Genomic DNA, 114945 nt, shown 5'->3' with positions numbered 1-114945 from the left:
TATCACGGGTGAAATGAAATGGTTCCTCTTACCCGTTTCAATGCAGCTGTTCTTGCCTTTTAGGTTGCCTGAGTACTGTGACTTATCAACTGGTTTCTGGAATTCTCATAAAGGCTTTTTGGACTGTATATTATTAAGTCAGTGACTCTGTGGGGGAAATCTGGGGCTTCCAATTCCCCTGTCTTGCTGTTATCTGTCCTCTTAGGCAGATTAATTTTTGTAAAGAGAACATGTGGAAGCTGAGGGTCTTTACATGGACCCCCTTTAAGTTAAATATGCTCACACACCTCTTGGAAAGTTTTGTGAACCCCCAAGAGTATGCATACCCAGTGTGAAGACCACTTTACTGGAAGGTCCAGATTACTATCCCCCTGGCTCCCCTTAGAGTTTTGGTTCTTTTTTTGTTTTGTTTTTTAAAGATTTTATTGGGGAAGGGGAACAGGACTTTATTGGGGAACAGCGTGTACTTCCAGGTCTTTTTCCAAATCAAGTTGTTGTCCTTTTCAGTCTTAGTTGTGAAGGACGCAGCCCAGCTCTAGGTCCAGTTGCCGTTGTTACTTGCAGGGGACACAGCCCACCATCCCTTGCTGGAGTCGAACCGGCAACCTTGTGGTTGAGAGCCCACTGGCCCATGTGGGAATCGAACCGGCAGCCTTTGGTGTTAGGATCATGGAGCTCCAACCGCCTGAGCCACCAGGCTCCCCGAGTTTTGGTTCTTAACTCTGCCCCTGATATGCTATCAAGGTGCCAGCTCCCTATACTGGGTGTCTCGCATCCCCAGCTTGGGGCATCTGAGTCAAGGGAATTGTCTGGCAGGACTTGAGTGATGAGGGACGGACAGCTGTCCTGGGCCCCCATATTGCAGCAGCAGGGTTTGCATTTGGTTGGGAGGATAGGCTGTTCCGTCTTTGTTCTCAAAAGAAGCACTCTATCTTTATTTAGCTCAGGCCCACTGAGAAAGGTGTGTCATAGTGTGCTGCCTTCTCTTGCTAGCCTCTCCCTCTAGGAAGCTAGGAGGGAAAAAAATGAGCTGTTTGCTCATACAGTCTCAATGGCTCTTTCTGCAGCTCTGCTCGTGTTTTCCACACTACCTAGCAAGCCTTGGCTTCTGAATGACCAGAGTCAGGCTCTCAGAATGGGTGCAGTTTGTTAAAGACATCCTTCCTCTACACAGCCAAAGAAAAAGTGTGAGCAACTCTACTTCACAGCGTCTCAAGCCTAAGCTCCCCACACACCCTCCCTATGGAATTGAGCAGTACCCCTTCCGTGTCTGCGGACACGCTGTTCACTGGGTGTCTGCTTTGACCCGGTATGCCCCCTATGTCTGTGGTTTGGTAGGTATCTGAGTCTATTTGTGGCTAGGTTCTTCATACTGTTAACAGAGTCATGGGTGTAACCCTGCTCCAGGACCTGGGCCTATTCTGGGAAGCTCCTGACCTGCCTGTCCCCATGCCATAGGCCTTGGATATCAGGAACTCGAATGGGGTGCTCAATAAATGGAAAGTGAAAAACTTAAACCCAACCATCATTACACATGACAACCCCAACCCTCTCCAGGGCTTATTACCAAGGACTCTGCGGTGGTCCATCCTAATCTAAATCTGGGCCAGAAGCAAATCACAATGACCGATACCTTCCATCTGTGTCTTCCTCTAGACTGCTTGCTCCTTGAAGGCCACTGGAACACTGTCTCCAACAGGGACCAGCCTAACAAAGAAGTTATCAATATATGTTTGGGGAATTTGACTTTCCCTCCTTATACAACATAGCTACCACGCACAATCCCATGAAAACCCTTTTCTTTTTTTTTTTTTTTTTTTAAAGATTTTATTGGGGAAGGGGAACAGGACTTTATTGGGGAACAGTGTGTATTTCCAGGCCTTTTTTTTTCTTTCCCCAAGTCAAGTTGTTGTCCTTTCCATCTTAGTTGTGGAGGGTGCCGTTCAGCTTCAAGTTGTTGTCCTTTCAGTCTTAGTTGTGGAGGGCGCAGCTCAGCTCCAGGTCCAGTTGCCAGTTGCTAGTTGCAGGGGGCGCAGCCTACCATCCCTTGCGGGAGTCAAACCGGCAACCTTGTTGTTGAGAGGATGCGCTCCAACCAAGTGAGCCATCCGGGAGCTCAGCTGCAGCTCAGCTGCAGCTCAGCTGCAGCTCAGCTCAAGGTGCCGTGTTCAATTTTAGTTGCAGGGGGCGCTGCCCACCATCCCTTGAGGGACTCAAGGAATTGAACTGGCAACCTTGTGGTTGAGAGCCCACTGACCCATGTGGGAATCGAACCGGCAGCCTTCGGAGTTAGGAGCATGGAGCTCTAACCGCCTGAGCCACCGGGCCGGCCCCGAAAACCCTTTACCATCTTTATTTTCTTTATTTCTTTTCTGAGGTAACAAACTCAGGCTCCCGTAACCTGGGTTTCATTCATTAAAACAAGTCCCCAAACAGCTTTTATGTCAGTCCCTGAAGAAAGGCAAAATAGATACCTCTGCCCTCAAAATGCAGTCATGGGAAGAATAAAAGATACACAATTAAGTTATAGTGTGTCATGATTCTTGGCCGAAAGGAGTGTATGTCAGCAGCAAACGTGACTGATATAGTGAGGTACTCCCAAGAACTTCAAGTAAGAAAGGTAAGTTTGGAATTTCTCTGCCGGGGCATTTCTTCTTGAATAAATTTTCTAACTTCTGAAACAAAAAGAAAGGTAAGTTTGCCCATTGTTGTGGACATCTATCTGTTTTTGCTGCCTGTCATCCAATCATGCCTGACCCCAGGCATGGCCAGTTAAAATATCACATTCCTCCAGTCACTCACTGTGGTTGGGTCCAGAATAGACCGATAAATTAATCTGAGTCAATGAAAGGTAGTGATTTTGTGGGAACAGTTGGGAGAGAGATGGCCACATTCTTTAATTGTACTTGAGCCCAGAGAAAGCTTCAATCATCTTGCATCACAAGGAAAAAGAAAGCCTGTCTGGATTGAGCCAACACAGATGGGAGACAGACAGAAGCAGGATTGAGTCTATAGCAACCGTGCTTGCAGCCAGACTTTTCCGTTACATGAGCCAATTAAAGTCTCTTTCCTTGAGCCGAAGTGGACTGCTTAGCTATAAAGTCAACCTATAATACATATTGGCTTCCACTGAGTAAATCACTTCGAAGCATTTTATTTGATTGTTCTGAAGTCACTTGACTTTTCAGGGGGTTGATCTGGCAGAAAAACCACATGCACACTGGCTAAGAAAGAGCACAGGCGTTAGAGCCAGACGTGCCTGGAGTTGATTGCTGCTTTCTTAACCTTTCTAAGCTTCAGTTTCTTCATCTGTTAAATGCAGATAATAACAGCGTCCGTGTTATTTTTGTTTTCAGTCTGAGGGAAGGTTTCGTAAGCACAAAAGACTTTTACAGCATCTTGGGTTTTAAATGAATATTAAAATTTTCCATCTACAAACTCAAAATCTTGATTTTTATTTAAACCTTAAAAGTTCAATTTCTTTTTTTTTTTTTTAAGATTTTTTTTTTTTTAATTGGGGAAGGGGAACAGGACTTTATTGGGGAACAGTGTGTACTTCCAGGACTTTTTCCAAGTTAAGTTGTTGCCCTTTCAGTCTTAGTTGTGGAGGGCACAGCTCAGCTCCAGGTCTAGTTGCCATTGTTAGTTGCAGGGCGCGCAGCCCACCATCCCTTGCGGGAATGAAACCTGCAACCTTGTGGTTGAGAGCTCACTGGCCCATGTGGGAATCGAACTGGCAGCCTTTGGTGTTAGGAGCACGGAGCTCTAACCGCCTGAGCCACCGGACCGGCCCTGAAAGTTCAATGTCAAGTATATTACTGTATTTATAAATTGCTTATATTTATATAAAAATAATTAGGTTTAAGGGGATCTTTTATTATTGTTCAAGTAACTCAGGTAGAACAATCGAAACTCGTTAAACAATTGATCCCATTTTTAAACTTATAAAATGTAATTCCATTAAGCATTTTAAACTGAATTTGTAAATTTACCAAATTCTCTTTTCATTTTACACCCTTTATATGCCTGATCAATCAACTTTCATTCCTAATGAGCAAATCTTTCCCAGGGACTTAACAAAAATTTGTTATATATATATATATATATATATATATATATATATATATATATATATATCATAAATCTAGTAGATCTAGTTGTCAAATATTCCAATACAAGTTACAAACTTAGCTAAATTTTCTTATATCTAATAAATCTAATATATTGAATTATGCTAATTGACCAGGATCTTCAATATGCCTTGTTTTTTCAGAATTATACTTTAAATACTCCCCCACCAGACACACACACACACACAACACTTATTTTAAACATGAAACTATTAATATGATAGGTTTGATTTATTTATCATCTCTATATTTAATTCTAAGCCTTTTCGGGTTTGAAAAGCCACTTACTCACTGAGAAAGAAGTTCTAGCATCTCCAGGGAGTTCAGATTACTGGGTCAACAATTCACAACCATGATAGAGTTACCATCTGGGGGGCCACGTCGAGGTGACTGGCTCAACAATTCATGGCTGTGATATATAGTTACCTTCTCAGGAAGGCTGAGGTTGACATCTTAAACAAGTTGAGGCTATTGGGTCGACAACATATTAACACAATAAGGTCATTATTAGTCAGAGGCATGAACTGGAGAGCAGGACCTGAGCTTTGCAGGCCTCCAGGATGATTCTACCTGAGCCACAGGTGGATACAGTGAGCCCTTTTTAATAGTCACCATCACAACGGGGACTTCTAGTCCATATCCTTCTCCTGGGTTCAAATTACACCCTTCTGTAATTTATCTGATCAAAGTTTGTAACCTCACCCAGGGTGCAAGACAGGAAACTTGTGTCACAATTTGAGTGGATTCTTGAGCTCTCAAGATATTTTAATGCAATTATTCTTTCAAAACTACTGAGGCCTTTCCACTCTTCTTTCAAGATTCTGATGCAATTGGTCTGGGTGTGACCTGGGCATCAGGATTTTTCAAAGCTCCCTAAGTGATTCTAATGTGCAGCCAAGGTTGGGAACTATTATGCCTTCTTTTCTAGCTCTAACGACATAATTTACTTCCTTTTGGTTTGTTCCATTTCTGACCAGATTAAGAAATATTTTCCTATCTTGCAGTCACAAAGACATTCTTCTATATTGTCTTCTCTAATTTCTATTTATATTAAGGTCTTTCATACTCTAGGAATTGACTTACATTGTAAGATAAAGATCCGATTTTATTTTCTCCTTAATCGATAATTATCCAAACACCATTTATTTCAGAAAGTGTGTTTTTGTCTTTGAACTTTTTTGTTTTGAAATCATTTTAGATTCATAGGAGTTGCAAAGATAGTACAGAGGCCATGTTTCCCCATCACCCAGTTTCCCGCAATGGTTATTGAGTTAGAAAATGTTAGTTTTCCTCCTGTGTTTCTCCTTTATTATCACACTCACTGCTATACCCACAACACTTCTGACACCAGAAGTGTGGAGGGTTTTCCCCACAACGATCAATTCCCTGCCACACCAGCTGGGTGTCCTACCATTTAACTCAATTCTGACCCAATCTACCTGAAGATAGCACCAGATCCCACCGGTTAAGGGTTCAGTTCCACAAGACGGCCCCCCCCTTCAGATGCCAATCACAAGTGGTAGGTCCCCAGGTTACCCACAACTTCTGTCCGACTTGGCCATAAATCAGAGGTTCCCATGACCTCCTCCCCCTTGGATTCAGTGATTTGCTAGAGCGGCTCACAGGACTCAGGGAAACACTTACATTACTAGTTTGTGAAAGGATATATATAATAAAGGATACAGATGCACAGCCAGATGAAGAGATGCATACGAGTAGGGCAAGGTCTGGGAGGGTCCTGAGCACAGGTGCTTCTGTCCCATGGAGTTGGGGTACATCACCCTCCTGGTACATTGATGTGTTCACCCATGTGGAAGCTCCCTGAGCCCCATGTGATTGGGATTTTATGGAGGCTTCCTTATGTAGGCATGATCAATTATTAACTCCATTTCCACCCTCTCTCAGCTCTCTAGGGGTGGGGGGTGAAGGCTGAAAATTCCAAGCTTCTAATCATGGCTTGGTCTTTCTGGTGACCATTCCCCATCCAGGAGCCCACCCAGAGTCACCTCATTAGAACGAAAGACACCTGTATCACCCAGGAAATTCCAAAGAATTTAGTACACTGTGTCAGGAACCGCAGTCAAAGTCCCAATATTAGAACAAAAGATGCTCTTAGTGCTCTTATCACTTAGGAAATTGTATAAGGGCTTTAGGACCTCTGCACCAGGAAGCGGGGACAGAGACTAATATACATTTTCTATTATCTCACAGTTGTAGCTTACATAAAAATGATACACTATCCAAACCAGGAATATGCCATTGCTACGATGCATATGTCTAGTTCTGTGTTATTTGATCACATTTGTGTAACCACAATCAAGATACAGAACTATTCTGTCACCACAAAGATCTCCCTTGTGCTACTCCATAGTCACACCCCCACCCACTCGTCTTTTTATTCTCTTAACAATGTCTTTCAAAGACCAGAAGTTTTGGCATGAACCTCAAAATAGTTATGCTGAGTGAAAGAACAAACAAGAGTACATACTGTATGAGTCTCTTTATGTAAATTCCAGAAAATGCAAGCACATTTTCTGTGACCAAAGCAGATTCCGTCGTCACCTGGAACCACGTGGAGGGTGAAGATGAGAGGGAGGGATCACCAAAGGCATGAGGACATTTGGGGGATGATGGATGTGTTTATTATCTTGATTGTGGTGATGGATTTACAGGTACACACCTGTGTCAAAACTTATCAAACTGTTCACTTTAAGTATGTGTAGTTTATTGTATGCCAATTATAACTCCATAAAACTGTCAAAACAAACAACCCATTAAAGATTTATTTCTTGCTCGTGTTCCATGTGCATCATAAATTAGCTAGTGGTATTTTCTTCATCCTGACTCTAGGACCCGGGGTGACAGAGAAGGCAGTGTCTGGACAGTCCTGATTGCGATGGCAGAGGGAAACGAGAGCATGTGGCAAAACACACACTGCTTCTTAGAGCTTCCACCCAGAAGTAACAAGGCCACACATAACTTCTGAGGCTTTATTAGGTGTTTATAGCTTCAGGATTGTTATACATTCCTGAGGAATTATACCTCATTATTATGTGGCCCTTTTTAACCTGAGTACTATTTTTTCCCTTATTGCCTGATTTCTCATATTAACATGACTACATACTGACTTTCTTTTAGTAAGTAATTGCCTGGAATATCTTTTTAAATCCTTTTACTTTCAACCTTTCTGTGCCCTTACATTTCATTCATTTATTTAATTATTTATTGTGGTAAGAACACTTAACATGAGAGTTACCCTCTGAGCAAATTGTAAGTGTGCAAACAGTATTGTTACCATAGGCACTATGTTGTCTCTAGAACGTATTCATTTTGTGTGACTGAAACTTCATACCCATTGAACAATACCTCCCCATTCCCTTTGCACTTGGCAATCACCATTCTACTCTCTGCTTCCATGAACTTGAACTTGATTATTTTAAATAAGTGGAATCATGCAGTATTTATCCTACTGTGATTGGCTTACTTCACTTAGCATAATGTCCTCAAGGTTCATCCATGTTGTTGCACATGGCAGGATTTCCTTCCTTTCTAAGGCTGATTAATACGCCGTTGTATGTATATATTACATTGTCTATCTATTGTACATTAATGGACATTTAGGTAGTTTCCCTATCTTGGCTATTGCTAATATCACTGCAATGAACATGGGAGTGTAGATATCTTTGAGATCCTTCTTTCAATTCTTTTAAATATATACCCAGAAATGGGATTGCTGGAACACATGGTAGTTCAATTTTTAATTTTTTCCCCCCAATTTTTAATTTTTTGAGGAATGTTCATACTATTTTCCACAGTGGTTGTACCATTTTATATTTCCACCAACAGTGTACAGGATTCCAATCTATCCACTATCCACATCCTCACCAACTGATACTTGTTTTCTTTTTTGATAGTGGCCATTCTATCAAAGGTGTTAGGTAACAACTAATTGTGGTTTTGATTTGCATTTCCCTGTCGATTAGTGATATTGAGCACCTTTTCATATAGTATCTGTTGGCTGCTGTATGTCTTCTTTGGAGAAATATCTGTTTAAGTTCTTGCCCTTTTTTATAAAATTTTTTTTATTGGGGAATATTGGGGAACAGTGTGTTTCTCCAGGGCCCATCAGCTCCAAGTCGTTGTCCTTCAATCTAGTTGTGGAGGGCGCAGCTCAGCTCCAAGTCCAGTCACCATTTTCAAACTTAGTTGCAAGGTTGCAGGCAACCTTGTTGTTAAGAACTTGTGCTCTAACCAACAGAGCCATCCAGCCACCCTCTTGCCCATTTTTTAATAGAGCTTTTTTTGCAACTGAGTTGTAGGAGTTCCTTACATATTTTGGATATTAAACCATTATCAAATATAGGGCTTGCAATATTTTCTCCCATTCTGTAGGCTACCTTTTCATTTTGTTGATAGTGTCCTTACTGTTCAGAGCTTTTTGGTTTGATGTAGTCCCACTTGACTATTTTTGCTTTTGTTGTCTGTGATTTTGGTGTCATATCCAAGAATTTACCAAGACCGATGTCAAGAAGCTGTTCCCCTGTGTTTTATTCCAGGACTTTTAGTTTCAGGTGTTACATTTAAGCCTGTAATCCATTTTGAGTTGAATTTTGTGTATGGTGTAAGATAAAGGTCTAGTTTAATTCTTTTGCATGCAATACCCAATTTTCTCAACACCATTTGTTAAGGAAACTATCCTTCTCCGTTGTGTATTCTCGGCTCTTTTATCAAAGATCAGTTGACTGTTTTTGATCAAAAAAATATGACGCCTCTATCTTTGTTCTTCTTTCTCAAAATTGCTTTGGCTTTTGGGGGTCTTTTGTGGTTCCATATGAATTTTAGGGTTGTTTTTCTATTTTTGTAAGAACATGTCAGGATTTTGGTGGGTATGGCATTGAATCTGTATATCACTTTGGGTAGAATGGACATCTTAACAATATTTTCTTCCAATCCATGAACATAAGATGTTATTCTATTTGTTTGTGTCTACTTTAACTTCTTTCAGCAATGTTTTGTTGTTTTCAGTGTATGAGTCTTTTGCCTCCTTTGTCAAGTTAATTCCTAAATATTTCATTCTTTTTGATGCTGTTGTACATGGAATTGCTTTCTTAATTTTCTTTTCAGTTAGTTCACTATTAATGCATAGAAATGCAACTGATTTTTGTATGTTGATTTTTCTATTCTGCAACTTTACTGTATTTATTCGTTCTAACAGTTGTTTTTATGGAGTCGTCATCGTTTTCTACATGTAAGTTCATCTGTGAACAAAGATAATTTTATTTCTTCCTTTTGAATTTGGATGCCTTTTATCTATCTCTCTACCTATCTCATTTCTCTGGCTAGGACTTCAAGCACTATGTTAAATAAAAATGTCAAAAGTAGGCATCCCTGCTATGTTCCAAAAATTAGAGGAAAAACTTTCAGTTTATTACCATTGAGGATGATATTCCCCATGGGCTTTTCATATATGGCCTTTATTATGTTGAGATAGATTCCTTCCACACCTAGTTTGTTGTGTGTTTTTATCATGAGAAGGTGTTGAACTCTGTCAAACGCTTTTCCTGAATCAACTGAGATGCCCATGTCATTCTTGTCTTTCATCTGTTAGTGATTTATTACATTTATTGATTTTCATATGTTTAAGAATCATGTACCCTGGGGTAAATCCCACATGGTCATGTTGTATAATACTTTTAATGTGCTATTGAGTTCAGCTTGTTAGTATTTTGTCGAGGATTTTTGCATCACATTCAGTAGTTTTCTTTTCTTGTACTAGTGTTTGTCTGGCTTTGGTATCAGGGTAATGCTGGCCTCATAAAAAGAGTTTGGATGTGTTCTTCCCCCTTCAGGTTTTTGGGAAGAATTTGCGAAGGATTGATGTTAATTCTTCTTTAAATATTTGGTAGAATTCTTCCATGAAGCCATCTGGTTCTGGACTTTCTTTTGTTTGGGAGCACTTTGATTACTGACTCAATCTCCTTAGTGGTTATTGGTCTGTTCAGATTTTCTATTCAGTCTTGGTAGGTTGTATGTTTCCAAGAATTTATCCATTTCTTCTAGGTTATCCAATTTGTCGGTGTGTAACTGTTCACAGTAATCTCTTAAGAGCCTTCTTATTTCTGTGGTATCATAATGGCACATACTCTTTCATTTCTGATTTTTGTTGAGTCTTTCCTTTCTTACTTACTTAGTTTAGCTAAGGGTTTGTCAATTTTGTTAATCATTTCAAAAAACCAACTCTTAGTTTTGTTGTTTTTCTAATCTCTATTTCATTTATATCTGCTCTAATCGGTATTATTTCTTTCCTTCTGATAACTTTGGGTTTAGTTTGTTCTTCTTTTTTCTAGTTCCTTGAGGCTAAAGTTAGGTTGTCAATTTGAGATCTTTGTTTTTTTCAATGTAGCTATAAGCTTTCCTCTTAGTACTGCTTTCCTGCATCCCCTAAATGTTGTGTTTTCATTTTCATTGTCTCAAGATATTTTCTGATTTCCCTTCTGATTTCTTTCTTGATTCATTGATGTTCAAAAGCATTTTGTTTATTTTCCACATATTTGTGAATTTTCCAATTTTACTTCTGTTGCTGATTTCTAGTTTAATTGTTGTCACGTCCATTGTTGTCGCGTCCAGTGCAACATGGGCAGTGAGGGTGCGAGAAGGGGCGGCGTTGGGTTAGGTTTTAAGAAAGAAAGAAACAGAGACTTAATGCAGTTAAATCTCAGAAGGCCAGGTGGTCTCGCAGTCACCAGAGACTGGAGCCCCGATTCGGGCCAACTGGTGGTTTTTATTGATAATTGTACAAGGAAGTAGCATTATCTTTCCCACGGTCTGTGAATCTCATACATCATGTCACAAAACTGAATCAAACCAATTATCTTTGTCCCCAAGCAGCCGGAGCAGAAAGTCTTGTGATGACTTAGGTGAGGTATGCACCTCCCTGGGGGACAAGTCTCTCATGCTGTAACAGTTCCGTTGAGATAAGTGGAGACAGCTGATCTTTATTGCCCTCATGATTTCTCTCACAATCAGGTGAGAGAGGAAAGCCAGAGTCAGTAATGGCTTTTCCCAGGCAAGGGGGAAGGGGAGGGAAGGCTCCTTCCCGGATTTTCTAAGGCAGCTCATTGGTCCCCCCTCGGATCAGCCTGTCTCAGGTTGTATCTCACATGAGATATCTTACCTGTCTTTGGCTGCAAACCATCTTTTGGGGAACAAACAGAGAGACACAAGGTGTAAAACATTGAGATAAGCAAAGCCCCAAAAAGGCACAGTCTCACAGACTTTTCTTTCCTCAAGGAAAGACACGGGGGGGGGGGGGGGGAGGTGGGGGGAACTGTTGGCTAGATTGCTGGGTGACAACACATTGTAGTCAGAAAAAAAAGGAACTCGGGACGACTTCAATTTAAAAAAATTTTTCTTAAGACTTGTTTTGTGGCCTAACCTATGATCTAACCTGGGAGATGTTCCATGTGTACTTAAGAAGAATATGTATTCTGTTGATATTTGGGGAATGTTCTCGCTACACATTTTAAGTCCATTTGACTTACTGTGTTGTTCAGGTCCTCTGTTTTTGTACTGATCTTCTGTCTGGTTGTTCTATTCATTATCAAATTGGGGTGTTGAAGTACCCTATTATTATTGTGTTACTGTTTATTTTTCTCTTTAGTTCTGAAAATGTTTGGTTTATATGTTACAGTGCTCTAATGTTAAGTGCATAAACATTTAAAACTGTTGTATCTTCCTGGTGAACTGACCCTTCTATCTTTATGTAATGCCCTTCTTTGTCTCTTGTGACAGTATTTGACTTAAAATCTATTTTGTCTGATATAAATATGGCCACTTCTACTCTCTTTTGGTTATTATTTACATGAAATCTTTTTTTTATTAGTTTCAGGTGTACAAAACAACAGTGATTAGACATTTATATACTTCACAAAGTGATAGCCCCAATAAGCCTATTACCCACCTGACACTGTACATAGTTATTACAATATTATTGACTATATTCCCTATGCTGTACTTTTTATCCCTGTGACTATTTTAAAATTATAGTTAACATTCAATATTATTTTATATTAGTTTCAGGTGTACAGCATAATAGTTAGACATTTATATAACTTATGAAGTTATAACCCTGATAAGTCTAGTACCCATCTGACACCATACATAGTTTTTTCAATTATTGAAAAATTGACTATATTCCCCATACTGCACTTTACATCTCCGTGACTCCTTTGTAACTACCAATCTGTACCTTTTAATCCCTTCACCTTTCTCACCCAGCCCCCCAAACTTCCTCCCATCTCGTCACCATCAGTTTGTTCTCTTTATCTATGAGTCTGTTTGTCTTGTTTGTTCATTTATTTTATTCTTTAGGTTTGACATATAAGTGAGATCATATGGTATTTTTCTTTCTCAGTCTGACTTACTTCACTTAGCATAATACCCTCTAGGTCCATCCATGTTGTCACAAATGGTAAGATTTCATTCTTTTTTATAGCAGAGTAATACTCCATTGTATGTATGTACCACATTTTCTTTATCCAATCATCTGTTGATGGGCATTTTGGTTGTTTCCATATCTTGGCTATTTTAACATAGAGGTACTACAGTGAACATATGGGTGCATATATCTTTTCAAATTAGTGTTTTGGACTTCTTCGGAAAAATACCCAGGGGTGGAATTGCTCGGTCATAAGGTAGTTGTATATTTTTTTGAGGAACCTCCATAATGGCTGCACCAATTTGCAATCCTACAAACAGTGCATGAAGTTTCCCTTTCTCCACATCCTCACAAACACGTGTTGTTTTTTGATTTATTGATGATGGCCATTCTGACAGGTGTGAGGTGATATTTCTTATTGTGGTTTTTATTTGTATTTCTCTGATGATTAGTGACATTGAGCATCTTTTCATATATCTATTGGCCATCTGTATGTCCTCTCTGGAGAAATGTCTGTTCAGGTCCTCTACTCATTTGTTAATTGGATTGTTTGTCTTTTTGATGTTGAGTTGTATGAGCTTTTTTTTATAGATTTTGGATTATTAACCTCTTATCAGATGTATCATTGGAGAATATCTTCTCCCATTCAGCAGGCTGTCTTTTTGTTTCTTGATAGTTTCCCTGGCTGTGCAAATTTTTTTTAGTTTGATGTAGTCCCATTTGTTTATTTTTTCTTTTGTTTCCCTTGCCCAAGGAAATATATCAGTAAAAATATTACTAGGATAATGTCTGAGAAGAAAACTGCCTATGTTTTCTTCTAGTTTTATGGTTTCAGGTCTTACATGTAAGTCTTTAATCCATTTCAATTTATTCTTGTACATGGAGTAAGAAAGTGGTCCATTTTCATCTTTTTGCATGTATCTGTTCAGGTTTCCCAGCACCATTTATTGAATAGACTGTCTTTACCCCAGTGTATATTCTTGTTTCCTTTGTCATAGATTAAAAGACCATATAGGCACGAATTTATTTCTGGGCTCTCTACTCTCTTTCATTGATCTATGTGTCTGTTTTTATGCCAGTACCTTGCATGGAATCTTTTCCCTTCTTTTCACTTTCAGCCTATGTGTGTCTTTACATATAAGGTAAATCTCTTATAAACAGTTGGGTATAGAGTTTTTGTTTTGTTTTGTTTTTCATCTGTTCAGCTCCTCTATGTGGTTTGATTGAAGAGTTTACCATTTACATTTAAAGTAATTACTAAAAGGGCAGGACTCACTATTGCCATTTTGTTCATTGTTTCCTGTCTGTCTGAGAGTTACTTTGTCCTCTTTTCCTCTTTCTGCCTTCTTTGTGCGTTGTTGATTTTTTTTGTATTGACATGTTTTGATTCCTTTCTCATTTTCTTTCGTTCCATAGATATTTCCCCCCTGTGGTTACCATAGGGCTTACACAAAACATCTTATAGTTCTTATCATCTGTTTTAAGCCAATAACAACTTGACTTCAGTAGTGTACAAAATCCCAACTCTTTTGCATCTCTCCACCCCACTTTGTTATTGATGTCACAAATTACATCTTCATATAAATTGTACCCATAAACATAGTTTTATATATTTGTATGCTTTTGTCTTTTAAATTCGATACTAGAATTAAAAGTGCTTTTGGCAACACCATTACAATAGTAAGGTACACTTATGTGCCACATTACAATGTTTCGATGAGCAATGACTACATGTACAATGGTGGTCCCATAAGAGTATAATGGAGTTGGAAAATTCCTATCACCTAATAACATTGTAGCAACATCACAACATCATAGCACAAAGCATTATTAATGTGTTCGTGGTGATGCTGGTGTAAACAAACCAGCACTGCCCGTCACATGAAAATACAGCATATACAAATATAGCATATCAAGAATTATGTACAGTACATAACACTTGATAATACAACAAACAACTATGTTACTGGCTCGTTATTTACTATATGAGATTTTAAAATCATCATTTTAGAGTATACTCTCTCTACTTATTAAAAAATATGTTTACTGTAAAACAGTATGCCATGTTACCTTGGCAGCAGCCTCATACATCTCATGTTTACTGAGTCTCTTATTAGATCATTTTGTCTTGTGCTTGTGCTTGATTTAATCTCATGTTGTTTTGTACAGTAACCTGGTGTACAGGCTTGTAGCCTATGAGCAATAGGCTATATCATATAGCCTAAGTGTGTAGTAGGCGATACTATCTAGGTTTGTGTAAGTGCATTTTATGATGGTTACACAATGACAAAATCACCTAACAATGCACGTCTAAGAACAACTATCCATCGTTAAGCAGTGCATGACTGTATTCTCCATTTGTCTATATTTTTACTTTTATCAACAAGTTGTATGTTTTTATATGCTTTCATGTTTCTGTCTAGCATTCGTTTGTTGCAACTTGAGTACTCCCTTTAGCATTTCTTACAAGGCAAGCCTAAGTGCTGATGAATTTCCTCAGCTTTTGTTTATTTGGGAAAGTCTTTATTTCTCCTTCATTTGAAAGACAATTTTTTCCAGGTATAGTATTATTGGTGGATAGTTTTGTTTTCCCTTTCAGCACCTTGAATATATCACCCCACTCACTTCGTTCTGTAAGGTTTCTGCTGAGAATACATTGATAATCTTGTGGAACCTTCCTTGTATATATTAATAGCAAGTTGCTTCTCTCTTGCTGCTTTCAAGATTCTATCTTTGAGTTTTGACAGTTTGATTATAATATATCTTGATGTGCACCCCTTTGAATTAATCATAATTGGAGTCCTTTACGTGTCTTGAATTTGGGTGTCCATTTCCTTCCTCAGCTTTGGGAGTTTTTTGACCATTATTTCTTCAAATAAGCTCTCTGTACTTTTCTTCCTCTTTTCTTCTTCTGGAACTCCATAATGCATAGACAGGCATACCTTGTTTTATTGTGCTTTGTTTCGTTGAACTTCACAGATGTGTTTTTTGTTTGTTTGTTTGTTTGTTTTTACAAATTGAAGGCAAGAAGCTCCACCAGCAAAAAGATTACAACTCATTTTATTGCAATACCCGCCTTATGGCAGTGGTCTAGAACCAACCAAACCCACAATATCTCTGAGGTATGCCTGTATTGGTCTGCTTTATGGTATGTCATAAGTCCCTTAGGCTTACTTCGCTTTTCTTCATTCTTTTTTGGTTTTGTTCCTCTGGCTCAATAATTGCAAATGACCTGTCTTTGAATTCGCTGATTTTTTTCTTCTGTTTGATGACGTGTGATGTTGAACCCCTGTAATGAATTTTTCAATTCAGTTATTGTTTTCTTCAGCTCCAGGATTTCTGTTTCATTCTTTTTTATAGTTCCTATCTTTTTGTTATGTCCACATTTTGTTCATGTATCACTTTCCTGATTTTAAATAGACTGGCTTCAGGCAGGGGAAGACCTTTAATAATCAGCCTGGCTTGAGATTCTGGGGACCTCGGGAAACTTTTTTGGTGCTTATGAGCTTTCTGAGCTTGTAAGGCTAATTTCCCAATTAGAGAGGTTGCTGCTTTCTTTTTTCAGGTTTCTTTTCCATATCTCTTGCTCCCTCTGGTGTCTGTTTGTGGTACTGCAAAGTCTCTGGTGCTACAGCCCCAAGCCATCCCACTCAGCAGCATCCAAAAGTATGTTGTGCTCAGTGGCATCCAGACCATTTTGGCTCCCCATCGGTACCCCAGATCAGATAAGACAGAAACTAGGCAGCCCTCTGAAAAGTCAGAACGTTGGACGCATGTTCCAGTCTTCTCCCCACTGCCCACTCCCCCATCGCCCCAAGAAGAAGAAAACTGAATTGAGCTGTGCAGGATTGTGGGTTTGTGGAGTTCTCATAAAGGTATCTTGGTCCATGTATTGTTGTTAAGTCAGTGTCTCTGGTGGAGGGTGAAGACTGGGACTTCCTATTCCGCCATCTTGTTGAGATCCCTGCCTCGTCTCTTTCTTGTAACGTGATATTTCATTTATCTAAAACAGCATCAATTATTAGACACACCCCAATGATTAATATGTTAAAATGTGGAGAAAAAATGACTAAAGGCAATAGTAAGACACCATATATAGTAAGATGTGCCACAGTCTTATCATGGCAGAAACTTATCTCTAAGTATTAGTTAGGGTAAACGGTTAATGTGCTTTAAAAAAGACACCCAAGTAAGTAGTGGCTTGGAGTACAAAAAAAGTGTATTTCGCTCTCGAAGGGATTCTAAACTTACAAAATGCTTGGTGTGGGAATTTCTCCGGGAAGCCAGTGAAGGTGCTCAGTTCTGTGACAGGGCTAATGGGGACAAAACAGAAGACTTGTCCAGACCACGGGAACCTCTGGCAAGAGGAGACAATAAAAGCATAAGTCCTGGGAATCTGTAGAAACTGTGTTGAGGGTTTGGACTCTCCCATTCTGTGGACTTGGCAAGGCTCTGAGGCAAGCATACAGAGCTCTCTACGGGCCAGGCGAGCCCCAACTGGCACCTGCTAACGTGAGCCCCTTTAGTTCATCCTCCACATTAACCTGAGTTTCTTCCTAAAGGATGAATGTGATTATGACATTCCCTGCTTTCAATTCTGTAGTCCACGGCCCAAATTTCTTTATTCTGGCATCCAACACCCTTCATGATCTGGCCTCCATCTACCTTACCAGCTCCGTCTGCTCCTCACACAGGACACTCTAAAAGACATCAAATGTTTCACAGTTCTCTAAAACACTAAGTAAGCCTTCCCTCACTCTTCTTTACCTAGTAAACACCGATTCATTCTTCAAGACCAAATTCAATCATCATCTCAGCCTTCTCGTCTCCAAAGAGTTAGCCATTTCCACCTGTGTCCTCCCAACACCTTGTTCAGAAGGAAGTTCCTTTTCCTCAGGGATTCCTTGTAGGAAGAACTTTTATTCACTTCTGGGCCCCAATGTCCAGGATAGGCCAGGTTCAGACCCTCCCCAGGGCTCCTACAGAACACTGGGAACAACTGTAATGACAGCTGTCATCCTGCATCGGTACTCTGGGTTTATGTGCCAATCTCCTGCACTCAGAGACTGTAGGAGCCATGTCTTCTTCATTGTCAATATTCCTAGTAGCTAGGACGGAGTGGGGAGGAGGGAGGGAGGAGGAAGGGAAGAAGGAAAAAGGAGTGAAGAGGGAGAAGGGGAAGGGGGAAAGAGAATGAAGGAGAAAGTAAAGGAAGTTAACAAAAAAGGAAGTCACAGAGTGAATAAATGGACTAGTTAAGACTAGTCCGGACAACACAAAAACCCTAGCCTATGAATTTGGTCAAAAAAGGGCAAATGAGATTAGCCAGCAAGTAGGTCCCATGATCAAAGCAGGTGCCTGGTACACTGGTCCTCAGTCTTACTGGCAGCAGAGACCCCCAAAAAGTCATAGTAGTTGTCACTAGGGCTCTGGGTCTGGAAGGATAATGATACCACGCTCCCTAGACTAACAGGAGACCAGCTGATCCAGCTCAATCATGGATGTAATGAAGAGCATGGCCTTGGAATCAGACATACCTGGTTTGGATCTCAGCTCAGTCATTAAACCTCTCAGAATTTTCTTATCTTGAAAATGGGGCTAGTGCTAGCTTGCAGGTTATGGAGATCAAAGGTAACAGGTGTGCAATAATTGGTGCTCGGTAGATGTTTGATAGATGGTGACTTTTATTATTAGGGCATGTGGGAATTCATACATGTAAGTTTGGGTGACTGTAGTTTAAAATATTTTGGAGATTTTCAAGGAGCTGGAAAATGTATGTGAAATAAAAGTGCTTTTTAAACTGTAAAGTGTCCTACAGATGTCAGGGAACCATTTGGGAAGACTTTTATAGTTGAATAAAATACAGGATTTGGATTTGGACAGAAGGTTCAGTTCTTGACCTTGCCATTTATCTGCCATGTAATCCTGGGCAAGTCACTTTCTATCAACCTGTTTCTGCAACTGCCAAATGTGGATAATTCTAACTTCACAGGGTTGTTACGAGAATCCAAAATAAAGAATGTAAAGCTCCTGGCACGTCCCTTCCTGTGTGGGTGCAGGTCCCACGTGAAAGGTCAGGTCACGGGGGGTATCAGTTCTAAGCCTGGTGCCAGACTCACATTCTGTCCGTTAGCTCCCAATGAGGAGGGCCCCTCACTCTGGAGGAGCAGCACCCCAGATTGACAAGGAGAGAGGTGTCTTTTGTATTTGTTAGAGGAAATCTGGGTGAACACAAAACTTCCGTGCAGAAAACACTGCAATCTGCCATGTGGAGCCAGGCCTAAACCAGGGCAGGAAGCCAGGCATGATTCCTGCCAAGCTGTGCCACACTTGGGACCTAAACTATGGCTACTAGGGCAAAAGCTCTCATGATGGCTTCACCTTATCCCACCCTTCACCCCCTACTCCCTGCCACTGTCATTTTTCCTAGGCACAGAATTAGCGCTGTTAATAAAGCTGTAAAGGTTGGCACTGACTTCCCACAGAACAAATGGTCCAGGGCCCCATCAAGAGGCCATACTAGCTCCCACCTCCAGGCAGTCACGTGGTCCCAGCCCAGCCCCTAAGTGGCTCCTTCAGAAGTCAGCAAGGTGAATGTAGTGAAAAGAGCATCAGCTCAGAATCAAGGGAGGCCCAAGGCTGAACTCGACCACATACCTGCTGTGTGACTTCACAACAAGTGGCTTCACCTTACCTCCCTTCTGTTTCCTCATCTTATTCCCTTGAGGGTTGCTGTCACAACTAACTGAAATGAAGAATGTAAATGTGACGGGTAGAATCTATGGAATATTATGTAGTGGATGCTCAGTGAATGTTACTTCCTTTCCTTCCTCCTCCCTTCTCAGAGGCCGGAGACTCAGCCTGCTTTCCTTTGCTCTTCAGAGCAACCACCACTCTGTCTTTCTTGAAATTCAACTTCCTTCCAGCGTCACTGCAGAGAGACCATCTCCCCAACTCCCCACTTCTTTGATGCCCCCAAATAAGTACACAGGTCCTTTTCATTGAAGGGTTTTACTGCTAGTCATTTGGGGAACAGATGCAGGTTGGGGTGGGGATAACAAGTCACAACACTGGATCATGGCTCCCTGAGGGTTTCCCTTTCATTCCTAAGGCAGGACCTCAGACTTCCTCTCCAGGCCAAGGAGGCCCCTCCTCTGGGAAGGCTGCACCTCCCAGCATAGTTGGGGTACAGCAGATGGGAACTAGCAGGCCACTGCAGTGCGCCCCAAACTGTTCATATATAACTTGGAGGACCTCAGACAGTGATGCCCATCTTACAGGTACTTCCTCAAAGGCCGGGGGCAGTTCCCCTAATGACAGGAGCATTACTAAGCCTATCCAATTTCTCTTTCCCCCCAAGGAGACGAAGCCAAGACTGAATCCTCTGACTTTCCAAGGCAAGAAATTGGCCTGGAAAGGGGCAAGGATTTTTACTCAGAGTCCCTTCTCAGAACTTGCCGGAGATCCTGGCTTCACAGGCAACAGGAAACCATTCTCCAAAGTGGAATGAAGGGCTTGAGGTCAAGGGGCCAGCAGCGGATCCTAATGATCTTCCTACACTAGGTCACGTCTCTCTCTCCCTCATTCTCCTTCAGCTGGAATCTTTCCCAGCCTGCTCTCCCATGTGAGTTTTCTGGTGGCGGATGAGATTTGAGCTCCGGGAGAAGTGTTTCCCACACAGCGTGCACCGGTAGGGCTTCTCCCCTCTGTGGGTCCTCTGGTGTGCTCCAAAGTTGGAGATATCGCTGAAGGTCCGCCCACATTCGGCGCACTCATAAGGCCTCTCGCCTGTGTGAGTGCGGTGGTGCACCCCAAAGCTGGAGCTGTTGCTGAAGCTCTTCCCGCACTCACAGCAGATGTAGGGCGCCGGCTCAAAGTGGGTCCGGTGATGCACGGCCAGCGTGGCACTCTGGCTAAAGCTCTTGCCACAGATGTCACAGCGGTACGGCCGCTTGCCCAGGTGATCTTGCTGGTGTGTGGTGAGATCCGAGCGCCGCCGAAAGCTCTCCTGACACTTGGGACATTTGTAGTGCTTCTCTTCCAGGTGGATCCGCTCATGCCGGATGCGGTTGGAGCTTCTGGAGAAGCTCTTGCCACATTCAGAACACTTGTAAGGTTTCTCGCCAGTGTGAATCCGCTGGTGTGTTCTCAGGTTGGAGGTATTATTGAAGGTTTTGCCACACTGGGCACATATAAAGGGCTTCTCATCGGCCTCAGGTCTTGGATGAGCAATGGGGTCCCCTGGCTCTCCAGCAGGGACAGTGACTTTCTGCCATGGCTTTTTTGGTTGGGTCCCTTGTGGCCCCTGTGATTGGCTCTCTTGCCCAGGTTCTTTCTCGCCATCGGGGATCTGCAAACCCTCTGAGTCATCCACTCGCCAAGGCTTACCCCGTTCCCCTTCCTCAGGCAGGTTCTGTTCTGGATCCTGCTCCTTCTCGCTGCCCATCTCTGAACCCTGAGAATGAACACAAATGGCCAACACCTTTAATCCTTGGGTCAGGCCAGACCACAGGGAAACTTTTGTTCTATTTGAAGGGGTATATACCTTCCCCATGGAACCATCCATCAGAAATAGGTTCAATTAACTGGAATACTTGCATAGAATGGTTTTACCTACTAACTTTCAAGTGACAAACTTCCACAGATATTTAAAGCTACCAAACCAGAACAAAAAGAAGGCACTGCTTTGTCCACTACCAACAGATGATATTGGTACATCAGTTCAGTTTTTCTGTAAGTTAACTGAAACTCTTTTTATTTTTAATCTTTTTTGAAAAATCTTCCTTAAAAGCATCCATCTAATTGCCTGCTTTCACTATGAACATAATAGAACCTCTAATTATTGAGGCTCTCCTAGTTGTTTACAAGACCCAGCTCTGAATCCTCGTAAGAGTTCTACCACCCTCCTCTCCCCTCCCCTTCCTCAGACCTCAACACAATCCAGCAACTAAAGGGTTAACATGGAAGCCCTCCAAGACCTACTGCGATCTGTTGTGATTGGTCAATAGACACTTCCACTCGCAAACCCCACCCACAGCCACAGGCACACACACACACACACACACACACTCACGTTACACACATAGCCGTACTCACACACCAGACACATTCAGCCACTCTCATATCACTCATACACAGCCACCTAGACACATACGCACTGTCCCAGCACACACAGCACACATGTGCATATCACACAAGTACACCAGACACAGCCCTCCCACATACAAACACATACACGACTACACAATCACACACCATACACACTACCGTTATACTTTCACACCACATACAATCTTACGCACATACACAGCCACATGCTCCCATGCCATGTACACAGATACACACAGACACAGCAACCAGACTCCCCGTTCCACATAGCTACACACACACACACACACACTACCCAGCACAAGGCCTACCAATGCAAGCAGCAGTAAATGCTTGCTAAGCTACACAGACTCCTTTGAGGTCCCACAGCCAAGGACAGGGAATGAGGGGAAGAAAAAAGTACTTCTGATAAGAGGACAGCGTGGTGTTTCCTCCGGGCCTTGAAGAAATACATTCCACAAGGCAGAGCGGGCTGGTGACGATACTGTACAGAGTGAAATGAACAAAGTGATGAGGGAGGGAAGCACAGACTATCACAGGACATTGATGATAGAAAATGAAAGATTGGAAATTCCTTCACGTCAGCAAGTGCTTTTGGAAAACAGCAACACAGAGTGATGGAAGGGGCACTGACTACATTTAGGGTTATAACCCACGTGTGACACATACTATCTTCATAATGCTGCAAATTATTCAACCACTCTGAGCCTCAACTCCCACATCACTAAAATTGTGAGACATACCTACACTGCAGGACTTTGCGTTAGAGGAAATGCCTAAAATATGCTCAGTGTAGTGTGTGCCATGCACTAGTCATTCAGCAAATGACAGCTGCTATCACAGTTGTTAAAGACACTATATCCTAGCCCTGTAGAGAATACAAGAATGAAAAAGATCCTTTATGTGATCTTGTTAGGGAAAAAATGTTTTAATTAAAAAATGGTACAAGACTGTATGTAATCTAAGTTGTGAAATATGAACAGAGCCTCAAATCTCTAAGAAGTGGGGGTCAGCAAACTTTTTCTGTAAAGGGCCCGACAGTAAATATTTAGTAACTATTTGGGGCCATAGGATCTCTGTTGCAACTACTCAACTCTGCTGTTGTATTGCAATAGCAGCCATAGACAATCCATAAACAAATGAGTGTGGCTATGTCCCAATAAAATTTTATTTAAAAGAAAAGGAGGCAAGCTATAGTTTACCAATCCATTAGTTTCTTGTAGAATCTAGATAAGCAATGTGAAAAATAACAGGCTTGCTTCACTTTCAAATATGCAAGTAAATGTCGGAAACAATTTATTCCTTGATAGTCACTGTTTCCTGACCATCCTTTTCAAAATTACAAATCCCTCCCACACTCAGTCCTCCTGTTGCACACTTGTAACATTCCATGTATTTATTATGTCTGTTACTTTATTGTCTGTCTTCCCCTTTTAAGCCATAAGGCCCACGAGGGCCAGTGTCTTTGTTTTCTTCACTAATGTAACCCAAACTTCTAGAGTAGTAGCAGTCAGATAGCGTAGATCCGTAATAAGTACGTGTTGAATGAGTTGAATAAATGAAGGCCAGGCCTATCTCAGAACCTGTTTCATGCTTGCTTGTGTCCATTCTCACCCATTGCCCTCAGCCACCTCTTGATTCCTGCCCACTTCCTCCTTTAAGCCGTCACAGAATCTTGTACTTGCTTTTCTAGTGATTTGCAATGATCTGTTTACATGTCTGTTTCCACTAGTAGTTTATAAGCAACTTGAAGGCAGGGACAGGGTCATTTTGGTAATCTCTCCCCAGCATGAGGCCCAGTGCTCAAATGTTGTTTTGAATGTATGAGTGAATATGATCTTAATTCACTCCCTGCCCATGCCCACTCCATCTAGGGCTCCAAGCAATGAGCTACACAGCCTCCATTCACTTCCAATCCTGCTATTCTGAGAACCTATACTTTACCAAGCTCTGACTCTACCCAGGGCTGAATGCTGGGTCAAAATAAGAGCTGATTTACAATTGTGGTTACCACCCTCAAAGATTATTGTACAGTGCAGTGAAACAGGCTGTGAACTCCAGAAACTGTTGTACAGTAGAAGGTTAAGTGCTGGGGGGACAGGGACTGTGCCTTAGCCACCTTTGTACCCACTCTTTAGTGTCTCGTACTCACCTAGCACATTATACGGGAACCATAACAATAATAGGTAACATTTTTTTAAGTTCATACCAAGTGCTAGGCCTTGGACTATGCACTATAAACGAATCATCTCATTTCATTCTCACAACTTATTTTAGAGATGAAAAACTGAGGCTCAGAGAAATTGTAACTTGCCTAAGGGCACACAGCAAGTGAGTGGCAGAAATGGGACCTACATCCATCACTCCAAAACCAGGGCTTTTATCCACCACACTAGTATTGGGGGAAGAGAGAGGGAGGAAGAGAGGGAAGGAAGGAGGGAGAGAAGGAGGAAGGAAGGAAGGAAGGAAGGAAGGAAGGAAGGAAGGAAGGAAGGAAAAAACAGTGTCACTGGAGTTCAGATGACACTGGCATGTCTCCTTAAAGAGATCAGGGATGAGCAGCTTCGTGGAAAAGGTGGTATTCAAGCTAGGACTTGCAGGATAGGTGAGCAAGATTGGGACTCACAGAGATGGGAAACCCACTATCTACTGAGAAGACAGTGGCAGGTAAAGTACAGAAGCACTTTCATATCACATTTCAGAGATTTGGGGGAGAAAGGAGCCCATCTGGCTTGTGTTCCCAGGAGGCTCAAAGGTACAAGGAAAACCAAGGGTGGAAGGGATTCAGGCAGCGGAGAAGGGGCTAGGTCTAAAAAATAGCCAAGAAGATGGGGCTAGTCAGAAGCTGACGGCCAAAGGCCTGGGATAGAGGGAAGAGATCAAGTTTGAAGTTGATCTGAAGGGCCAAAGTTCGGGTTCTTTAGAGTCAAGTCAAGAAGTGGTGGGAGGACGTGAGTAGAGGAACTTGGAAAGAGCTAAGGTGTTGAAGAAGAGGGAAGTGTACAGGAGGGCAGGATAACGGGTCAGAGATAGAGGAGGACCAAAGGGGCCGGAGGTCCAAGAAGGTGGTCAGGAGACAGGGCGCAAACGCTGCAATCAGAGGTCCCAGGGGCCCGGGGCCCAAGAGGCTGGCTTGTGTGCTGTGGGTGGGGGGTCGCCTATGGCGGAGTCCGAGGGTACAGGCGTTCTGGAGGGCAGGAGCTGGATTGAGTAGCCGGTGGGCTTGGCACCAGGGGAGTGGGAGAGGAGGGTCTGACCCCAAAGGTGTGGTCAGTGGCAGCGGAGCTGGACTACTTAAAGGCCAACAGGAGACAGACCGGAGGGTAAGGGCTGGGGCCAGCAGCCTGGCGCGCGGGCCGGGAGAGGGGTACAGGGATCGGGCCGGTGGGAATCACAGGGCCCTATTTGCCACTGCGTACGGGGAGCAAAGCAATAGCCTCTGGTTCCTCAAAGAGAGGGAAGGGGCCAGGTTCAGGGTCCCCGCGAAATCGCGTCCTCCTACCCCCACGACCTCGGGCCCAGCCCGGACCCACCTCGCTCCCGCCGCTCGGTCAGGGACAGCGCCGCCTTGGTGGGCCGGGGGAGGAGCCGGAGCCGGAACCCAGATAGGATCCGCCCTGCCTCTCCAGGATTGGTTTCTCAGAATTGTCTTTTCTTTCCATTGGCTACTCTAGCGGCCACAACGCAAGAAATCCGGACAGGACCGCCAATAAGCTTTGAGCCCAGTCGTGGCCTGCTGGGAGTTGTAGTCCTGAGGAAGATCGTAGACGGAGAAATTTGCGAAGTTAGGAAACCAGAGGTAGAGATTGGGTTTCCTCCTAAAGTCGTCCAATTTCCTTCTGCGCTTCAGCGTTAAAAGCCCAACATGCAGGGAAGTTGTACGATAGATAGAGCTAACGTACATGACCTCCAATGGGTCATGAAGTCAGAGTGTCTTCTTTTCTTTGAGTTGGTGGCTTGTTGATGCTGTAGACATCTCACGAAGCCTAGAGTCCCGTGCCTCACTCGAGGTTCACAGAGCTTCATAATTTGAAGTCAAAGGATTGTAGAATTGGAAAGGAGTTTAAAGATCAGCTAATCCGATTCCACTTGTCTGAGAAGCTAAACGTCCCCTATCCAAGGAGCCACCTCCAGGTCTCCCAACAACCCGGTACAGGGCTTTTTCCAAGTCCTACGTAGTTAAACCTGACTTGTCATTCATAAATCCTGACTGAACAAGACTACTAGTGCATATCCAGGATTAGGATTTTCTTTTCCAGGTTTCACTTTTTAAAAAAAGTCTAAATGAATCGGTAGGCTAAAATTCTACAGGCTTCTCAAATCTGCACGGTATTTCAATGCAGAGTATTGTCTTCAGAGCTAGATAACCCAGATTTATAATCCCAATTCTACTACCTAGCCATTTGTAGCACCATTTTTCTCCCCTATAAAATCCCTGGCAGAATTGTTGTAAGGATTGAATGAGTTAACACATATCAAGCTTCTGCCTCTACAAATGTCAGAGTTCTCTTAGGTAAATTCTCTTAGGTGCAGCCGGAGAGAACCATGTAAGTTAGTTTTAAGATTGTGATATTCAGGAAAATATGTTTGAAACTGAATATGGATGAGTGAAATATAGATACCCCACATACGTTATAAGTTTATAAATTGATTTAAATAAAATGCTGAGACAGACTCAGAAATTTAACTGTGGCTTTATTTTTAACTGTGGTTAAAGCTTGCTTGGGTAGATTCAAAGCTGTCTGGAAATCAATCCCATAATGTGTTTTTCTCTTACCAGCCCAAAGCCTTTTCCTACAACTTCTCATTCATGATGAAAATAACAACATGCCAAACAAAGAATACCAAACCTTTATTTAAGAACTGTACAAAGGAAAACTGTACAAAGGGAAAAAAATTCCAGTTGGGCACTGTGGTGGTGAATTTTTTGTATCAACTTTTCTTGGCTACAGGGTGCCCAGATATTTGGTCAAATGTTATTCTTGGTGTTTCTGTCAGGGTATTTTTGGATGAGATTAATGTTTAAATCATTAGCTTGAGTAAAGCAGACTGCCCTTCGTAATATGGATGGGCCTCATCCAATCAGCTAAAGGTCTCAATAGAACAAAAAAGCTGACCCTTCCCCTTGTAAGAGAAAATTCTTCCTGCTTGACAGCCTTCAGACGGGAACATCCACTTTTTTCCTACCTTCAAACTCAAACTGAAATATTGGTTATTCCTGGGTCTCGAGCCAGTCAGCCTTCAACCTGCAATTACACCATAGGCTCTCCTAGGTCTTGGGCCTTCCAGACTCAGACAGGAGATAAACCATCGGCTTTCCAAGTTGCTGACTAACCCTGCAGGTCTTGGGACTTGGCAGCCTCCATAATCACATGAGCCAATTCCTTATAATCTCTCTCTCTCTCTCTCTCTCTCTCTCTCTCTCTCTCTCCAAACCTCTCTCTTTATATAGATAGATAGATAGATAGATAGATAGATAGATAGATAGATAGAGATAGAGATAGAGATGGGTATAGATATAGATATAGATATAGATATAGATATAGATATAGATTCTGTTTCTCTGGAGAACCTGGACTAATACAGAGTGACAGAGAAAACTTGTGACAGAGAGAAAGATCCAGTTTCTGTTGGGTAGAACTGAGTAACCATATGCAAACTGATAGTCAATATCCCCAAAAAGAGGCCAGATATGTGGTGTGACTTGAAAGTGACTAGGCTTCTTTCTGCAATCCACACCGAAAAATCAGGTTCATTATTTTATCTTCACACCTGATCTATCAACTTCCTATTTAAAAGCAATACTGTCTGATCTAAGAGTCTGTTTGCTACACAAGAAGTCAAGTCTTCCACAAGAAGTCAAGTCTTCCAGTACAATGCCTTATGGAAAAAAACAATCCACACTGGTCGTTAAAACTGCTATTTTTTTTAATCTGGGCCTCTCTGAATCCCAGGCGAGTATTCAAAAGGGCCAGCGCAATAGACTAACTCATCCATGGCTGTCTTTTCAAGGCCACACACAGCTGGGCTGCTGTGTTTCAAGCTGTGCTTCCTACGTCCCTGATTCTGCTCCTGAGGCTTTTCAGGATCACGGCTTCCACATTTAGTGTCCTTGTACCTGTTAGCTTTGAAAAACATGTACGTTAGCTCTGGGTGTCACCAAGCTATGTTGTAAACAGCATCAAGGAAATATAAAAGGATGGCATGTTTTACCCCTCTGGCCCACCCCACCCTATATTTCAGAAGGAAGAAAAAGGAGTGTGTGATCCAAAACATCTTTACTTTTAAAACACTGGCTTAGCGGGTTAGAGGCCTGAACTAAGAAAAGGGGAAAAACAATTCTTGAAGAGATAAGTAAGGGGTTAGGCTCCGGGCCCCATAACTTTGCAACTAAAAGCCCAGGTGCAGGATGAAGTCCTTCTAAATAGCCCCTTGATTGGAGAACCCTTGGACCTCAGTGACCCACATCCAACATCATCACCTAAACCCAATCTGGTTGTTCATTTGGTTTTCAAAAATTCTTCCAGGGCAATGGGAACTTCAAATCCCCCGGAGGAGATAGGATTTAGAACTGAGCCCTGGGAGAAAGCTGGTACGAATGGAAACCACAAAAGGGTATGGATTTAGGGAAAAGAGATGAGATGTTCCAGAATCTGATGTTGGCCCAGGAGACTGAAATCCAGAACAATGGACTAGATGGTCAGGAGAGCAAGTAATAAAGTTACCTCCCTAAAAAGGAGGAAACTCCCGCCCCTGGAGGGCTGGGCCAAGGTCAGAAGGCCAGGACAGGATCATGTCATTGAGAGGGGGAAGCTCCAGTGCCTTAGGGGGCAGTAAGGAAGAGTCCACCTTCAGGGCCATATCTCCATTAGGGCGTTTTTCTTCTGGCTTGGGGATAGTTGGTTCCTCCGGTTTCTGGAGTTCTGAACAGATGACTAAAGGTGCTGTGTTTTTCCCTCCATCATGAAGGCAAGGTTCAAAGAAAGGGCGAAGGGGGCCAGAGAACGTGTGGGTGAAAGTAAAGATGTGGGACTGGTCGGTCACATTGTAGAAAGAGATGACTCCTGCTTCGTAATCCAGGAAAATCCCCACACAGCGCGGAGGCTCTTTCAGACGGAAGGAAGTCTGCGGGGACGTGAGAGCTTCATACTCATTCCCACCGCTCAGTCGCACAAGCCAGTGTCCGTTGGCGGGAGAGGCAGTGACCTTCCCCTTCCTGCTCACTGACTCACTACACACCCCCAGAATCCATTTGGTCTTGTTTCCCACGTATACCTCCCAGTAGTGACAACCATCCATGAAGTACTCGGAGCCCAGGACGCTGACGACGAAATCAAATCTCTGGGGATTGTCGGGCACAGGCTGCCTTCTGTCTCCAAGCGTCACACTCCTGCGGTCCTCAGACAGGAGGAGTTTGGGATGCGCTGTGTCAGGGTCCAGGGTCACCGCCACTGCAGAGAGGCACAGAGAGGTGAGGCTTGGGAAGGCTATGTCTTCCAAGATCTTTGGGTAGCTTTGGAGGGAAAAAAATATCTCTGGGTCTGCAACCCCTGTCATTGGCACTTTTTCAGTTCATGGTCCCCTCCTCCCCCATGTGTACGAGAACCAAAGAAAAGTGTTTTCTGCTTTCTCGAGCTCCTGGTCGTGTGTTAAGTAAAAGCAGAGAAAGTTTTTCATCTGTCTATGAAGCTGCCTTAATCCTTAGGAAATACTGCCTTTGTCTTCCCCAAAGGAATCTAATGTGTGATAATAAACATCGGCTCTGATGTTAGACCCAGAAGCCACACTGGAAGTTTCAGTCGCACCTCTGCCACATGCTAGTTATGTGACCTTGGGCTTGTTATTCATCTCCAAACCTTAGTTTTGTAATCTGTAAAGTGGGAAAACCAGCAGCATGTGTATTGTAGAACTATTGTGCACATTTGATGAACTAATGCATGAGACAGCGAGTGTGTGACGCTCACTTTGTTAGCCAAAATTACTGCTTATAATTATTATTTTTAAATGTTGATAGAGAGAGAAGGAGTCTTCCTTAAAATTGTGGATTAGGAAGGTCACAGTGGGTCTCCCTCCTTCCCAGTACAGAACACAGGCTCTTTTGGAGAGTTAAATCCATGAAATGCGGACTCTGCCAAGGTGGTGGGGGGAAGCCCCGCCATGAGTGTGAGGCAGGTTTGTGAGTTCTCAGAATGCAAACCAAGGTGACCCGGCGTGCTGCCCTCCAGTGGCCTCCCCATCAGTTCTACTGTACCTGCCTAAGGGAAGACCGTGTGCACAAAAGCGGGGTGAGCAGCTTGGAAAATTGATAAGGACCCCAAAGCAATGAAAGTAACAGATCGTGTACAAACAGCAGCAACAAAATGCAAACTATTTAGGAATAAATTGAAAGAGAGATGTGCAAATCTTTTAGACTAAAACTACGAAACCTTTTGTAGTCTACACTATTGGGGCATCTGCCCCACCCATTCTCTTCTTCTCTGAGAAGGGAAGAATTAACCCGCAAGAAAACTGATCAGCAGAGAAAGAAGAATGTGGCAGATGTGTAGGCAGATGGGAGCACTGGGCATGTACCCACTTGTGGGATAAGAAGGACTTCCCAAGCCTGCAAGCACGGAGGAGACGACACAGGAAACGATTAATAAATTTGATGACATAAAAATAAAACACTGATCTATCATAAAAATAACACAAGGAAATTAAAATGCAAATGAGGAAATCAGAAAAATAATTTGTGACAAATAGGACAGAGAGTTTCCACACTTTACATAGAAAGAATCCTCACAAATCAAAAAGTAGCCACAATAGGACAGGAGCAGACAAGTCACTGAGAAGAAATACGACTTAGGAAAAATCATAGAAAATGCATAAGAAAATCAAACTGAATATTTATCAGTGCTCTAAAAGAGACATTTTCTAAATCGAAATGAACCCCCCCCAAAAAAAACCCCCAAAAAACTCACAAAGATTTTTTTAAATGTGCTAAGCCAATCAACAGAGTTGATAAAAATAAAAGAAAGGTAGTCTGCATTCCAAAGGAACAGAGCACTGGGCTCTGAAATGTGGATCGATTTGACTGGTGTCACTTACCAAAGTGTAACCGGGCCCTTCTCCAGCCTGAAAGACATTAAAGGGACTATTAAAGTGATGGAGAAATGGAGACCTCCCAGAGGGTGGGGATCAAGTACTGGGACAGTGCATCTCACCTGAGTTGGCTGCAGCTCTTTTCAACTCTACAGAAAAAGAAACAAGGGGCGTGAGCTATCACTGGAAATATAGAATCAATGGGCGAGAAGTTGGCATGGAAGTTATAAGAACATAGGAAACTTACTCAGTTCACTCCGGAGTTTCTCTAAAGAATAAAAACCGTGTGACAAATGAGAACAAGGGCTTTCACATCCCTATAATGCTCCACACCCATCCCTACCAAATTCCCATAGCAGATCCTCACTAGCAATACCCCATGACAGTGCTTGCAATAGCAATGGCTCCCAGCTGTGAGCCCGGGGTCCCCAGCGATACTGCAGAGGGCCAGCAAATTCCTAAGTGAGCCAAACCTGATCTGCAGACCGAATAAGTAACACATCTCACGTATCTAGGTAATGGCAACATAAAAGTATGTAGATGTTGTGAGAGAATATAAGTTCATTGAAAACTATCACTGAATTTCTACCAGATTTCCTTATGTATGTTTCCTCAATGTAAAATAAAATAGACATGTCCTATGTCTGAAGATTCATTTTTGTTATAAAGAGGTTCTCGTACGTGGGTTGGTGGAGAAGGCCTACTCCACATGTTCCATTTAAGGAGGATCCATCCACTTTAGGCCCCACCTAAGGGCATATCATGCCTGCTGCTAAAGGGGTCTTCCAGATGGCTTCACCTACGGGAGCTATATCTCTTCTTGGTTAAACGTTTCCCATTTAGAGACTAGGTAAGAGTTGTGTGGGAAACAGGACCAGGGAATATTTGAGAAAAGAGGTTTTTGAGACCCAAGAATTCCCCAACCCCATGGCTTGAAGTACCCAAGCCCCCCATCCTCTGCCCAGAGAAGTGAAACTGAGACCCCCCCATCCTAAAGCAAAGATGTCTGCAGATGGAGGCTGGTGCCACAGATGAGAAGCAGAACTTACTGAGGCCTTTATGGAGCCTTCCTGAAAAACAGAGAAAGAGACACGAGTGAGCAGATGCTCTGCTTTATCCCTGAGCCTAGGAAGGCTCATCTTACCACTCCATTGCTCCCACCCATAATGGAAAGGATGATGTTCCCATCAGCCCCTAGTCCAGTCACATCTACCAAAGGGCAGATGGGGAAATCCAGTGGTGTTTGTGCCACTTTCCCAATGACCAGACTGCCCAGGTCTGTGGTTCCTCCCTCCTTTTCCCTTTTTGCCTGGTTTCACTTCTGCTGTCTGCATGAGTGTTTCTATAGGTTTGTAACTGTGTGCACATAAGTGTATGCCTTCCTGCCCTTTCATAACCTACTGTTTATACTATCTACAGTGAAAACTAGCTAACGGCCTGGCATTGACTTGTTGACACGGCTTTATTATTCTCTGCAGCAACTCCCCTGAAGTCCTGTGGAGAGATTCACAGAGGAGGGGATTCCAGAAGGTTTGGGGATGTGTGGGTATGCTTCATATCCTTCAGCAGAGTACTTGTGGCTTCTCTGGAGGGACCAGCTGGCCCCCATTTTCCCTTAACATTGTCTCTGCCAGATCGCTGAAGTTACACGTTTGAGTCCACTGCCAGGGCCTTGTGTCAAGGGCTGGACATGTGTTAGACATTGGGCGTTGGGGCAATGAAGCTGAGTAGGAGCTTATGGTTTCTTTTTTACCATTCCCACTACCAATAGCTTCCATTTATTATGTCCTGTTGTCATGAGGTAGGCACTGACCCTCAACAGTGTGAGGCGCATATAATTATTATTCCCATTCTACAGAGCGATGGGTGGAGGCTCAGAGGGATATGGAAATTGGCCCAGGTCATCCAATTAATAAGTCACCAAAGCAGTAGGCTTCAAGCCCAAGTCTGTCTGACTCCTAGTCAGAGGCCTTCGCCTTTGTACCAGTGCCTTCTGCTCTTGGACAGAACGGCCACAGTGTCCCTGCGGTGTGTACCCCCACACGTTCACCCGCTAGTTAGAGATATAAGAGAGGAAGAGAGCAGATGCCAGAATCATTGCATGTGGAACCATTTCTGAGCCAGTGACTTGCCTTCCCTGCTAGACTTTCAAAAGAGAGAACTCTGCCTCTTTTTTTGTACCCTAGGTGTCTTTTACCCTTCGTGGCCCAGAGCAAACATTCAATTAATGAAGACAAAATGGCAATAAGGGAAAGGAATTCCAGACATTCTAATAGGAATTGCTTTTTCTTTTTTTAATTGTCTCTTTTAATCCTGAAAGCAATCAGGTGAAGGGATTTATTAATCCCATTTTACAGACGAGGAAACCAAAGCTCAGAGCAATAATGTAACTTATCAAGGTCAGTAAGTGGCAGATGATCTGAGCCAGGTGTCGCTGACTCCATAGCCTGTGACATTCCCATTGTATCACACTGCCTCTCTCAATGCAGAGGCTCTATGGATCCTTGAGATTCTCATACATCACACATGAGCATATTCATATATTTCTAAATAGAATATAGACCTTCTTTTTAGATGATTGGTGCAGCTGAGGAAGGGAGCGCATGACAATCCAGACCTATCAGTTTTTACTATGACCATCCCCTCCCCCACTGCCTCCAACCCTATCACCTATTCATATTGAAAGATAAATTCCAGTGATACTAATGGAGATGTGTATATACATATATAATGTATGTATAATAATGGACTGTCAGTATTTATGTGGAAGGAGAAAGAATATGTTATTTGTCCCCCACCCCTAATTCTATACATATAATTAATTACCTTTTTCTTTTGCGTGGTCTGAGAGAAGATTTTCTAGAGGAAGAAAAGTAAAAGAATGTAAGATTCTGTGCCATGACCTTGAAAGGCCCTGATGCAAACTGATTTCTCCTGCTCTTGAACCTGTCCACCTCTATCACCTCCTCCTCCTCCCTGATCCAGGCCCTCATCTGGATAACATACATAGTGCCCCAAATTGCTCTTTCTGGTCTCTTCTCACACGAGAGCCAGAGAGAGCCTTTCGAAGCATGACGGCAATCAGGATATCCCTGCTCACAGCTCTACCACTGCCTTGAGGAGAAGGCCTAAAATCCTTCCATGATCTACAAGGCCTCACATGGCCTGGCCCCTGCCTAATTCTGCAGCTTCATCCCCTGTCACCTTTCCCTTCTCTCCTGCACTGTGTTTCTTTCTCAATCTGTTCTTTTTGCTGTGGATGGTTTTCTGTTCCCTCTTCCCCGTGCCTGCCTGTCCACCAGCTCAAACATCACTTTCCCTGGGGACTCCTCTCCTGTCCCCGAACCTTGGTCTTTGTCTTCATAGCCCCCAGAATTTCCATTTGTACAGTCGTAGTTTGACATTTATTTGTGTATACCTCCCTGACTGGACTGAAAGCTCCAGAACGGCAAAAGCTGTGTCCGCTCTTACTCACCATTGTGTCTCCAGCATCTATTACAGTCCAGGGCACTTAGTAGACAATTATCAATTATTTGTTGAATGAATAAAAGCTCGCCCCCACCCAACCCTATTAGGCCTACACAACTCCCACAGAATAAGATCAAGCAATGAGTTCACAGACAAAAATCACCAAACATACTGGAAGGCAAACTATTATAAGAGTCAGCAAAGACCAAACGGCAGGTACAGACCCCCCCACACACACACAATGCTGCCACCAAGGACAGCAGATGTTGGCATTTTTCAGTTACAGAATTTAGATTAGTGGGCACTGGGGACACACAAAAATGAGCAAAACAGAGAAAAATCCCCACCCATCCCAGGACACTTACCTACCTCCATCACCTGTTCATAGAGAAGCTTCTCTGGAGGGAGGAGCGAGAGAGAGATGTCAGCTCAGTGTAAGGAGGGGCTTTTTCTAACAGGTGGAGTTGTCCAGGGACAACAAACTGCCTGAATAGGATTTTGCTCCTTGTCACTTTGGGTGTGTACGATTGGAGAGTATTAAAGGGTCTTCAAACCATGAGAGGGGGAAAGAAGTGTTGGAATATGTGTCTTTCAAGGTGCTGTGCAACCCTGAGATCCTGTGAAATGCAACCATGTTTATCCAGTGGATAGAACTGGATTTCCTAATTAATTAGAAGACTGGCATGATCAATTATTTTGAATTGTCCAAAAGATGAGCATTCACAGATCTTCCCAGGGGCTTTCTGCACTTTCTTTGATCCTTTCTGCAATATGAGTCCCCAGAGCATGGCTCTCCCAGTTTTCTCCCAGCCAACTTGCAGAGTCTCCCACCTATGGATAACCATTATGTCGATGTCTCCTTCCTCCCAGCCTTTTTCTAGAAAAGCCACTGTCTCTCTTCCTTCCAAGCCAGGCTCCCTTTCCACGTAGTTACCTTTTGATTTTCTTTGCTTCCAGATGAGGCAAATGCCCGTCACTATGAGAAGCCCCAGGACAGGCAGGATCACAGCCAGAGCCACGACTGAGGAGGAGACCCTCTCTGGACGTGGGGCTGAAACAAAACCACCAATGACCGTTCTCAGGAGGCATCTCAGCACTTCTCCCAGGCCAAGGGCCCCGCTCAGGTGGGTGATGGCTCAGGCATCCAATTGTCTTCATCACCACTAGGGAGAGACCTCCAGCCAAGATGGGTGAGACTCTTTGTCTCTCAGTAACTCAGACCCTGGATCACCCAGGTATGACTTTAAAGTAAGATGTTCATCTCTCAGGAGTGGTTTCAAGACAATGGGTTAAACTCAGCTTCTTAATCACAACCTCATCCTGCCCTGTAATTCAATGGAAAAATTATCCAATTTCTTTGGAGAATTGGAGGTGCTTCCTCAGTAATCACCTGTAGTCTTCTCATGAGCACCACTTGCCTCCCCCTTTAAGTCCTCACTCTCTTGTCGAACAGCAGTCAGCAACCCCTTTGCCCTGAACCTTATCAGCAGGGGCAAAACTATTGATACTTATATGGGGGCTATAGCAGCAGGCCTAAAACCTAGGCAGGAGAGAAAGGAGAAAGGAAAGAAGAAATAGAGAAGAAAAAAGGAACAGAGGAGGTACTAACATAAGTGGTGAAGAGCCTGAGCTGGGGGTGAGTCCTCACTCAGCCACTGTGAGACCCTCGGCAGGACACAGCCTCTCCGAGCCTGATTTGCCATCAGCAAAATGGGAGTGATACTAATCTCTGTCCCATTGGGTTGTTGGGAGATTTAAAGAGAGGAGGATGTAAAGCGTTTAGCACTAGTGAGAGGCAGAGGTAGTAGTAAGAGAAGGGAGGGGGACAGAGAGAGAAAAGAAGGGAAGGATTAGCAGAGGTCCATGACCCCTCCCGACCTGGGACCCCAGGCCACACTCTACAATTCTTGGCTCTAAAACCACCCTCCTTGCCACATAGTTCCATGTTTCAAGGGTCTTTAAAAAGTTCACAATCCTCTGACCCATTAATTCTACTTCTAAAAATGCATTCTAAGTAAATAATCAGAATCACTTCCCAAAATATATGCAAAGATGTCCACTGCACCATTAATTAGAGGAAACATGGAAACCATTCTGATGTCCAGAAATAGGGCTTTGATTAATTTTATTATGCTATAACCACGCAATGAAATACTATGTGTTTCACATTATTTCAAAATCATGTTGCAGAGAACTACTTAAGGACATGGGTAAAAAAAAAGCTCATGACATTGTAAGTAGAAAGGGGGAAAAAAAACCCTATGCAGAAGAATACATATACATAACAATGTACACTCAGAGATGTATGAATGCAAGACTCTTGAAAGAAATACCCCAAAATGTTAGTTTAGGTAGCAGTGGTTCTCTCTAGTTTAAAAAATCATAGGCCTTTTTTTTTTTTGGTTTCTTTAACATGTTCTGCATGCTTTTTAAGTTTTCTACAATAAACGTGTGATTCTTAGCATTTGAAAAATTTAAAAATTCTTTATAAAGTTTCCACTAGGGGATGAGTTTCCCCTGGATCCACAAAGGACTTGGAACCTGTTCTCCGCCCCAGCTTTTACCTGCTATGAGCATGGCTGCGGTCTTCTCTTGGCCATGGGCTGTGCTGCGGAGGGTGCAGGACACGTTGCCCACAACGCTGTCCCTGACTCTGCTGGACAGCGCTGTGTGGAAGAGCCCAGCCTCCTCTGGGGAGGAGGTCTCCAGCTCGGACGGAAGCACCCTGCCTTGAGGGTCTCTCCACTGGGCCCACGGCTTTGGGAACCATCCCTCCGATCTGCACACCAGCTGGATCCATCCAGCGTTGTAGCTCTTCACGTGAATGTAAGGGTCAGAGCCTAGAACTGGAAAGGAGAGCCACATGGCAGGGCATCAGCAACGCAGCGATCCCCCGCCAGAGTCCTCTTCTCCATCCCACAGGCTCCCCTGGGGAGCGGTGGTGGGTGAGGGTGGTGGGTGGCTGTTATGGCATTTGAATGCCTACCCTCTCCCCACCGCCGCTCTCCCAAGCGCTTCCCAAAGGGTTAAGACAGTCTCTGGCTGCATCCTAATACCTTTTCAAATCCACCCCTGTCAGTAATGGCATTCCATAAGTCAGTCCTTTTTAAAATTAACTAACCTGCAACCTGTAGGGTTACGGTGCCCTCTCGACTCCGGTTTCCAATCTGCACCTGACATCGGTATAGTCCTTTGTCCTCCAGCCGCACGTGATGGATCTTCAGTGTGATATTTCCCTCTTGGTCGTCTCTCGCCATCTCCGTCCTCCCCTTATATTCCGGCATCACTTCTTCCTCACGGTCTTTCCCATCCTGGAACAGGTGAACCACCTGGGAGCGTCCGGAGGGCGGGGACCGCAGCCACCGCACCTCCGTGAGCGTCGTGGACGGCCACGAGGAGACAGGGCAGAGCAGCTCGGCTGTGCCCCCTAGCGGGGCAAGGTGGAACTTGCTGAGGTCCCCTGCAGTGCAGACAAAAAGGGACAACGCCATCTGGGAAGGGTGGGAGAGCAAGAACTTGGCAAGGGAGGCAGAAGGGGATATCTTGGGGAAAGAGAGAGCCTGGTAAGGGCATTGGAAAGGATTAGGGGAAGAACAGAACCCAAGAAGAAATAAGGCCTCTGGCCAGAGCTTCTTATTCTTGGGATTCCTTGGTCAGATGTCCCAGGCAGGGAAAAGAGGTTCAGGAACTCCTACCTGACACGTGCATGGGCAGCTGGAGGCAGACGAGTGTGATGAGGCAGCTGGAGAGCCAGGACTCAGAGGACCTTGCGGTCTCCATCCGAACTAAGAGGCCAGACACAGGGAGACAGACACCAGAGAGGATTGGTGAGCTTGATGTGAGAAAGTGTGCAGCCTAGGAGGTGGGACGGAGATGGAGGCTGCATACACAGCATGCGTTCTGGAATCACACAGAGTAGGGTTCAAATCCCAGCTTCGTTACTCACCTCCGTGTGACATTGTGACTTAACTTCTCTGAGACTCTGTTTCTCCATCTTTAAAATGGGCATACTAACTCTGACTCCTTGGAGGATGATTGTGAGGACTGAAGGAGGTAAGTACTCAACCCGCAGGCTGGCATCATGGGTAAGTCTATAAATGCCATGAGAGAGGACGATGGTGGAGATGAGGTGAGGACTGAGGATGGGACACTGGTGTGATGTAGAAGGCATAGGGAGGGGTCTGGACGAGTGAGAGCTTATACCCAGAACTAACCTGGTAAACACCAGAGCACTGGCTTCTTTTTGCATTTAGTGTCCCAGGCCAGACTTGGGAAGTGCCTGTTACAAACCAATCTTGCCCCCTCAATGTGGCCTGGAGTTCTTCCCTGACACCCTTTCCAGTTTGACTCTTGAGAAACAAAAAACCAAGGCAGTGAGGTCCCTCCATTTCGTCACGAAGGCAATGATCCCACAAACTCAGGTCTGGAGTTAGAAAGACCTGGGTTCAATCTCAGCTCATCATGTACTATTTCTGTGTTAAATAACATCTGCAAGTGGGCCTCCAGGTCTTAATCTATCAAGCGGAAACCTTCTTCACAGGTGACTGTGAGGGTTCAAGGAGATACCGCTTGAAAAGCACTTGCCACAAATGCCCAGCAGAACAAGTGTTCGATAATTGACTATTCTTGCCCTTAATTGTTACCAAACTAAAAGAGGACAGTTATTCCTGGGAGGTGTGGGGCCCTACATGCATTAACCACAGGGAGACCCTAAAGGAATCCCAACCATAAAATCTTTCCCCACTGACTTGACTGCCTGGAATTCCTATAGCAGGAAACAAATCTTTCATGCCACCTTTGGGGAAGGAGTTTAAATGTAAAAACAGTTGAGGAAGAGATAATATCTTTTAAAATCTCTCCAAGATTTCAAATACTTTCCCAAGAGGAGGGTTTCTGTAGAAGTCATCAGGCCAGGTCCCTGAAGGTCTTGGAATAGGGCAAAGATGGGACTTGGAGGAGGTAGGGCTGTCAAAGAGAGGTTGGGAAATTGAAGATGGATTTAAGCTTTGAACACATTTCCAATTCTGTTTTTCTTGTGGCAAACAGCACACTGGTTTAAGGGTTGTTTTTGTTTTTGAATCATGATGCATATAACACACCCTTCTAATGTCCCAGTGTTACAAATGGCCACATAACACTAGGACAGAGTGAGGTTAGGATTACAGATGTTTTTGTTTTTGTTTTTTTGTCTCTATCCCACCCACTTTCCTACAGTTTGCCAGCTAGTCAGAAACTGAATAACAGAAGTTAGGTAAATGAGTAAAAGCTCTCTACCTTATCAATTATCATTGGAGATGGACGTAGGCAGGGCCCAGGATCCCCTGGAGTTACCCCAATCCCCCAAATCCTCAGAAGGTGCTTTTGAAACACATCTGAGTAGACATGCCCAGAGTGACACAAAGCTCCAAAATGAATCAGAGCTGTGTGAAATCAAATAAGAGGACCCCCGCTCACCATGATCCCATCTTCCTAGATTCAGATAGTTTTTAAGTGGTCAAAAGGATGGGCTCTAGAGTCAGCCTGGGATTAAGCGCTGACTCTGCCATTAACCAGCTGTGTGAGCTTAGCCAGGCTAGTTTACTCCTCCAAGTCTCCTCCCACTCACACATGAAATGAAGTTAGTAATAGTACCTACGCCATAGGTAAAGCTATAGTGAGGATTCGTAGAAAATATATGTGAAATGATTTGCACCAGATTCTAAGAATTAAAAAGGAAATGAAGTCCTTCCATCAGATTGTCACTCTTGTGTAATGAGGGCAATTGAGGTGGCTTTAGGAGGGGAAGCTCCCTGAAGCACGTCACCAAGTTACGATTAACAGAAAGCAACCATCAGAGCAGACAAACCCAGGAGAGGATGACATCAGATATAGGATTTTTACTCTCTAGTCATCAGAGAAATGCAAATTAAGACCACAGTTAGATATAATTTGTCTTCCTTCAAAGTATAAAATATTAGAAAATAGAAAAAAATAATACCCAGAGTTACTACACATGTGGACAAACTGACTCTTTTGCCCACTGGTAAACAACTTTCACAAGGATAATGTAGCAATCAGTATCAAATGATTTACAAATACGTGAAAGTTTTAATCCAGTCATTTTGCTTCCAGAAAAGAATCCTACAGAAATAAAGATGTGCATCAGATTTTGACAGTGACAGTGCTCATCACAAAGTTATTTACAAAAAGAAAAAACTCAAACCACCTAGAAGTCCATTATAACGGGAATGCGTAACTGTTTGTGGTCAATTTTTGCAGTGAAATACTGTATAGCATTTCATAATCACATGATAGAACAATCTTTAATAGCACTGGGAAATTTTCACTGTAACCCAAACAATAACATTAAAAAGCTCTCCGTAGTATGATACAATATAGGGGGAAGATGCTTAGAAAAAAAGGCAAGAGTGTATATGTTAAACAGTGGTTACTTCTGGGCATGGGAAAAAACATTGCAACAGAAGTTCCCTTGATAACTCCAAGCAACTTAAGAAGACCCAGCAAATCTACAAATGATCAGTCTGAAAACACACCGCACAGGTCCTGGCTAATAGTAAGGGCTAAATGAATGCTAGCTTAATAATTAATGATGACAATAACAGCTAAGTGAGAGTCTTTAGACAAAACACATCCAGCCCCCTTGTCACTTGTCTGCTTTTGTGCTCATTTCCCAATGCCCCATTTTGTCCTTAAAATGTTCTTGTGAATAAAGAGAAAGGGGTTAGTTTCTCCAATGAACCTGAGGATCCTGAGAAAGTCAAAAGACTATAAAGAATGAAGAGAGGAGAGGGGAAGAAGGACTTACCACCTTTGGTATCGGGGCCCTTTGTCCCTCACCAGCAGAGCTGGGGTCTCCAAGCTGGGAACACTCCCTCCATCCATTCACGGAGATCAGACATCAGGCAGACTTAGCAGGGAGGGCTCTGGAGGTGGGCCTGGGAAATTTCGTTTTTTATTCTAACTTCCCAAGCCCTCAGCCAGGGGCTCCCTCTCTCTGTCCTACAGACTCCCTTCTCGCTGTCCCTATACACAAACAAGGCACACCCTGCCTGTCTGCCCCTGATAAAGAAACAGAGCTAAGAGGAGCCTCCCTAAAAGCGAGGGAACTTCTGGGTGCCACCAGGTTTGAGGTACCTTTGCCCCTCAGCAATCTTTCCCTCCCAAGCTAAGTACATACAAATTCCATTTTATACGTTTTGATCCTAAAACACCCTTTCTGAAAAGCTTACTCTCATTTACTTTCCAAATCTGAGTAAAATTGAAGATTGGTTTCAAAGACACCCACAATCAGCTGCCTTCTTTAACTCACTACCTTTATCTCCAGCTGCACCCTCACGTGTGCTTTCTGACAAGCAAATTTGCTTACTGTCTCCCAACATGTGATAAACCCTTTCCTGCCTGTTTTGACAGCTTTCATTATATCCATAATGGTATATTCATAACATCCGTAACTGTATCCGTAACAATGCAGTATGTGCTTTCACATATTTTTGAGCACATTGTACGTAATTCTCCTTGACTTCTTTTTTTTTCACTCAGCATTAGTTTCTGAGTCCTGTGGCCCAAACCATATCCCCTCAGCTCACCCTATTTCAGAGTAGGTGAGACTTGCAGACAAGCTGCCATCAGTACCCCAAAGGCCACAGCAGCTCTTTCTTTGCTCATTCAGCGCAGGCTGTCTACAAAGCCTGGCAGCCCAGGAGTTCAGGGAAGTTGATACCCTAGGGGATCAACTTGTGGTGACAGGAGTCAGTGGAGGGGACAGTTCGGAACTGTATTCTACATGCTTTTCAGACAGTTCCCAGTGGGAAGAGCACAGTAGCCCACAGTGATCAGTAGCTCAACAATGCATATTTTATTGGTTTTTCTCCCTTTTCTTCTCACTCGACATTTCTGATTCCTGGAATCACCTCCTAACTAAACTCTTGTATGGAACTACTTGTCTCACACTCTGCTTTGAGTGGATTACAAATTAAGACACTGATTGAACCTATGTAATTTTCACCCATTGTCACCCCAATGAGTTTAATTTTAAAAACTCTAATTGAATAAGTGAATAAATAAATTATGAATGAATATCTTTAAAAAAAAGACACTGAAATTCATCCAGACTCATTCGCAGAGCTCCAGTACATTCATACACTGCTGTGTTGGTAGACCATTGTATGAATATCCCAACAGTTTGTCCCTTCCCTCGTTGATGAAAATGTGGGTTGTTTCTAGGCTTTTTGCTTTTACAAACTATGCTGCTATGAACATTCTTGATATATGTTTCCTGGTTCACATGTGCCAAAGTTTCTATAGGACAGCAGTTCTCAATGTGTGGTCTCTGAGCTCTGGGAGTCCCTGAGACACTGTCAGGAGGTCTGCCAGTATCATTATGTTCATAACACTAAGCTGTTGTTTGCTTTTTCACTGTTTTGACATTTTCAATGATGCTGCCAAAGCAATATTTTTAAAAAAAAAATTCTATTGGGGAAGGGGAACAGGACTTTATTGGGGAACAGTGTGTACTTCTAGGACTGTTTTCCAAGTCAAGTTGTTGTTCTTTCAATCTTAGTTGTGGAGGGTGCTGTTCAGCTTCAGGTTGTTGTACTTTCAGTCTTAGTTGTGGTGGGCGCAGCTCAGCTCCAGGTCCAGTTACCGTTCCTAGTTGCAGGGGGCACAGCCCAAAATCCCTTGTGGGAGTCAAATCAGCAACCCTGTGGTTGAGAGGACACGCTCCAACCAACTGAGCTGCGCTCCAACCAACTGAGCCATTGGGAGCTCAGCGGCAGCTCAGCTCAAGATGCTGTGTTCAATCTTAGTTGCAGGGGGCAGAGCCCACCATCCCATGCGGGACTCCAGGAGTTGAACCGGCAACCTTGGGGTTGAGAGCTCACTGGCCCATGTGGGAATCGAACCGGCAGCCTCCAGAGTTAGGAGCATGGAGCTCTAATCGCTTGAGCCACCGGGCCGGCCCAAAGCAATAATTTTTAAGGTACACACACACAGACACACACACACACACACACACACACACACAAATCATGTCATTACTACACCTATCAAATTAACAATTCGGGCTGCCAGTTCGTTCAGTGGTTGGAGCGCAGTGCTCCTAATGCCGAGGTCGCCGGTTTGACTCCCACATAGGCCAGTGAGCTGAGCCCTCCACAACTAGATTGAAAACAACTTGACTTGGAGCTGAGCTGCGCTGCCCCCCACAACTAGATTGAAAACCACTTGACATGGAACTAATGGGTCCTGTAAAAACACACTGTTCCCCAACATTCCCCAATTTTTTAAAAAGCAATGATTAATTAAGATTAAAAAAACAAACTTAACAACAATTCTTTGATATTATTTGATATCCAGTCTACATTCACATGTTTTCAATGGTGTCAGTCATGTCTTGTTACACATGATTTGTTCAAATCCAGTCCAAACATACTACTGGACAACTCTTCTGGCCCAATGCCCCCTGTAAGTGCAAAGTAACTCTCTCTCTTTCTCTCATTCTCTCATACACACACCGCTAACTGATCCTCTTCCTCATTCTTTCCCTAGCCAACTCATCATACCTTCACTTTTATCAGTGGCTCCACTATTTTTCCGACCTTCTAGTTTGGCTTTTCCACTCTTTCAAACCCTATATCCAGTCTGTTTAGGTTTTTTTTTTTTTTTTTTTAATTTTGGGGTTTTTTTATTGAGGAATATTGGGGAACACTGTGTTTCTCCAGGGCCCATCAGTTCCAAGTCGTTGTCCTTCAATCTAGTTGTGGAGGGAGCAGCTCAGCTCCGAGTTCAGGCGCTGTTTTCAATCTTTAGTTGCAGGGGGCGCAGCCCCCCATCCGGTGGGAATTGAACCGGCAACCTTGTGGCCACCAGCTTGCGCTCTAACCAACTGAGCCATCTGGCCGCCCCTCAGCATCCCCACTTTTAGAATTAAGAAACTGAGGCTCAGAAAGTTACAATTCTAGTCCCAGGTTTCAGATCTCACCCTTCAGAGCCTAGCAGCGGTCCCAGAAAATACTCCGGGGAAGAGCTTTTGTTCAGCATCCCCAACCCCAGCTCCAGCACCTATGCCAAGCTTCCCGACAGGCTGCTGGCGCACGCGCGGCGCGGCCTGAGGGTGGGGCCTCCGAGCGCGCCGGCCCCGCCCCCGGCCCCGGCCCCGCCCTGTCCGAGGCGCCGCGGCTCGGGACTGCAGTCGGGGAGGTAGGGAAAGGCCAGGGTTCCTAGCGTGGGGCAGTGTCTGCGACGCGGCGGGGCCTCAAAGTCCTGAGGCCGGGAGGGAAGGCACCGACTCCCCAGCGCCGCCCGCCGCCATTTTGCAGCCTCAGAGAGCAGCGGTAGGAGGGCGCCTTCCCCGGGGCCGGCCTTGAGCCCCGGGCTGGCGGGACGGTGGGGGGCGGGCCTGGGCGGGGGCGGGCAGAGGGCGGGCCCGGCGAGCAGTGGGGCGGCCGGCTGTCCCCGCGCCGACGGCGAGGACCGGGCCCTGCCGGCGGGACTGGGCCGTAACTGTCCAGCAGGGCCGAGGGAAGCCCTCGCCCGTAGGCTGGAGGTGGCGCGAAGCTAAGGCCTCCCTGGTGCCCCGCTGCGAGACTTCGGCTGACTTGTCCCTCCGGGCTTCAGTGTCCTCGTAATTATAACAGTCCCACGTTGGGTACTGAACGCTCCAGTGGATGAAAAGCTTTCACATGGGTCTTCTCGTTTGGTTTTCACACAGCAGCTCCTGGAAGGAGGCCAGGGAATGGACTATTGTCCCAGAAAACTAGGACTCAAAATGGGGAGAGTTACCTGGGAACGCCCAGAGAGGTCGTATTGCTGGGACTCGTCTTATTCCTCCTAATGCAGCGCCCTTTCCACCGGGCCACTCTGCCTCACCTGTTAAAGGAAAGGGCTGAGCTAGGGCATTAGGCGAGTGACTGGCAATGCTTTTACTTTTCTTTCTTCCTCCTTCACTTCCCCCTTCCCATCTTCTTCCCCTAACTCTTCTCTTGCGTTCCTTTCCCTCTTTCTGTACCATCCAGGTCAGAGTTGACTAAGAAGTATTCAGAAGCCAAGTCATGGATCCACCTGCACGTAAAGAAAAATCCAAAGTTAAAGAACCTGTCAGCAGAGTAGAGAAGGCCAAGCAGAAATCAGCCCAGCAGGAGCTGAAGCAAAGACAAAGGGCAGAGGTAAGATTGAGGAGGGGGCCTGTATACCTGTAGTCTGCTGGAGACAATGCTAGAGAAATACCGTGTTTCCCCAAAAATAAGACCTAGCTGGACAATCAGCTCTAATGCATCTTTTGGAGCAAATATTAATATAAGAACCCGTCTTATATTATGTTAGATAAGACCTCTTGTAGTAGAATAACACCAGGTCTTATATTAATTTTTGCTCCAAAAGACGCATTAGAGCTGATTGTCCAGCTAGGTCTTATTTTCAGGGAAACAGGGTAGTCAAGAGGAGAACTGTGATGGGAAGCCCTACTTCCTTCCAGGCAAAATAGGTGTCCTCCCAGGTTTAGAGAGGAGATTGTTGAGGTCCAGAATGGTGAAGGGACAGCTCAGAGTTACATACCAAGTTAGTGTCAGAACCCCAACCAGTATCAGGTCTCCAGATGACTCCTGGTGCAAAGCTTTTGTGGTGGGGACCCAAGGGAAGGAAGAAGGGAGAGAGAGAAGGGACATGTAAGGGAGGGTCAGAGTGAGAGAGAGCAAGTGTCAGACACCCCAGCCCAGATGTTCTGTCTGGATTTGGCCTGGAGGATGGCTGCTCATAACCTGGAAGGAGAGGTCCAAGCTCTACCCCCACCAATGGGTCCTTTGTTCAGTCAACACTTACCATCGATTTGTGAATAAAAAGCTTAAACTGTTTACACTGCTTAGGTTGAACCACATCCAGACATGAGTATTTTATTTTAGTATTTAATATAAAAGGAAAGCTTGATGCACTCTTTCCCCTCTTTCTGTTTATTTTTTCATTTATCCCCCCCCCCTTTTTTTTGTTGAAAAATTTAAAAAAATACAGAAAAGTAAAATATTATAACAAGCACCTGGGTACTCTGTACTCCAGATTGGTAGTGGTTAACATTTTGTCTTATTTGCCTGGAGACATTTTAAAGTAAGATAAATAAAAATTACATATAAATTTGAAGTCCCCTTTGTCCATCTCCTGTCTTATACTCTTTTTCCCTCTCCATGGGCAACCACTACTTTTTACATTCAAATATATTAATAGATATCCTTGAACAATATACAGTATTCTTTGACATTTAAAATTTTACATTAGTAAAATTCCATGTTTTATTTTGCGTTTTGCTTACATTATGTTTCTTAGAACTATTCATGTTAATATAAGAATCTAGTTTATTCCTCATCACTGCTTGCAAGTCTTATTTTATGAATCCACTTTAGTATATTTACGCATTTCTCCAGCGATGAACATTTAAATTATTTATCACTTTTTTGCTATTACTAACAATGCTATAGTTAAAAACTTTTAGATGTCTTCTTTTGCACTTGTACTAGAATTTCTGTAGGGCATGTATAACTAGAAATAGAACTATTGGGTATGTTTCAATTTTACTAGATATTGCCAGATTTCCCTCAAAGAGATGGTACAGGCTTGTACTTGCATTAGCAATGTAAGAGATTTCTCATTGCTTACTTCTTTTCCAACACTTGACAGTGGCAGATTTTAAATTTTTGCTAATCTGATCCATTCATTAAACAAATATTGAGCTGCTACTATGTGCTAGGCACTGTTGTAGGAACTTGAGATACATGACCAGACAAGGCAGAGGAGACTACCTGCCTGTGGAGCTTGCATTCAGTATGCGAGGCAGGCGGTAAACATAGTAAGTAATTTTAAAAGTGTGTTTGAACTTAATCCATAAACAAATCTGCTTTTGCATTAAGACAGACCATCTGAGAGCTGAGGACCTGGACTCTAACAAATTGTTGTCACCCCTTTTTCTGCACCTCCCTGTCCCCACCTGGATCCAAGCCCCTGATGGTTTGACGCATTGCACTTTGGTGAATAGTTTGAGGGCTGTCCTTTGTGCACACCATGGGGATAGAGGTCCTTACCGATGCCCTTCTGGTGAGATTCCACAGGTTAGATTTGTCTGACTTCAAATCCCAGCCCCTCTGTAAATTCCACTTCTTCCCGTGTGACCTTGGAAAAGACATTGAACCTCTCTGAACCTGAGTTCCTCAATTCCTCCTTGGTAAAATGAGGATGAGATCTACCTCACAAGATTGTTATAAAGGACAGAAATGTTATATGGAAGCACTTAGCACAGGGCCTGGCACAGAGAGCACTCAGTAAATGGCAGCAGTTGTTATCACTGTGCTTCCAAGCAGTCGGCTTGCTTTTAGTGTGGGGACTGAGCTGAACAACTGGTTGTGTTTATATTGACTTGCTGAAAGGTAATACTGGAGTTGCACTCGAGCAGCAGCTGGCACTAGTTGAGCTCTTCAGATGTGCAGGCATGGGGCCACCTGCACATCATGGCCACATGTGGTGCTCACACCAGGGCTTTATTGTTACTCAGGTATTGTTGTCCCTCCCGTTTTAACCTTGGTAAATGCTTCCTGCAGTGAGGTAGGGAGATATCAGATCCATGGCTCTGTGAAGTAGAAAGTATGCTCATTTTAAGATGAAGTGACACGACTAGAACCCCTAATTAATGAAGAATTGAGGGGCAGGACTGCCATCTAAACAGGTCTTCTGTCCTTCAGCTCCTGCTTTGTGCTTTGCCCTGTAACTGCCTTGCTGTTTCATTTGTATTGCCTGGAATGTCATCTCCTAAAATAGGAATGTGACAAGACCCCTTGTGGGGAGGCAGAGAGACAGTTTCCATTCAGTTCTGCAAGGATGCCACATTCCAGAAAGTCAGCTGTGAATGAGAGAAGTGAGGGTGACTGGGAACACAAGGCGCACTTGGCAGTTCAAGCAGCATTTGACACTCTTGGTGATTCTTTGTTCTTCTTGAAAGTCTCATTCCTTAGTTCGGACTTCCTGACCAGTTTTGAGTCTCTTTTATTTCTCTGCTTCTTTCATTTTCCCTTTTCTCCTCCGAGCCTGCCTCCTTGATCTGGGGGTCTCCAAGAAGCTATTTAATATTTCTCTCAGTCCCTAGGACAGTAATGTGCAGATTACAGATTTAAAGCATGAGTGAATAAAGAGGTTTCAAAACCAGTGTGTGTGTGCGCGCGCGCGTGTGTGTGTGTGTGTGTATGCAGCTTACAGAAGATGAGTAAAACAAACACCCTTGTACCTACCGCAACTACAGAAACAGAACATGACCAATCACTTAGAAGCTTCTTGGGCCCCGTTCTGGTCATGTCCCGACCCTTTCCAGTAGCACCTCATTCCTTCATTTCGTGCTTAATCACTCCTTGCTGTTTCTTATTAATTTATAATTTCTGTGTGTACTCCTAACTAATGTTTCGTAGTGTAACAATATAGTCTAGTATTGCATGTTTCTGAACTTTATATCTGTTACTGTAGTTTGTGACTGGCTCTCTTCAGTCAGCCTCTTTTTTTAAACTTTTTATTTATTTTAAGTGTGTTTTTCCAGGCCCAATGAGCTCCAAGTCAAGTAGTTGTTTCAATCTAGTTGTGGAGAGCACACCTCATAGTGGCCCATGTAGGAATCGAACTGGCAACCTCATTAAGAGCACGGGGCTCTGACCAACTGAGCTAACTGGCCGCCCCAGCATCTTTTTTTAAACCATTCAAATTTATTCACTTGTTTTTATTGTGGTAATTTATATAAAACTTAACCATTTTAACCATGAGTGTTATGTTTTTTAAGAATCATTTGTGTAGTTGTAACTATTTTCATCGGTGTGGAATTTCATTTTTCTTAAAGATTATAGGCTCTTGTCACAATAAAAAAGATTGTAGGATCGTTCAAGCTTACTGTTTATTCTAGTCTTGATCATTTTGCTTTCTAGGAATTTATTTTATTACCTTTTTAAACTTATTGACACAAAGTTCCTAATGTTTTGTTGTAATATCCATTACATCAGTAATTATGTTTTCTTTTTAATTGTAATAGTATTTATTTGTGTCTGCTCCCTTTTTATCTTGATCATTCATGTCAGAGGTTTGCAGAGTTTGCTTTAGTGTTTTCAGAGGACCGTCTTGCAAGTGTGGTGACCCTCTCCATTGTACGTTTGGCTGCCTTTTCATTAATTTCTGCTCTTCTTTTGTATTTTCTATGTGTCTCACTTCTCAGTTTCTTTTTTTCTCCGTTCTTGTCTTCTTTTTAATTAATCAAGTTATTTCCTCTGTACACAAACATGCCCCTTCATTTTTTTCTTCTACAAATTAGGAAGTTTTATGATGTTCTGTTTCTTAGTGGAGACACTGATATTGTAAGGATAAAGAAAGGTGAGGAGTAAGGTCGAGATCCTGCCTTTACCTTAGAATGTCTCACAGTTTTCGTTCCACCCAACTGCCTGCCCTCGATCCTATTCCCAATACCCCCGCCCTGTACTGTTGCAATAAATGCGTCCTATAATCTGTGGCCTATAATCTCTCCTCCCCCCACTGCATCCCACACATGGTCTCCAGCTGTCCTTCCCAAAGTCCAGATATAACCAAGCTGCTCCCCAGCACACTTGCCTTTGCTGGCTCTCCAGAGTCAGCCAGATAAAGTTCAGACCCCTTGGCACGACATTTAAGGCCCAACATACCACTTTTCTTGTGTTCTCTAGCTCCCCAAACCCCACTCTGTAATACCCTTCATATTAGCATACTTGAAGTTTCCAGAACTAATCCTGTATTTTTCATTAATTGATTCATTAAATCATAATATCCCTTCCTTCCCCTATCACCTATCAAGTCCCTTCCCCAATCTCAACCTGTTCAAATCCTACTGATCCTTTAAAGGCCAGATTAAGTCACCTGCTTCATTGCTTGTTTCCTGATATCCTAAATGGAATTAGTATCTACTTGTCCTGTTCCCTTGTCACTGTCCCTGCACTACTGGTGCAGTTCTGGCATTTTCACTTGACAAAGCCTATTGTGTCTGAAGATATGTTGAGCAGCTGCCTCCATTGCGACACATGTTTTTCTCCCATTCAGATCTATGCCCTCAACAGAGTCATGACTGAACTGGAGCAGCAGCAGTTTGATGAGTTCTGTAAACAGATGCAGCCTCCTGGTGAGTGAGCCGAGTGTTCAAAGGAGCTGGACCCTGGAGGCTTTGTCTGTGAGCTACCAGTTTTAAGCTGAGATGGCCCATTTGGAGCCTGACAGAACTAAACAAGAAGACATTTGTGTTATTCCTAAAACTGGATAAATCTGAAATTCCTGTATGTAACTTTTGCTTCACTGGTTCCTCCAATCAGAATTGGCCCAATGTTTGCTGAAGAGACTTGTTTTATTCTTTTAAGACAGTGTTCTTTTTTAAAAAAAAAACCTTTTTATATTGTTTGAGGGAAAAAAAATCGGTGTTTCTTGTGAAACTGCAAATCTCCAAAAATACAAATAAAATACTAATAAAATGTGCATTTGCTCATACTTTAGTTTGGGGGTGCCTAGCCATAGAAAGTGGAGTCAAAAAGAATGCAATAGAAAGAAAAGTTGAGGTGAGCAGAGGAAAGCCTTGCTCCTTCCAGAGGGGGATGCATAGGAGAGGGGAGAAGAACGTGACTGCCTCCAGTTCTCAGTCTTCCCGGGCTGAAGCTCTGCAGCCCCTCCTGCCCTCCATTTTAGCCGCACAGGTATAAGTCTGTGCCCTCCTACTCCACTGCTGCACATCAGAGGCTGCACACGAGGCGCCTCTCACCTTGTGAGTGCAGACAGCTAGCCCCGGACCTGCACCAACAGGGAGGGGAGTGCAGGCACTTTTGCTTTTTAATTTTGGGGTGACTCTCAGTCCCAGAAATAGGTTGATGATGGGAATATTCAGACTGGAATGTCTGAGCTCATGGATATTTGTAAGTTTATTACCACATTATAGTCACCTTGCATATAGCTCACTAGAATGTACAACTAAATCAATTCTTCTCCAAAGTAAACATTTTTGAGTGCCAGGCACTGCAGCAGGCAGCACAAATCCAAAAGCATAAGCTGAAGGAACTTAAAATCTAGTGGAACACAGACATAGTCATCTAACAAAAAATATAAATGCTAGCGATACAAATAGCAGTGGGGAAGAGGGGGGCTCTCTGTTCCTATAGCGTCAGATCAGCAATGTGGACGTCTTTGGATTTTTGTTTTTAAATCCTAATTTTAGATTTAATGCATATTTGTCACAAACATTCAAAAAGTCAGCCCTGAGGTAAAAGGTGGTCGGGTGCCCTAGCTGAGGACGGGGTGGACCAGCCAACAATCCTTGGTACCCCATTTAAGGGTGGGAAGTTGAGGCAGTGCTGGGGGCTCATCTTTCCGTGGAGCTGCGGTCTTTTTGAGGTGTAATATTAGGGTTCCATGCAATACTGTTTATTTGCTTTGGATTTTAGAATGAAGTGGCATTTAAATATCTAGAATTTAGTATTTTAGAGCCTAGGAAACACATAATGAGGACCTGGTACCAAATGATGCCCTCAAGCTGCCATGTGTATGACCTCTAAACAAAACAAAAGACAGAAGCTTAGACTGTTGAAATATAGAATTTTAAGTTACAAAATCCTACACATGTTCAAGTTGGGCAATGTGATTGTCCTGGGAGTAGCTCTGCTCTATGGAGCTAGACTCTGTAAATTCATTGCAGCATTATTTACAGTAGCCAAGATACGGAAGCAAGCTATGTGTCCATCAATAGACAATTGGAAAAAGAAGATGTGGTACATATATGCAATGGAATATTACTCGGCCATGAAAAAGAATGAAATCTTAACCATTTGCAACAACATGGGTGGACCTAGAGGGTATTGTGCTGAGTGGAATAAATCAGACAGAGAAAGACAAATACCGTATTATTTCACTTATATGTGAAATCTAAAAATCAAATGAACAGTCAAAACAGAAACTTATAGATACAGAAAACAAACTGATGGTTGCCAGATGGGAGGGGAATTGGGGGCTGGGTGAGAAAGGTGAAGGGATTAAGAAGTACAAATAGGCAGAAAATAGTCATGGGGATGTAAAGTATAGCATAAGGAATATAGTCAATACTGTAATAACTGGTGTCAGGTGGGTACTAGACTTGTCGGGGTGTCACTTTGTAAGTTACATAAATGTCTAACCACTATGCTGTATATGTGAAACTAATGTAATATTGAATGTCAACTGTAATCAAAACGTTTTTTAAAGGAAAAAATGCATTAGTGCTAAACCCCACCCTACCAGTGGAGTAATGACCATCAGACAGGGCCAAGGTGGAGGCTGTACTAATTCTGAAGGGTTTCACTCCTTTCCAAGGGATTAGTGCACAAGGTCACCCAGGTGGTAACAGAGCTGGAATTCAAACCTGGCTCAAATTTAGCTTGGAAAAAAATCCTGTTCCACGTGACACAAACAACTGTTGTCCTTAAGGGATTCAGATCCCTGAATAAAAGGGAAGAAGTGAAGGCCGCTGGCCCTACCGTGGGTTGTTCTAGTTCAAGGCCATATGTATCTACCACATGCACAACACAGAAACAAGGAAAGGTTTAGTGAAGACAAGGCAAGGCTTGGCCCACCAGGCTGGCATAAACCCCACAGAGGCCAGTGGACGTGCATAGAGCTCCTTAGTTTCTTTGGTGCTGTAGCCTAAGACATGCTGCCTTGCCCCACAGAACATCTGGAAAGAAGATGTAGGAGAGTGACCACATCAGGCAGTAAAAAGCAGTTAGTGAGAAAGGACACAAAAGCAGCACGATGATACCTGGAAGCAGAAAAAAGGCAAACAGTTTTTATGAAGCTGTCTTACGTGTATTTCCCACCCTCTACTCTCCCATCCCCACTTACCACCAAGATAAACCATTTTTTTCCACCTCTCAGACTCCAGGATTTCATCACGTGGGTAGTAGCTCTGGTCTATCATGAATAGAATCATGAGTGAGGCCATGCAAGAGAGGATGAATGTGTTGCCTTTGGTCAGAAGGGAAGTGGAGGCCAAAACACAGGAAGCATAGGGGCAGGGTAGACCCTGGTATGTGAGGGGAATGCCTGCTAGAGAAGGAAAAGATGGGGGTTAGCTGCTTCCCACTGCCCTAAAGGTATCCGCATGACGCAAGCCTCTGTCTCTTTGGGTCTTCCTGCCCCCCTCTCCAAATCCCCTTAATCCCAGGACAGTGCCAGACTGTGAAGCATTCAGTTGTCCCCAGAGATGATGTGTGCGCTTTGCATTGGATGCCAAGGTCAAGCCGGCCAGATAGGACCAGACGTGCCCCCTGCCCCTAGGAAGCCTCTGTAGAAGGCTCCTTTGAGGTCTAGTCACATCTGCATTCCCTTGCGTTGGGATCTGAGCAGTGCCCTCACCACAGCTCATTCTTCCCATCTGTTTTGGGAAATTGGAGAACGACCTCGAGTTCTAGAGTCTGAATCCATGTGCTCCACCCAAAGTTCACACAGTGAGAAAAAGGCACAGCTGGCCCAAGAACCGAGGGCCCCTGCCCCCCATACCAGGGCTCTGCCAATGCAGCCTGCAGCCTCCAGTGGGTCTGGGGCACAGGAGAAGGAAGGAAGAGGGACTTGATAAAAGGAAGGAGTCATTTACACCCCAGGCTTCTTGCATCCAGAAGCTCGTCCCCCTCCGTTGCCTACCTCAGCCACAAGGTTGGGTTCCACTCACCAGCTGAATAAAAACACAGGCGGAAAGAAGCAGCCAACACATAGATGATGGCCAGGAATGCATTCAGAGGCCCATCCACACCTAAGAGCAGGGCAGAGGCCAGGCCAAAGGTGGTGAAGACAGCAATGTCATTCAGCTCAGCTCCTGCTCCAGAAGGCCAAGGTTAGAAGAACTTACACTTACGTCTTGTACCTTAGTACCCTCTGGTGGGGGAGCTGGAATGGGGACAAGCAGGGTCTGAGGTCCCAGAGGGCAACAGCTGCCTGCGGTTGTCTATAGATCAAAGATGGGTCTCCTGGCGGCTCTGCCTCAGACTGACCATGTGGCCTTAGGCAAGTCTTTCCCTGTCCAGGTCTTAGCTCCCCCATCCTTTCACATGCAAGGGTTGGACTTCAAGTGGATACAAATTGATAAACTATGTAGGAATCCTTTTTCAAACAAAATCTTACATGGAAATATTGTATTTAAAACCAGCTGCTCTGCTCAGAGTAATTTTTCCCCTTTCCCCTCCTCCCCGCGCCTCCACAACCACCACTCCCACCCCCAGTCCCTGGATTGGCCCTGCACAGGGAGGCAGGGCAGACAAGGAAACTGAAAGCCAGGACAAGGATGGCCAGAGGTCAGTATGTGAGCCAGCAGAGGAGCTAGAGCTAGGCTGCGGGGCTCCCAGCTCCTGCTCGAAGGCTGCTTCTGCTGTACTCGAGGGGTGTGAACAGGACAATGACTGATGAAGGCCTGTTGATGTTAGAAGATGGAGAAGCTGACCTGACATGGGTACTTCTGGGGTCGGGGATTAGGGGTCTGAGGCCTGGACTCACCCAATTTGGAGCAGATGTTGAGGTGTCTGGTCATTGCCCTGACTGCCATGTCTAACAGGAAGCTGACCAGAAGCATCCAGGAGGCACAGCGGGATTTCCTAAAGTGTAGGCCAGCAGGCCCGAACAGGACAGCTCTTTCATAGTCTCTACGGGACAGCCACTCCACACATCTCCAATACATGAATATATTTCCTGCACTTGCACACATACACACCCCTGCAATGTCCCCACACTCACATCCTTTCTGATAGACACTGTTTTACACACACACACACACACCTATATCCCTTCCATACTCTCAACCCATAGTCTTAAAGGGGTGCCCTAAATCCCTAGGTAATCCACTAAGGTTCCTTCCAACTCTCAATTCCAGGTACATTCAATTGGCACAAAGGTCTTAGGATCTAGCCCAGCGTCTGTAACCATCTTACTGTGGATTCTTAGGTAAATCACTTCCCCCTTCTCTAGGCCTCTGTTCCTCCATCTGTAAAATGAGGAGTTTATGCCAAATGGTTTCTTTAATACATATAAGCCTATTCAGATTATTTCTTCTACTGTGAGTTTTGATAGCTTAAGTCTTTTAAGGAATTGGTCCATTTCATCTAGGCTATCAAATTTGTGGGCACAGAGTTATTCACAATACTTTTTTTGGACAAAAGTATTATTTTATTATACTTTTAATGCCCATGAGATCAGTAGTGATACCTCTGCTTTCATTTTTGATATTGGTAATTTGTGTCTTATCTCTTTTTTTCTTGGTTAGCCTGGCTAGAGGCTTATCAACTTTGTTGATCTTTTCAAAGAACCAGCTTTTGGTTTCATTGATTTTCTCTATTAATTGCTTGTTTGTTTTTTTTTTTAATTAAAAAAAAATTTTTTTATTGGGGAATATTGGGGAACAGTGTGTTTTTCCAGGACCCATCAGCTCCATGTCAAGTCATTGTTTCCAATCTAGTTATGGAGGGTGCAGCTCAGCTCCAGGTCAAGACATTTCTCAATATAGTTGTGGAGGGCGCAGCTCACTGGCCCATGTGGGAATCGAACCAGCGAACTTCGTGTTTTGAGCACTGCACTCTAACCACTGAGCAAATCAGCTGCACCAATTGCTTGTTTTCTATTTCATTAAGTTCAGCTCTAAGCTCTAATTTTTATTATTTATTTTCTTCTGCTTACTTTGGATTCAATTTGCTCTTCTTTTTCTAGTTTCTTAGGTAGAAGTTTACATTGTTGGTTTTAGATCTTTTTTCTTTTCAATTTTTTTCTAAGACTTAATTTTTTTAGAGAAGTTTTACAACAAAATTAAGAGGAAACTACAGAGATTTCCCATATACCTCCTGCTCCCACATATGCATGGCCTCCTCCATTATTAACTTCACGCACCAGAATGATACATTTATTACCAAGAAGGAACCTACACTGATACATCGTCACCCAGAGTCCATAGTTTACCTCAGGGTTCTTTTGGCGTTATAAGTTCTATGAGTTTGGACAAAAGTATAATGACGTATATCCATCATTATAATACCATATAGAGTTTTCACTGTCCTAAAAATCCTCTGTGCTCTACTTATTCATGTCTTCCCCAAACCCCACCCATTTCTGCTAACCACTGATCTTTTTATTCTCTTCATATTTTCTTTTCCAGAATGTGTAGCCTTTTCAGATTGGCTTCTTTCACTTAATAATATGCATTTAAGTTTCCTCCATGTATTCTCATGGCTTGATAGCTCATTTCTTTTTAGCACTGTATTCCATTGTCTGGATTACCGTAGGTTATTTATCCATTCACTGAATGAAGGACGTCTTGGTTGTTTCCATGTTTTGGCAATTATGAATAAAACATCATAAACATTCAAGTTCAGGTTTTTGTGTAGACATAGTTTTCAATTCATTTGAATAAATGCCAAAGAGTGTGATTACTGGATCGCATGGTAAGCTTATGTTAGTTTTATAAGAAACTGCCAAACTATCTTCCAAAGTGGTGTACCATCTTGCCTTCCCACCAGCAATGAATGAGAGTTTCTATGGTTCCATAGCCTCACCAGTATTTGGTGTTGGCAGTGTTCTGAATTTTGGCCACTCTAACAGGTATATAATGGTATCTCATTGTTATTTTAATTTGCATTTCCTTGATGGCATATGATGTTGAGCATCTTTTCATATGCTTATATATCATCTATATATCTTTGGTAAGGTATCTGTTAAGGTCTTTGGCTATTTTTTAATTGTTTTCTTACTGTTGAGTTTTAAGCTTTGTATATTTTGATAATAGTCCCTTATCCAATGTATCCTTTTTATTTTTATTTTTTAAGGGGAGGTTGAATTACACTCAAAATTTCATGGAAGAAGTGTCAATGAACTTGCAAACATGTTTTACTTATTTTAATTAAATTTATTGGGGTGACAATGGTTAGTAAAATTACATAGGTTTCAAGTGTACAATTCTATAATACATCATCTATATCTCACATTGTGTGTTCATCACCCAAAGTCAGTTCTCCCTCCATAACCATATATTTGACCCCCTTTTCCAATGTATCTTTTGCAAATATTTTCTCCCAGTCTGTGGTTTGTCTTCCAATTCTCTGGATGTTGTTTGTCATAGAGCAGATTTCTAATATATGCATTTAATGCTATATATTTTCCTCTAAGTACTGCTTTCATTGCATCTCACAAATTTTGGTAAGTTGGATTTTCATTTTCTTTTAATTAAAAATATTTTAATTTCTGGAGTCTTTTATCCATGTATTATTTAAAAATGTGTTGTTTGGGATTTTCTAGTTTTCTTTCTGTTACTGACTTCTAGTTTAATTTCCTGTGGTCTGAACACACACTTTGTATGATTTCTATTCTTTTAAATTTGTTAAGGTCTTCTAGCCTGGAATGTGGCCTATCTTGGTGAGCTTGAGAAGAATGTATATTCTGCTATTGTTGGATGAAGTAGTCTATAAATATCAATTAGGTCCAGTTGATTGATGGTGCTATTCAGTTCAACTATGTCCTTACTGATTCTCTGCCTGCTGGTTCTGTCAATTACTGATAAAGGGATGTTGAAATATCCAATAATGATAGTAGATTCATCACTTTCTCCTTGCTGTTCTATCAGTTTTTGTCTCATGTATTTTGATGCTGTAAATGACTTCCAAGAGCTCTTTCTGACCCTCCATTTAAGGATTCTATGCTCTGTCCAGCACATGCTCCCAGGCCCCCTGAAAGCAGCCTCCACAGTTTCAGGCAAACCTGCCCAAGAAGGCTACTCCCAAGTCTACACCCTGATTGCAATGCATGGGTGGCCCAGAGAGCCTGTCCCAGCCCTCAGCTGTCCCCAAACAACCTCAGCATTTCCTTTGTTTAGACCTATACCTATGTGTTTAAAGGGAACTGGGCCCATCATAATGGCATAAAAACCACACTCCCAGAAGATCAAGCTGAACTAAGAAGATAAAGATTTTCTGCTGCAGGTAGGCCCCACTTGATGAGACTCCAAAAACCCAGATTTAGAGAATCATAAAATTTTCAAACTGGGAGGGAATTTAAAACATCATCAGGTAAAATCATTTTAGGAATGAGAAACAGATCCAGAGAAGTCATCTGCTGATGGTTATAGAAATTCAAACAAATTTGGAGGATGTTATTTGCATTATAAAGGATTTATCTATAAAGAGCTGATTTGCCAAGGCATTGAAATATGATTCAATTTATAGAACTATAATTCGCTTACAACATTTGGGGGGCCCATATACATGTCTCAGATTTTCCAGAACAGTGCTAATTTAAATATTCTACCAGATCATATGTTCTAATTTACAAATCAAAAAATTTGAATGGTAGCTGCCCTACCCAAGGATTGTGTAAAGGCTACCAGAGCGGACTCTCTTGATTTTCTCATAAAAACCATTCTAGACTGCCACAGATAGAAGGAACTATAGAGATGATAGTGTGAACTCCATGTTTTAAAGATGGAGAAGCTGAGGCTCAAGGACGGGACCTAGCCAAGGTCACATCAAGTTGGTGGTAGAACTGAGGCTAGAATCTTGACCTCTTGACTCCCAAACATGATACTTTCTCCTGACCCCAGGCCTCTGGGCCTGGCTCTCCTTCCCTCATGCCCTTGGCTCCAGCTCTTCGCTGAGATCTTGCTGGGCCCCAAACCTACTTGCAGAAGCTGCAGAAGATGGAAAAGAGCCCCAGGATCATGTTGACCAGGGACAAGGCGTTGGTAACATCCTTCCTGGAAAGTTCATTCATCTGGGGCTGACTCTGGTCGTTGGTCAGGAAGAAACTGGTGCACTGACCTGGGGCCAAGGGGAGAGGGGCAACGGGTTCCCAAGATCAAAGAGGCTCCCAAGGACCAGGTAGCTCCTGTTCCCCAAGACCTCAGCCCAGAACTGTACCCTCTCAACACTGTCTCACGGGCTGTAATGAGGCAGACAGGAGGTGGATGGAGGAGACCCAGGAGGTGAAGACAAAGGTGTGGAAGCCGAGAGTCTTGGGAAAGCACATCGGCAAAGCGAATGAACTGGCACAAACACAGTGCCCACCCCTCTCTGACTGCACCCCCTGCCCCATAGCACAGCCATCCCTCCAGCCCATATGGTGACCCTCCTGGCACCCACATGGCCCAAGGGGTATGGGCCCTTCCCCCATTCTTTGTCACAGAGCCCTTTATCATAGATGAGACCTTCTTCTTCTTTTTTTTCCTTTGAATTACAAAGCTATTTCCAGTACTTTGGGTTGAGCCCCACAGGAATAAAAAGCACTGGGAAGGGGCAATGCCCTTCCCCCAGAAGTGGTCCAGGGGGAAAGAGGCTACCTGAGGGCAAGGAAGCACGAAAGGGACCGGCTGCAAACGCAGGCTCCTTTATCCTGCAAGCCTCGCTCACTCCCTCAGAAGAACAGGGCTGCGGCTGAGATGTCCCAAGGTCCTGGTTCTGACATGCCCCGGTCAGATCAGCAAGCCCAGCTCCAACAGGGGAAGAGATGAGAAACAAAAAAAATGGATGTGCCCAGCACGAAATAGTACACAAGGCACTTTTCACTGTGTGCTTTCTTCTGATCCTGACGACTTTGGGGGATGGTGCTATAATTCTCCCCATTTTATGAATAAGAAAAGTAAGGTTCAGAGACATGGAGATATTGGCTCCAAGTCACATACTAGGTAAGTAGGACCTAATCCCACCTGTTTGATTCTAAATCTGGTGCTTCTTCCCCTGGGGGCACAGATCTCAGCAGGAGGAGGTTTGTGGGGTAGGGTCAAAAGAGCAGCCCTGCTGGGCAGCTACGGCCTCCACACAGGGGGCAGGCCCTGCCTGGGCCTCCTCACCCCTCCCAGCCTCTCAAGCAGCTGGTCTTGTCCATTGTCACAGCTCGTCTGTTTTCACTCATGCACACTCCTTACCTACACATAAACGGATTGTGACACCAAGTTTCTTTTGGAGAAAAAGCCCCAGTGCTCTTTGAAACGGGGAAGCCCCACTGGTTGGTGTATTACCTACAAATAATAATCCTGCACTTGTGTAAAATACACAAGTTCCAAGGTGTTTTCATGCTTGTTTTCTCATTTAATCCTCACTCATTTTTAGAGGTAAGGAAGCTGAGACTCTGCCTCCACTCAGCCCCTCTGTACAGCCCCGGGCTGTTCTGGTCTGGGCAGCAGCTAAGACAAATCCTGTCCTTTCCTGTAAAGCCTGCTGCTAAGATGGTAGTGGCTGGGAGGGGCTAGACTTGAAGTTTGGGACTGGGAGTTTACGAGGGCAGTGCTGTGGGCTCACTGCTCCCACAGGACAGCCTGAATCACCAAGGCTGTCAGTGGCCACATCACCAAAGCCGCTGGGACTCCTGAGACCTTCTCATGCCAGGGCTCCTCAAAACCTAAGACAGGAAGCAATGCGAGGCAGAGAAATATGGGGAGAGAGGGGGCAAAGGACTGGGTGCACACTTCTTTCCCACAAATTCTTCCACCCCGGTCTCTCCTGACCTCAGGGCTGAACCCAGCAAGACCAAACACCTCTGTTCCACATTAGCCCACTGTTGGCTGGAAGAGCAGTAGCCCAGCATCTCTGCCTCTCAGAGGCGGTCAGCAGATGCCTGGGGTCTGTCTACTGATTACCAGACACACCTCATCTGTCCTAGTTCACAGTTTGGTTTTGTTTTTTAAATTAATGATCAATTGTCTACTTTGTTAGCTCTGTCCTTCACAAAACACTTGTACCTCTGTGATTTCCATCGGCCCTGTGAGGTCTGCCAGATAAGTATCACTATCCCTACCTGCTTGACAGGTAAGGCAAAGAAGACTCAGAGAGGGGAGAAACTTGCTCAAGGACACACCGGAACTGGCAGATCAAGACTTACGACTTCTGTAAGTTTCCTCTGGACTCTGCTGTCTACCAACCAATAGGACTGAGCACTGTATTCGTTGTAAGCTCAGACTGAGCTAAGTGCTGAGAAAACCCTTAGCCCCTGTCATCATGGAATTTCCAGGCTATCCAGGAAAACAAGACTCATGCATGCATATGGAGACTTACTCTGTTCCTGGTGGTACCTCATCTGCTAGATGGGGAAACAGGTTTCAGGATAGTTAAGCGCTTATCCCAGTAAATGGTGGAGGCAGGATTTGAATCCAGCCTCCTCTTTCCCAATTAAATGCTATTTTTAGCAAAATGCACAGGTCCCAGGTGTGAAAGGATGTAGACCTGAGAGTAAGAGCTGTGGAAACCCAGAGAAAACAGGAACAATCCATTCATTCAGCAAACATTTGGTCCTGAGCGAAATTTGGTGCCTGGTTCTTAGGACACAGAGAACATTAAGACCTGGTGTCGTCTCTCAAGGAGTTCAGTCTAGCACAAGAAGTCAACCGTGTACAGAAAAGGAACATGACCATGCAGCATAAAAGAGGGGCCTAGCGTGTCACAGGGCTTAAAGAAGGCTCCTCAGAGGACGGGCAGAGACTGCACAGCAGTGGCCTGCAGGACTAGATCATGTCACTCCCCAGCTTCTTGGAAGCCAGCAGTGCCTCCCCAGTGCCCTCAGGGTGGAGTCCAACTCCTTCATTTAGCATTCAAGCCTTTCATGATGGAGCCCTGCTCAACTCTCAGCCTCCTCTCTCTGCTGCCCCTTGACCCCTTCTCTGGCCCTCCTGCTGGTCTTGGGTTGGATGATGGTCCCCTTTGGGAAGCCTGACACCCGCCTTGAGCCTGTGAGGTGCTCCTCTGCCTTGCCACAACTCTGTGTGCGCCGTGTGACGCTTGGCACTTGCTGTTGGCATCGCCTATCTCACCTTCCTCCTCTACTACAGGGGAAGCAACGTGAGTGCAGACGGAGGGCCCCTGTGCCCAGCCTGAGGCCTGACAATAGAAGCTGTTCAGCGACTATTAACAGTGTCCATCACTCTGGTGCTTCCTGAGATCCTCTCACTGCACCAAACTGCCTCTCTCGCCTGCATCAAGCCTGGTCAGCTTGTCCTCCAAAAAGCCTTCTCAAGTGAACTCTCAACAATTCAGCCCTTTCGACAAATGTGGCATCTACCCAACACTATGATCTTCCATTTACTCATTTAAAAAATACATTTGCTGATGCCTGTGCTGTGCCAGGCCTGTGTGTTCTGGGGACAGAAAGAATAAGATGCAGGCTGTACCCTCAAGAAGCTCGGAGTCTGGTAGGGGAGGCGGATGTGTACAGGGACGATGAAGGCAGCGTGGCGAGCGGGAGCGTGGATAAGGGGACGTCCAGTGCTGCAGGCCTGCAGGGGAAGATGGGACTAAGGCTGGGTGGGAGCAGGGGAAGGTTTCACTGGGGTGATATTTATGGAGGATCTCTAAGGATGAACAAAGCAGGGGGAACTTCCTGGCAAAGGGAATTGCAGGTATGAAAGCCCGATGAGGAGGCCGAATCCAAGGGAGAGAGAGGAGTGACTAGAGGGGATGTCGGTAGTGTGGCCACAGTTGTGGCACAGCTGTGTGACCTTGACTTACAGCCTATAGGGAGGCAGTGATGTTTAGTTAGAAAGGTGTCTTGGTCAGGTAGATGCTGGGAGTGGAGGTGGTCTGGAGGGGAGAAACTGCAGAAAAAAGACACCAGCTATGAGACTGGTGAGTGAGGAGATGTGAGCGAGCAGAACTGGCAGGACACTGGGACTGTTTGCAGAAGGCAGGCAAGGGGAGACTTAGTATTACCCTGAGGTTCCTCAGGAAAGGAAAGGAATGGCGGAGCAGGGTCCTTGCTGGGAAACCCTGGGCACAGCACTGGCCTGAGCAAGTCCAGGTGCAGCTACCTCTCCAGCAGGCAATGGACACAGCGCACAATCAGTCTAGTTAGACACGGCCTCCCCCCTCCTCTCTGCCCGCACTCCACCCTTCTGCCCTCAAGGCCAACATCCCCCAACAACAGAGAGCCAGCCTCTCCGGACGCTGGTCCCTCTGGACTGGAGACCTTGGCGCTCCCCTCCCCGCCCTTCCCCGCCTGCTGTTCTGCATCCAGTCCCGGCTACTTGACAACAACGACACCCGCACGAAAAGCTGGAAGAGATGACGTTGGGGCTGGGCGCCCACACCTCGTAACTTCTTCCCACACTCTGGGGCGGGACAAGCACTGACACAGATGCTCACCTGGGGGACAGGACATTCCTAGATGGGACGGGGCCGCACTCCTTCCCAGCTTCCTGTGCGGTGGAGATGGGCTGGCCCAAGCAGGGCCGGCAGCACCGGTCCCAAGCCTCTTACCCTGGCTCTTAGCTCACAATCCCCGAGGCGGGGGAGGGGCAGCCGGACTTTAGCTGGCGGAAGAGGGGCCTCAATTTGCAGGGAAGCCCTAGGTCTTGCAGTGGGCGTGGTGCGGATTGGAGGGATCTGAGAGAAGGGGACTAGTCTCTCCATTACCGGGAGTAATGGAGAGACCAGAGCACAAGGTTAGTGGGAGGTGGGCTGGAAGGGAGTTGGGAAGGTAGGGCTGTAAAGGATTACTGGGGTTCAGATTGTGAAGGGCCCCTAGAATGTAAGCTCCGTGTGGGGAGGGCGTTTATCAGCGCTGTGTGGTTCATTGCTGTATCTTTGTGCCTGTAAGATGCTTAGGCACACAGTAAACCCCCCAGCCCAGTATTTGTTGGGTGAATGACAAGCTGAGTAATTTACACTCAGTCCTGAAAATAGTACGTTTTAAGCAGGGAAGTGACATGGTCAGGTTGGTTTAGAAAGATCATTCTGGCAGCCATTGTGGAGGAAGGCCCTGTAAGTCTACATGTGAGGTACGGTTGCAGGAGCAACACTTATTGTTGGACAGCAACTGACGGGAATGGGAAGTCGCCAGCCTAGGAGCCATGGTGAAACGGAATCCCAAAGGTGTGGGAGAGGACTGAGAGGAAGAAGGCCAGCGCCTCTCTGAGGTGTCTAGCGTTGGCAACTGTTTGAATAATGTGTTACGGAGAGAAACTTGTTAGTACTGGGTAGGATCCCAGGCACCAGTCTAACACTTGCCCCACATTCTCCAACCTAGTCGAACGCTCAATTAGAGCAGCAACAGCTCCCAGGACCCCATAGGAGAATATGCAAAAAGGGGTGGAGCTAGGAGGTCAAGTGACACTGCCTTTTCCTGTCAACCTGGTGGGGAAAGAGGAGTTTAGGATCTAGCATGTCCGAAATGGCTGGCTACTAGTCACCAACCATAGGGCTCAATGCTTTACAGACATTATCATTGTTTACTGGATTTTCTCAAATGCCCAAGGCTAGTATCAGCATTCCTATTCTCCCGAAAATTGGTTGATTTTATAGCATATTGTTGGACAGCAACTGACAGGAATGGGAAGTAGCTCATTAATAATTAGTGGAGCTGAACAGTCTGACACTAAAGTCAGAATTAGGGTTCTGAGAAACTAAAAGGGGGAACCAAGATGGAGGCAACTACAGGTGTACTGAGTCCAAGCCAAGAGTCAGGTGGGCTTCTTTCTGTCGTTTCTCTTAATTTGTCCATGCCATGTGGATCATTAAAGCGGTCAATCAAAAACGGTAGCGTAATGGTTGTAATACTGGCTTTAACTTTTAACCATGTTACATTCCAGCTCTAACACTTTCCAAACCTGTAAATTGGAACAAATTACTTTGTTTCCCTGAACTTATTTTCTAATCTGTAAAATGAGATTACATGACATGCTTAGCACAGAGTAAAACCTCCATATTATTATTATTAGTAGTATATTATTAATATTATTACATGATCATGCATTTGTTAACCTGGACATCCCCAAGGCTTCTTTCAGAAGAAGGAGAGAAGCAGAGGTAGCTAAGAAAGTCCCTCTTCCCCATCTGCCAGACATTTCTAGCTTCTTCCCTTTCTGGATGTCACAGGAAGTGGAGAACAGAACAGTAAGATTAGACTATACTTGCAATAACATGATAGCCACTAGCCCATCTGGCTCTAGAGAACTTAAAACATGATGAGTCCAAATTGAGAAGTGCTGTACATATAAAATATACACACTCCAGAGTTTGAAAACTTGATTCAAAAAAATAATTTAAAATAACATTAATATTTTTTACCATTATTTGTTGAAATGTTAATATTTTGGATATACTGGGTTAGAAAAAAATGTACTATGAAAGTTAATTTCACCTGTTTCTTTCTATTTTTTGTGTTTTTTTAATTAAAGTTGATTGGGGTGACAATTGTTAGTGAAGTTACATAGGCTTCAGGTGTACAATTCTGTAATATATCATCTATATACCATGTTTCCCTGAAAATAAGACCTAGCCAGATCATCAGCTCGAATGTGTCTTTTGGAGCAAAAATTAATATAAGGCCGGATCTTATATTAATTTTTGCTCCAAAAGACGGAAAGAAATATATAATATATAATACATTATATTATATATTATGTTATACCCGGTCTTGTATTATATGAGACCCGGTCTTATATTAAAATAAGACCAGGTCTTATATTAATTTTTGCTTCAAAAGACGCATTAGAGCTGATGGTCCAGCTAGGTCTTATTTTCGGGGAAACACGGTATCACATTGTATGTTCACCACCCAGAATCAGTTCTCCTCCCATCACCATGTATTTTCTTTCTTTTTCTTTTTTTTAACTTATAAGAGTTTATTTGTGTCAACCTGATGACAATTGCTGGGAAACAAAATCTCAATAGATTGAGAAAATGCTCCCTCTATTTTTTTAATGTAGCTACTGAAAAATTTTAAATCACACATGTGGCTCTCGGTATATTTGTTAGCTACATTGACTAAGATCCATAGCAGGATGTAATTAAGTGCAGAGCTCCAGATGTCCCCCCATTCATCCATTCGTTATTATTTATTATGTGCCAGGCATAATAAAGGATTAGCAGTAAATAAGACAGACACCATTTCTGTCCTCACAGAACCTACACTCAAGGATGGGGGAAATGCAACCAATAATGTCTGGTCATGGTAAGTTTTGTGGAAAACAAAGCAGGGTCAGAAGTGATTTTGACATGAGAGGAGTTGGTATTTCTGATAGGGTCATCAGTGGAATCATATTCGAGCAGGGGTCTAAATGATGAGAAGATGCAAACCATGGAAAGATCTTGGGGGGAAATGTTCCAGGCAGATAGAAGAGCAAATGTGAAAGCTCTGAAGTAGGAACAAACTTGATGTGTCAGAACAAGAAGGTCAGCAGGACCATGGTCAGTACCGAGAGTGGTAAAGCACATAGTACCTGGACAAGAAGTGTCAGGAGCAATTCTTGGGTCATTTTTATATAGAAGTGTTGTGACCTGATTTGTCATTTTAAAAGATGATGCCTACAGTCTCTGTGGAGACAGAATAAAAGAAGGTAAGAATGGAGGCAAGGAAGCCAAGTTAGGAAGCTACTGCATTAGTCCAGGCTGGTTATGTGGGTGCCTTGGACTAAGGGGATACAGGTGGAGGAGGTGGGAAGCAGTCAGATTTGGGATGTATTTTAAAAACAGAGCTAAGAAGACTTGCTGATTGGTATGGGAAGAACAAACGGAATCAGGGATGCCATAGTTTTTTGGCCTCGACAACAGAGTGAGAGAGGTGTTGATTCTTTAGTTGCAGGGGGAGCAGCCCACCATCCAATGTGGGAATTGAACCGGCAACCTTGTTGTTCAGAGCTCACACTCTAACCAACTGAGCCATCGGGCTGCCCTTGGACATGTTAAGTTTGTAATGACGTCAAGTAAGGCTTTGGATAAACAAGTCTACATAAAACTCGAGAGGGAGCTGGACATGCAATCGAGTCAGCAGCATGTAGTGGTATTTAAAGCCAAGGGAATAGAGTAGATCACCCAGTAGAGAGAAAGTAAAGCGGGCCAAAGGCTTGGCCCAGAGCAGTTCAAAATGACATGTTAGGAGACTAACTTGTGAACGGAGTTGGGGGGTAGGGGAGGTCAGGTAGTGTGTGTGTGTGTATGTGTCTGTGTGTGTGTGTGCATACACACACTCTATTGCTTATGAGTTGTGTGACCTTGGTTAAGTTACTTCTCTGAACCTTGACATATATCTTATGTAGGCTCATCACTAAACACTCAAGGGGAATACTCCTATACTATCCCATATACACATCTTACTCGATCACTTCCATATTTTAACTTCTCTACGCCCTACACTGAGCTCTTCTAGGGCTATCTTAATCTGCCAAAACAGCTGTTTCCACTCTGTAAAACAGGGATCGTATATGCCTCATCGATGGTGAGTTATATGAAAATTATATCAGATAATGGATATGCTTGACAGAGTAAAAGCTCACTAAACAGTATTTATCATCTTTGTATCTACAATACCAATATTCTCAATGCCTGTGGACTGATAACTTGAGAAGGTAAGAATACAGTAAACCCTCCTTCCCTCCTTCCAGAACCCTAGGGTGCAGAGAGGGAGGGAGAGTCAGCTGGTACTCACACCCAGTGAATCTGGGCAGCGTCAGCACAGTAGACTACAAAAGGAAATAGATTGCTAATTATTCTGGAAAATATCAGGGATGTCTTCCTCTTCCACATTTTATTGAGTGGATCTCCACCATCCACACACTCAAGACAGAAATTCAAGCATTATCTAAGATTCTTTCTTCTCACTCATCCTCCTACATGTTATTAGTTAACAAGGTGCAATCCTCACTTAATGTCAATAGGTTCTGTGGCTTTAAGCAAAACGTTGTATAACAAAACCAGTTGTACTATAGGCTAATTGATATAAACAAAAGTTCCTAGTGTTTTAACATAAACATTTTAACAAAACATTAAAAGAAACATTATTTGAAGACCTGCTGTACTTTCAAAATGCCATAACCTCATCAAATCTAAGATGCCTCCATTAAGACACATTATTTTGTGTAGCTCTAAGAAGAAAAACTATGACATGCCATCGACTTTTAGAAGCATTCAGGTTTCAGAGATTTTAAAATGTGAAGGAAGAAAAGTACATCTTACAACTGATGAAATATGGCACCTCATTCCACCATCTTAGTTCAGACCTCCATCATTTTACCTGTACAAGGGATGGAGGCACCTAATGGTCTTTCTTCCAACTGATCCTCTGCTACCAAAATGAGGCTTCTAAAAGGCCAGTAGTACCAACTCGCTACCCCAAATCCTTCAGTTAGCTCTTCTTCCATTGCGCCCAGCCCACATTCTTCACTTTAAATTGGCTGCAATTCCCTAAATGTTATATTACTTCTGGTATTCATGCCCTTGTATAATTCATACCTTTGTATAATTCATCGCCTTGAGTGTGGCCTGGCTTACTTCTGACTGACTTCTAATCAACAGAATATAGCAAAAGTATGCGATCTTACTCTTGTGGTTAGGCTACATAAGACTAACTTCTGTCCTGCTAGCAGACTGTCATCCTTGTTGGCTTTGATGAAGAAAGTTTCCATGCTGGGGAGACCCATGCGGCAAGGAACTAAGGGCATCCTCTGGCTAACAGTCTGTTAGTAAACAGTTAGTAACCTCAGTCCAACAACCCTGGAAGAACTGAAATTCTGCTAACACCGTAAATGAGCTTGAAAGCAGATCTTTTTCCAGCTGAGCTTTCAGATGAGAACCCAGCCCTGGCCAATAATTTGAAGGCAAGCTTGGTTGAAACCTTGAAGCTGAGGACCTCTTAAGTGTGTCTCAACTCCTGACCAATAGAAACTGAAGTAAATGTGTGTTGTTTTAATCCAGTAAGTTTGTGGTAATTTATACAGCAATAGATAATGAAGCACCTTTTCAAAATGCAGATGAGGACCTTCTGGAAACCTGGGAAACTTTCTGTAGTCAGAATCAACTACTGTACCATTGTGTGCGTGTGTGTCCCACAGCATCCCAGAGGCTTTTGCAGCTTACTCCACAGACCATCCCCTTGTGATCTGACTAACCAAGTAGCACCTGGTCAGTTTCTAGCCCTGTATGTGCTAGGCCATCATGGACCACTTACAACTCACGAGGAGTGCAACGTATAAGGAAAGGCCAGGATGGGGTTAGCGTTTTACCAAGCAGATCGGCATGAGGGATACCCATTGCCAGAAAGGAACTTGGACAACTGTGATTTCAAGTACACATCTCTACTTTTAATTCACGCTGTAAAGGAAGTACTGCCATGCTGGATATGTTATAAATTTAGTTAATTCCACTGAATAAACAGGAAGTGAGGTGGGGTCCCACAAGAGTCCAGTCAGGTTTAGTAACTCAGCCAGAAAGCCTGTTAAGTTCTTGAACAATTTAGGTCAAAATGAGTTTTGATCTAAGTTCATTCATAACCAACAAATTGGCTATTTTTCTTCTCACCCACTGCCCCAATCTCTCTTCCACAGTATTTTAAAGCTTTTATTTAAATGGCATCTCCTCCTCAATGAGGCTATCAAGTGGACTCATATAATAGTTAGTAGCAGCTTCCAACATCTCTGTGAGTTTAAAATTCTGTGAGTTTAGAAGCTGACCCTCCCCAAACCTGGCTATTGCTGCTGCCTCAGATACTCCGGTCACTCTAGCAAGACAGAAAGAGCAGAAGGGGCAAGCCAAACCTCACTAATAGTGCAGCAACATCAGAATCCCATATTCTCTAGTGCAGCCAAGCCAAGTTGTTTACCATCCTCCATTACCCCTCATTCTTGTTCCCAGATGAATTTGAAGCTGGAGTTGCACCGTCGGTTAAGTAGCCTAACCCAATCTTAAAGACTAATTACAGAAAAAACTAAGAAGAGTCCCCTCTGGAGATCCTTGCCAACCTTTCTGTGGGAAAAAGAAACTCTTCTTTCTCTAATGCAATACACTGGCTAATATGCTGAAACCAACTGGGTGGGTATCTGAGCACCAGAGAGGATCCCCCAAAAAGCCTCATGTGATTCATTACCATCCCAGCTAAAAGTAATGACAGCATTACAATCACAGAGGGTCATGATTCACATACATGCCCTCAATTCTCATGTCACTTCCCATTAAGGCAAAGAATGGGGGTAACAAGGAGGTGACAGGTCCTTGCCGTGAGAGCTGTTTGTCAGCGTCTACTCTGAGTCAGTCCCTGGAAGCTGGGTTCAGAGCTCGGAGACAGGGCCAATGGCTGGCTTAGCAACTTGTCCACTAGGCTGATTTTAGCGTCTTCCTTCTCAATGTCCTCATACGGAGTCCAGGAAAAGTCATGCTGTAGCTTGTAGGCACCAAGGAACTCATGTGGACACCCTGTCCCCCATTCCTAGGGAAGGCAAAGGAGAGTCAGCTCTTGATCAGGGTAGGACATAAAGAAACATTTCCTAATTATGCCACATTTCTTTTTTGGCTTTTCACTTCAGACCATTCAGAATCATCCTCAGAAAGCATTATATTACACATCAGATGTCTCCCTTCATAGAGATAATGGCTGGGAAATAAATTAAGCACATGTATATTTTTTAGTCATGTCTAGCTGGGCTCACACCACCTCCAGTTTTCTCAGAAACCATTTACCAATCCCCATGCCTATATTTTCACACATGTGTGCCAAGGATTTTCAAAGACTAGATTTTTGTGCAAAAAATACACATTCTTACCGTTGGAGAAATAATGGAAAAATACTTCTGACCACTTTCCCGTCTATAAAGGAAATAAATGTTGCCAGGTTTTTTCACTATATTACAAGCTACATGGTGCAAGTCAGCATCTCTGAGACCATCTTCTAATATCTAAGAACCACAGAGAGGTAACAAATTAGGCTTTGGAGGTAACAGGCACTCATATTCAGTGATTATCCCGATGAAAATCTGGAAACTGTTCAATGTTTATGACCTTGCTCCCCCATGGCAATGAATCACATTACTGGGATCCAGACGATTTTGAAGAGACAAAGTTAGACTATAATTATACTGTGCTATAAAAAATTCCTTTAGAAAAATTGTATTTCAAAATGTTAAGCATTCTTTTTATTTATTTATTTATTTAGGGTGCAGCTCACAGTGGCCCATGCAGGGATCGAACCGGCAACCTTGGTGTTATTAGCACCACGCTCTCACCAACTGAGCTAACCGGCCACCCCAATGTTAAGCATTATTGGCTTTAAATATCTTTCTTATTTTTCTGTAGTAAATATACGTTTTTTATAACTCAAAACAAATGTCTTCCTTAAAATGCTTTACCTTACTGAACTTGCTCCTAGTGAAAAAAACGTATCTTATACTTAACCCTTGGGCTCATTCTATTTCACTCAACACCTCTATATATTTGTAGGAGGTACTGAAGGCAAGCTACAATGATTAAAATAAGCAAGCTCAGTCAATCCTGGAAAGCAAATGAAGAAAATGAAAGCCTGCCTAAAAGCCATTACTTACCTTCCTGGCTTGTTCTTGCAAATGTTGGATTTGCTCAGCTATCACTTTTAGCTTGTTGGTGGCATTTGCTCGGATGAATTCATTAGCCTAAAGTTGAGACAAAACTGAACTGTGGGTCAAAAAAGGATCAGACTTCTATGATGTTCTTATTTAGATACCAATGTGAAGAGTTATGGCACCTTTGCGTAGGCCCAAAATATTCTTCCATCCTCACCATTTCCCCATGAACGCCCATTCATCTCAAAGCGCAGCTCCAACAGCGCTGCTTATGAGAAGCCAATCCTGATGTGACCCCACACCACAGAATTAAGTGCTCCTTCTTTCCTATTCCCCATAGCTTTCTACCTTTTCACTCTATGTTCTAGTCACACTGAACTTCTTCAGTCCTCCAGCATGCCCTGTTCTCTCGTGCTACCAAATATATTGAATATGCCCTCTCCTCCATCTAAGACATTTCCCCCCTTGCTCTTTGCCTGACTAGCTGCATTTATTCCTCTGGTCTTCATTTATTTTCTCATGTTTAAACATTTCTGAAATCATGGATGGGTCTTAATGAAAATCCAAAGACACTTGTGATATAGCTCTTCTCACCTGCTACATAGGAATCTAGCTATATATAGAAAGTATCTGTTAATCTGACCATTACCTCAGTTAAATTATTTACATCACACCTAGTTATATTTTAACTTATATTTACATTCCAGTTGTGACTTAAAATGAATTTTAAAAGACTGCCCTATGATGCAGACCTGAAACAAAATGATAATGTACACGTAAGACTGCATGTCATATGCTACAAAACGCAACTGAAGGCAGTGGAAACTGCTTAAAATAAATCAAATAATTTTCAAAGCTAGGAGAGACTGGTGTTTTCAATTCATGTACTGGGAAGGATTATCACTGAGGCATCAGAAATCTGTCAAAACTTCCGGTTTACTTTCAAGAAAAGCTGATTCACTTCCAGTGGAATACAATTAAGTTAAGGAAAAGAAATTAGAAGGTTAAATATGAACTGGAATTAAGAAATATTAAGAGAATTTTCTGCTTAGTTGAGGAAGCTTAAGGTAAAAGTCAGGAAGAAGCCCGTGAACAGAAACAGTTGAGTAAGTTGTCCAATCATTTACCTGTTTCACAAATATGCATTTAGTAACTACTGTGTGTCAGACACCGTGCGAAGCACTGGATGCGCTGGCAAACACGAGGCACTTAACTTCGACAAGATTATTGTCCTTGCAAGATTATGTCTAATGCAACTGTCCTTTAGAATATTAAGCAAGTCACATATGTAATTTTTAATTTTCTCGTAGCTGTGTTAAAAGTAAAAATAGATCCAGTTCTCCCAGCGCTCCGGCCGCGAGTCCCAGAGTGCCAGCAGCTCTCCCGGCAGTGGCGGCGGCGGGAAGAGCGGCAGCTGGCAGGCAGCCCAGCTACATGAAGGCTCTTGGTGCATGGCGGCACCCGTCACGGGCCCGCCCCAACGCCAAGGTGCCCAAGAGGAGGTTGGCGAGGTGGTCGGCTAAACCTGCTCCTTCAAAAGTGGAAACGAAGCCCAAAAAGGCGTCAGGAAAGGATAAATCTGCAGACAAAAAGGGGAAGCCAAGGGAAAACAAGCCTAAGTGGCTTACCAAGAAACTAAAGATTTACCTGCAGAAAACGGAGAAACTAAAAATGAGGAGAGTCCAGCCCCTGATGAAGCAGGAGAGAAAGAAGCCAAGTCTGATTAATATCACACCACGTCTTATCAGTGGTCCCTGTCTCTCTTCTTGTACAATCCAGAGGAATATTTTTATCAACTATTTTGTAAATGCAACGTTTTTTAGTAGCTCTAGAAACATTTTTAAGGAGGGAATTCCACCTCATCCCATTTTTTAAGTGCAAATTTTTTTTTTTAAGAGTTTAAATCATTTGCTGGTTATTTTTTGGTCCAACCAGAAAATAGTGGGATATTATTGACTATGGAAGGCTTTGACTGTCTTCGGGTCAGCTTAAAATTCCATAGATGGGGGTAGTTTTAATATCCCACAATACAAAGCATATTAAATGGCCATTTGGAGTCAGTCATGCATTTAATACGTCTTGAACATTTTGAATTACTTCTATTCTCCTGTTTTTGGTAGAATTGTTTCCTAAACAAAACCACTCCTTGATCTTGGCTTTCCTTGTCTGGATTTTTTGCACTCTGTACCATCTTTGGTTGCGATAGTCCAGTTTTTCAGTCATTTTGTGAATGTGCTGTGAAAGATTGAAAATTTGAGTATGTAGTGTATATAATATTAAATTGTGAATTTGTGGGACTATGCTGTAACAGCGTATCAACATTTGAAGATATTGGTACTTGATATTCTATTAAGGAAAATTAACCTCCAAATTGTAAGCTGAAAAGTCACTGGAATAACTTTAGAAAAGAATCACAACTACATTACTTTATAGGTTTTTGGTACGTACATTAAGAATTGTGTACAAATTGAAATGTCTGTGTACTTATCCTCAAAACAACCAATAAAATCTTGGTTATGAAAGAAAAAAAAGTAAAAATAAATTAAGTAAACCTAATTCTAATAATATGTTATTTAACCCAATATATCAAAAATGATCATTTCAATATGTAATTAATATTTTTAAAATTATTGAGATATTTCACATTTCATATTATGTGTATATTTTATACCTACAGCACCTATCAATTTGGATGCTAAATTTTCATTGGAAATACATGATCTGTATTTCGACTTCAGAAAATTTACAGTTGAAAAAGTTGATTCACACAAATTGTTCCAAATATACTTAAAAGTTTCCAATAATTATCAGGTTTAAAAGCTAAATTAAAACTACATAAAATTTAAAATTTGGTTTCTCAGTTGCAGTAACCATACGTTCCAAGTACTCGACAGCCATTATGTAGCTAGTGGTTACCATATTGTACAGCACAACTCTGGGGAGTAATACAGACACCCAAAAGAAAGATAATTAAAGCTAGCATTATATGTACTCAGGACAACGACGAACTATTATGAAGGAAATAACCATAGTTATGTGGTAGAAGCAGATCAAAGAAAGTTAATGAGTGAAGCAACTGGTTTACTAACAAGTAGTGGTGAGGACACATGGAACGCATGTGTATAATACTGTCATTTGGATGAGGTGGGGTATAGCCTTCTATAGACAAGAAGGCCTCACTGAGGATGTGACATTTGACTTGGATCTGAACAAAAGGAAAGGGCCAGCCATGCAAAAACTGGAGAAAAATCTTCCAGGCATTTTTGAAACCAGAGCAACTGAAGAGTAGTTAGTGAGGGGGAGGCATAAAAGAGGACGGGACCAAACCAGGTCAGGCCAGCCGTTATGGCCTAGGCAAAAGAATCTGCATTTTGTTCCAAGGACAATGAAGCACCTTATGGCCAACGAGAGATTAGGTGGTTTCTAGAACTAAGGTAGTTCCAGGTTAGGAGCAGCCTTATAATAAATCTTTTTCTTAAGGTGATGTCAGCAAATCTGTTTCTTGTAAATAAAAGAGCCTAATTAAAACAGAAATGAGCGAAAGAGTACCTATAATTACTAAGCACATACCCAATCATTCTGAGTAAGGCCCTTTACATATATTTTGATTTCTCATAACACCTTATGAAGGTAAAGATGATAACTTCACTTTCTCATTTTAGGAATTAGACTCAGAGAGGTGAAGCAACCTGTCCAAGGTTTCACAGCTAACAAATGGCAGTTGAAGATCTGAACACAGATCAGTCTGATTCCAAATTTCACGTCTTCACACCAGGTCTCCAGAGCTTTCTAAACACACAGTATCTAAAAGGCAGGTTCAGAGGTCAGTCCTGCTAGAAAGTACATTTCAGTATACAGACACTAAACATGCTTGATTCAGTTTGTCTCTAGAGTGTCTTTTTTATAGCTTCTCAAAGATGTACAGCATTGAAAAAATGGAGGCAGTACAATAATGAGTCCTCTGTATTTCACTAGATTATAGGCTGAAGTAACAAAAACTGTGTTCCTTCTTTGTTTCAGGCCACTGTAATAAACACGATGGTTACTCAGTTACCCAAGAAAATGTGTGCCTAAAATTTGGCCCTGGAAGCCTCCCTCTCAATAACAGTGATCTGATTAAACACATTACATTCTCCTAATCCATAAAAGTCATACTTTGCTCTCTACCTCTAGTAAAGAGAAGGCATAAGGTTTGAATCAAAGGAGCTCTCCTAAGCATTCGTATAGTCCTTAATTAAAAAAACAAACAAAACTGAAATACAGCGATGAATACGTGAGGCAACTTGAGCACATTTTTTTTTTCTCCCTTCTTCCGCCTCCCCCTGCCCCCACTCCAGTTCAAGCAGCTGTTTCTCAGTCTAGTTGTGTAGGACACAGCTCCCTGGCCCATGCTGGTATTATGAGCCCCCCCCCCCACTGCCCCTCCCCCAGGCAGTCGGTCGCCAGTCACCAGTGGGCCACTCACAGCAGCTCAAGGCAGCCACCGCAGCTCTCGCCGGATGCCAGCTGCTCACACTGGCTGTGGGCCACTGGCCACTCAGGGCAGCACACAGCAGCTCACACTGGCTCCCGGCCACTCACGCTGGCACAAGGTAGTCCACGGTAGCACTCGGCAACCCATGCCAACCTCCAGCTGCTCACCACAGCCCCGCTCCAGGGAGAGCCGTTGTTCACAGTCGTAGCTGTAGAGGGCGCAGCTCACCAGCCCATGTGGGAATGGAACCTGACCTTGGCATTAGCCTTAGGAGCACAGCGACGTCAGCCACGGGGCCCACCCCCAATTATTAAATATTTTTGAGCAAAACAAAGACCTTTGTACATAACCAAGGCCAAATGTGATAGTGTATGCAAGGATAAGGGGATATCATAAGCTTTAATGCAGCAAGGCCCTATGTAGGTACAAACTGAAGAGGGTTCTACAACTGGAAGTCTTGATAAGAAATTAGATGGAATTTGGTTCTTCACAGCTTTGGATTTAGGAGCTCTCTTCGTTCAAACTCTGCATTTTATAGGTAAAAAAGTTAAGGGCCAGCTAAAGTAATTTGCCACAAGTCACAGTGCAAGTTAGTATCAAAAGTAGGATTAAAACTCATCCTAATTCCAGTGGTTTTTTTCTGTTATTTCGTATTTCCTCCCTATGTTACTTCTTTTAGTCATCAATAGGTAAGCACTGGGCTTGTCCAAGTCGGCGTCCAATGAATGAGGACGGGGGGCAAAGTCAGAGTCCTTGCCCTTCCATAAGATGTCAAGCTCTAACATGCCCCTGAGATGACGATCTTACGGAGAGAAGCCTTTGAAGTGCACTATGCACCCCTGCAGAATCTGCATTAGAGTGATCTACACTTCCCCAGAAAATTCTCGTCACGTGTCAAATGAGAAGCATTAACTTCTGTACTGCTTAATCCAAAGGGCCGTCATCAGGCCCAAAGGAAATAATGTATATTGGAAGTGCTGTGCAAACCTTCCCACGAAGGGACACCGCTCACCGGCACTCAAGTGGTCGCTGACGGAGCCTTTGGTCTCCGATCAGAGTTCGAGTCAGGCCACTGACGCAATTACAATCAGTTTTCCCCGTGTGTACAATGGACACGAGAACAAATGCTACCCCAACACGAAGTGTCCGTGAGATTCGAGCCGTAAGACGCTGAGCCAAACGTGAACAAAGACGGTTATTTATTTCCCCGGCGGCGTCTCCTCACCTTCAGCACCTGCTCTGCGAGCACCACGAGGTCCAAGGGGTCACCGGACCGGTGGGTGTGGTAGGGGCTCACTAGAGCCAGGCCGCCGGGGTTCGGTGTGAGCTCCACCAGGGCTCCTGCGACACACACGCAGAGCACAGGCCATGAGCGCCTGCCCTGGGCCTGCCGCGGAGGCCGGCAGACTAGCTGCTCCCTGAGCGCCTCTTTCCCCCATCCGACTCCCGCCCCGCGTACCTCCCAGATGTGTCGCCGACTGAACTTGGTTTTCAGGGACCCCCTCAGTCCGCCCGAGCGTTGCAGCGTCCTCCATGACGGGACCTTCTGCTCCCCACTACTCAGGCGGCGCAAAGCGGAAGAGAATGCATATAAAGGCCGGTGGACAATGATACCGTGCTCCCCGACCTTTGGACGTCAGAGCTGCGCAACTGGGAGGCGGGGCTCCAGTTCACGCACAGGACTACGCTGAGGGGCGGAGTCCACGGAAGCCTCCGGTACATGCACCGCCCAATTTAGGAGGCGGGGCTTCACTCGGACGGGGGGGCGGGGGGCGGGGAGGGGCGGGGCTTCCCGGGGGTGGGACTCCGGTCTAGGTGGCGGGCGGCGAACGACCCGGTTAGGTGTGAGGCGGCGATGGCGGCAAGCGCTTTGAGTCTCCTGAGCACATTGCTGACTGTAGTCACCACTGCTTCCCGGGCCCAGGTCGAGTCCGAGGCAGGGTGGGACATGTCGGCGCCGGATCTGCTCTTCGCCGAGGGGACTGCGGCCTACGCACGCGGGGACTGGCCGGGGGTGGTACTGAGCATGGAACGGGCGCTGCGCTCGCGGGCCGCCCTGCGCGCCCTCCGTCTGCGCTGCCGCAGCCGGTGTGCCGCCGACGTCCCGTGGGAGTTGGACCTCAACTCGCCCCCGAGCCTGACGCAGGCCTCGGGCGCGGCCGCCCTGCAAGACCTGCGTTTCTTCGGGGGGCTGCTGCGCCGCGCCGCCTGCCTGCGCCGCTGCCTGGGGCCGCCGGCCGCCCACTCACTCAGCGAGGAGCTGGAGTTGGAGTTCCACAAGCGGAGCCCCTACAACTACCTGCAGGTCGCCTACTTCAAGGTGCAGACCTGCCTGGGCCTGAGCGGCCGGGTTCCTTCTGGGAGTGGTTGCAGGCGATGCGGGGGAACTTGGGAGACCAGGGATGTATCCGCGGAGACGGAAGGTGGTCTCCTGACCTCGGACCCAGGGAGAGCAAGGGCCCTGCCGGGAGACCTACCTCGCCCAGTTCGCCCATTCACTGGTAACCCCAAAGGTCCAGCCTGGGATTAAGGCACCCACCAAGCAAAACTTGGGTTTGTGTGTTTTCCCCGGGAGGCCTCCTAGAGGGAACTAAAGCGGCACCTTGGGTCTCTCATCCTGATTTCATTGTAAATGTCTGAGTGAGAAGGTAGGACCTTTCTACAGTATCTTCCTTCCGGTTCGATTTTCAGTGATGCTTTTCCTGCCGCGCGAGTGCTGCAGCTTTCTTTGAAGACGCGAGGTTGCCACGTCGCCAGTAGGGGCTGTCTGGCCCTTCCCTGTACGGGACCCTCTGGCTGGTCTGTTAGGTTTCCAAAGAAAATGAGTAATTTAGGAATTCCAAAGTGCCTTCAGTCCAAGTGTATACATGGATTTGGAGCACTCTTGGCCTGTTTGATGATGATGATGATGATAGCCAGCACGTAACTTTCAGGCACTGTTTTAAGTACTTTGCTTTTATTAACTCACTTACTCAGATCCCAGCAATATTCTGTACGGTGGGTGCTATTATTGGCCTCATTTTATTGGGTGAACAAAGAAGGAGGAGCTGTGTAGCATATCTATTATATCCATAGTTTAACAGACGTTCAACTCGACCTAAAAAGAAACTTAGAAAATTGAGGGGACCTCAGATTTCCACCTCTCCACAAGCATTTTGCATGCACAGTTTTGCTCCATTCCTCCTAGTTACTCAGAATAGTACTGGGCTTGAAACCCAAATAACTGGGCTGTGTTTTTGGTCATGTCACTTACCAGCACCTTTAAAAATTCTTTGATAAATGTGTATTGCATACCTACTACATTCCAGTTCTTGTCCAGGTAATTAAAGTGCTTGACTTTATGTTTCACTGTTTGTCTTGCTTTGCTATTAAGAATCACTACAGGGAGGACTACTAAAAGGGTACGTACATAGGGCTATGGGAGCACACAGGAGGGAGAATGTAGCTTTGTCTCGGAGAAATTAGACTTGAAGAAAGAGGTGACATTTGAAGCTGATTCTAGATATTGCTAGAGGAGAGCAAGGATGGCCATTCCAGATTGAGTGAGGCCAGAGTGGGAAGTGAATTCTGCAGGCTTCAGGGAGCCATCATCAGAATTGGGTTTTAGAATGCTAATTCTGGAAGCCTTGTGGAATATGCCTTGGAAGAAGGAGAAAGTGGCGGCAGGGAGAATCATTAGGAGATGAGTGTGGTTGTTCACGTGAAAGAAGGAAAGTAGGTGCCTCAGTGCTTAGGGAGTAAGAAGGATTGGGAGTAGAGAGAGGAGTGAGGAGATGGGGGAAAACAGAAAGTTAAGAGCAATGCTGGAAGATAGGAGAGGGAATACATCCATAAAAGGGATAGGCTTGAAAAAATTCCTAATCTTACAGTTAAGGAAACTGAGGTACAGAGATGGGGATTATTGACCGTGGGTCACTTAGCTATTTTAGGGTCACAGCCAGGCAGTCTCCATGTTTAGTGTGCATTTACTAGTACCAATGATCAGAAAAGAAAAAAAATAGCATATTAATATGCTAAGATTTACATTTACTGAGCGAACATTTATTGAGCATTTCATTTGTGCTCGGCACCATACGTTAGAAGCTGCGTATATATTATCGCCTTTAACTTTCCCAACAATGCTATGAGACTGTGAGTGCTATCTCCAAGTGACAGATGGGGGAACTGAGTTTAGAAACTCAACTCTAACTTGTCAAAAGCCCCAGCAAGTGAGTAATTAAACCTAGATTTGTCACTGGTCTGCCTGACACCAAAGCTCATGTAGTTAATCGTTAGATCATCAGTAATTTATTTTAGATTCTGCATATGATCCTGTGTAACTTTGATATGCTGGAGTCCATTGCTATGGGCAGTATTGTGGCCTGTAGCACAATTTCCCCCTCAGTTCTGTATAGCCACTTGTTTTAACCTCATGAGCCCTGGACTTTGAGTCAGAAGATGCTGTGTCTGGATTTTATAAAGAATCTAAGGATTTTTCAGCCACCCACCTTTTCCTTGAAAGTGTTGAAAATACTTAACTTGATGCAAGAAAAAGGAAAAAAATTCTAGGCACATTCTTAGGCAAAGTCTACTTGTTAACTGCTCTTTCTCCCTTACTCCTAAATCCTCAAAGTCTTAGACTTCCTTCAGCTCAGTCGGTACATCTGAATGTTGAGAATACATTCTTTGGGCACTTAGTTTTCCAGTGTTCCCCCTACAATACAACCTTTGTTTTAAAACAGAATGTTCACACTGTTGAAGCGTTACCTCCTGCAATTCAGGGAACCCCTAAGCCTGATTTGGGAAATAGCTGAAAATCTGCCCAGGGCCCTGTGCTCCTAATCTCTGCTATGTAGTTCCTGCCATAGGTGTGTTTTCTGAGCCAGGCAGGGGCTGGGGCACACTGAGTGGAAGGTTCAGGAAGACTGAGATTTCCTGTTTACTGTGGACTGCACACTTGGACACAAACCTTAGGGTTTGCATGTGAGAATTATATTGCCTGTGCTTCATTCTTAGATAAACAAGTTGGAGAAAGCTGTCGCAGCAGCGCACACCTTCTTCGTGGGCAATCCTGAGCACATGGAGATGCGTCAGAACCTAGATTATTACCAGACCATGTCTGGGGTGAAGGAGACGGACTTCAAGGATCTTGAGGCCAAACCCCATATGGTGAAGAAACTTTTTCCCTCTCTCTCTTTTTATTCAACTGACATTGACTGGGGTTGTTTTTGGATTACAGAAGTAATATACGTTCATTATACACGATTAGAAAAAGGCAGATACATATAAAACAGAAAGTAATCATCTATAATACTGCCACCTTGAGAAAACTGGTAGTTGATATTTTGACCTATTTTTTTAAGTCTTTCGTAAGTAATTTTTTAACCTCATTTGGTGTCATATTGCATATGTATTTTTCATTGTCCTTTTTGAATTTACATTACATCATGAGCCTTTTCTCATGTCTTTAGATTTTCTTTCAAAACACAATTTTTAAAGGATGCATGACAGTCCATCTCATGCATAGATCGTATTTATTTACAAGTCACATTTTTTGGGGTCATGTAGGTTTGGCTTTTCACTATAAGTGGTACAGTATTCCTCAATGTTCTTATTCTACTTGTTTAGCAGGAAAAGTATGGATTCCATAAGAGAGATTGTCTGTGATGATGTAGCATTTTTATAAAGTGTTTATATTCTCGTAAGTTTTAATAGTTTAGAAATAGAGGTATTGGAAAAAATAGCAGAATGACTTTTAAAATAAATCGTGTACACCTAATATATTATACAGCCATACACAGTTTTCGGGTTATTTTTAAGTGATTCTGTGATCAATGAAAATAGTTATTGTCCACAGACTGGGAGCTGTGTCCCACAGAGAGCGAAATTAAAGTCTATAATGTGTTGCATGCAGCAGCTCAAATCATCCCTCATTGCTGGAAAGATTGCTTTCATCACCACAGACCACATTCTAACATTTAAGAGTTACATTTTTTATTAAACTTTTATTTTAAAAACTTTTAACCCTACAGAAAAGTGCAAGCAAATTACATGTATCTTTCATCTAGATTTAGTTAAATGATTTTAGATTTCAAAAGGAACAAGTAAAGACCACTTACGCAAGGCCTTTATTATGCAGCAGCCACCCTTTCCACCCATAGCCCAAGGTGAGCAGGAAATGAGATCCCTCGTGAAGGTGGACAGGAACAAGGAGAGGGGCTTGTCCGTGGCCTGCGTTTGAGTACTCCCTCCTCCCAGTAGGATGAGTTCCGACTGGGAGTCCGACTCTACTCAGAGGAGCAGCCGCAGGAAGCCGTGCCCCACCTAGAGGCGGCGCTGCAGGAGTACTTCCTGGCGGACGAGGAGTGCCGGGTGCTCTGCGAGGGACCCTATGACTATGATGGCTACAACTACCTGGAGTACAACGCTGACCTCTTCCAGTCCATCACAGGTGCGTGGCTCAGCCTGGCCCCGGGTCAGGCCTGCCTGCGCTCCAAGAGCAACGTGATAATATTGTAATACGTACACACAGCATCTTCAGGCTCATTTCTAAATTTCCTAAGTCTGGGAATCCGACTAAAGATTGCTTCCACTTCAATTTGTTCATCTTAACCAAAACTCGAGTCCTGAAGATTGAATTAGGTTATTCCCCCTCTTTGATTGCTTTCAGATCATTACATCCAAGTCCTCAGCTGTAAGCAGAACTGTGTCACCGAGCTGGCTTCCCACCCAAGTCGAGAGAAACCCTTTGAAGACTTCCTGCCATCGCATTATAATTATCTGCAGTTTGCCTACTATAACAGTAAGGCCGACTTTCCTCTTTCTCTGCTGCTTTTATGTACGAAGCCAAAAGCGAGGTAGGCAGGGATTACGGCCAATGTGCTTCTTGAACACGTTTGCCTTCTCTCTGGCTCTGGAAGATACTGTGCCACGTGATCCCTGGGTGTTTTGTCACAAGCCACTGGACAAGGTAGCCGATACCAGCAGCCCAAAAGCTGGGAGAGGGAGGCTGTAGGACCTCTCTCTCTTGTTCCTTCTATGACATTTATATTCTAATTTTGCATCTGAATTAAGTCACAGCAAAGGCTGTGACCATTGAAACCAGCTCTCAGGGCACTTCCCAGCCCTTCTCCCTTGTATAGCACTGATGTTCTCAGGAGGGCCTGTCAATACCCAGAAAAACAAGTCAGCAGGACTTCACTGAGTTCCTGCTGTGTGTTAAGCATTACAGCATATTCAAGAGTACAGGATGTTTATAGTTGAGTTGAGACTAACACATATCAATAAAGAGACAATCTGCTATTGTAGTCTACCCCCCTTCTGAAAATCCATAGGGAAAAGAAGGTAGGAAAATGGAAATATTCCTGAAGTTGGTCTAATATTGAATCCAGTGTTTGAGTTACTTGAGAATTTTTGAATATGTGGGCTTGCAGAGGGTTCTACTTTGTTTCAATATTAGGCAGCCCTGAGGATGTTGAGCACCTTAAAATCAATCCTATATTCTATATTTATATAACTCTTGTTACTCTTATTCTTCTATAACGTCTCCTCCCCCCCATCAGGCAGTTTTGTTTTGCAACTAGGCTACCTTGTTATGTCACCATTGCTTTGAGTTGTAGTGAGACTGACCACTAGTGGTTCCTGGTACCCAGGATTAGACCCTTTCTTGTCAGCCTCTTTTTTTTTTTCACTTTGCAGTTGGGAATTATACACAGGCTATTGAATGTGCCAAGACCTATCTCCTCTTCTTTCCCAATGATGAGGTGATGAACCAGAATCTGGCCTACTATACCGCCATGCTTGGAGAAGAACAAGCCAGATCCATTGGGCCGCGTGAGGTGAGAGACTTGCATTAGTTATGGCAGCTGCTAGCTGAACCCAGACCAGAGGGCAGAGAGTGGGGTAGAGAAGGGTTAGCTGGCATTGCTTGGGTGTGGTAGGGACACAATACCTGGGCATGTGGGAGTGCACTGAGTGCTTGTCGCTGGGAGAACAAGGAAACACAGGAAGCAAGGAGCCTTATTAACATAATTAATTAGCACGATTAATTAGCAGGATCTGGGCCCAGAAGTCTGTTGTTTGAGTCTTCAGAAGCAGAACTGCAAAGCAGCACATTCTTTCCCCTTTTTGGCACCCCCTACTTTGAGACTTGGTACCATTTGGCCAAGATTTATCATTTTTAACATAATGCTCATTTTGTTGTTGTTGTTGTTTTTTCTCTCTCACTTTCTGTCTTCATTTTCTTTCCTACCCTCTCTTCTTTCTGCCATAGTCTCATCTCTCCCTCTTTCAGCATTATTCCCATCCCACTCCAATACAAGTAGAAAAATCTATATAACACAATGACCAAAATGAAATGCACTGAAATGTTAGCAATGGTCTTTCTGGGTGATGGAATTATGATGATTTTTGTATTTTGCTCATTTCTATTTTCTAAATTCCCTACAGTGAATGAGTATTATTTTTGTATTAAAAACATAAAAAATTATCTCTTTTAACTTAATGAAGTTTGAGACTATGAACCTCGATATTTGTACATATGCCTTGCACAGACTCCAGAGCCTCTTCTTGAGCCCAGAGCAATGAGGTGGATTTGAAGTCACTAGTCTGGGCTCAAGTCATGGTTCCCCCACGTACTAGCTGTGTGATCTTCGTCATTGTCCCTCTGCATCTCAGTTCCTCCTTCTGTAAAATGAAATGATGGTTCTTATTCTGTCTTCAACACAGGATAAGTGTGAGGGTCAAATGAGGTAGTGAGCCAACAGGCGCGGTGTCATGCAGGGTGTCATGCGGGGGTCTCAGCTCCCGCTCCCCGCATAAGAACGCAGGATATGGTGAGGCCAAAAAGGAACACCCACGGAGCCATAGGTAGGGGAATCATACCACTATAGTCTCGCTGGCGGCTGGGTTGGAGACACGGGAAGCAGGAGCCACATGATCCGCAACCTGCCGTCCACTTCTCTGTCAACCAGCCTCACTTGCTAACTGCAATCCACCCTGCTAACTGCAATCTGCTCTTGCCAGCCACCATCTTCTTGCTAGCCCCCATTTTTCTGTTAGCGTAGCCACGGCAGGTATATTAGTGGCCAGTGGCTCTCTGGTTACAGCTGACAGCCAACTAGCCACAGCTCATGGCCATCCAATCACAGTTGATGGCCATTTACTACCTGAGCCAGCACTTTTCCACGTGAGGGCGAGAGCCTAGAAACTGCACTCCTGGCTCTGTCCTCACACGCAGTACCATGTATACAAAGTGTTGTGTAGTTGGGTAGCATCACGGGGGTCTTGCTGATAGAACACATGTGGCAGGTGGCCAGTTCCCTCACCTCTAACCTCAGCCACCTCCTGGAACAGAGGGTGACCCTCAATCGCCTGTGTCCTGCTGGCCTCTCTCAAATGCCATCTATGTTCTGTGTAAAAATGGCTGTAAACTTTGGAGCAGTTTTTCTTCTTGTCAAAGAAAAAATGGTGAATAGCTACAATTACTCTAGAGGCCACTCAGGTGTTAATGCAACAAATATATTGGAGAAATGTAGGGGGTGAGAAACAGGCACACTCATGCACTGTTCATTTAACCAGTAATGGGACTGCTGGCGATTTGCCTCACAGTACTGGCATGCAAAGGTTAGTGCACAGGTGTGCATCGGAACATTGCCGGGGAAAGCAAAAAACTGGCAACAAGGTAAACGCCATCAATTTGGAGACGGAGTAAATAAATTTTGCTACATTCATTCAGTGACATAAAAGACTATTATATTGCATGAATAGATTACTATGCACCGAAATAAAATTGTCTCCATGATACAATTTTAGGCAAAGAAAAAAAAAGATACAGAATTATAATTATATTAATTCCTATTTATGTTTTTTTGAACTACATACATAAAAGTGTATACATATATAAAGTGTAAACTTTCTGGACAGATTGATAAGAAACTGTTAATCGGGATTACCACTGAGAAATGAGGTCTCGGGTGGGGTGGGAGACTGAACGTTTCTGTTTATGGCTGTTAATACTCTGGGAATTTCAGCTATATATGTATTACTTCTACATCTTTTTGAATGCCATTTAAAACATACCTTATGGCACTGGTGATACAGAAAAATATAGAATCCAAAATCTATAGAATACTATAGTGTATATATTATAATAGACATGTGTGCAAGCTAGACTGGAAGCATGGAAGAGAAGTAATAACTGGCGAGTCAGGGTAAGCCACACAAGAGGAAGTAGTGTTGACAGTTCTTTGTAAAAGTTTTCAGAAGGTGAATGAGGCAGGGAAGGGCCTTTTAGACAGAGAACAGCATGTGCAGACAACCTGGACAATTGTACCATGTGAATGGAAGATGATACTAGGGAGTTACAGGCAGTGAGGCCTGGGGGTGTCAGATTTTGAAGGGTCTTGAGTGCCCCTCCAGGACCTTGGGCTCTAGTGCTTGAGGTAGACAATGGGAAGCCCTCGGTGGGTTTGAAGCCTTAGCCTGATAAGATGTGATGGTGATTGACTCCAAATGGGAAGGTGCTGGAAGCAGGACACCAGATGGAGGCTATTGAGGTGGGACAGAGGCGAGCTGCCACGGCCGAGTGAGGCAGTGGCTAGAAGAGAGGAACTGATTAGGTGGAGGTAGGAGGTGGAATTGGCAGAATGTGGGGGATGTTTTCACTCCTCCTTCCTCTTCGTATCTAATTAGGCACCAAATTCCCAGCTTGGGAGACGCATGCATGGTGCTGTCCACCTGGCTCGGGAATGCACAGGTCTGCTTTCCTCGCAGATCTTCTGGCTTGCCTGAACTGCAGCCCAGGGTGGCTCATTTTTCCTCTGCTCACTGGGAGAAGTAGGTAGATGATGTGGCAGTAAGTGACTTCCATCCGGTTGTTGAGCCACTTATTATTGAAAATAACTACCCATCAAATGTGTGTGGTATCTTACAGCTTACAAAATTCTTTCATCGCTTTTATTTCATTTAATTCTCATAACAACTCGGTGAGGTCGGGGTCACCAACCTACGCTGAAGGAAAAAAACAAGGTTCTTCCTTAGCTCTGGAATCCTGGGATCTCTAGTCAAAAGAATCCTCTGGCCATCTCCCCCATGGAGACGGGTTATCTTGCAGTTGTCCTCTTTGGCCACTAGATGGGACCATCTGGTTTGGAGATGGCACCTCTAGTCTCTGTCATGCTGGGTTAATACTTTCCCCCCCCCCTTTATGGTCACGTTAGTGAGTCTGGGGCAGAGAGGAAAATAAGCCCATATGGTCAATCTACCATTTTTAACTAGAACTCCCCTTCTTGAAAGAAAGTAACTAACATTTGTTGAGCCCTGTCCCAGGCCAAGCTCTGTCCTGGGTGCTTTACACCTGTCATCTCATTGAATCATCACAGCCACCCTGTCAGGTGTGTGCTGTTCTTCTCATTTTAGAGATGAAGACATTTCGGCTCCAAGAGATGAGTTAACTCGCACTGTGACGATGGCTGGTAGTGGTGACTGGAATTGGTTTCCCTGCTTTATACCAGTGCTGGCACAGTTCCTGACACTTAGCTGATATTCAATAAATTGGTGTTGAATGAATAAATGCGGAAGCAGGACTTGCTCCCTAGCAGCCTCCCGCTTACAGAGCTGTTGGGAGCGTTAACTGAGATAACATCCCTAGGTTGCTGTCTAGCACTTGGTGAAGAAAACCAATCATTTAAACTCCACAGGAGAAAATTCCCATCTTCCTCTTGGGTAAATATAATAGATGGTATAAGACTCATTGATGCTGTTAACATTTTCCTTACTGCCCTCATTTTTTATTTCATCTGATGGTGTCTTGTTTTTCTTTTCCTTTCTTCTGCTGCTTGGAGACTAGCAGGGCACCTAGGGAAAGATGGGACGCCAGAAGGTAGTTTCCGTGCCCTGGGTAAGCCCTACCTGTGAGCACATCTGGGAAGGCCAGATGCCAGACCCAGCTGCTGTTGCTACAGCTGCCCAACTTCAGGGGATGACACGGCCTGTTCCAAGTCTGAGGAAAGGCAGTGACATAACAAAAAGCACATGGGCTTTAGAATTGGAAAGAACTAGGTTTGAATGCAGGTCCCTGCTCTACCATTTCCTATAGTGTCACCTGAAACAAGTCACATATCCTCTCTGCACCTCGGTGTCTGTCTGTAGAATAAGGATAACAGCACCGACCTCAAAGATGGCTGTAAAGATGCAGTAAATAAAACACCTAGGTTTCCTTCCTGAGGATTAAAATCCTGCAGAAGTCAAGAAGGAACTCTCCTTTGAGAAACATTTCTGTATCTTCTGAGAATCATCAGATTCTCCATCTCAGAGATTAATGGGGGTGGTGGAAGGGGGCTTTTTCCCTTCAAGGGAAGTGGTTTATGCCATCCTCAGAGGTACTGCTTGAGCCAAGCAAGAGGAACCCTTGAACGTAGAAGTCCCACTTTTGTCCCAGATGGGGAGTAACACGCTAGTGGTGGGAGAGGAGCCTCAGGTCACACTGGGAGCAACATGTCGCATGCCAGGGGGCACCCCCAGGAGTTACAGAGCTGATTTCCAGGGCATTTCTTCTACTGTTTCCTCAGAGCGCCCAGGAGTACCGACAGCGAAGCCTGCTGGAGAAAGAACTGCTTTTCTTCGCTTACGATGTTTTTGGAATTCCGTTTGTTGATCCGGTGAGCCAGGGTACAGAGCTAGGGGTCAGGGAGGAGCATGAGGGCGCGGGGGATCGGGGTGAGTGGTGTGGCATGTAATTCTAGGGAGAAAACTGTTAGGGGGTTGAGCCAAGCATGGGATCTGTGAAATCTGTGGATGAGAGACAGAGAACGACAAAAGGGAATTCTGCACAGCTACCGTGTTTCCCCGAAAATAAGACCTAGCTCGACAATCAGCTCTAAAGTGTCTTTGGGAGCAAAAATTAATGTAAGACCTGGTCTTATTTCACTATAAGACCCGGTATAATATAATATAATAATATAAGAGCAGGTCTTATATTAATTTTTGCTCCCAAAGACGCATTAGAGCTGATGGTCCAGCTAGGTCTCATTTTCGGGGAAGCAGGGTAGCTAGCAATGACTGCGGTTCAGAGACCTCTCACTTTATCTGCTGAGATGAGGCAGCAGATGGATTCTCCTGTAAGCCCTATTTTATGCATCGAGACCTGGAACGTTAAGTCGGTCACCCTACACTGTTAATTTTTCCTCACCTGCTTTTAGGATTCGTGGACTCCAGAAGAGGTGATTCCCAAGAGATTGCAAGAGAAACAGAAGTGAGGCCCTTGAAGAAACTGCATGCTTGGATCGGTCTGATGAAGCACTTGAGGCTTCCTGAGCCCAGGCAGATGTGAACTCCTGGCACGGGGTGGGCAGGTCCAGTCTGGAAGTTGGGGTGGGAGCCAGGGCCAGCCCCAGAATCCAGGCCTCAGAGTGGCTGTGCTCACAGGTCAGAACGGGAAACAGCCGTCCGCATCTCCCAGGAGATTGGAAACCTGATGAAAGAGATTGAGACCCTTGTGGAAGAGAAGACCAAGGAGTCGCTGGATGTGAGCAGGCTGACCCGGGAAGGTGAGGGGACCGAGCTTGGAGCCATCCATGGCTGTCGTGGAGGCAGCAGCGCAGGTCAGCCCCACGCTAGCTGGGCGGCGCCAGGTTCACTGTGGGCCAGCCTCCGGATCTGAGCCAGCGTGGGTCAGGGCTTACCCTGCCTCGGTGTTCTTCCTAACTCGCCAAAAGGACGTCCCCCGGAAGGAGCACTGGGAATTGGCATTTGGTAGGAAATAGACTCCTGTATCGCAGTCACATGGGTTTAGTTCACTTCAGTGAGTATTTGGAGGACAACTCATCCTGTTTTCCTACTTCCAAACTGTTTTCTCCCAACTTCCATCATTCGTCCTGTTACTGAGCCTCAGAGTCTTCAGGGCCCCTTTGGTCCTCTCCCCTCCTTGCCCGTCCCCTCCAGTGCTCGGGGAGACCTACTGATTATAACTCTGCTCTCTCTCCCCAGCCCTTTTCTTTTCCCATTGCCTCAGACCTGTTTTGGGCCCAGCAGCTCCTGTATGCCCTGCATCTTTCCTGTTCCTGTCTGTCCCTGCCCCTTCCCACGTGGGGGACAGACCAGCCTTCCAAACACGGGGACTCTAACATCCTCCCCGCCCGCCTCAGATGTCCTGCTCCTTCCTGGCTTGCACCTTCTCTTCAGCCACACTGGGCTCCTCCTGTTCTTGGAGCCTCTCTCTGCCAGAAGTCTCTGTTCATGCCTATCCCTCCTCCTAATTCACTTCCTGTCATCTCTGCCTGTTTGCGTCTCATATACACCCTACAAAGCCTCCTTAATCTCCCGGCCATTTGCAATCCCCTCCCTCTTTCTGTTGAACTTCCAGGGCTCTTCCTTCCTACTTTCCCCAGGTCTGCCAGTTGTTTGTGTAAGTGTTGGAATGGGTGCCATCTTTTGGTGTCAACCCCTCGTCTTGTCCAGCTCAGTGCCTGGCACATGCGGAGGCCTCAGTAAATAGAGGCAGTTGGATTGAGTCTCTAGTGTGTCCCCAGCACAGAGAGACATCATGAGAAAGAAGAGAGAAATGTTGGCCTTTGCTCTACAGTTGCTAAATTAGCAGTGATTAATTTAACAAGATTGGCATGTGAAAGAATTTGTCCAGACTTCCTTTGTTTTCAGGGACCTTTCACTCAATATTTCTCTTGATTCTCATAACGACCTGGGAGGTGGGCTGGGCAGATTGTAAGATCCTCGTTTTTGTTTTTGTTTTTATTGGGGAAGAGAAACAGGACTTTATTGGGGAACAGTGTGTACTTCTGGGCCTTTTCCAAGTCAAGTTGTTGTCCTTTCAATCTTAGTTGTGGAGGGCGCAGCTCAGCTCCAGGTCCAGTTGCCGTTGTTAGTTGCAGGGGGCGCAGCCCACCATCCCTTGTAGGAGTTGAGGATTCAAACCAGCAACCTTGTGGTTGAGAGCCCGTGCTCCAACCAACTGAGCCATCTGGTCACCCGGGAGCTCAGCGGCAGCTCATTGACTTCATTCTAGTTGCGGAGGGTGCAGCTCACTGGCCCATGTGGGAATCGAACCGGCAGCCCCATTGCCCAGAGCTCGCACTCTAACCAACTGAGCCACCGGTCTACCCCAAGATCCTCGTTTTAAATCGATGATGATGATGATGATGATGATGTGATGGTAGCTAAATATTTTAGCATTTACTGTGTGCCAAGTATTGTGCCAAGCTTTTAACTTGCCTTACTGTTCTTTACATCAAACAGGCATCACACTTACAAGGTAGATGCTGTTTTACAGATGAGAAAATTAAGGCTCGAGGAGGTTAAGTAACCTACCATCATCATACATGTAAGATCAGGACTCAAACCCAGTTCTTTCTGATTCTGGAGCTCATGTTTTAGGAATGTGTTTATAATGTTTCCTCAACAACGTGTGAAGGCCCAAGAGGCAGCAGCTGTTTGGGAGTAGAGCTAGGACTAGGACGTGGCTCTCTGACCTTTCAGCTCTAAGTTCTGTTCTCTGGACCACCCTACCTTTGGAAGTGACCAAACCAGAGATTTTTCTGGTGAACAGGAAACAACTAGAATTTCTCTTCCTTACAGAGAAGCGGTATCCAATGGTGAGTGTCTGGACAGAACGGCTCTTGGATTTAGCCCGGTCTTGTCATTGCTTTGCAGGTGGCCCCCTGCTCTATGAAGGCATCCATCTCACCATGAACTCCAAAGTCTTGAATGGCTCCCAGCGGGTGGTGATGGATGGTGTGATCTCTGATGATGAGTGTCGGGAGCTGCAGAGACTGACCAACGTAAGGGAAACCCAGTGACACCACCTTCTCCCTAAGGGCCCAGCCTCCCCCCACTCAGTGCCTCTTAGGCTGAGGGCCTCAGGTGGTCAACTGCCCTGACTAACTACACCTGTTTTTTGGGCCTTGTAGGCAGCAGCAACTTCAGGAGATGGCTACCGGGGCCACACCTCCCCACACACCCCTAATGAAAAGTTCTATGGCGTCACTGTCTTCAAAGCCCTCAAGGTAGAGTCAGTACTCAGCGTTGGAGAGTGTGGAGAAGGGGAGGGGAGGCCCAGGCTTTGGGAGGAGCTGGGGATGGTGCCAGGAAAGGTTAAAGATGTCTACCTGTCGACATTGCAACTGCCGTGGAAGGATGATAGATTAAGCTGAGAGAGGTTAACTTTGAATCCTGGCTATTAGACCAAGTGTAATACAATGAGGCAAGCAAGACACCACTGATATCCAAAGCTATGAGAGTACTTCCTGAAGAATGGCTGGCTCCAGGGGTCTGTATTTCTGCACAGCACGCACAAATTATTCACAAAGAGAAGTGTGAAGGAGCAGGGCAAGTATGATACAATAGGGGTGTGTGGGAAGCAGAGAGACTGTCCCTTTGGTGGGGGGATGAGGAGTGGGGCGTGGGGCCTCAGTGGTCCCTGTTGGCCTACAGAGGGGCATTCAGGGCAGCTGACCACTGGTCTCCTTGGCAGCTGGGACAGGAAGGGAAAGTTCCTCTGCAGAGCGCCCACCTGTACTACAACGTGACGGAGAAGGTGCGGCGCGTCATGGAGTCCTACTTCCGCCTGGACACCCCCCTCTACTTCTCCTACTCCCACCTGGTGTGCCGCACCGCAATCGAAGGTGGGCGTCCTTCAGCCCTGCAGCCCTCCTTGAGCACACACTGTATGGGCTCTGGCTAGATGCTGAGGACATGGAGAACAGGATATGGTCCCTTTCATCCTGGTTTGGAAACCAACATAAACAAATATGTGGCAACACAGTGTGATAAGTGCAGTGGAGGAAGTTATACTTAGTCTACCTGGGGAGTCAGGAGGGCTTCCTGGAGGAGGTGATGACAGTTGTGCAGGATGAATAGGGGTTGTAGAGTACTCAGGGTGATGGAAGGAAGTTCAAGCCAGAGAAAACAGCATGTGCAAAGGAGTGGAGGCATTGAGCAAGGAAGTTGGGGGAAATAAGAAAGTTGCCATTCTGCAGAGTAAGGTTAAATGGGGGAGCAATCAGATAAGGCTGGTGAGATCCTCAGAAGCCAAATTATGGAGAGCTGCAGTCAAGAGTTGTTTTAGGCCAGTGATTCTTAACGACGGTATTGGGCACACATGTGATTCTGTCCTGACACCTGGGCTGAGATGGCTTAGCCAGAGACCCCACATTCACTGGGCATTCCCACAGACCCAGGCACATTTGGAGCAGTACTCCCCATGCAACAGGAGAGTGGTGGTGTCTCCTAAGGTACCTCAGTGCTAACGTGTGTTACTTGGCCACAGAGGCACAGGCTGAGAGGAAGGACAGTAGCCACCCCGTCCACGTGGACAACTGCATCCTGAACGCCGAGACCCTCGTGTGCATCAAGGAGCCCCCAGCCTACACCTTCCGGGACTACAGGTGCCAGCTTGCCCTGCACGTTGTCCCCCAACACACACACACGTTTGGGACCAGCTGTTCCCAGAGTGCAATCCCTTATCCTCAGACGCCCTGAATAGGAAGTCAGACAATCGGAATCATTGCAGTGTAGTGATGACTAGAGCAGTGAAAGGTGCAGAAGGACCCGGGGGAGGGCGTGGCAGATTCTCTGGCATGAGAGGGGTCGGGTGGGAGGTTTGGGATACATTTGTGAGACTTCAGAGAAGGTTCTAGAATGCTTTCTTCCTGTGAAAGGTCGCCCTCCAGCTGCTGGTTGAGAGCACTTGGAGATGAAGGCACTGGAACTGTGGGTTGTCCGGGGAGCGGGAGGAGGCGGTCTGTTTCAAGATGTTCTCTGCCTTTCCCAGCGCCATTCTTTACCTAAATGGAGACTTCGATGGAGGAAACTTTTATTTCACTGAGCTAGATGCCAAGACCGTGACGGTGAGTGTGCCCTTGTCCCATCCCTGGCAGACAGAAACCCCCAAAGTGCAGGGAAAGGACAGCCACTCGGTCTTCCTAGTGGCCAGCGCTCCCCTCCCCAAACCAGGGGGACTTGGAGGTGTGTCCACTGCTCCTCTGACTGGTCACCTTTCCTCTTTAGCTTGGTCTTTGGGGAGCCAGGCTGAGGAACCACCCACAATTGAGAATCCTGATGACTCTGTGCCTCTTCTGAAGGCAGGTGACAGTCTGTCCTGTGTCCCCTTTTGTGCCCTTCAGGCAGAGGTGCAGCCCCAGTGTGGAAGGGCCGTGGGATTCTCCTCGGGCACTGAGAACCCGCACGGAGTGAAGGCCGTCACCAGAGGGCAACGCTGTGCCATTGCCCTGTGGTTCACTTTGGACGCTCGACACAGTGAACGGGTGAGAGGCTAGTGCTGCTGTGACCGGGAAGGGCGCTGTTGGCTGCTTCCGCCCCCACCCCCCCAGCCCCCTGCCCCGTCCCCTTGCCGATGGCTTCGACATAAGAGGAGCACTGGGCTCGGGAGTCCAGCAGCACTGTCGCTGTGGTTGCTTTGCCTCTTCCTGCCTGGCCCTTCTTCCTACTTGCAATGGGAGTCCTGATGGGGGTCCAAGATGGAAAATGACCTTGGCTCTTGGTTCCTCGTTGGGCACCACCTCAGCTGCCTTTGCCCAGAGAGGAAGACCTGCTGGGAAGGAGAGGAGCTCAGAGGCCACCAAGGAAGAGCCTCCTGTTCTCCAGGAAGGCACCTGAGAGGTGGTGAGTACCTGGTCCAGACGCCTCTCTGAACAGCAGGGCTTTGTCCTTGCAGGACAGGGTGCAGGCGGACGACCTGGTGAAGATGCTCTTCAGCCTAGAAGAGATGGACCTCCCCCAGGAGCAGCCCCAGGAAGTGCAGCAGGGCCCCCCCAAACCTGTAGAGGAGTCTGTCTCCAGCAGTGAGTCGGGGCACAAGGATGAGCTGTGACAGCATCCAGCTCCCCACGGACGGGAGAGGAGACCCACCGTGAAGAACTGTCTCGCGCTCTGCACTGGCCAGCCGCTGGGGCTACGTCTGCTGCCCTGCCGAGGGGACCCTGCTCTCAGCCGTCTGCTCGGTGCTACTGCTCTTGGAGTGGACATGGCAGGACGGCCCTCTCCCCTCTGGACCTGGCTGAGGGCTCAGGACACAGGCCCACAGCCACCCCCGGGGCCTGCACAGGCAGCTGCGTGACAGCAATACAGTATTTAAGTGTCTGTGTAGACAATCAAAGAATAAATGATTCGTGTTTTTTTACTCGGTAGTTTGTTCAGAGACTAGAAACATGCCCACCTGCCCCAGAGGTCTCACCTGATAAAAACTGCTCTGGGCAGGACACAGTGGCGGGCACGGTGGCTCAGAAAGACGGCTTGGCCACTTCCCGTGCAGCATCAGGCCAGCACTTAACCTGAGGGACCTCAGGGTTGTCATGTGTATAACGGGATCACAGTCCTCGCGCGGACCCTGTGTAGGCAGTTGTATGGCCCAGATGCAATGTGGGACATAACAGCACTTTGTAAACTGGAGGAGTGGCAGGGATTATTATTAATCCCTCGCTGGCGGGGAGCAGCTGGTCAGCAGTGCTCTGGCGCACTGCCCCCGTGTCGGCTACGTGCGTCCTGCTCCGCAGTCTGGCGCAGTCCACATACTTCAGGGGCTCCGTGTGGGGGGCGACACACCTCTGGGAGACAGAAAAGGCACAACTGGAGATTCAGCTCCTCTGGCCATGAGCCCATCTCCCCTCCTGGGCTTGAGATGCGGTGGGGTAGTGAGTTTGGGAACCTGCACTCAATGCTCATTTATTCAGTCTACTAGTGTTTGTTTATTGAGCCCCAGCTAAGTGCCAGTGCCGGGACTATGTAGCAAACAAAACTAGTCCCTGCCCTGGTAGAGCTTATGTTTTAGTAGGGGAGACAGGAAATAAATGTGTGTGTGTGTGTGTGTGTGTGTGTGTGTGTGTGTGTGACAGAGAGAGAGAGAGAGAGAGAGAGCCTTTGAGGTGGAAAAGAAAGGAGAACAGCAGTAACCTCGTCAGCCACCATCCGCACTGGGGCTTTGACTCAGGGACAGTATCCCTCGTAGGGTTTTGAGAACAGTTGCGGGGGGGAGCAGAGATAGCATCCGAGTTACATTTTAAAGACCTCCATGAAGAGCGCGCATGAAGAACGGACTGTGGTGATGAGTGGGGACAAAGAGAGCGGTACTGCTGTGGTAACTCCGAGAGAGGAAGGTGGTGTGGACCAGGGCGTTGGCAGTGACAGGTCAGGTTCTGGATCTATTAAAGTAGAGCCAACAGGAGTTGCCGATGGATTGGATGGCAAGAGAAAAAAAAGCATCAAGAAGGATTCCAGCCTAAGGAGCTCCCTGGGTATCCAAGTGGAAATACCAAACAGAGAGTCAGATGTGTGAGTCTGATGTTCAGGGAGAGGTGGAGGTAGGACCGTGACTTCGGGAGTCGTCATTGACGTGTGGATGGTGTTCAAAGCCGGGAGTAGTCCGTGGAGACAGAGGAAGAGTCAGAAGACAGCCTGGATGGAGGTGACGGGCTAGAGGACACTGGGATCCAACAGAGGATGTTAGGACCTGCCCTGAGTCGGGCACCAGGAGGGAGGGTGTCCTGGAAGCCGATGGGACTGTCTTATGAAGGAGGAAGGAACTGAGAACCCACTTTTGGGTTTGGTGACATGGCGATCAGTGAGAACTTCAGCAAGAGATGTTTTGGTGCGGTGGTGTGGACGAAAGATGGGCTGGAGCGAGCTCAAGTGAGAAGGGGAGAACACGTGGTGCTGGTGGGTACAGACAGCTCTTTTCAGGAGTTTGGCTCTACGTGGGGGCAGAGAGGAGCTGAAGGGAGATGTAAAGTGCAGAGACGGTTGTTAAGCTGGAGCCAGCACCCCGTGTGAGCACGCTCATAGGAATGTTCCCGTAGGGACAGTCACTGTTCCTTTAGTCATGGATGACCCTGTGTCCTGTTTGGTGACTCCCTTGCCTTATGGAGAGAGAAGCATGTTAGTGGGAAGAGCATGAGATTCACCCACGTGCTCATTGGGCAAGACGCCCACTTCCACCCGTTGGAGTTGTGTGACCTCCGAGTGTGTTGCCTCCCCAGGGACATGGGGTTGCAGTGCTGACCTCCCAGGATGCTCAAGAGGCTTCCTGAGGGATCCGGAGGGAATGCTCATAAAATGCCTGGCACGATGCTCAGCACATAGTAGTTACTCAGCATGACGGAAAACGATAGCCACCTGATTCTGGTCTTCCAGAAGTTTGCACATCAAGGCAAATGACCTTTACTATTTGAATGTATGCTAACCACATGGAGACAGCAGACCATCTCAGCTGAGCTCATGAAAGGCCAAATGTTTTCAACAGCAACAAGACCAGAATACGTGTATACAATTAGGGTGGGTGAGTCGGCCCGGAAGCAGGAGGTGAGTGCCCATCGGGGCTGAGATTCGGCTGATTGCTCAGTCTGTGTAACGCATGTGCAAAGCCCTGTCAGCCATGGGGAGTCTGCTTGAAATGAAGAGAGTGCCCATGGGGGCAATAGAGGGGTGCACACAGCTCAGCCAACGTGGGGCAGATGTGGACGAGGGCCATGTTCACAGCCAGACGGCATGTGTGCCACCGAGGTGCCCCGTCCTGGGTCAGGTGTGGGGCACAGACATGAGGCTGATAGCAGGGCCACAAGGCGCTTACAGTCCTGGGGAAGGGGAGCAACGCACCAAGCACTGTGAAGGGACATATGCGGGGATCCCAGGAAGGCAGGGTGGCTGGGGGGGCACATTGCTGGCTGAACTGAACTGCTGTCTAGCTGTGTGGCCTGAGGCAAGTCTTCTCCAGGCCGAGCTTGTGCTTCCGCAGGAAAGTCAGACTCGGTTGGGGAAGTAAGACCAGCACCACCTCCAATGTTCCAGGTGGTAGCTGCATAGAATGTGCTGGATGGCAACTGACTGAGTCAGACCCTCCTGACTGGCAGCAGGAAAGGACCCGGGAAAGGGCTCCATTAGGAGGGAGGCAGAAACGTAGTCCTCATGCCACCCAGTCAACGATCAACACGTATCTGCTCAGCGCCCGCTCTCTGCCAGGCACTGCCAGGCAGGAAGTGGCAGTGGGTCTTCAGCCACGGGCAGTCCACCCCCACCCAGGATGAGGGCACAAAGGGGAGACCCAGCCCGAGGGAGTCTTTGTGGAACAGAGCTTCCGTTAGCCACATTTCTTCAGGCATATTATGTTTTCCAAAAGCAGTTCTCACCCATTATTTGATCCCTGTAAACTCTGCCATGAACCACACAGGGCAAGTGGTATTAGACCTACTTTTTAATTGTGGGACTAGGCACAGAGAAGCTAAGGGGCTTGCCTAGTGTCACACAGCTTTCAGGGGCAGGGGTAAAGCTGGAACCCTAAGCTTCTTATAATCACATGTGAAAGCACTTTTTAAACTGTGAAGTGTGACACCCCGGGGCAGTTTCTAGTTAACTCTTAATGGAGGCTGGGAGGGGCCCTGAGCCTGCCTGCTCCCCACATGCCTGGGAGTCACTGGGCTGGGTGGGGGGAGCACCAGGGTGGTAGGAGCCGTGCCAGGTTAGGGAACTCTACTCCGGGATCAGGATCTGGATTCCAAAAGGCTTTGGAACGTTGGTGACAGAAGGCCATCAGGGTAGGAGAGGACATTTTGGTAGAACAGACTCAAAACCTCAAATAAGAAAGAGAGGGAAAAACAGAAGGGCTTCAGAGGGGCATGTGAGCAGCACCCTAGATCACAAATGGCCAGAGCCTTTGTTTGAGGGAGGTTCTGGGGGTGCCCAGGATGGAGGCACAGGCAGGCATCCTCTGAGGCCTCAGAGCCCCGAGACTTTGGTCTTGGGGAGAGGGGTTCACTTCCCCTCTTTAGCTCTTATTCCCTCATTTGTCAGTGGAGGTCGTTGTAGCCCCTGGTTTTAGGGGCCTGTGTGGCTCTGACACTCAGTTTCTGTGCGGCCTTGGTCCCAAGGCTCAGAGACGCCCCAGGTGTTCCCAGGGACCAGGATGGTCCCTACAGAGACAGCCCCTGAAGAAGGGCAGGAGAAGGGGTCAAGCCCAGCTCAGAGTCAGAGCAGGCCTGGCCTCTGGGGAATAACCTGTGCCAAGCGGCTGCCATGTGTGGGCACCCTGCCCTCCCTCAGACATTGATCAGCTCCATCGTCAATCATGACCCCATGAACCGGATGTCCTGTTTAGAGGGAAGGATGCAGGCTGCACTGCCCGCTCAGGCATCACCTCCAGAGCAAGCTCCAACTGCCCACCCCCAGTCCTCCTGAGAAGGGCAGGGTGGGGGGTGAACAAGGCAGGAGTCCACAGGTCTGATGGGAAGGCCTCCCCTGCTGCTTCCTACCTTGGGGTAAGTTACCCTGCTCAGCTTTGACTCCTTCTCAGTGAAGGGCTGCCTGGAGGATGAAATGATTAATGCATGAAAGGGTGCTCACTGGGCCCCTAGGAGTGTCTACTCGGCTCTGGCAATGTCTTCTGCTCCCCTTGATTGAACCGTCTCAGCATTGTCTATGGTGGAGGAGGAATCTGAACTCAGAACTGACTTCTCTACAGCTGTTTAGGTCCTGTTTGATTTGGAGACTTGCAGGCCTTCCCGGAAGCAGGCTGGCCTGCACACAGATCCACGGGGCTCTAGCCTTCCCAGCAGGGAGGGCTACAGGGGGGCCAGTGTTCAGAACTGCAGGCCAAACAGCACCCACCCCTGACCCCTCAGAGAGCAGGCTGCTCCCCCAGCTCCCACGGCCTGCAGCTTTAGGCCATACCAGGGGCCCACGCCTTGGGCGGGCACACAGGGCAGCCATTGTCTGTGCAGTGCCTGGCACCCTCTCGTTTTGCATAGCCACGTGAAGAATGCAAGGGTGCAGGATGGGGACGTGTCCCTGCAGAGGGGCGCTGGGGCTGTGGGGGAGGAAGTTGGCTGGGGTGTGGGTAGGGGGGGTCGGCAGCAGGACCCTGCCTTCCCCCAGTGCAGTCCAGGAAAAGCAGGTGGCCTCTGGAGATGAAGGGGGTGTCCTGGGGGCTGGTGGGAGTGAGAGCAGTGTTCTGACATTCCCCCTGCACCCACTGAACGTGAGGGGATTGCTAATGAGGTGGAGGAGAGTTAAACATTCCCCTGCTCCAGAGGGCTGAGTTGGGCTGGGAGAGAGAAGGGAGAAGTGGGCCCTGGGACGGGGAAGCCTGAACCCCAGGAATGTGCAGAGGCCAAGGTTCCCTCCCTCCAGGCTGTTCTGGAGCTGGGCCGGAGGCCCTGGGCCCCTCTGGGCCCAGCAGGAGCTGCTAAGCCAGCCAACAAGGGGATTAAGGGGCTGAACAGTCTGCCTTCCTCAGGCTGATGCCAGAAGGTGCTATCTCCTACCTCCCTGCCAGGCCCCTAGCTGACTGGCAGCTGGGTCTGGCCCAACTTTGACTGGGTCCCTTCTTCTGCCCCTTTCACATCTCAAAGAGACCCCACGGTGCATATTCCCTGATCTGGCCTCCTCTGTTTTTGATATGCATGGTCCCCAAGTACCCAGGACCCCCCTCTCCCCAGTACCCCTTCTCCAGCCCAGTCTCTCCATATCTGGCTTCAGAGCCCACTCCCAAAAGTTTACCTTGATGTCTTACCTGCTGCAAAGTGGAATTCCATTTCCTTTCTGTCCTACAGTCAGAGAGGACAAACAGTCCCCAGGGTCAGATCAGCTGCGCAAGAGCAAAGTCCGTCATCTCAGGGCTGGTGTTTCGGGTAGGCATTAGGAGAATTTTAGGGCACTGGCATCAAAGGGGTTTCCCAGCCGAAAGGCCCTGAGGAAAAGCAGGGTCCCTCCTCCTAGGCCCTCCCTTCTCTATCCCTGGTGGGGGCGGGGGCAGGGGCACCTACCTGGGCCAAGGCCCCGCCCCCCTTCCCCAGGGGGCTGGGCAGGAGCTTTGCTGGGGACCCTGCCCTGGCTTAGGCGGTTGCTGTGGGCGGGCCCCTGGCCTTGCCAGTGCCTGGGCCTCCGCCTGCATTCTAGAGCCCCAGCCGCTGCCACTGCCGTTGCTGCTGCCTTGGCTGGGCTGCCGCCTCTCCTCAGCCTCTGACCACTGCTGACCACCCCATCCCAGCCCAGCTGCTCTGCTCTCCTGGCCATGACCCCGGCTCCTCAGGGACTCTGGCCCAGCCCTGAGCTCTGAGGCCCCCTCCCTCTCCCGTGGGCCATGGCCAACTCAGGCCTCCAGCTCCTGGGCTACTTTCTGGCCCTGGGAGGCTGGGTGGGCATCATTGCCAGCACAGCCCTCCCGCAGTGGAAGCAGTCCTCTTACGCTGGCGATGCCATCATCACCGCTGTGGGTCTCTACGAAGGGCTCTGGATGTCCTGCGCCTCCCAGAGCACCGGACAGGTTCAGTGCAAGCTCTACGACTCACTGCTCGCTCTGGAAGGTAGGCCTCAGGCCAACTGGGTAGGGGTGGGATCCGGGGTGAGGGAGGTCTGGAGCATCTTTCCCACAGCCTGCCATCTGCTCTGGCCTCCACTCTCCAGCGCCCTGCCTCGCTGAGCTTTTGAAAATCTAGGCTAGCCCAGTGTCCCCACACAGGGAAGGAGCTCTAGTCTCTGGCAGCTCTGGGTCTAGATCCCAGCTCTGCTGCTGTAACCTTGAAGGAGTCACTGGTCCTCTCTGTGTTCCTGTGTCCTCATCTGTGAAGGGAGTGCTATGACTTCTATAGGCTTACGGGAGGGTCAGGTGAGATGGGCGCCTGCCACTCAAAAGGGCGCAGTCAAGACCCTCCCCTCCACTTCTCCCCATGCTCTGTAGGCAGACATGCTGTGTGCACATGCCAGCCCAGCCACTTAGACAAGCATGCCGGCATGCAGGAGGGTGTACCCACACACATGTACACCCCCACACACACACACATGTGCACACACAGGTACTCGGGCCACAGGTCCCTCCCAACTCCTCCTGGGGTGTGGAATTGAGCCTGATCAGTTTGCTCATAAACAGGCACCACTATGCTCTGTCCCTGGCTCTAACCCACCTGCCAGCTGCCCAGGGCCCCCAGGCCAGAGCTGGGCTGCCATCACATGGCCCCTGCTTATGCCCATCCCAGCAGGTCACCTCAAGGACCCAGATCCCCTGAGTTGCCCCCTGGCCCAGGAATGACCCAAGAGGCAGGCATGTGGCTGCCATAGGTGACTCACAGGGCAGAGAGGAAGGTGACCAGAGTCAGAATGGCCAATGGGGGAGGTGTCCCTGCCCAAGGGCCACCTGGGCTGAGCTGGGCCTCACACGCCCTCAACTCCTCATTTTGCCTCTGCTGCTCGGGAGGGGTGGGCCAGGCCCAAAAGAGAGTCCCCAGCCACAAAGCGGCAGATGAGAGAACTCAAACTGCCCCGTCGCCACAGGCCACCTGGAGGAGCCTGCAAGGGGGAGTGAACAGTGGATCACACGGGGAAGCTCAGCCCCACCCCTGGCTTCAGTACCCCTCACACCTGCCCAGGTGGCAGCCCCTCCCATCCTGGGCTCCCACCACCTGCTCAGTCCCTGCTGCCCACCCAGGTCACATCCAGTCTGCACGAGCCCTGATGGTGGTGGCCGTCCTCCTGGGCTTCGTGGGCATGGTCCTCAGTGTCGTCGGCATGAAGTGCACCCGGGTTGGAGACAGCAACCCCACCGCCAAGGGGCGCATCGCCATCTCTGGGGGTGCCCTCTTCCTCCTGGCGGGTGAGTGCCTCTCGCTCCTTCTCCGGCATTTTGGCTGCAGCAGGGAGCTGTGCCCTGGGTGGCCAGCTGGGGCAGCGCTGAGCACCCCTCCTTTGTCCTCAGGCCTCTGCACTCTGACCGCTGTCTCATGGTACGCCACTCTGGTGACCCAGGAGTTCTTCAACCCGAGCACACCTGTCAATGCTAGGTGAGTGCCAAAGCGTGGCTTGGGCCAGGGGACAGGCGGGGCCTCCCTCTCCACTGGGGCCACTGGTCTTTACCCTGCAGGGCACTTGGAGGGGAAAACAGGATGCCCCAGATGCTGTCACGGAGAAGCTGTCTGGAGCAGGGAGCCAGGCAGGGTGTGGCTGGGCCCTCTGAAGGGGCGGGAGACCTGTGAAGGACACGGCAGGAGCTAAGTGCCCTGGCTCTGGGCTGAAGTCCTTGCTCTGCACCGCTGGCTTTGCGATGGGCTAGTTCCTTAATCTTTCTGCACCTGGTTTCCTCCCTGTAAAACAGAAGTGGGACCAGAGGACCAGCTCACGTGGGATTGTGAGGGTTCAATGAGATATGCAGGTAAGGGCCTCAGCACAATGCCAGGCCCTGGAGAGCACTCAGTCAAGGGGGGCTGCTGTTATTCTTGCAGGAAGCAGCTGTTACTTTGGGCAGGAAGGGGGTGGGGGTGAGGCTGGAGAAGATAGGGCAGATCATGGAGGGCCGTGCAGACATAGGAAGGTCTTATTCCCCACCCTGGGGTGGAAGGCAGCTGACACTCCTTCCGGCTGTGGTATGGATGGTGAGGAGGGGGTAAGAGCAGTAAGGCACTGCTGCAAAGGTCTGAAGCAGAGGGTGTGGGCCAAGGGAGCTAGCAGGGGAGCGTAGGTTCAGAGATTTAGAAGGTAGAACCTACAAGGTCAGGACATGTAGGTGAAGGGTGTGGGGGCCGAACAGGGGACTAGGTGCAGGGTCTGGGCCTCTCCTGGCTCCTCCTTCTCCTCTCAGCGCTGCCAGGAGCAAAGAACGAAACAGTGTCAATCCCAGACATTCCAACAGGCCTTGGTCTTGGGGTGGACGGACGGTAAGGAAAGATGCCTGGGCTGTCTAGTCAGGAGAGTTCGCTGGAGGAGGCAGAGGTGTGGAGAGGGGAGGAAAGAGACCTCAGGTGAGAAGCTTGTTCCCTGGGGCTGGCAGCTCTATGAAGACCTGCCAAACAAGAGGCATCTCAGCTCAGGGATGCCAGGCTGGCACTTGTCCCTTCATCCCTTCAACACTCCCCAGAGCCGCCTGGGTGGCAAGCCCTGTGCTGGGCCCTGGAGACACGGATGAATCCGGGGCTGTCTGCCCTGGAGGCCTTTCCCCAGGAGCCAGACAAGCAAGGGACTGAATGGCCACCTAGAGAGAGTCAGCTTAAGGCAGGCAAGCACAGTGGGGTCTGGGGAAGTCCCCTGGAGGAGGTGGCATCTGAGCGGGGCCCTGAAGTAGCGCAGGAGACGCAGAACGGGAGACATTCCAGGAGGGGGCGCTTCGTGCGAAGGCACTGAGGCCGGGAGACCAGAGCGCGGCAGACAGCGGTGGGCTGGCCTGCAGGGCCCCCGTGAGGAGAGCCCGGAGTGCTAGGGGGAGGGGTGTGACCGTCTCCAGAAGGCAGTGGGGACCCCCGGATGGGAGTTCTGTGGGCCAGACGGTGACAGATGTCAGGGATTGTCCTGCTCCTCCGGACTAGACCTGTGGGCCCTCCCATCCCCCCTCCACTGGCGGGATGAAAAACCGAACCCCAGGTAGTACAGAGCAGGCCTCTGAGCCTGGGTCACCTGCTGTGTTGACATGCTGGGGGGTTTGGGGGCAGAGGAAGGATGAGAATTCATCCCTGCCTGTCGGGAGAGGCTTCAAGGCTTGTGAGGCCCCCAGTCTCTGCTCCTTTGCACAGCGAGGCTGGGGAGCCCCTGGGGAGCATTGAGGAGGGCTGGGCTTGCAGCCACATCTGATGGTGTCCTCCCTTCCCCTTGCAGGTACGAGTTTGGCCCGGCCCTGTTCGTGGGCTGGGCCTCTGCTGGCCTGGCCATGCTGGGGGGCTCCTTCCTCTGCTGCACGTGCCCGGAGCCCCAGAGAGCCGACAGCAACCCGCAGCCCTACCGGCCTGGCCCCTCAACTGCCGCCCGAGAGTACGTCTGAGCCCAGCCCACCTGGCCGTGCTGTCCCACCCAGCACTCCACCGGCCCCTGCAGCACCCTGGGCAGGACCAGTAGGGCACAGGGTGTTTGTTCCCCGAGCTCGGTTACAACCCTGAGCAGCTTGTCCCCAGAACAGGCACCTGCCCTTCGCTCTGAGACCCAGACTCAGATACTCAGAGAGAGGCCAGAGGCAGGACCCAGCCACAGGTGCAGGCATGGCACCAGGTCCCCACATGGCACCAGGGTGTTTCTCCACACCAGCCAAGGTGCCAGCCCTTTTACTGGCGGCTTATTTACTCACCGAAGGGATACGTGAGTGTGTACTCGGCTGGGCCCTGGGGACACAACAGTAAAGATGGGACACAGCCAGAGCCCTCCCCAGGCCTGTTGGCCTCCCCAGGCCCACCGGTCCTCACAGCCACCCCCCAAAGGAAGCAGTGTCCCCTCATTACACATGAGGAAGCAGGTTCAGAGAGACCATGAGGCTTGGCCATATTGTCTCTGCATTCAGGCCGCAGGCTCCGCCCGCAGGCTCAGCGCTGCTTGGACACCACAGAGACGTTTAGGCCAGACTGAATCACCCTGCCCCCGGGAATGGGCCCCAGGCCAGGCTGCTGAGAGGACCCAGGTCTGACCCTGCTGGCCAGTGCCTGCGCCTGGGCCTGACCCCACAGCCCCGCCCCCTTTCCTCCAGTGCTGCTCACCCCACTAACCAGCTCTCCTCTCTTTTGACTTTCAGACCAATTGTTAAATTGTCTGCCTCCGCCAAGGGCCCCCTGGGTGTATAATGTCCAGGTCCCCAGCCTGCCTCTGTCCCCCTGCCACACCTAGACTGTGTGTTTGGTATTTTTTGGAAAGAGAAGTGAACGTCAAGCCCCAAGTGTGGTGTCATTTGATCTGTCCCTGGCGTGGCTAGGGTGGGGCCTGGCTCAGAGGTCAGAGCCAGTCCCGGGTGGTGTTGGGTATAAAAATGGGGACACAGAGGTCCAGGGTGGGTTACAAAGCACATCCAAGGCTGATCAGGGCGCCTGCCCTATGCCCAGTGCCCTCCCCAGCCTGGTCTCGGGTTGGCACCAGGACCTCTGTGACAGGAGACACTACTCTGAGGCCGGGCCCAGCGCTGAGAGCCAGCCCCAGGGTCAGGGAGCCCCTGGTCTGACAGACACACAGCCCCACCCCTGTTACTCTGCCTGCCCCTGGGAGACCTCCTGGGCGAGGGGAACGTCCCTGGGAGGCCATCCAGCTGGGTTTTGGAGGTCAGAGCTGGGTTGCCGGGAAAGTGTAGGAGTTCGCTAAGTAAAGAAGGGACTGGGGGAAGGATGGCAGGGCCTCTCGGGCATTCGGACCGTCCCGAGCAAGGCTGGAAGCTCCAGCTCTGCTCCCACCCAAATGCGGCCCCTTTCCCACACCCACCATTCCTCCTCCCCGGTCTGCGCTGCGAGGCTCGGCTATATTCCTGTCCTAGAACCAGAACAGGGAGGGACCGGTGGGTGAGATGCTGCCCAAGACTGGCCGGTGCTCCATCCTCATGCAGAGGTGCAGCCAGAGCCAAAGGGCTTTAGGTCTTGAAGCACAGGGAACCAATTATCCCCTTCCTCGAGAAGGGGAAATGTCCTCAGAGGAACGTAAAATTAACACAGATCACCTCCTCCCCTATGTTCAGGCCTCTCCAACCCCAAACATCTTCCCTGGAGCCTGGGTCTCTCTCTGACCACTTCCTCCTTTCCCATCTGGAAAGAGCTGACCATAACTGTCCCTTGCCTCCCCCCACCCTCCTCAACCAGCTTCATTCTGGATTCCTCTGCCAGCATGTGGTGCCACATCTCCCACCAGGTCACACATCCCAGAGACACAGCTCCGCCTTCTCCAGCTTGACTCTGAGAGGCGAAGTTGTGGACGCTCCAGTGGGAGGAGGGAAGAGCTGCAGAGGGATAATTTGTGTGGTGCCCTGGCCTGGCAACTGCCTGTATCCATGGGAAGCCTTAAGAGGCTGTTGCATGAGGCCTGCAAAGCCTCTGACCAGAGGGGAGGGACACCTGACCTAAATGGGTTGACCAGAGTCCTGCCCTTCCCAATTGTGAATGAGAACTATGAAAGTCCCTCTAGGTGCCTGAGCTGTAACGCAGTGGATGCACATTTGAGTCACCTGGGGAGCTGACGCCCAGGCTCCACTTCCAATATTTCGATTTAATCGGCTTGGAGTGGACCTGACATCTGAGTTCAGGCAGTTCCCTGAACTGCTGCAATGTGTGGTCAGCACTGAGGGCAGTTCTGTGAGGCCTAAAGTTGGGGCCTCATTTCTCACCACTCTGAGGGGTCTCAGAGGGAAAAAGGCACCTACAAGAACAGAAGAGGAAAGTCAAGTTCTGTCTCCATCTGCCTTTCCTGAGACCAGGCTTGTCCATGAGATTCCCACATCCTCCCCATAAATATGCCCTTTTTGCTGGAATAAGTTTGAGTTTTTGTTACACACAGCCAAAAGACCCCTGACAACCCCAAATGGGGAACCTGGACAGAGAGTGTCGCAGTGAGAGCTCCTGTTATGGGTGCCAACTGAGCATGGTGGGACGCAGGGCACAGAGGCTCCACCTCCCTGTCCCAGGCTGGGAATCTGTCATCCCTTACTATCTGGTCATGAAGCAGTTGTCCAGGAAATGGCACATCGTCTCTTGAGGTTCAGGGCCTACCAGAGGCTTAGGACTCTTACCAAGCAAGGGTCCACTGCTGATGTGCATAGAAGCCAATACTATGGCACTGGCTTTTGAGAAAAGAAAGCAGCTTTATTTGCAAGTAGATTGGCAAGACAGGAGGCAGGGCTCAAATCTGTCTTCCTTGATCCAGGACATGGGGGGGGTTTAAGGGGTAGCACTTAAGGGTTCACGCGTGTTACCTTACTCCTGAGTGTAACTTTTGTTCTGGGTCTTGTCGGAAGCAAGATAAAACCAGGTTCTATGCTTATAGGACTTGGTAGGAAGATATTGGGATAGAATGTGCTGTCGCTTCTTGCGGCTTTCAGGGACAGGCTGTGAGAGAGACAAGCTCCACGCCAGCGGGCAGGCCTGACAGGGATAGAAAAAGCGTCGGGTGATCCTTTGTGAAGGGAAGCCCTTTCTGCCCCATAGCCAGGGACTGGAGGCGTGGAGTCAGATCACCACATACAACACAGCCATGACAACATGATGGTCAACAACACAGTGGGGCGCTGGTCATGCGCAGATGTCTGGGAGAAGTTAGAGGGCTTGAGGCTAGAAGATCTGGAGAAGCCTGACACCCCAGGCCTCTCCAAAGCAACCTCTTTCAAATGTCAACATCAAAATCACCTGGGGGGCCGGCCTGGTGGCTCAGGCGGTTAGAGCTCCATGCTCCTAACTCCAAAGGCTCCTGGTTTGACTTCCACATGGGCCCGTGGGGTCTCAACCACAAGGTTGCCTGTTTGACTCCTCAAGTCCTGCAAGGGATGGTGGGCAGCGCCCCCTGCAACTAAGATTGAACACGGCACCTTGAGCTGAGCTGCCCCTGAGCTCCCGGATGGCTCAGTTGGTTGGAGCGTGACCTCTCAACCACAAGGTTGCCGGTTCGACTCCCGCAAGGGATGGTGGGCTGTGCCCTCTGTAACTAGAAAACGGCAACTGGACCTGGAGCTGAGCTGCGCCCTCCACAACTAAGACTGAAAGGACAACTTGACTTGGAAAAAAGGCCTGGAAGTGCACACTGTTCCCCAATAAAGTCCTGTTCCCCTTCCCCAATAAAAATCCTTAAAAAAAAAAAAGTCACCTGGGCTGCCAACCTGCAGCAGGGCCAAGTTTGCAGCCTCATGGCTGGGCTCCTGTTTACTGTCCCCACCTCAAGGCTAAAGGATTGGACGGAGACCCAGGAAGGTGGGTCAAAGGGCATGATCCTAAAGCTTTTGCCATTGTTTATTAGCAAATCGTTCCCCTGAGAACGAAATTGACATGCCATGAAATACGGTTTGGAGAGTAATATACCTGTGTGCCAGCTCCTAAGGAATGCCCAGGTAACTAGGGGGAGCAAACCCAGGGCACTGGAGTTGGTCAGGGGACGCATCTACTTCCTGCATCTGAGAGCATGGATGTGGACGGGGTGTTAGATGATGTCAAGGAATTACGGTTCATTTTGTTCTGCGTATTGTTCATTTGTGTGGTAATGACACCGTGGTTACTTTTCTTTCAACCCAGTGTGTTTGAGGTGCACACTGACCTGATATAATGGCTGGGATTGCTTTGAAATACTCTAGGAACAGAAAGGTCAGGGGCAGGGGCGGTAAGACTGGGAATCAGTGGTACTTAAGGGTTCACTCTATTCTCCTCTCTGCGTGGACATTAGCAAATGAAATAAATAAAAGGTTAAAAACCCCTTCCAGTTCTGCTGGTTGTATAATTAATGTACCCCTGCTGACCATGGGAATAAGCAGGATGAATAGAGATTCACTACTCAAAGCACAGACCTGACAGCAGTGTCATGTGCACATGTTGGAAATATGGCATTTCTCAGACCTCACCCCAGACCAAGCGAAACAGACTAGGCATTTTAACAAGATCTCCAGGTGATTTGTGCTCACACTCAAGTTTGGGAAACGCAGACCTATGCTAGTGAGAGCTGTGTGGTGCCTGTTTTTTTCTAGAGGATTTCAACTGAGCTACCTTGTTCTCCATCATTTGGATTCTAGGTGTACTGGAAGTGGGTCAATTTATGATTTCGTCTAGAGTTAGCAAGAGTAGGGGAAGCCCCAACTAAACCTGATTCAGGCAAAACTAGAAATAAAGAATGGACAATACCCAAAGTCAGGCTTCCTGACTTTTCTTCTCCTCCTAGAGCACATACAAATAATATGTTTCAATTCACGAGAAATTGCAGGCAATTTAATTCTGGACAACACTCCTGTTGGAAACAACTAAAAATTGTTGGGGAAAGTGTAAAAAATTCCTTAAAGTATCAGAAGGCTGAAATGATGCTATGGAATCACCAAGTCAAAATCTGAAACGCACTCCCTCCCAGCCACATAGTAGCCCACGTGGCCACCACAGGGCTGAGGCGTCCTTGCCTGGCTGGGGCGGAGATCGGTGACACTGAACAGGTTTGAACAAATAAGTAAGTATACTGAAGATAATGGAAGTCAGGCTTCTTATGGTCAGAGAATCAATTTACAAAGGTGAGAAGAGGGAAGACTGAGATAAATCCTGTGGTGGTGTATTGGAATTGGAGGTGTCTGGATGAACTCCTGACTTTTAATACATGTAGATAAATATCGAAATAGTTACAGCTGTGTATGTACATACCTGCATGTGATATACCATATACATGTATCCATGAGCTCTATCCCCTCGGAAGGACTAAATGCAGTGACACTCCAGCAGCAAGCCCGTATCTTGATTTCTGAATCCCATTCTCCACTGAAAGGTACCAGACCTCCATGGAGAAATGGCTGATTTGAGGGCTGGGGTAAGACCAGTACAAAATAAACTTGGAGTGTCTTGTTCCAGAAAGTGAGAAAGTGCTCAAGGAATGATGAAGACATGTCTAAAGGATAAAGGTTAAAGGAATTCCCACTGCCTTTATCTGGGACAACTTGAGCATTAAAATAAATACTGATAGTAATGGATTTTAACTCAGTGAATAAAAATGAGAATTCTGAATAAAAATAAACATAAGTCCATACTGATACGAATAATTAAGGAAAAGAAAAAGCTCTACAGTAAAATGCCAACTAATGTGAATAATTTATTCTAGTAAGTACAAAATATTTACTTTACAGTGGTGAAACATAGCAGACATATCTTAATCGAGTGGTAAGAGTTAACACCATCAATAAATAGGACAAGTCAAAGTCATGTGTCCCTTGATATAATGCACTGAGAACACAGCATCATTTATGATATTCCTGCTAAAGGTACATAAACTGAATCTACTTATGACAAGTCAGAAAAATCCAAATTGAAGTTATTCTATAAAATAACTGCCCGCACTCTTTAAAACTGTCAAAGTTATGAAAGACAAGGAAAGACTAAGGAGCTATTCCAGACTGAGGAGATTGAAGAGATATTACTACTAAGTACAATGAGTAATCCTGGATTGGATTCTGAACCTGTAAAGGATTCTCTTGGGACAACCAAAGTGAATGGTGTCTGTAGTTTAGATGGCAATACTACATCAAAGTTAATTTCTTGAGCTCGATTGTTCACTGCGGTTTTGTAGAACAGTATCGTTACATTTTAGGAAATACACACTGAAGTATTAAGAGGATAATGAAGCATCAGAAAAAATATTCATAGAGACACATGAAGAGTTAAAAGACAAGTATTTACAGTGTAATAAATAATTGGGCAATCTAAGTGAAGGGCAGACAGGAGCCCTTTGAACTATTCTTGCAATTTTTCTCTAAAGTTTCAAATTATTTCAAGATAGGAAGTAAAAAAAAATAGAGTGAAAATAAAAAAAGTCTAAGGAAAAGCTAGAACACTCTATTGCTGCTATTCGCAGAGGGCACTTGAAAATCCAGGCAAACGTAGATGCCTCGCAAGATGGTGATGGAAAGGAAAGCTTTGGGTTCACCTATGGTGAAAACAACAACAAAACATTTGTTTCATGCTCATTTTTAAAAGATGTTTTCGCTGGGTATAGAATTCTGGTTTGACCCCACCCCCACCTCCCACCTTAAGTACTTGCTGGGATATAGCAAAAGCGAATAAAATAGACAAAACCCCTAACCTTATGAAGCTTACCTTCTAGCAAAGACAGAGAATAATGTAAATGTAGATTAGCAGGTGAGAATATGCATTACGGAAAAGAAATGGAGCAGGGTAAGTAAGGTCAGGGGATCTGGGTGGGGGAGGGGCTGCTACATTAACAGAGTTCAGGAAAGTCCAGAGTAGTCAGAGACCTGAATCAACTACTAAGGTAGAAAGTCGTTTCATTTTCTGAGGAATCTTTTCTGTTAGAGGGAAAAGCAAGTGCAAGAGCCTTGAAGTGGGAGTGGAGTAAACCAGGGAAGAGCAGAAAACGGGAGTGGGGCAGGTGGGGACACATTGTCAAAGGAGGACTGGATGCATCTGGAAGGTTTTGAGCAGAGAAGTGACACAAAATCTGACGGTTTTTAAGACACCTTGGCTGCTATGTTGAGAACTGCCAGCGGGAGAAGGGTGGGGGTGGGATGGAAGGTCACAGGGGGCTCACCTTGGAGGTTACAGTAGTCCAGGTGAGATGATGGAGGTCTGGATCCACGTGGTTGCATGTGGTCAGATTCTGGATGTTTCAAAGGCAGAATCAACAGGCTTTGCAGACTCATTAAAGGTGGAGTGTGAGGAAAAGTGACAAGTCAGGATGGATCCTCAGGGCTTGGGCTGGGACACGCCAGATAGGCCGGTGGTCACTGAGGTGAGGAAGGCAGTGGGAGTAGCAGCCGTCACCCCTCCGTCTGCCGCATCTGGAGCCACATTTTCACAGAACTGCTCTCCTCAGTAGTCTCCTTGTTGCTAAACTCAATGGACACTTGTCAGCTTCCACCTTCTTGGACCTTTTGGCTTTGATGGCAACTGAACCATTTCTACTTTGTTCTCTAGGACTCTATGCTGCCCACCTTTCTGGATGTAACATCTTTCTCTGGTCATCACTTTATGTCCTTGGCCTTGTTCCACAAGTTTGGGCCTCTACCCTCTGCTCTTTGCAGATGCAGCTTGAGTGATGTGACTTCACCCATGACCACAGCTTTCAATACCCAACTGACAAGTGTCATTCAGCTTCAACCTACATCTCAAACTCCAAATCTGCTTCCTGCAAACTCCTCATGGATGCCCCATAGGCACTTCAAACTCCGAATCTAAAACTGAACAGACTCCTTCCCTTTTATTAGGTTGGTGCAAAAGTAATTGTGATTTAAAAAGTTAAAAATAATTGCAAAAACCGCAATTACTTTTGCACCAACCTAATAGTCTCTATTCCAGCAGATGGCACCATCTGCATCCTTCTGCTGTAGGATTCTTTCCTCCTCCTCTTCCCTACTTTGTCACCTACACCTGTCAATTCCACTTCTGAAAACATGTCAAATTGGAGCCCCTGTCCTACTGCTATATCTATGGTCCAGGTCTCATTTATCTGGACTTCTGCAACAATGTTCAAATCGGTTACTTTCGATCAATTTTTTTTGCCCCAGAATAATCTTTCTGGAGTAAAAATCATTTAAAAATCCAGATTCCCAGGGCCAGCCCATTGCCTCAGGTGGTTGGAGCTCCATGCTCCTAAAGTGGAAGGCTGCCGGTTTGATTCCCACATGGGCCAGTGGGCTCTCAACCACAAGGTTGCCTGTTTGATGACTCAACTCCCACAAGGGATGGTGGGCAGCGCCCCCTGCAACTAAGATTGAACACAGCACCTTAAGCTGAGCTGCCACTGAGCTCCCAAATGACTCGGTTGGAGCACATCCTCTCAACCACAAGGTTGCCGGTTCGACTCCCACAGGGATGGTGGGCTGCGCCCCCTGCAACTAGCAACGGCAACTGGACCTGGAGCTGAGCTGCGCCCTCCACAACTAAGATTGAAAGGAAAACAATTTGACTTGGAAAAAGTACTGGAAGTACACACTATTCCCCAATAAATTCTTGTTCCCCTTCCCCAACAAAATCTAAAAAAGTAAAATAAAATCCAGATTCCCTATCACCAGCTCTTCAGCCCAGAAACAATTAAAGTGCAGGAGGGCTGTACCAACTATTTGCCCTGAGCCTGTATGAGGTGTTAAAACATCATTTGGATAGGTGTAAATACGGTGCAAATTAACAGCCTATTAATCTCTCCTATATCCTTTATAGCTTTTATAAATAGGTGGCCAGAATGAAATAGGCCTTCCTCTACCTGGAGCACCCTTTAGAGCACGAAGCAGAGTTCCTAAGACTACTCCTTCCCCAGCCACACTAGTGTCGTACTAATCCTTCCTCTAGGACTAAGCTTGCTACAAGCTATACTTCCGTTTGCCTCAGTCTCTACCAGATGTTCAAGCTTCCCCCATTCAGCTGTCACTACCTCAATTCCCATTAGCCCTTGTACTAATCTGACCCAGTATTTGCTCCCTTCCCAAACCTTCCACTGTGCTGTCTAGAATTCAGTCACCACCTATTATTACTCACCTTTATACTCTACCTCTAACCAGACTCACCCCTTAGGACACTATTTCCCTTGCAGCCCCTTCAGTGGTGGCTTTTTCCTTCCTCTAATCCTCCAAGGAGCATGGTGCGCTAGGTCTCTCGTTACACCATTGCCACTTCTAAACCATTTTCCTCCCTTGTAATCCCTCAGAAACTCCAATTTCTTTGAAGCCCACACATGCAGACTAAATCCGTTATCCAGCAGCACTCCTTGAAGATTTTAATTCCAGGGTCACCATCATCTCCACACCCACTACTTCTACCAGCACCTGCAGCAATTTCAACACCCATGGAGATCCTCTGAACACCATGGCCTATTTTTGACCTCTTCACTTGCAGTAGTTTCTCTTCCTCCTGTCTTCCACTCACATGACCATAAGCCAAACTTTGTCACGACCAGTTACTGCACTTCTCGAGGTTAAGCATGCCAGTCTAGGACCATCTCATTCTTCCAGCTCTTTAACTAGTACACCTATTCCACTGAGTAAATCTGGAACACTTGCCAACTCCTGGATCAATTCGTTACCAATGTTCTGGATCTGGGGATGGGCAAAGTGGATGCTGGGAACATTACTGTCAACTATAACCCTACATTCACTTTCAGTATCTTCGTGCTTTTTCTATTGAATTGAGTTAGCAAAGTCTTGGTTAAACCCAACTCCCCATCTGCGGGCTATTCTATTTCCCTAGTATACTTGTTTCCTGTTCAAGAAAACCGTTAGTCATGTGCTGCGTAACAGTTTTGATCAATGGCAGACCCCATATAAGACAGCTGGTCCCCTAAGATTGTAACAGAGCTTAATTTCCTGTAAGAAATGGACAGGTGGCTCAGGAGGGATTTTTCCTCTGACGGGAACACTATCTGTGGGGCTGGGCAATAGACCCCATCTCTCTCAGCACCTCGATTGTTTTTCTTAAAACTTTTAAGTTTTTCCAGGACCCATCAGCTCCAAGTCAAGTAGTTTCAAGGTAGTTGTGGAGGGCGCAGCTCACACTGGCCCATGTGGGTAATTGAACCGGCAACCCTGGTGGTACGAGCATCACGCTCTAACCAACTGAGCCAAAGGCCGCCC

General features: G+C 46.1%; 7 protein-coding genes and 1 long non-coding RNA gene across 18 annotated transcripts; 3 read left to right on the top strand and 5 right to left on the bottom strand.

The window, feature by feature from the left end:
- Positions 1–19562: 19562 nt before the first annotated feature.
- Positions 19563–25273, bottom strand: ZNF691 (zinc finger protein 691). Its single transcript, XM_019751036.2, has 2 exons — positions 25209–25273; positions 19563–21022 (listed from the first exon to the last, which is right to left on the bottom strand). Exon 2 carries the CDS (start codon positions 21011–21013, stop codon positions 20159–20161), a length of 855 nt encoding a protein of 284 aa, XP_019606595.1. The 5' UTR covers positions 21014–21022; positions 25209–25273; the 3' UTR covers positions 19563–20158.
- Positions 25274–26512: 1239 nt separating this feature from the next.
- On the bottom strand, positions 26513–44384 carry ERMAP (erythroblast membrane associated protein (Scianna blood group)). 6 transcript variants are annotated; one of them, XM_074334542.1, is made up of 14 exons: positions 41030–44384; positions 38439–39189; positions 38171–38315; positions 37920–38009; positions 37346–37715; positions 36789–37070; positions 35159–35275; positions 34590–34622; positions 33583–33615; positions 31806–31826; positions 31004–31024; positions 30879–30905; positions 30763–30789; positions 26513–29126 (listed from the first exon to the last, which is right to left on the bottom strand). In XM_074334542.1, the coding sequence occupies exons 2-14, from the start codon at positions 38471–38473 to the stop codon at positions 28405–28407; spliced, it is 1923 nt and encodes a 640-aa protein (XP_074190643.1). In that variant the 5' UTR covers positions 38474–39189; positions 41030–44384; the 3' UTR covers positions 26513–28404. The 6 variants fall into 6 exon arrangements, with proteins under 6 accessions (XP_074190643.1, XP_074190645.1, XP_074190644.1 ...); XM_074334544.1 differs by having other exon boundaries at positions 37346–37535; XM_074334543.1 differs by lacking the exon at positions 38439–39189.
- Positions 44323–50724, top strand: SVBP (small vasohibin binding protein). 3 transcript variants are annotated; one of them, XM_019751057.2, is made up of 3 exons: positions 44323–44424; positions 45240–45389; positions 50299–50724. In XM_019751057.2, the coding sequence occupies exons 2-3, from the start codon at positions 45276–45278 to the stop codon at positions 50383–50385; spliced, it is 201 nt and encodes a 66-aa protein (XP_019606616.1). In that variant the 5' UTR covers positions 44323–44424; positions 45240–45275; the 3' UTR covers positions 50386–50724. The 3 variants fall into 3 exon arrangements, with proteins under 3 accessions (XP_019606616.1, XP_074190650.1, XP_019606617.1); XM_074334549.1 differs by having other exon boundaries at positions 44421–44558; XM_019751058.2 differs by lacking the exon at positions 44323–44424 and adding an exon at positions 44991–45126.
- Positions 49076–67719, bottom strand: TMEM269 (transmembrane protein 269). 4 transcript variants are annotated; one of them, XM_019751051.2, is made up of 6 exons: positions 59567–67719; positions 58910–59048; positions 54754–54851; positions 53936–54079; positions 53110–53313; positions 49076–53026 (listed from the first exon to the last, which is right to left on the bottom strand). In XM_019751051.2, the coding sequence occupies exons 1-6, from the start codon at positions 59880–59882 to the stop codon at positions 52890–52892; spliced, it is 1038 nt and encodes a 345-aa protein (XP_019606610.2). In that variant the 5' UTR covers positions 59883–67719; the 3' UTR covers positions 49076–52889. The 4 variants fall into 4 exon arrangements, with proteins under 4 accessions (XP_019606610.2, XP_019606612.2, XP_074190648.1 ...); XM_019751053.2 differs by having other exon boundaries at positions 53110–53310; XM_074334547.1 differs by having other exon boundaries at positions 53110–53178.
- A 1548-nt stretch (positions 67720–69267) lies between these two features.
- On the bottom strand, positions 69268–77639 carry LG06H1orf50 (linkage group 06 C1orf50 homolog). The gene is made up of 5 exons (XM_019751056.2): positions 77449–77639; positions 77215–77330; positions 71519–71605; positions 70745–70876; positions 69268–70410 (listed from the first exon to the last, which is right to left on the bottom strand). Exons 1-5 carry the CDS (start codon positions 77522–77524, stop codon positions 70216–70218), a joined length of 606 nt encoding a protein of 201 aa, XP_019606615.2. The 5' UTR covers positions 77525–77639; the 3' UTR covers positions 69268–70215.
- A 142-nt stretch (positions 77640–77781) lies between these two features.
- On the top strand, positions 77782–95118 carry P3H1 (prolyl 3-hydroxylase 1). The gene is made up of 15 exons (XM_019751048.2): positions 77782–78309; positions 80985–81137; positions 82230–82419; positions 82639–82770; positions 83667–83806; positions 88538–88627; positions 89168–89220; positions 89394–89515; positions 91632–91759; positions 91889–91984; positions 92452–92602; positions 93247–93364; positions 93751–93826; positions 94103–94243; positions 94654–95118. Exons 1-15 carry the CDS (start codon positions 77845–77847, stop codon positions 94807–94809), a joined length of 2211 nt encoding a protein of 736 aa, XP_019606607.1. The 5' UTR covers positions 77782–77844; the 3' UTR covers positions 94810–95118.
- Positions 94912–100730, bottom strand: LOC109457871 (uncharacterized). The gene is made up of 3 exons (XR_002139113.2): positions 100495–100730; positions 95173–95542; positions 94912–95047 (listed from the first exon to the last, which is right to left on the bottom strand). It is a non-coding gene; the product is annotated as an uncharacterized LOC109457871 (long non-coding RNA).
- Positions 100731–100751: 21 nt separating this feature from the next.
- CLDN19 (claudin 19) lies at positions 100752–105593 on the top strand. The gene is made up of 5 exons (XM_019751055.2): positions 100752–101287; positions 102406–102570; positions 102673–102757; positions 104559–104711; positions 105460–105593. The coding sequence occupies exons 1-5, from the start codon at positions 101065–101067 to the stop codon at positions 105506–105508; spliced, it is 675 nt and encodes a 224-aa protein (XP_019606614.1). The 5' UTR covers positions 100752–101064; the 3' UTR covers positions 105509–105593.
- The last annotated feature ends 9352 nt before the right edge of the window (positions 105594–114945 follow it).

The sequence above is a fragment of the Rhinolophus sinicus genome, linkage group LG06, assembly GCF_036562045.2.
Source record: "Rhinolophus sinicus isolate RSC01 linkage group LG06, ASM3656204v1, whole genome shotgun sequence".
NCBI lineage: Eukaryota > Metazoa > Chordata > Mammalia > Chiroptera > Rhinolophidae > Rhinolophus > Rhinolophus sinicus.
Note: the sequence above shows the minus strand (reverse complement) of the source record. Positions and strands in the feature narration are given on the sequence as shown.

Bases quoted from the DNA above. Each gene is read 5' to 3' on its own strand.
- P3H1 (XM_019751048.2), top strand. From the start codon at position 77,845: ATGGCGGCAAGCGCTTTGAGTCTCCTGAGCACATTGCTGACTGTAGTC. The intron at 81,138-82,229 runs GTGAAGAAACTT...TCCTCCCAGTAG, and splicing joins TTGAGGCCAAACCCCATATG to GATGAGTTCCGACTGGGAGT. The intron at 91,760-91,888 runs GTAAGGGAAACC...TGGGCCTTGTAG, and splicing joins AGCTGCAGAGACTGACCAAC to GCAGCAGCAACTTCAGGAGA.
- TMEM269 (XM_019751051.2), bottom strand. From the start codon at position 59,882: ATGTCTCTGAACCTTACTTTTCTTATTCATAAAATGGGGAGAATTATA. The intron at 54,852-58,909 runs GTAGGTTTGGGG...CCTACACTTTAG, and splicing joins ATCTTCTGCAGCTTCTGCAA to GAAATCCCGCTGTGCCTCCT. The intron at 53,314-53,935 runs GTGAGTGGAACC...TTCCTTCTCTAG, and splicing joins CCTGTGTTTTTATTCAGCTG to CAGGCATTCCCCTCACATAC.
- LG06H1orf50 (XM_019751056.2), bottom strand. From the start codon at position 77,524: ATGGAGGACGCTGCAACGCTCGGGCGGACTGAGGGGGTCCCTGAAAAC. The intron at 71,606-77,214 runs GTGAGGAGACGC...TCTCAACTTTAG, and splicing joins TCGCAGAGCAGGTGCTGAAG to GCTAATGAATTCATCCGAGC. The intron at 70,877-71,518 runs GTAAGTAATGGC...TGTGGTTCTTAG, and splicing joins TGCAAGAACAAGCCAGGAAG to ATATTAGAAGATGGTCTCAG.
- CLDN19 (XM_019751055.2), top strand. From the start codon at position 101,065: ATGGCCAACTCAGGCCTCCAGCTCCTGGGCTACTTTCTGGCCCTGGGA. The intron at 101,288-102,405 runs GTAGGCCTCAGG...CTGCCCACCCAG, and splicing joins CTCACTGCTCGCTCTGGAAG to GTCACATCCAGTCTGCACGA. The intron at 104,712-105,459 runs GTACGTCTGAGC...TTTGACTTTCAG, and splicing joins CCCTCAACTGCCGCCCGAGA to ACCAATTGTTAAATTGTCTG.
- ERMAP (XM_074334542.1), bottom strand. From the start codon at position 38,473: ATGCAAAAAGAAGCCAGTGCTCTGGTGTTTACCAG. The intron at 30,790-30,878 runs GTGAGATGCACT...AATGTCTTTCAG, and splicing joins AAGAGCTGCAGCCAACTCAG to GCTGGAGAAGGGCCCGGTTA. The intron at 29,127-30,762 runs GTAAGTGACACC...GCCTCTCTGCAG, and splicing joins AAGGGCCCGGTTACACTTTG to TGGCGGTGACCCTGGACCCT.
- SVBP (XM_019751057.2), top strand. From the start codon at position 45,276: ATGGATCCACCTGCACGTAAAGAAAAATCCAAAGTTAAAGAACCTGTC. The intron at 45,390-50,298 runs GTAAGATTGAGG...TCTCCCATTCAG, and splicing joins AGCAAAGACAAAGGGCAGAG to ATCTATGCCCTCAACAGAGT.
- ZNF691 (XM_019751036.2), bottom strand. From the start codon at position 21,013: ATGGGCAGCGAGAAGGAGCAGGATCCAGAACAGAACCTGCCTGAGGAA.